At 41.9% G+C, this 144,179-nt stretch overlaps 1 protein-coding gene and 1 long non-coding RNA gene across 2 annotated transcripts; both read right to left on the reverse strand.

The window, feature by feature from the left end:
• Nucleotides 1-1,469: 1,469 nt before the first annotated feature.
• Nucleotides 1,470-98,131, reverse strand: LOC118228117. The gene is made up of 3 exons (XR_004765408.1): nucleotides 97,970-98,131; nucleotides 16,014-16,047; nucleotides 1,470-1,756 (listed from the first exon to the last, which is right to left on the reverse strand). It is a non-coding gene; the product is annotated as an uncharacterized LOC118228117 (long non-coding RNA).
• A 20,709-nt stretch (nucleotides 98,132-118,840) lies between these two features.
• On the reverse strand, nucleotides 118,841-137,853 carry tpcn2 (two pore segment channel 2). Its single transcript, XM_035417375.1, has 25 exons — nucleotides 137,388-137,853; nucleotides 136,277-136,332; nucleotides 135,143-135,219; nucleotides 134,429-134,606; nucleotides 134,073-134,189; nucleotides 133,681-133,787; nucleotides 133,203-133,275; nucleotides 132,634-132,733; nucleotides 132,427-132,492; nucleotides 131,907-131,971; nucleotides 130,389-130,492; nucleotides 129,829-129,910; nucleotides 129,639-129,725; nucleotides 129,081-129,200; nucleotides 127,428-127,487; nucleotides 126,940-127,068; nucleotides 126,595-126,644; nucleotides 126,375-126,453; nucleotides 125,902-125,973; nucleotides 125,658-125,731; nucleotides 124,709-124,802; nucleotides 123,924-124,006; nucleotides 120,711-120,792; nucleotides 120,498-120,589; nucleotides 118,841-119,982 (listed from the first exon to the last, which is right to left on the reverse strand). Exons 1-25 carry the CDS (start codon nucleotides 137,518-137,520, stop codon nucleotides 119,904-119,906), a joined length of 2,259 nt encoding a protein of 752 aa, XP_035273266.1. The 5' UTR covers nucleotides 137,521-137,853; the 3' UTR covers nucleotides 118,841-119,903.
• Nucleotides 137,854-144,179: the final 6,326 nt, after the last annotated feature.

A 144,179-nucleotide genomic window follows, 5' to 3' on the forward strand; every position in this document is an offset into this window, starting at 1 on the left:
TCATTAGGGAAATGTGCCTCTGCTGTACAGATAATTACAGAGTGTATTCAGTGTCCTGGATCAACCTGAATCTGGCTGACGTGTTGTGCTCTAGAAAATTCAGTTGCTCGCGCATGAGGCACACACAAATTTACATACTTTGTATGGAACATGTATCACCTCTCTTTCATACTTTCTTGATAGAATTACTTCCTTATTTTACTTCGTGAAACACCTGTATGTAATTTCCTAATGTATATTGGGAACCATAAGATGCAATTACATTAACAATTTCTCTCCCTCAATTGTCTCATTTCAGCATACAACATCATCATGTGGATCTCTCTTAAAACTATTTTACTATTGTAAACATAAAAATGCCCTAAATTCCTAAAAGGTCTTGTCATTATTAAAGATGAAACAATTAGTACTTTATAATGCTGTAAAAAGAAGAAAGAAAAAACCAGAAGTTGCCATATATGGCAATTCCCTGTTCCAAGGGGAAGCTAACCTAGCTTCAAAAGAACCACTTGCATTTGATAGCCAAATGTTTCCTGTGAGAAAATATCTATGCTTATGTAATGATGCAACTGCAATGCAAAAAAAGGGACACTACATCCAACGATTTGCATTTTGATTGCAGGAAGAATCACAAAATTAATCATATACGTATATAATTATAATAAATTCACAGAGACTGGGCACATTGCCAAATTCTCTTTTTGGTATTCTACCTGCTTTCTTGTTGCTTGGCTTTAAAGCTGGATTTTCCATTTTTCACTCCAAGTAAACTAGCTATGAAAAACTTTGCAAGCGTTCCATCCCACAAATTCTCTTCTCAACCAACCCCCCCCCCCCCCCCCCACACACACACACACACACACTACATCTCCTTCTCCCAGCAGTCTCCCAAAGGGAGCCGTTTGCATGATTTCAGAAGTTCATTAGCGATGAATGCACCCCTATTCCCGGAGAGGGGGCTGAGATGGAAGAAAAGATGAAGGGGAATGGGGGAGAGATGTGCCATGAATGGGGATAACCAAGTGGGTGGCTTTACCAAATTCCAGGGATACCATGGGAAGGCGTGAAAGATATTGACTTATCTGTCTTGGAAATCCTTTGTTTACCACGCTGCTAATTGTCTCTACTAAGGTGACCGTCTTTGACCACTTTGTATTACGATTGCAGTACATATGGCTGTGACTAACTGCTTTGATACATTGATCACGAGACAGTAAATCACAAGACTTTCACATAACTATCCTGACTCGTGGGAACAGCTGCACAAAGAGCTTTGTTCTGTCATAATTCCTGACAGTGTGTGAGGTGTGAAGATTTAGGCTTTATCTTCAGTCAACGAATATAAAAGGAATATATGTAGAAGATAATCAGCTAGCTACAGTGCATCGCTAATTATGTTAAACGCACATATTTAAAAAAAATATTCTCTCCTTGATCACATAAAGGTAGGACAGGAGGACAATGTGAGTACAGGAAAATCAAACAACATCCCAAAATAATGCGTCACTGCAATAGCTGGCATTCAAGAAACAAGCAAATAAGCACAGGACCAGCTCCACTCATTTCATTTTCCATTTAGGTGCTATTACTCTCATAATTACCACGATAACTGTTTCCAGCTCTTGACAAGTGTGGAACGATATGAACAATGGGGCGGATGGATGTACAGGGATTGCCGGCCTCGGATCAGCCAATTGCTAACTCCTCCCATTCCTTTCGTTCCTGAAAGTTCACTTCCACTGGATGCGATGGCTTTCTGGCAGGGAGAGAGGGGAGAAAAAAAAAACTGATGAGCTTCACAGAGAGATGCAAATGTCCTTCTTTGTTAATAGCATATCCCGTGTGAGGCATTACATCATTTTTACATATTACGCCTTTTCTGCAGTTTCAGTTATTCAAATGTTTGAAACAGATGTGGCACACGGCCCTGTCTGGGAACACAGAGTGTCTGGGAGAAGGAAAGATGCCTTGTTTTATGGAAATGCAGAGGTGTAATTTCCATGTACATAGGTTAATTATTAAACATTCACAATGGGCTATGCTGAAAGTGTTTCTTTCCAGTGTAAACCAGAAGCAGGCTTTTAATTGTCTTTGAAAGAGCTAACGGAGGAACCTTTTCCTTGGATTAGGAAGAGCCTTTAATAACTGGGAGAGCCTTTTATGTCAGAGCCATGTTACGTACACTCTACATTTGTTTTCTCAAATATCAGCTTTCATTTTCAAAATTAGCAGCTCAATGTACAGTACATTGCAGGTTCTGATATTATTTGAGGGAACACATATTGAGCTATATAGAATAGGAAGAAATAATAGTTTGACATATTTTGGATATAGTCTAGGAAAATAAAGTAATTCAAAGCACTGGATTCACTTTTCATCTTTCAATTAGTTGTTGATAATAAAAGTTGTTCCTACAATGAGGCATGCATGATTAGAAAATGTACAATTATAATAGAACCTTAGAATTTGCATGCATGGATAATTGTATTTATAGCAGACAATATGGGGCCAATCCAATCAACACTGACAGAAAATACAAATGTCTCCATTCTGACAGTTCCACATGTCAGTGCCTGTATTTGTGAAGAAAAGGGAAAGCTAGCATTTGTATTTAACTGTGAACCAAAATCCAGAACTCTGTATCCTACAGTTTGGCCCTACAACATAAATTATTCCTCTTATCAGTACTCAAGATTCAGGCCTCCTCCCTTAAGCCTCCACATGTGTAGCCAGTTGCAAAAAAGATGGCCTAGCTCCTAGGGCTCATAGGCAATAGCCAAGGGATAAACTTCACAGTTCACCCCCCAGAACCCCCATTTAAGTGAATCTCAAGGAACATGACCCCCTGAGGGAGTAATAGTTTGAGGGGTCTGAATTCCATTTGGCCACCTATTGAAGCAGGAACAGTTCATTTTAACTTACTCCCCATTGACCTGGGTGGGACTTCCCTTTCAAACAGAAACAGAAACTCGTTTAGAATAAGTTGGCAGAACAGAGGGTGGTTGTGGCCATGGAGGTAGTGGGGGTGGGGTGGTGGCTAAAAACCATCTGGATGACCGTTTGGAGACAGAGTTTTACGCATACCAGGGTGTTTCTTTAAACAAACATATCAAACCTTTGGCTTTGTCCTCCAACCATTGACCCTTGTATGTTAGATGTGAAGTAATCACATTATTTGTTAAAACCACCACATCTAGCTAGGTGCAAATGTTTCACAGCATAATGTCTGACTTAAATACACAATACCATTTGTTTTCTACCTAAGCTAGTTCAGAATTCAGCAATACCAATGGCATTATGGTGCAGTGCTTCAAGAAAGCAGCAGGGTTTATCTTCAGCAAATTTAAAATGGAGCCAGCTCTGCACACTCCAGTGTTTGTAGTCTTTCCTCGAGGTACAATTAAAATATTCTCTACAAAATGCATCTTAACAAAATGATGTATCATCGGTATGTAGTGTAGTGCCATTTTTATCCTTGCATTTAGCATAAATATGGCATTACCCTTTCAGGTAAAGGTCCTTTACATAAAAACAAAATACTTTTACCCCTAAATACACTTTTTAATTTATATCTTCATATTGATTAAATGTTAAATATAAAAATATTTTCTGAGAACCAAATATCCAAATTAAAAAGTAGACATTTACCTTTAGTGCATGTATTGTTTATTAGTGTACCCATTTGTTTTACAGTGCAAAAAGTTCTAAAAACCTACAGAGAAGAGGCATTTATTTAAGAAAGGAAACACTTGCTTCACATAACAACCACAACTGTAAAACAAGCAGGAATAACAGACCTATACCGGTCACGGTCCCTGGATGCCAGATAGCTGTTTTTCACCCGTCCTAGCCCTGCCCTTGTTTCTCCTGCTTAGGACCCCTCCATTGTTAATATGTCCTAACCTGTTTCCCTTGTGTCTGGTTGTTTCACTTTTTCCCTTGTTAGCCTTTCAATTATTGTTTAATTGGTTGATTAGGTTACCACACCTGTGTGTCATTAGTCTCTCACTTGATTGTTTTCTGTATTTAAGTTTGCCGTGTTTGTTTAGTCTTTGCTACCTTCCCATATATCCTCAACCTGATTTCTAGCGCCTGTCCTTTGTGATTCCTGGTTAATTATCTCTTGTGTTTCTTAGCTGTTCTCTAGTGGTGTCCTGCATTTATCTTTCTACAGTGTTAGTATTTAGTTCTTCGTGTTCTGTCCTGTTTGTTATTTTTGGTTCTCCTAATTAAAAGTCTTCTGATAGTTTATCCCACCGCATGTGTTTCTCTGCACTTTGGTCCACCTAAATCCATGGACTGACTATACCTTATACCTTCAGAGACCCTGGACATACACATGCACCTCCTTTTAAGCTTTGACTAATGACATGGCAATCAGGTGTGGAACCGGCTACACCAATCAGATCTGCATGTTACCAGTCGAGTGACACATCACACCAAAGTAGACATGATGATATGTTAGCTAAAAGAAAAAGCTTGAACAACACACTTGGTACCCTTATGACATACTCCGCTTATATAAGTCATTGTTTTATTGCCACATTGAAGAAGTACCAATGTTTTGATTGGTAGTCATTCATCAGACCATCTAAGACATACATTTAAAAAGACAATTTTAATGGTGAATTATATTTGTCTAAATTACAAGTAGTGTTGGTGGTGAAGAGGCCTATGTTTCACAATCAAGATTCATATTGTTCAAGACCATGGTTGACAGAGTACCAGATTACAGAGTATAAATAAAACGACAAACATAGATGGGCATATTTAAATGTAATTATATTCGAAGTTCAGTTTAACGTTTGAGGCTTTTGAAAGAAAGCCCACAGTGGAAGACAACAGCTTTCTAATGTATTTTGTATAGGCTAGATCTGGCACTTAATTTGGTATTCAGTATTCAGCCAATACCCTAAAATATAGATGTGAAGCATTTGAATAGTTTACAACATTTCTGAGAGGTCTACAGTGTGCCATGGTCCCCAGAATTTGTTAGAAGACTATATTAGCATTTTCCAGGTCTCACAGGGTTAACACACACAGACATCTCACGGTTTCCATCGCTGTAAGCAGTCGGCAGTGCTCCCTCCTGCAAGCAATTACAAAGGTCCTCTGATCATTCCCTAATTGACGGCTTCTTGGTCTGAAAACAGCTCTCAGGTGGACCAGCAACACTCAAAGTACATCCAGGAGGTGCAGGTAGCAGAGGTGTCAAACAGAGACTGATATGTCTAAGGTTATCTGCAAGCTGCCCCCCCCCCCCCCGGTAATCAATATGCAGTGGCCGGCACTCTCGGGAGCAAGGTTTACATGGGTCAGGGGAGCAGAGAGGGGTGTGGGAATTCACCACGGGGTCCTTTCAAAGGCTCTGAAATACTTTGTCAATGCAACCCCGAAGGCTGGAACGGGTGAAAATCTTTTTCCCCCACGTAGAAAACATAAACCTCATGTCTGTCCGCTTCAGTTTTGTTTAGCATCGGTATTTGTTGATCACTCGGTTGCTGAAGATTTGGATTTAATTGTACATCCTTTGCAAGAAACTGTGGTGTCACATAGAGGGCCAACGCTAGCACTCCACAGGGTCAAACAAAGCTTGCAGAGGGGTTGAAGAGAACGAGAAAGAACCGCCATGCCTTAGTAGCTTGCAATCAGATGTGGTGCAGATCTATATTTTGGAAAGGGGTGTACATATTGTGGCAGAGGCCCCAGGGCATAGGTGTCCCAATCTTCAACTGCTGTGCCCTTTTGGGTGCCCCCAGCTCTCAAATATGAGGCTTTGCGGTGGGGCTGGAATGGCTGAGTTTTAAATCACACACACATGCGGCAATAGAGCCAGAATGCTTTGATTCCGCCGAGCCGAATGCGATTGCGGTTACACTGCTGCATTTATTTTAGCCGGCTCTATACGTCGTTTCCTTTCGACTCCAGTGCAGTATGTCACTTTTGGGAACCGTACCAATAAACACATTTGTTTATTTTCCTCCCCCAAGTCTTTCCCTTATTCCTCTGAAGAACTATACTCATTTCCACACTCAGAGGAAGTCCCTCCAGTCGGCTGGCATGAGTCCAGGTGGGTTTGTCTAGTGAATAGACTCCTTCCCACTGGCAAAGGTGAGTTTGATTCTCTGTAACTTAATCAGCTTGGGAAATGAATGGGAGCTCGTTATGGCACACTCACACGATGATTTAACTCACAAACCCCAGGGTCGACTTCTCCTTGCTTGAGTTTCAGGAGAATGAACTGGACAGTCACGGAATCTGGTATGAACATGTTTGACTTTCACTCTTTCGGTGAGACGTTTAAGTGGCTTTTGACGCTTGCTGTTCCCTTGTGCTTATGGGGAGAGTGCGGGGGCTTCTAAAGAATGCAGACCGCGCCTGGACACTAATACCATTGACTTTGTTTGCTAACGTGCTCCCTTCTTCTCTGGTTCCACAGTTAACCCTTCCGTATCCCCCACTGCGGAGAAGATTTAGCATTTTGTCAAAGAGAGCAGGCTTTCCCTGCTTTTTTCTCTTGGTCTCCAGTCATTCTTTAGCATTAGATTCATTGATCCAGAGACAACCAAGGTGGCCTGAAAACTGAATGAAATGGCTGAGGCAGCCAAATCCCATTACCCAGCCAACTGCTTTAGATGTGCTCATGTGAAGACAATGCAAACGGAAATGAAAATAAGTTAAAACATTTTTACATTCCTTTTTATTTTGGATAGCAGCATGCAGCTGCTATCTTGCACCCAGCAATTGAGAGTAAGATTTATATTGTTAAGGTACACTCTCAAGCATTGGTCTGAGTGCTGTTAAGACAGTAAGGGCTATTTCTCAGGTCTTATGAGCCATTAAATCTTATATAAACCAATAATTCATGACAAAATCATAAGCAGTTGTATGGAAAATTTAATTTGACAACTAGACATAGGTACTGAACTCTTACAGAGTACATAAAGCACTTCTGTTTCATACTGAGCATGCGTCTCTCTGTACTTAGATTAGATGTTATCAGCAACTTTCGAAAATAGGAAATCCTATAGTCTTCTAGTCTTCAGGAAAACACTGCATGAGTGACCTATCTGCGATGAGATCGTACATCATATCAGTCCTATCTATGGTACAAACTAGGATCATCTGTGTTACCATAGGTATGGTGGAACATGTTCAAAACACTGGAGACAAAAATGCAGTTTCTGTTTTTGCGCTTTATTTGTAAAAACTGCAAATACTACAAAAACTGTGTCTGATAAATACTTTTATATAATAAACTTAAATGAATGAATTACTGATGATTGTGAAAGTTTAGTATATTCCAGATTATTTTCATCCAGAGGAACAATCAAAAATTATTTAGAAGACCAGAGAACCTACAACTCATGAAGGGATTTCCTTAATTTTAATTATTTAGCTTGCGATACAAAAGGTTACGACAATTAGCTTCTTTGTCGACATACAATTCTCTCATCAGTTTATTCATTATCAAAAGTGAAGACTGTGAAGGCTGAATTCCTCAAAAAGGCTTTTTTTAAAACACCAGAGCTTTGAGATGGGTCCCATTGTCGGAGTTGTATCTTTTAACTTGGATGTCATCCGATATTGTGAACAATGGCAGACTGGTTTAAATCCAGGTGGTAATCAGGTTGGGCTTATCTTAACTAGGCAAATATTTGAAATGTCAAACCATGTCCGCTGTGTTTTTTTTTTCTTCTTTTTGTCAGACAGGCCTTTAAATCCTATAAGTCCCTTTGAAAAAGATTTTTAAAAACAATATTTTAGAAAATGTTGGCAAGTGCAAGATATATAACATTACATTGCTGGCATTTAGCAGATTGTTATTCAGAGCAACCTACACAACTTCAGGATTGTTAAAAAATACTATTCATTCATACATCTGGATATACACAGAAGCAATTCAGGTTAAGTCATGGGTGAGGGGAGTTCCCAGTCATCACTGTAAAGCACTTTGAGCGTTTGGAAAAGTGCTATATAAATGCGATGATTCATTCATTCATTAAGTATCTTGCTCAAGGGTACAACAGCAGTGTCCTAGTTGGGAATGAAACCTGCAACCTTTCAGTTTGGTACTGCAGTCTAAAGTTACGTAAGTAAATATATTTAAAACTTAATGCAATTCGTCAAATTTTGTAGCAAACCACATAGAAATCAGTTTGAATTCTGGACTGATTAGTTTTCTAATACCATACTAAAAATTAATTTACAAGTCATATTTTTTCTAGCTTATTCTCATTCTTTCCATAAAACATGTGACACCAGATTGCAAGTCTTCTACAGCCCCCCAGAGGACCTCTTGCTTAAATATGCAGTGGTTTGGTGAAAGCATGAAAAGCCACAAAGCTGCAGCTTTAAACGGTGAGGGAAGGACAATGAGGACAGACTGACAATGGCATTAGCTGACGGAAGTAGCACACATTCCACCGCGAAGTGCAGGACCGGGTTAAATAGTTACCTACCTGGTCTTTAGCAGCGTTCCTAAACTTTCATTTCAAAGATGTTTCCCCTCCCCTCTCAGTCCCTCGTTTGTCAAACGTGTCAGGTTATCATTCAGAGCGGAAGCTAACATCAGTGCGCAAATAAAAGATTATCTAATTCAGAAATCCTTTTGTTTGATACTTCACTCTAGTTCAGATAAAAACTCTCTAAAGGTCGCAGTGTGCAATTATTTTTAATTAAAAAAATAAATAAATAAAGTGACTTATGGTGAATAGAGATTGATGATTAATTGTGCAGTTTCCAGTTTCACATTCACAGTGGAAATGCAATAAGTAGGCTTCATTTAAACACAACTGCAACATTAAACTAAATTTTTCCCACACCAAGAGTTTTGTTTATCAAAAGAGACTATAATGGTATAACAGTTTGTTTCTGAACTTCAGACATTCAATGGAATTTGGCAACTGCACTAATAGTGCATATAAAAAGGCTGGTTATTGTGCTCACATGGAAATCCTAGGAATCATACCAAGGCACAGAGCCCAATTCAGATTAACGGCCTTTGCTTAAAACATCGAAAACCACACTCACGTATTTAATGCCAATTTAGTACTCTCCTTGATAGACATAGCGGTCATTTTATCTGTGACTCAACTATTTCATAAAAGGCTTGTGGTTGTGGGAAAATGTTGATGATACTAATTTAAATACTGGGGCTGGCCATATTAGAGTTACAATGTTCACAGTGGATTGCATGAATACCTTGCACCAGCTACTTCTGGTGAGAAGAAGCCTCTATCACATCATAATGGAATTAGCCAAACCAGCTATCAAGTTAAGTTTGAAAAAGATGTAGAAATGTCTCTGCATCCTCTAATGATAGGAGGTGCCTGATTTGAGTAATTTTAATAATGGTAGGCATAACTAAGAAGCCCCTGAGATTTATTAAAGGTTTGCAATTTATGCAATACATGACCCTAGCCATGAAAGCTCCATCTATTTCACCTATACAGACGTGTACTGTCCGCATAGTTTTAAATTTCTTCACCGTGTTTTGGTATAATATATAACATACAGGGAAAAGATGTGGTCCTAGCACTGACCCTTGCAGAGTGCCATATTTTGCATTTTATAAATCAGAACACTCTAAATTCAGTTCTCATTCATGTAAAAATGGGTTCCTGCCAAATGATGTGAATCAGGAAAGCAGTGACACTGCCAGATTGTGCATCCATAAGCACTATGTGTGCCATAACAGCAATAATGGAAACGTAATTAAAAATGCTAAACGCATTTGCTGCATCACAGTGACTATTTGTCTGTTCCTGCATAAAAATACATTAGCCTACCCACTGATAAAATTTGAAGAATGAAATTATAGCTCACAATTAGCTAGTATTAGTGAGCCGTTTTGCACAGTGACAGTTTGTAGGATGAACTGTCATTTGGGAAAATGTTATGTACAAACTGAAAGCAAGAGGGTTCTATGCATGACCTTATCATCACAGGGACAATGAGAGTTAACTTTGTGTTGGTAGGTACCTTCAGTTTCATTATATCACTGAGTTTAGAGCCAGCATTGTTAAACTGACTTGCTCAGCAGCTATACTGAATTTACCAAAAAAAAAAAAAAGAAAAAGGTAACAGCCATGACAGGCGTGAACAAATCATAAATCCATTTGGTAGTCCTCTGCGCTGTTGACTGCTTGGTAGCGCAGGCCTATTCTTGGGAACAATAACCCTTCAACTTAAATTAAAATAAATGGCAAGGCAGTTTTCTAAGCTGCTTGCTATCACAATACCAAATCCAGCAGTCATGTGTTAGACCTGAAACAATATGTAGCTCCAAAACTGCGCTCCAAAGCCAAGTAAATTCTGTTGTGTTTTCATATAACTGAGATAACTACTATTATATATTATTTCTGTTGGGTAAACTTCAGTTGGCTCTATTATCTTGTTAGCTATGAGTTCCCGAAAACACAAACACCCACATTTTTAATGGAGAGTGAAGCTTGAATTTCTACAGTTCCAAGTTGCAGCTTGCAAGGTTTTGGCTAGCTAGATCAATTAACATTTTATTTGCATGATAAAAATGCTTGCTTACTACATTAACAAAATGAGCCTGGTAATTGTCTAAAATTGGATGGTATAACTACTGCAGATTTTGCTGGCTAACCTTGCCTTTTTCCCATAACTAAGGTTCTGTAAGATTGTATGAATGACTCATTATAAAAACTGAATATGGTGAGATTTCAAAGAAGTGGTTTTACTTACATTTCCTTTCCAATAATCATTATTCATGGGCTATCTATGTGATAGATGGTTGTGCCACAGCACTCGGACAATTTTTTTGAACTGGTTAAGCCGAGAAACGAAAGAAATTCCAGCTGTACTCTCAGGTCAAAATAATCTGGTGCTTTGTGGTTTATGCATTTAGATATCCCCATCTGACAATATAATCCAGGGAAAATCAAATACATTTCACCCTACAGATGAATAACACATTTAAGTGTAACAAAATGGACAGTATTCTCAGTACTTGCACTGTGTCAAAATTTGGTGGTACAGAAGAAAATAATGTAATCCTATGTGGCAAACTACCTATTTTTCCACCATTTTAATTTGTGACATTAATCAATTCACTATAGGCCTATAAGCACATGTCTATTATTATTATTTTTTTGTTGTTATAATTATTATTACTATTATTATTGTTGTGTACCATATACAATTGCTAGTGCTCCTGCAGAAGAACACCTGTCTACAAAGTCCAATACAGACCTTTCACCTCTCCAATAACATCATCTGAAACTGATATTGTTTACATAAAGAAGTTAGTCTGATGACAATAAGAGATTGTTACAGCCTTAACAACTCAAGTTTCTGTGCTGTAGTAAGATGGAAATCCCGACTGGAAAGTTTTATAGATATAGTTCAAACCAGGCTAGGTTTACTGAGCTGCTTTACTGCAGTTTTATCTAATACTTTGGATAAGACAGGGTATTTGAGATTTAGTCAGTATTTTTCAAACCTTTGGGATCAAGATTGGGTTTCTGGAGCATTGGCTAAATAACAGCCCCCTTTAGGCACACTGATTCATTAAGAAGATTTATAAAGTGTAAAGGGTAAACTAAAATTATCCAAAGTGCTAAGACAACTTCAGTATCAATACTACTACACCTAAAATATTAATATTAATAATAATGACAAGCGATATCAGGAGTAATTAGAAACCTTCTAATGTAAATAAATTCTCACCCCTAGACAAAACCATTGTCCTCATTTCAGAGTTTTAAAAGATAGAGCATTTGCTCTAATCCCAGTCTGCAAATGTTAAACCCTATACAGAACTTGATAAACATAACGTAAACATAAAAATATAAACATAAAAATTAATTCATAAAAAGAGCCTACATATTGTAATTATAACAATTACCATTCATATTTAATTGTGTTCAATGTGGAGCGGGCTGTGGAAGGTCTACCTAACAGCCACTTTGGCACAATGACATTTGACTCACTTTATATTGGGACACTTTCCAACTTTTCAGTGGCCTGAGTGAATATGCAAAATTCAGTGGTAGCGCTTAGATGGAATGATAAGTAGGCAAATTGGGACTGATTCTGGGGGTTCTCATTTAAAAAGACAGAACCCACCATTTTGAAATGCAAGACTTCACTTTCAGTCTGAAGAGCTGTCTAAATGTCTCCTTCACACCTTCACACCAGGTCAAAGGGGTGTGGCAGGGCCTGGAAAAAGCCTGGTTTATTTTAAAAGGAATTACAGGTTGTTACATTCTTTGTGTGATATGTTTGGTTTGGTCACTATAGGGGTCAGGGAAGCACCTTCCCTTTCTAATCCCCCCCCGCACTTCACACTTAAAGGTACACTTACCAGTAGCCTGCATCATCTGATATCGTTTCAGTTGCAGACAAAACAAGGTGGGTTCTCAAAACAGGCCCTCTCAGACCAAGCCTCCTGACCCAACAGACAATCCCCCTATTGGCTGTGCTAGAAGCCATGTCAGAGAGTACAATCAACCCACTAAAACCAGAACAGGTATTCTGTAATAAGCCCCAGTCTTAGGATATAGCCATTCAGCCAATCCCCCCACACCAGTGCCCCAAAGCCCCTAGACGGTTTCAAAGGTTCATTATAATGTTCTGCAGGAAGTGTGTAATGACATATCAAAGAAATTCCATTCCGAGGGGCCGTGGCTGATGTGTGGAGCAGGCCGGATGAGAGAGCAGGTAGGTAAGCAGACAGCTGGGGGCCCTGTACCAGATTAAATATCACCGCAGGTCAGGTTCTCATGGCCTGGGAGCCAGAGGAGGCATTCCTCCAATTACTCCGGGCCAGAGAGAGTGCTGCCCGGCTGCTTCTGGGAGGGGAGACGGCTCGATGAGACGGGGTGCAGGATGCCTGCCGGAGAGGAGATAGCCCACTCTTTGAAGCTGCAGTGTTTCACACCTGCCATTTGCCATCTTTTGTGGGGGCCCCGTCCACTCCAATGAAGGTCGAGTCTGTCATTTCATGTGCAGTGATGTCTTGTGTTAAATCAACTCCCTAACAGAGTTGGTCAGTTCTGACAGTCCAGTAGTATGGATAAAAAACACTTTCAATCGATTTAACACTGATTTCTTCACTCTATGTCAGCCCCTAAAGAATAGAACATGGTAACATCTTTGTAAATTGAAAACTGGTGTTCTGGAAGTGCACCTGTCTCACCAGTGGTCAGAAATTTGATCTTTATTTGATCTTGAAATTGCAATGTGTGCTGCTGCCTTCTATTTTTATTATGTGTATTATGAAGCTTGCTCAACTCTTTCTGATATATTTTTGAATGCAAAAACATGAACATATATAAAATCACATAGAAATTTACAAATACACATCCACTGATTGTTTCTCATCTGTGCATTTCAGTTGTTTATCTTGTTATGTTTCTAGGAATAGGTCAAATAAATATGTATGCTCACATCACCTGTCAGTTTGCTTCTAATCTGCTCAAGGTGTGTTTTTTCTTTGGTACTCACAATACTTTCTCCATCAATGGGTCTCTCATTGTTGTAGTTCTATGGGGGAAAGAATCTTACTTGAAGCAGTTCCTGGCTGCTTGTGCATTGTTTTTGAATGTTGTGTTTTCATTGGTTGTTGGCTGTCTGCTTAAGATCGCCTTGTGAAACTTGACACTGAATGTGATTTTAGGAAATATTTTCAGACTTTCCAGATAGATCTACAGTGTGTCGAAACAATGCATAATTTCACTGTAAACGTAATAACAATAATTCCAAAATCATTCATGAGTATCATTCATGCGATTATGAATATATAAAAGCACTTTAAATTAAAATTTTAATAATGTTGGACAAATGGTTCTATTACTACGTTCGCAAAGTTCTGGCATTCGAAATGATCCAATTTCATTTAAAAAAAAACATCCATCATCTGTACCCCAAAACCGTACAATGTCCTTTTATTTTTAACTGACGAGGAGAAACAATATTATGCTTTTTGACAAAAAAAAGGGTCAAGAAAAAAAAGGTTCGCTGTCATCCTCTATGGAGAGCTGAATTACCAAAGGCTTGTATCTATCCTGTCAAAAATCCAAACATTTTGTTCGGGGAAGAATAGCTTCTCCAGCGAACCCCCCACTGGCATGTGTCTGTGGATTAAAGCAACACCTCACAGCACTGAATGTACCCAAACTCCACATGGAATGCTTGCAAGGGGTCAATGACAGGGAATATGGGCCTAGTTCACTGGAGCTATAATCATGTTATACACTTGTCTTTGCTGAATAAGTGGGTGCTTCTGTCTTGTGAGGGAGGTCGGTGGATTCCCTCTGGCAAAAAAAGCTCATGAGTTACACGGTCTCTCATCTTTTAATGAACTTTGTATTTCAGTATTTAAGAGCAGAAAAAAAGAACGTTTCAGTTCACAAGGGAACTGAGTGGCATGGCTGAATTCCCATTAGGCAGAGAAGATGGCTGACTCATAGAGACTGTTGGGGAGGATGCCAGCACCAGGGTGAATGGAATGATTAAATTAATTGTGGAAATAAACATCGAATTTACCTGGAGAATTATTGAGGTTATTGCTTGACGTTTTGTCACCATTGTGAGCAGATATTTGAGGATGAAAATTGAGCATAATAACTAACTAACAATTGTGAAATTTAAACTAAACATTACTGTTTATACATTTGACTCTATATTTGCTGAATAGCTAGACTCAAGTTAACATAGTATGACCTACAAGTCAAGTTCTGTATGGGTTCAACTCACATAAACTGTGGCTATTTATGACCTCCCCCAAGCGGAGTTATGCAAAGTATGCCTTTTAAACCTGGATTTTCTTAATGACTAAAACAGGTCGCAGTGGTGCAATTCCTTCTCAATCAATTGTCAGCGGCAGAGATAATTTAAGGCTTATCCACCGCACATCCTGTCAGGTGAAAATTCTTCAGATGCAGTTGACCTTGGAGAAGCACAGATGACTGAACACATTTTAGAACTCAGGTGATCAGAAATAATTACATTTAGATTAATTCTGTTTATGTAATTTATGATTCTTTTTATGTTTGCATGTCTATTGCATTTTTAACAGGTCATATATATTTCTGATAGACTTGAATAAACCCTGAAAGGTACTTCATTATTATTTATCGCTAAGTAAGTAGTTGCATACAGAAATTCCTTTACTAGAGGAAGATAGGAGGGCAGTGTTATATTAAATCACAAATAACGCTTAATGTGTGTTCATCAGCAGGATTGAAAGTTTGGGAAATTTGGACAAATAGAAAAAACCAAACAAAATTCATTTTATCTGCAAAGGGTCATTTATCTGAGACATGAATGCATCTGTCCTCATCAAAGATTTGCTTTGAGATGATGGCCACATGAAAAGATTGTCCTCCTTTTAAAACAAGGGTCTCTGCTTACAGTCCTAAGGCCAAAGTACCAACAGATGACCCCTTATCCACCCCCTTACCATGTACCCCTTCCATAAATTCTAAAAACAAAGGTTTTCAGTTATCAAGAGGAAGTTTCCAATTTCTGTCTCACATGTGGGAAAATATATAAGGCACTGAGAGGACATTTTGCCTTTGGCATTAATGACAGCAATTTAAATGCCGAGGGCCCAGCATGCAGTGCGTCAGTGACACTAAGCAGACATGTGGGCAGTTTAATGGAGGCTCCCTTCAGCTGCCTGGTATCCAAGAGCAGCAAAGGGCTATAAATCACAGGTGGTCCTCCCTGAAAACATTACATTATGATTACTGTCCCTCAAGTTTAAAGAGGGGTCCATTTGTAGTGGTAGTGAGCCACCTGACAAAATGAGAGAGGGTGAAATTATATCATTGCCTTCCTTGTCTTGACAATCTGTGGTTTGAACACTGTTTTTTTAACCCCACTGCTATTAGGGGGCAAAACACTATAATGCACCCCTTCCACCCCCAACCTTTCTGTGAGTAAAAACTTCACTAGAACCTAAAGCACTACGCTGTTATGCTGAGGTCACCTTTAAAAAAAACACAGTAGAGAAGAAAACTCTTGTGGAAACTCACTTTTAACAGTTCTTTGCTCAGGAGTCTCTTCACTCTGGGGAAAGGGGGAGAGAGAAGGAGAAGAAAAAAACACTTGTAAATTCCTTTCACACAAAAGGGTAAAGGGAACACATTTTCTTTTGCAAATCACACAAGCACAATTCTTTTCTTTGATGAGCTGCTAAAAAGGAAAGGGTACCTCTGTCAGACGAGCCTATCTGAACAGCGGACCTAGGGTACTTTCTACCTCTAGATGAATTGAACATAAATAATTACCTAGGCCTTGTATCTGTCTTTCCATTGAACATTTTGTTAAATCAAATAAAGTTATTTTCATTCAGTGAGATTAAACCAGATACATTACTTGAATTTTGTTGGTTGTTATTTACATAGACAAGATTCATCATACTAGGTTGTTAGTAATGAAACACTGAAACAAATGTTGCGGGCAAGTAGAGATTCAACAGGACATTCTTCCAACGTTTGTACATTAGAAATGAACTATTGTTTTCTGTGCAAATAGCTGAAATATGTATTAATCCTCACAATTCACAGTATGTAATGGAGAAGAAATAGAATTTAAAGGTCTATAATGTCTTGCCAGTTCTTTAACAGTGAGGTTGTACCTTTCCATCATTGATCGCTTGTTCATTAATTCTTCAGGCAGCCCAACTCTTCAAAAAATTCTGACAAAAGCGAAGCCTTCTCTGAGCTGTCCAGAAGGAGGGCATGTCCTTTGGAGACATGGCCTGGTAGGTGATTTTCACTGACGTTTCGACTCTGCTGAACAATGATTAAAGGGACGCAGGCCTCTTTTGATGCTGTGGAAGCACAATGCAGCCGCCAGCACGCCTCTACATTGAGAAATCTTCCCACAGTTCCAGCGGCTAGGACTGCCCAAATTTCACAAAATGTATCACCATATCAAAAGTGCGCCCTACTAGACCCCGTTCCCCAGACCACGACCCCTGCTTTCAGGGGCTGTTCCCACACACATGGCTACTACATGCCCAGTGATGAGTAATTTGTGTCTGTACTGCTCCTCATCAATTCTCCTCTCACAGGTAAAATGGGAACTTGAATATCTTAAATCTCAAGACGGAATGTGATTTAGTCATTCCAATTCATAAATGAATGCCAAACTATAGAAACCAATAATATATATATATATATATATATATATATATATATATATATATATATATATACATATATATATATATTTATATATATTTCTTTCAACCACAAAATTATTATTACCACACTATTGTAATATATATCAGGGCCTGTCATAAAAACCACGTCAATTTCATATTTCTTAATAAGTTGTAAAAATGTAACATCTTTCAGCCAGAACTATTTTTGATTTGTTGAAATTAGCTATATGATTTCAAAGTTTGTCATATCTTTTTTTAGAATATGACCATAAAAATATGAAAAAAAGGCTTTTCACATGGGACTGTAAACAGTTTCCATTTTTATAGTAAACGACACAGTATATATAATGAGAATAAGTCGTTTGAAATAAAAAATATTGGCTTTCAATATTGTTTTCAATCCACAGTCTCTGTTGCCTTTCTCTCTCTTTCTCTCTCAGGGTCACACAGAGGGGGAATTCCTTCACTGTCTGTTCTATTGATTACCTCTGCCCCACCACAGCCAGAGCAACGGCCTGCAGATTCAATAGAATGGGCCGATTCTCATTCTTCCTGGAGCTCACTCAATCTCCCCCAAACCTAATTCTGGCTCCTTTCAGGGCGGGCAGTCTGACCGGTGTCATTTTGGCAGAAGCTTTGTGATGCAGGCCCGGCCCCACGGCCTACCTGTGGCCTTTTTACCATGTGTGACATCCGCACTTTGGGCCCTTCACAGCTTAAATTCAGGAGCTCCCAGAGGTCAGAATCTTATGCGTTCCCACATAACGGCGCGTCCTCTCCTTCAAAAGCTTCCCGTCTCAACACCTGCGGTTTCTCTCATGTGGAGCAGAGGAAATGCAATGAATCTTAAGCCTGCTGCCCACAGCTCAACTGGACTCAACTCATTTTAAATGCACAACCAGTCGTGCTTTATTTTTGGTCAGTATATAACATACACAATATACGACAGTGTCTCATTAGCAAGTCAGCTGCCATAAAACAGAATGAATGAAAAATGACTTATTGTATTATTTAAATCAAATTAGAAGTTAGCCTCCGATGTATCCAGGTAGGTTAGTTCATAAATCTTTACAGCAATCTCAAAAATGTTTACTTCGAACAATGGCTGCTGGAGTTGCCAGCAGGGGATTTTGTCTTCAATTGGAGGTGATCAACCATTTGCTTTTTCTATGTCAGCAAATGTTTAACTGGGACTGCTGGAGAACGTACTGGCTGCCCCAGATGGACTCCTGCCCCCCTTGCGACTCCACTTTACTCTGATAGACCCCTCTACGCCATCTAGAATGTAATATGGCAGGAGCCAAGTGAAATTTTGTACAAACAGGTAGTCATATTTGGGTGCTGAAATTTTATGGCGATTGGGATGGGATTTATCTAATACTCAGTGCAAGGTTTTTCAGATTTTTGTGTTTTCCCCTTGAAAGACTTACTGGGAACTCAGTTCTGGACTGCAAAACACAAATCCACCATTTCTGAAGTGGCTGGAGTGGAGGAAATGTGCATAGGTCTGCAGAAAGTGAAGCTGGCTAAAAAGGAGTTGCTTCATCCGCTGTGACGACATTTTGACATTTTCCATCATGGACGTGTAAAGAATGTGCTTTGTGAAAGATGGGTTCCCAAACCATTTCCAGTAAAACCTCTCAATGCTTGTCAAAAACCCAAACCCACATAGGTCAACACCAAAGAAACAGTTATCACAAGCTTTATGGCTGGGAGCATAGAAGAGTTAATCTCCTTTTTCCTCTCCCTGTGTCAGAGTTGCCGCTGTACCAGGGCCAGATTTCTTGGAGTCACGGTTGCATGGTAACAGAAACCAAGGTTAGACCTCAGGAATGAGAGACAGATTGTGCGCAAGTTTTTTTGTTTTGTTTCGTTTCACCTCAATATTTTGTAATCCAATGAATCTCCCAAGCAAAAGGGCTTTTTGTAACTCGAGTTCAATGGAATGATGGGAACTCTTTCAGTATACAACACAAAAAAAAATGCTTCCAGTAAGGCTGGGGAACTATTTCAGTACAGCAATGGCACACCACTGCAGGCTGCCTTGGAGTGCAATGAGAAAATATTATTTCAGCATATACTAAAGTACCAGCACAGTGCAATCGACTGGATGCAAACCATCCTTGCTGGTGATTTACAAACGTCCAGCCTCTTTTCATTGGACTATTGTACATTGCTAAGTAGAGATGTCTAGAGTAGAATAGATAATATAGGCCTACTCAGAGACATAAAACAAAGGCTGCCTGGCTGTGGATCCACTCGCCTGCTTCTTTAGTAAAGACTCCACACCACATGTTTGAAAGCAGGCATCGATGTAAAATAAAGAATGAAACATTTTTAGATCTTTGACTAATGCTAGCTAATAGCTACATAATTAAACTACAACAAATAAAATATAAGAGAAGTCACTATGATGTTGTATTGGTAACAATGAACACTTATTTTTACTTAGAATGCTACGTTACAGCTTCTACAAGCATCCCAGCTTGTCGTCTCAATGAAAGCTGTGATGTGTCTCTGATAATTATAGCTAGCTAGTGTCTCCAGCTAGAATGCAGGATCAACAGCAGCTTGGTTAGGATATTTACGTTACTTAGAACTTGCTAAATTGTTGTTAACGTTAGCCAGCTCTCAAGATAACATTAATAGCAAGAAATCGGAATAATGTTTAGCAAACATTTTAATACACATGATATTATCATGACACAGACAGTTCTGCCCAAATTCTGCACTGGAAACATATGCAAATAAAAATGGCAGATAACAGAATTTAGCAGGTCTATTTTGTGACATAGTTGGCAATAGCCAACCAGCATATCAAGCTAACTGCCCATGACATGGATCACGTAGGATTTGCATCGCACTGCACCTTGCTCTCTTTCTCTCTATACACACACACACACACACACACACACATATAATCTAACATTATATATTTTTTGTTGGCTGACAGTCTGTCCCACAGATTTTAGTCCCAATAGCCAGTCCATTACTGGTGCTTGTAACCCTATAATTACTGATTGCAGCTACATTTCTGCATGGATTCACTTCAAGTTTGACTAGGAGGAATATATAGTTTTTCAATACAAGTATACTGGATCCAGGAAAAAGTGATTGGAAACTTCAGTTAAGATCATCCTAAAAAATGTTGTTTTTGCTGCAGCATTACACAGAAACACTTAAGTAAACACTCAGTAAATATTTTGAAAATACCTGAATTCCAACTAATGTTTCCTCGGAACAGATCACATTACAAGGTGAGGCTGCAGAACGGAAACAGCATGGCTTATTCATGTATAGCATCCTAATTAAAAGCTTAACATACAGTACCAACACACTCTCACTCACAGTGATCAGGAAATGATCAGAGGCTACTGTGTTAAAGAAAATAACTGCTGTGCCCTTCACTGTCTGCTGTGTTATTTTTTTAATTCCCCAGTTTAGCCTCTCGAGTTAGCGTGCCACCTGCCAATGCTACATGAAGCAATGCATCTGTGGTATGCAAACCTCAGGTCTACTCGCCTACAAATCAGTGTCTGCTTTACAAACTACAGGCCACAGAGTGCTATGATTTGGGAGAGTGTCGTATCACTCTCTGATGACAACTGGTTTGTCTGTGGGCACATGGTATATCGTTGAATGGAAATAACGCAGAGGTAATCTGAGGAACCTTGGCCAGCTCGAAAGGAGTGGTTTATATTCAGCAATGGCATAGCTGGTAGCTGGAGCCTGCAATGTCTCAGATATAGGGCTTTGCCTGTGTCTGTGGAGGGTGCGCTTACTGACTGCGCCACCCTGGAGCCCGCAAGAATCTATTTAATTCGAAGGAGACATCCTACTGTGTCCCTCTGTCTGATCAAAAGCGCTTCTCTTCCTCGCAGCTGTTGCTTATAAATCAAGGGCAACTTCTACCCACCGCCCGAGACAGGAGGAGTAATCCAGGGGAAAGGGGTCAGAGAACGCACCTCAAACGATACTGTACAATGACTGATTTCCGAGCGGAGGGGTGAGAATACCAGAACATCAGCACGGAAGGTGTTGGGTTTCGTTTCCCGGGAAACAGCCGCAAACTGTCACGGAAAGGTAGGCGCGGCTGGCTAATCTTGTTGAGTTTGGGAAAGGGGGGGTAACCTTCCGACTGACGATCCCTGCAAAGCGGTTAAGTTGATCGGAGTCATTCACAGCTGTGGACTAATATGCATTCCAGAATGCTGGAATCATAAAGGGTCAAGGCTTGGTCTGCCAGTTAAAACAAAATGCCCATTCCATTGCTCATTGAACCAAGCCAATTAAGCTTGTTTCTCATTCAGGATATATGGAGGGGCAATAAGCATTCTTTGCATTGATAAAAGGACTTTAGCAATCAACCAGGTATGGGGAAATGTCATCACTCCCTTGATTATTATTTCATCAGAATTTATTCTATAAACAAATAGTTCATATGTTAAAAGCATGCTATGCTGCCTGAGAGGCACCGTGGATAAATATCAGAATAAAAGTCCCCAAACAGGGAATGAAAGACACTGCGGTAACATCAGCATCCCCGTCTCTATGTCTTCGGCTCTCCAGGGGTGGCGACGGCGGGGGTGTCTCTGATTAGCATACACGCCCCTCGACCCTCGAGGCCTCAGGCAGTGCACACGCCCTGCCTCCTCTTCCAAGCGGAGTCTACGGAGTGAGGCCTCATCCCTACAACAATGGCCTTAAGAGCCACAGTGCCACTCCAAGGCCCCCGTACATGGAGGGGGGGGGGAGGCTTCGCCTGGGGGATGTGTCTTAAAGAAGGGATGGGGCACACTGGCAGGAGGCCACTGGTGGCTATTCATGCAGAAACAGGCAGTGGAAGAAGATAGAGAGCGAGGGGGAGACAGGAAGAGAGAGAGCGAAAGAGAGAGAGCTGGAGAGAGAGAATGAAAAAAACTGCCTGAACCGAGTCACTTTCAGGGGTGGCAATGCCACTGGAAGAAAGACTATAGGACATGGATGGTTGCTGCTAGGAGACTCGGTTGAGAGGCATGCTGCCGCCGGGGCCCCAGTCCCCCAAGAAAACATCAATGGGCTCATCCAATCCCCATTAGGGCTCTGAAATGATAGAGATATATATGAGAAGGAGCCCACACGAAAAAGAAAAAAAAAACTGAAAATGTAAAGTAAAAGCTATACTCTCCAAATGAGCAAGTACCTATTGTTCAACTGAGAGTGAAGACTGAGACCTCTTTGAGCGTCTGTAATGTTTGTTATACACATATTTTTAGAAGTCATAAAATGTTCATGTGTCATCCAGTGGTTAGGGCGTCAGACAGTAACTCATCATTTGTCATATGAAATAGCATTGATAGATGATCATAACTGGATTATAACAGTTGCTATTTTTCTTTTATAAATGAATTTTATACCCATAAGAGTGACCACTTATATGTTGCCAGTTGCACAAGGTAAAGCATTTTTAACGCCAAACATGGCTTTCATGTTTTTCTGCGACACTATGTGGAGAAATGCAAATAATAAATAAAATGTTTTCAAGACAAACAGGTCTAAGTGTGTTGCTAAAGGATTTATCTGAAAGCAGTGTTTTATACTTCAAGTAAATTTTATAGTTGCTGACTATTTATTACTGTAAATTCCAGAATTGTCTACTTTTATATACTTGGCGGGCTAATTTTGAAATGTGGCAGAACAATTAACATGCAAATGTTGGATACCAAAAAAGGTATATATAATGCAAAACTTTTCACGGCATGTTGAAAGATAAATAACTGAGACCCATTTTAAAAAGTAAAGTACATTGTATTCTGAGGACTACTAACTGCGAAAAAGTAGGACTAGATAATGTTCCAAACAGCATTTTCTCAATTTTCAATATGATATTTTGCCCTTTTCCCCCCCCCCATCTCCCATTCTCCATTTCAATTTGCAGTGTTTTCTTGAAGGGCTGATTTCAGTTCTGTCTGAGATGTTCTGACAGCCAAGCAGGCCTCTAAGTTCAAGCACTTGCAAGCCAGCACTTAAAAGAAAGTTCTCCCATATTCCAACAGTCAAGGTTAAAATCCATGAGACAGATTGACCAGATTGTACCCACATCTATTGAGAAAGAACACCCTACTTAGCCTACCTGCTTGCCTACTCATATTAACTACATACATTATGTGATGCAACCTTCCTTGCTAGAAACTCCCATGCCTGGTTTGTGCCCGTAACAGTTTGGTCAAATAGCAAGTTGCACTGGTCGTCATGTAAGCAGTCCATTAACTTGTGTTATTGTGAAGCACATTCCATATTGAACAAAAAGGTAAAGGGATAGTTGAATAAGCAACAAACTGTAGCAGAACTACAATGACAAGAGCATTCTTATACAACTATAGTGCATACTTTTAAGGACTTTATGAATGGCTACACATTAAGCAAGACATTGTAAGTGTAACAGCAGTCTATTGTGAAACTTGTGAACGTTTATGAAAAACTGAAAATTGTTTATAAGACATTTAAACTAAGAAACACCTGCCCTCCAAACCAGAAAATGCATTTGACAATGGCATCCTGACAGTGTACATTCAAAATTACAATCTGAAAAAGCTGGCTTGACTCAATAGCAGGAGGTGAAAGAAACTGGAAAAAATAATAATGAACCTTGTATAATTTCATACAGGGTTACCACTCTTTTGTCATTCATTCGCTTCCAGTGGCTCTCTCCCAGACAGAACATTTTTAATGTACAAGATCTAATACCTACATACCAGCACGACCACCAACCCCCATCTCTATCCCCTCTCTTTCTCTCTTTCTCCCCCATGCCCCTGTCTGTCTCTCCCATCTCCGCCCATACTCAAATTCTTTTCACACAATCGCATCCCTTCGGAGTGGCGGCCTCTCTGCACAGCTATGCGGCAGAAGCTCGCCACAGTCTCCTCAATGGCTAATCCCCTAACACTGGGAGCACATTGTGCAGCCTTCCCTCGGCGCATGAGGGCCCAGGGAATGCGATGGCCGAGGGAGAGGAAGTGCGGGAGCGAAAGAGAAGGGAGAGAGACAGACAGAATCAGAGAGTTAAACGGACAGAGACAGAGAATGTGACAGATAGACAGAGATAGACAGACAGCCAGTGGCTGACAGACACATAGAGAGAAATAGAGAGAAAGAGAGGGAGTGAGGGAAAGAGAAGGAGAGAGAGAGAGACAGACTAAAAGATTGTGGGTCTGTGGGCGGGGAGGGAAAGGGGGGGGGGGGGGGGTGGCCAAAAAGGAAGGGAAAAGAAATCTGTGGAGAGAAAGAAGTCAAACCCGCGAATGCGGATGGCTGAAAAAAAAAGGGATTAGGTGACAATATCCGACTGCACCGAGGGGTCAGGGGAATTAGGGCTCAGAGCAGCTTGCCCAGTGTGCGGACGGATGAAAGGGGGCCTCCGCTGAATGGCCGCGGTTCAAGTGCAGACGCTTTGGGCAGGCTGCACCCCAATGCTTTAGAGAGCCAGGCATCACTTTCATCTGGGGGCACACATTGTCGGGGAGGCTCATAGAAACGTGCATTGGTAATAGGCCACAGGCAGAATCTCCTTGTTCCATTGAGATTATTGTGGGTAGGGGTTTGCCTCGGGAGGGAGGGAGAAAAGGGGAGGAGGGGGGGGGGGGCAGGGGAAGGGGGTGTCTCTCTCTCCGGCGGATTCTACAGGCTGTCTCTCTAACAAGGCTGTGGCACCGCAGGGTCACAGGCACGTCGCAGCTGCACAGCCCGCGAACAAAAAAGCATTAGTAAATTCCCTCTTTTTTTTCATACAACGTCCATCTAAGGGGATGGGGAGGCCGAGGCTCCGAGCCTGCTGCCCGTTGTCCCAATCCCGTCCTTGTTCGAGACGAGGGACAAAGTTCCCTTTTTGCCCTTCAAAGGATGAACAAAAACAAAAGTATGCTTGCATTTAGTATCGTGCGCAATTCTGTCCAGCGAATATGAAAAACGATGAACAAGTATGAACATTTTCAGCAACAATGTTCACCAAGAAATATATCTCTTATAGCTCTTATATTAAGGAATGGTTTGTGAACTACAGCTTATGTATTTCAGAGGGAAAAGAAAAAAGGAAACGGATGTGTTTGCGCCATATAAATAAACAGTAGGTTTTCTACAAATGTTCCAAACTGAATGGCATTCATTATGAAAAAAATGAATTTGGCTACCGTGTATATCCAGAAACATTTAATAAATATCTTAACTTCCACAAATTCCTTACAATTCATTGCATTATAAAGGATTGTCTTGGTCACATGTGTACACCATCATGCCAGCAGTCATAATAAAATCCCAAAAATGTAAGCTTCCTGCCAGTTGATTAAGCTTTCCACTTCAACCCCACAACAAACGAATCGTCTGTCAGTTGCCACTATATCAACAGATAACAAATAGCAAAACACAGATTAGCTCACAGTTAAAAACCAGGAACATTAAATTACGTGAATGATTCATTGAATGAATGAACGTAGTTCAAAATAATTGCTTTAGTTATGTAAGTGGGGTGTGGTATATATGGTATATTACCTATCATGTGATGTAGAATGGCTGGAGGGTCTGACATGATGGTTGTGAAAGGGTACAGACCGCAGACTACAGAAACCCGCACTCAGGGACAAACAGTGACAGTTTTAACAAACAGGTATTACTATCACTATCATTACCGTTCCCTTTCCATGGAAATGTCATCTGTCATCAGTTCAGTTAATCGTCTGAGGCCAGCTCTCCATGTAAATGAACTCTCTGGAAAGCAACTCCCCTTCTCAGGAAAGAACCTCCTGTAATTGAGAAGCATGACCCCACATGCTCATAAACGGTGGTATACCTGTGCATTTGACCATCCCTTTGCCCCATTAAAATATGGGTGATTTCCAAGCTAGCTGTTGATTTTTGCAGTAAATTCTTTAAATTTTAATCCGAATTTACAGTTGCTTCTATGTGTACTTCTCCATTGTACTCTCCAAGTACTAAAACATCACTATTGTTATGGAACTAGCTAACTAACATTTTTTAGCAGTGGTATTAGCTTCCAGCAGCCTTGCAAGTCCATAAAGCCAAAGAATCATAAAAAGAGGACAGGAAAGTCCTCCGGCATCAACACACAATGACTGCTGGGACTGTCCCCAGTGCTGCGGACTGAAAGCTATAGAGGCGTTTAGGCGGTGCATATCCTTCGTGGAGCGCTGGGAGGTGCACTCTTGACCTGCCTCAATGCGCACCAGCGCGCCGAGGACGACTGCCAGTCCAGGCGGAGGGGGGTCCCATTTGTCGGATGGAGGGTTCTTCCTTCCTGAGTCGTTGCGGAGTTCGCAGACAAAGGAGAGAGGCTAAATTTAACCTCCTTTCCCCAGCGCTTGAAGCCTGTCCTCACGGACACTTCCGCAAAAAGGAAGACATGACTGTTTTTATGATGTGCTCCATCAGGATGAACAGCATCGGGAGGACGGCACGTTTGTCACCTGGACCAGGTTTATAGAGGATGCCGCTTGTCGTGGATGCCGGTGGTGAATGGATTTTGGTGGCGGGTGAGGGTTGAGGGGTGGGGATAGGGCAGTTAGTTCTTCCTCTTTTTCTACCCTACAGGGAAACGAGGTGTCAAAGTTGACACAGGGCTTTTCGGAAGCCACACGCACTTCCTACTCTTAAAGCGAAACAATCAAACAACCTGGACAAAGATGGCACGTCAGGTACTGCACATGGGGTTAAGCCAGTGGTTTATAAGTGTGAACAGTGAATTATGTGTGATAAGAGTTTATAGTCTTCATGGATACACGACCAGAGATGTGTTTCGTTATTTTGGGGCCCCATGCAGAGCTCTACTGAGATAACTGGAAACTGGGTTTCATAGCTACTTGGTACTGCTAGAGATGGGCTTAATATATTTGCTTGTGACTGTCTAAAACAGAATCAGTGGAACAGTTTCATCGTGAATGGAAGGCAGGTGATTATTACATGGTCAATGACAAGTGTATATGTATGTTTCCTCCAGATCAGAAGATCAGTGTCTTTGTAGAAATCAAAGGAGGACATGCAGGTCAATTTATTGACTGGTCAAATAAGAGTCATGTGGGTTATGTCTATCGTTACCTTCAAGCTGCTGTCTGTGTTACCTAATAGAAACATACCAATGACATGATGTGTAAATTTCATGCAATATTTTCTATAAAGAACAATAAATGCATATGCATGTTGTTATATAACTGTACTCCTTCATTGAACCACACACGTGTTTACAGTGGCTCATAACAAATTCCTGGAGTTGCAAAAACATCATGTGGTGTAACTGTCTGAAGGCAAACCCAAACAGCAAAAAGTGTTATTAAAATAAATATAGTAAAGCTATGAAATAAATTATATATAGAACATATTTATTTTCTTGAAACATTTTTGTCCTCATGTTTTCTACAATACGCCAATGTAATTTGGTATAACTGATAAATAAAAACACCATTTTGGACCATATCACATGACAGTACTCGTGTGACAGGACATGACATGATGAAGACCCATCTGGCAAAGCAGAAAAGTTTGTATGTCTCTCTTAAATATTTTATACAGTTACATTTACAAGCTTGGGAATGTTTTAGACCAGTGGTTCTCAAACTCAGTCCAAGAGGACCCCTGTGTATGCTGGTTTTTGTTCCAGCCAATCTCTTGTTCAATTAAGGTTTTTGAACACGTGTTAAAGTTCTTTCATAATTTCCCCTTAAGCTTGTTAACACAATGCAGGTTTGGCTCATTATCATTTGCTTTGTCTTTGAATTCTTCATTATCTACCAAATGGTTAGTTTTAGTGGCCATGTGTCCACACCAGCCTACATTTTACAGCTCTTTATGTAATCATTAGCAACTGTAGCACAATGTGAATATGGGACTTCTATCCTTCATGGCATGTATGGCAGTATTTCTCACATACTGTGTTTTAAGAGGCTAAATAATCTCTCAAAGCATGAAAAGAGCAATTAGGAAAAAAATAACAACCTGTTAAAATTCTGGGATTGCAACTATGGCTAGAACAAAAACTAGCATGCACAGGTTTGAGAACCACTGTTTTAGACAAAATTCTGTGTCATTTGGTGTAACCTTAATTTTATGCAAATGCTTAATATACACATTTGAGTTCATGGTCATGACTTGAAAAAGCTGGCTAAAAATTGGCTGTTAAATTTGTTTAACCAAGGAAAGTCTATAGTTGTAACCAAAACTGTAATTCAGTGTAACTTGAAATTCCAGTTATGCTGGGATGTCAGCCGTTACATCAACCAGTAGCAGTCCATACATATAATCTAACTTTTTGCTCCCAAAACACATCTTATGTATGTATGTATGTATGTATGGCTACTGAATATAAGACTGTATGAGCTGATGTAATAAAAGTATGGTAAATATCTGTTTTGTATCAGTACAGCCCTTGGTTCTTTAACCATTGCTTATCCTAGAATAAAAGTTATTGGGCAGCCCGTTCCATAATATGGACCACTCTGTTGAGGCTTTATGCCCTGTGTGTTGAAATGTATATTTATATGTGTTTAACCAGATTTGTTTATGGGTAATGAACATAAATAAGATTATTTTAAAATCATGTATGAAATCACTGAATTACATTGTGTACATTACCAATCTTATTCAAAAACATTTTGAACAAGATGCAAAAATATTTTAACGAATCAAAGAAATATGACTGAGTAGCTGACACTCAAGTGAACATATGAAATATTTCTTAAGATAAATTTGTCACTTTAACCTAATACCTTATCCATTGTTGGCCTCTCTGTGGCTGATTTGCTGGTTGTTTCTTGATATTCAGGATTTTGCTAACAGTAAGCATTCATACTTATGAATTTCTGGGCTGATGTTTGAGGTTGTAAAACTTCTATAACATCTGATATATACATTTTTTGAATGATCAAATAAAGATTAAATATCTCACTCATGATCTCACAATGTAATGTAATGTAATGATCATATCAACTTTTAAATAGCAAAAGGTCTTTCACTGCCGACAAGATCGCATCCCTAATTATATGATAATATTAGATTGCATTCTAGTACATTCTAGTCTAGCCTACACGTACTTCTTCAAGCCTTCTTTTATAAAGGGTGAAACAGTAATGTCATGATGTTTGGTAAATATATGCAATGCTGACAGTACTGGTTACACAATTTGCACAGTGCAGGGGCTGTGACATAAAAGGGAATCAAATATTATAATATATTAATTTTAAAATTAATTTTATTGTAGCAATGAGTAAGAAAGACTAGCTATGATCGTCACTGTAATGTTGATTTGAACTTTACATTACATTACATTACATTTATTTGGCAGACGCTTTTATCCAAAGCGACGTACAAAAAGTGCATTTCATGGTCATAGACAACTGCTAAACACAGGTTCAGTAAGGTACAATACTTAATTTGTACAGCTATTTCTAGCCAAGAAAACAGTTTAGTTCACACAGTGAACACTATTCAGACCTAACCTCTGCAAAGCCAACTAGGCAGAAGAATAAGCTACAGTATTAGCACAAATACAAATTACCAAAAAGTGCTGGGATGGGGCAACATGTAACAAGTGTCATGAAAAAAGGGGGGGGGGGGGAGAGATTTAGAGTGAAATATACAGCGTGGTGGTGGTTAGTCTAGGTATAGTCTGAAGAGATGAGTCTTCAGGCCACGGCGGAAGATGGGTAGTGAGGGGGAGGTTTGGAGAGGGACGGGGAGTTCGTTCCACCACTGGGGAGCTAGGGTGGAGAAGCTCTGTGATCCCTTTGGGCGGGTGGGAGGGGTTACAAGGCGCCCTGCTGCCGCAGAGCGGAGTGATCGAGCAGGCACATAGAATCGAGTCATGTCCTGCAAGTTGATGGGGGCTGTCCTGTTGGCAGCAGTGTAGGCAAGAGTCAGTGCTTTAAACCGGATCCTGGCAGCGACCGGTAGCCAGTGGAGTGATCGCAGCAGAGGAGTGACGTGGGAGAATTTGGGAAGGTTGTAGATGAGTCGGGCAGCGGCATTCTGAATCAGCTGTAGTGGCTGTATGGCACAAACTGGCAGGCTTGCAAGGAGAGAGTTGCTTGTTCATTCGATGAGAGATGGGGAGCTGTCTTTTCCCTTAATCTTATAGAAACTATAGACACATATTAATTACACTTAGCTAGTCCCAAATCAACCCACATTCATTCAGACAGAAAAATATTTGCTTGCGATCAAAAAGCAATTTATAAATTTAAATGTCACATTTCCAAATTTTTCTATACTCAGCTAAAATAAATGAATAGCAGATATACTTTACCTTTCTAAAGGAATGCATACTTCACAGATCTTTTCAACTTTTTTTGGCATTCATGGATATCAGAAAGCATACAGTCCCTAATGTGTGTGCTAAAGTTCATCACGGGGGTCAGAGATTAGAATTCTTTTTCCTGTTCGTGCAGAACATGATTTTATCTTTTTAAAGTGTCTGCATGCCTATTCAAACAATGGGATCTTTTCATTCATCTGTCTGAAACTGATTCTCACAGAGTGAGGCGCACCCCTGACCATTAGACCATTAATACGATTTCAGCTCATGATTCCACTGCAATTAGCTCAGTTATTTGTCCCGCAAATGGGTTGTTTCCGTTCTCTCTATTCATAAACAGGTTGTTTAGTGTGTAATATAGTGTGCTTGGCATTTAATTCTTGCTTTTAGCCATTCTGGGCACAGAACCATTTCATTTTGTGCTTTGATTAAATGTAGTCATTTCTGCTGAGAGCGATTGGTATCTAATTTCCCATTAAGCCACTTCTTTCCTTTGATGAAAAGCAATGTCAGTAAACACTTCTGATTACAACTAGAAGGGAAGATAATTTGATATCTACCCAAATGACCTCAGGCTCATTAGAATCTACTGCATAAACAGGTAGCAAAATTGCATTACCTATGATGACACATTGCTATTGAATGAGGAAAACATGGGGCAGTTATTGGGAATAATTTTGCAAACATTTTTGAACATCGCAGACATTCTGGAAAGCCTTTAATCGGACTTGCATCGCATCCTCGAAAAATCAACAGTTCGCTCCCAATTCCCCTTTCTACAAATGTGGGCACTGTTAGGACCCGTGATTCACTGTGCTGTCACTGCGTGCCACAGTGCTCTTCAAAGTGCGAGCGCAGCGTGGGCACTCGATTTACGCGCCTCCTCCCTGAAACGCTCAAAACGCAGCGCTCATCTGATTCCTCAGGAATAACAGGATTTGCCCAGCCTGGGGGTCCCTGCCAAGTTCTGAACCTGACTTCCAGCTTTGGGCAGATACTGCCCCGTGACTGCGCGCATTTCCTCCTCCACCAGGAAACCCTTGATTGCGAGGGGTGAGGCAACACCTCACAAATAGTCCAGCGGAATGACTCAATCAGGGGAGCGAGGGGCAGCCGTCGCCATTTCAGCATGACCCCGTTTCAGGCGCTCTGATTTATCTACGAACGCGCATTTCCACTGAGCCGAAAGGGGATTCCCAGAGGAGAAAGAATGCGTAATCAATTGGAGACTCAGAGAAGGATGATCCACATAACGATGTTAGCAACTTTCAACTGACCATCCTGCAGTCTCAAAGTGGTTATGAAAGACAGTGGACGGAATGCATCTGCATTGCAAGGATTATTTTTCGTTTGTTTATTTGACATGCTAATAAACATCAATCTAAAAATAAACAATCCTGTCAAATAAGCAGCAAAATCTTTGGCAGTTAGGTCAAGGTTGAAATCCATAATACGCATGATTTTTCTCCTTGGTGGTTTGGCAAGTTGATCGTGAATGCATGGAACTAGATTAAGGTAAAAAAAAAAAAAATGCAACCTGAAACAAAAGAAATGTAAATGAAAATGAAAAAGTTGAAATTTAAACGCATCATGAAACCGAAAAGAAAAAAAATATATAAACAAAATCATGAACACTCTATGAAAATTAGTATGATTTGAACATAATGTTGAAAAAAAATACATTTACTTTGGAATTTCATTTGATCAAACATTTTATTTTCATTTTTAAATCTTCTTTTGTTTACAATGTTTTTTCAGTTTCAAATCCTTAGTTTTCCGTTTCAAATCTTTTTTCAACAAAATGTTGGCCTTGTTTAGGAATGAGGTGGCAATTAGAACAAATGAGGGCATTGTTTCCCTTGAATGACAGTTTATGAATATCCATCAAGTGCACCATAGCTCTGAATTTCTCCATAGGCCTTTTTCTGCAGAACCCAGTCATATACATAAGAATAAGAATCACAGTTATGCGTCTAGCTAGTGATCGCTAATATAACCATGGTGACTAGCTAGCTATAGCCAAAGCACATTGTATCATGAAAGCTTTGGTATAGCCAACATGTCCTTTAAATAGCAATCCAATGTTACACTACCTCAGTTTGTTAGCTAGCTATTTAGCTAAGCATTTGAGCAACGTCACGGGTAATGTTAGCTCGCTAGTTAGCATTTTTGGTTGAATGTTGCTGCACTGGCTCTGAGAATAGTTTCTTCACTTGCAAGTTTAAGGTAACTGCACTCTTAAAGTGATGATACATTGGGAAACTTTTCTGGCAGGGTTGTCGGGCAACATTGCTAGCTAGCTATTTTCATGCGATATTTTCAAGATGAGACAGTGGGCACTTGGAAATGATGGGCAACATGCATTGTGCTCTGTGAAAATGTAACCTTCTCTTCTTCTGCTTAACTCAGTGGCTACATTTTTAAGCTTTTGTTGATCAATGGCAAACTCATAGCTAGAAACCATTTGTTATGCACCACACGTGCTTTGTGGATAGCTACACGATGAACTGAAGAAGCTAAAATCTGTAAGACTGGAGCAGGAGAGATTATAGAGGCAAATTTGCTTCATATGTTAAAACACAATTCATGGACATTCATTAAATACTATTAATCTTGATTAGGAAAAAGCAGAATAAGCACATCACCAGCAAATAACGTGAGTGGTATGGAGCTGAAGTTTTAGTCGGCTGGCATGCTGGTGTGTTTCGGTTTCAATATTTTCATTTCCAGTTAAGTTTCTTTGTTTCAAGTTATGAAACATTTGACCCTAATCTGGCTCCATATGGATATACTGTGTAGCTGCTGTCATTTAAGATATGTATAATGAAATTATGGTCAAACAGTTAGCTTTAGATAACCTCTGATAATAAATTTGTAATCATTAGATTTAAATGTCTGTTTTTCAGTAGAATGCTAGAATGCTTTATCTTTCCTTCCCATTTTCAAGTGAATGCCTTTCATTGGAGACTGTGTGTCACCATTCTGAAAATAAATGCTTGTAAAACAAAAAATATATATACATCTGTTGAAAATATGCTCCTGCATTTTAAAATATAGCAACATAAGTTTTCTCCCAAACTGTCAGCTGTCACCACACATTCCTCAGTTATTTCTGCAGCTGTTACCACATTAGGTAAAGCTGCAATTTTGTAATTTAGAAGCAATGAAAGGATTCAATCACTCTATTTGAGAGGCATGTGAATTGTGATTAGTGTGTGCTGTTCAGTAGCACAAATATTCACTGTTTACAATGCACCATTAACACTCTCTTGAGAAGCTTTACTTTTTTAATATCCTGCTCTTTCCCTCAGTGCTCAACAGGAATAACTACAAAAACTGTCACATGCACACACAAAATACACACGGCTTGAACGAATAGTCAATTCTGATCCGTTGACAGCATTCTTTTGATAAATATGCATGACGAAGTATATGATGAAGTGCATCAAAATACAAAATCAATCTCTACAAGTGCCACATTATGCCACCTTTAATTAATAATGGATTTTACAACTTTCAACAACTTTCTTTAATATGCAGTGAATTTGAGGCCAAAGCTAGCTGGCCAGCTAACATTAGATAGGTAGCCCAGTCCAATAGCTAGCTAGCAAGCTAGCTACGTAGCCTACTCAGCCTGGTCACAGACTCATTTCAGTTCTAAATGTGGAACATACTGCACCGACTTCTTTCAACTTTACTGTCTGTGACTAGATTTCTTCATGCAATGCCTATTAGCTTAATATTCATGTGTCTCATTTGGGCACATCCAATCAGATTAAGGTGCTCCATGCCAAAGAAGAAAATTCATCCAAATATATTAAGTCATAGAGACTCACTCTGTGTGTGTGTGTGTGTGTGTGTGTGTGTATTTGGTAATTGTTGCGACTCATGTGACTACCTTGCATGCCCAGAGTACTTGTCTGACTGGCTACCTATTTAAATTCACAATGTCTTCCATAGTGATCTTAATGATAAGATAAAACAGCTCACATCCATGGAAATCAGAAGCCTGCTAGTGCCAGCTTGCTAGATACTGTATTCATTATTATTTAATGTTGAATGCCATTTTATTGAAAGATGTGCTGTAAATTGAAGAATACAGTGAAAAAGTTCTTCGGTGGGAGAATGTATGTGTATGTCCAAACATTACAATGTCCCTCTATATGATCCATCTATAGGGTTGGAACAAAGAATATAACATGAGTGAACAGATAGTATATAATGAGGCCCTTTTCCACCAGGCTGTAGGAACTAAAGGAGGGCGGGAACTATTCACAATGGGGACTACATGGTTCCTGGAGCTTCACTGCACCTCAAGAACCATGAAGATTTGGCAAAGTAGTGGAATTTAGGGAGGAGAAAGTGTTTCATCAGGAAAGTTTGGTATCTGTGTGCGCATCTGATGACACCGCTGAACAATGCATCCAAGCAAGTTATCCACTATAAAATATATGGCATGTTTTTGTTTATTTGTGTTTATACTGCACAGCAACCATACCGGCTCTTATTTAATCTTCAACAGCTTAAAACAAACTTATCAGTACCAGCACAGTGCTAACATTATGGCCGTTATGATCAGCTGATATGATGATGAAATATACATGTGCCAGAGCGGTGACACATTTCATAAGTTGCTGATGGTGTAAATGAAAAAGCAGCCTTGAACCTCTTTTATTATTCATTTTTAATTACAAAACTTACTTTGATTACAATATTACACTTTCCCTTTAGCTGCTACTAAATGTAGTGGTATTTGGTGCTTGGTCTGCTTGGTGATTCTAGTGAATACTGCTTTTGAACCAATCAACATCAGGGATGTTCAGTACTGCAAGCTTCACTCCAATAGTTTGGAGACCTCCGAAAAGTATTACCCGTGAACAGGGACTAAAAACAGGGATAAAAATCTGCCCAGGTTTCTGGAGGTAGAAAAATAAAGAGTTCCTGAAATCTGGAAAAAGTTTGTGAGTACCGAAAAAAGTTCCTCCAGTGAAAAAGGACCAGTGGAGAAACATCTTTTAGAGACTGTCTGTAGCACAAAAAACTCCTTCCCAGTTAGTTTGGGATGAAACTCGTTTTGACTCTATGCTACTGTGATCAACCAAAAATATGTCTCACAGTGATACAAGAATCAGTGGTGATGCTAAAACCTAGTACTAAGAGCTGGCTTAATTCTTGATTCTCTGTTCTGGACTAGCACTGATGAAACAGTACCCAGGTTCAACAAAAATTTTTGAGGCCAATGGAGCTACTCACTTACACTATATGAAGTATCTGGACAGTCCTTGGTCTGGGACTGTTTTTAATGGATTGGGCTTGGCCCCTTAGTTAGAGTGAATGGAAGTCTTAATGCAATGACATCCTAGACCAGTGTTTTTCAATCCTGGTCCTGGTGACCCACTGCCCTGCATGTTTTAGAGGTTTCCCTGCTCCAACACACCTGATTCAAATGAATGGGTCGTCATCAAGCTCTGCAGAAGCCTGATAACGACCCATTCATTTGAATCAGGTGTGTTGGAGCGGGGAAGACTCTAAAACATGCAGGGCAGTGGGTCCCCAGAACCAGGGTTGAAAAACACTGTCCTAGACGATTCAGTGCTTCCAACTTTGTGGCAACAGTTTGAGAAAGACTCTTTCCAGTTTCAGCATAACAATGCCCCTGTGCACACAGTGAGGTCCATATAGAAATGGTTCTGTCAGGACCACTGTCATCAAAGTAGATCTTTATTGACAATAAAGGCAATACAGTTATGTTTGGCGGTATGGCTCTGTTCTGGAGCTCCCCCGCCAACCACGCAGCCCGTGTGGATAAGGATAAGGAGGCCAGCAGCCAAACCCCCCTAGAGGGGTACACAAAGAACAGATCCAGCAGCAAAGCAAGTTCTTAACACATAGGGATGGAGCAATGCAATTTCTTAACACATAGGGATGGAGCAATACAAATTCTTAACATAGGAATGGAGAAATGCTCATTCTTGACCCATAAGGATAGAGCTGGGGTGGTGGAGGGGATTTTCAAAACAACGTGCAGCAGCTTGCATGCAGGAGGAGCAGCCGAATGAGTAGAGGGAGGCTGTTCAAGTAGACCGCCCTGTTAAGTGAATGTACTGTGATAGGCGAACATCACTCAACTGAGCCATCAGCTGATTCAGCCAGAGCGCTTGACTCTCGTGGCCTGCCAGAACTACGCGATGCTCCATTTTTGTTGAGATCAATGCGGAAGAACTGGCTTGCACAGAGCCCTGACCTCAGCCATATCCAACACCTTTGGGATCAATTGTGAAGCTAACTGTAAGCCTGGCCTAGGTGTCAATCAAAGCACAACCTCATTAATGCCCTTCTGACTGAACAAAAGCAAATCCTTGCAGCAATGCTCCAACATCTAGTATAAAGCCTTCCCAGAAGAAAGGAGATTGTTATTGGGTGGATAAACTCCTTATTAATGCTCATAATTTTGGATGAAATGTTGGATGTAAGGTCTCCACTTACTTTTGACTATGTAGTCTATGGATTGGATTGGTTATTGCTGTGCATTGGGTTTCACTCCTATTTACCAACTTTAAGAAATATGTATGCTGCACCATGCAGTTTCTGAAAGCCCATGTTTAGATTAGAAAGGAGAAATCATTTTCCTTCCCATATCACTGGTGATGATCTTGTCGATGTATTTTTCCCACTATCTTTTCTCAGGGGAATCACAAAAGCCTGCCTTTGAAGTACAAGGGATAATTTGATTGAAAGTCACAAAACGCAATGACATGAAAATAAGGGCGAATAAAATGCGCCATTTGCATTTTGATACTTTGCTTCTGCTCCGACTCCCTCCGCGTGGCACGGAAGAACCGGAGGTAACCGGAGACAGCTGGAGACAGATCCCGTCTAAATGGGAGAGGATGTGGCCGTGGGAGCCGCTTGATGGTCTCCGTGCGGCTCCCTGTGCTGGGCTCCTCCTTGCCGAACAACCGCTCGGGACCCACTGAGGATATGAGCCGATTCTGCCCTTCCTCCTCCTCCTCCTCTCGCTTCCATTGTCCGTTTGCCAGCCCTTTTACATTCCATAAATTAATTTGGTATGGCTCATCGGTGACTAAAACTCTTTCCCAAACTGGATATCATTTCTAAGAAAACACATGGCTTTATATTCCACCACCCCTGCAAATGTTCACCCTCTCAAAATCTAATATGTGACAGATGTAACATAACGTATTAGGCAATTTGGTCATACATTATTAAACCTTTGTACGTAAGGCCTTCTTCCTGGGACTTCAAGTCAGGGCTATTCACCTTTCTGATCCTATTTTCCTGTGCAACATATTTATCGCCATCTCTATAAAACGTGCTGTACAGATAAAACTGAATTGAATTCTGTGGTCAATAAGGTCATGAAGACCTGCTCTGAAACAGAGGTGAAGGTACAAAAGGAATTTGAGCCCTGTTACTAACATGATTTCTCATGCAGGAAGACTAGAAAAAAATTCTTAACAAGAATGTCTCTGTTCTGACTGCTCTGGTCCCTAGGCTATCTCTCCACTTGATTTTGTTCAGATATACTTGACTTTTGCTGTTTTTACCTTTTTTGAGGCCCTAGATGGCCCATCCTTTTCTGATCAAGGGACCCCCGTTATTAGTTAAATTACATTTTCTTTCCCAAATTTATATATCGCCTGGGCTGGTGCAGTATCGGCACCTCGCCCCCTTGCCACAGGAGTTCCCCAGGGCTCAGTCCTTGGTCCCCTCCTATTCTCCCTGTACACCCAATCTCTTAGTCCTGTAATCTCTGCCCATGGGTTGTCCTATCATTGTTATGCCGATGACACCCAACTCTTTCTCTCCTTCCCCCCTCTGACACACAGGTCTCCGCTCGCATCTCTGCTTGCCTGAGGGACATCCAGAGCTGGATGGATAACCACCATCTTAAGCTGAACCCAGGTAAGACAGAGATGATCTTCATCCCTGCTCCATCCTCTAACCTCCTTGACTTTTCCATTTCCCTAGGGGGTACCGTGGTGTCATCATCACCCATCGCAAAAAACCTTGGAGTGGTGATGGACAACAGACTGTTCCTCTCCCAGAACATCACGGCGGTGAGTCGAACGTGCAGGTTCTTCCTGTACAACATCCGGAGAATCCGCCCCTTCCTCACCACCTATGCAACCCAGCTCCTGGTTCAAGCGATGGTCCTGTCCCGCCTGGACTACTGCAACTTGCTGCTGGCTGGTCTGCCAGCATCCGCCATCAGACCCCTGTAGCTCATCCAGAATGCTGCAGCGCGTCTGGTCTACAACCTCCCCAGACATTCCCATGTCACCCCCCTGCTCACTGACCTCCACTGGCTGCCTGTTATGGCTTGCATCAAATTTAAGACCTTGGTGCTTGCATACCAGGCAGCTAAGGGGTCAGCACCAGGATACATCCAGAGGATCATCAGACCCTACACACCAGCCAGACCTCTCCGTTCTGCCACCTCTGGACGCTTGGCACCTCCCCTCTTCGTGTCTGTACTTCCCGCTCGCGTCTGCTGTCTGTCCTGGCCCCTCGCTGGTGGAATGACCTCCCCGTGGCGGTCAGAACAGCAGAGAATTTGACTACCTTCAAACGCAGACTAAAAACTCATCTCTTCAGGCTGTACCTCTCCACACCCCTCCCTAGCCTATAGTTTAGCTCAATGTACCTAGTTAGGCTAATATGATCATGTTAGTTTTTATTTGGCAGGATTGTTTTTGTCTGATTCTGATTAGGCAAATGTGATTTCAGTGCTAGTTTGTACTTGGCAGGATTGTTTGTTTGCTGAACAGGTTACCTTACAGGGTTGGAGTCTTGATATAGAGTCCTGATCTATGTGGTCACTTCTGGCACTACGATCTTTACTTCACTCTAGTTTGTTTCTTTTGCACCTCTGCACCTTGAACTAATGCACTTGTTGTACGTCGCTCTGGATAAGAGCGTCTGCTAAATGCCTGTAATGTAATGTAATGTAATATATAGCCATTGCAAATCAAGTCTGACCAGGGACCATAAAGTACCCTCAAGGACATTGAGGTTGAAAACCCTAGAGCCTAGGGTATGTCACACCTTAGGAACACCTTTCTTCATCACAACCAGACTCATTGCAGGAACAGTTGTTTTTCATTTTAGCTGCATACATTTTTGGATTGTATTTCCATTTTAACATGTGCCATTCACTTCATGTGTTAAATGTATTCTGTGAAGGATCATATGTAAACCTTCATGAGATTTGGTGATGTCAAAGCAAAGATAAGCACATTCACTTCCAGGCATAATGAAATTCCTTGTGAACAAATCAATTTCTTGATTGTGGCTGAAATGAGACTTCAGAAATGAATGTTAATCAGCTTAATTTTGACTGCATCATGTAAGCAACAAGAAACACAGTACAGTAATCCACATCTCTTGCTTCTTCCTCAACAATAAAAAAAAAAAAAGTTTAAAATCCAAACAACACAATAGCGTAAAATATATAAAATCACGTGGCTTCATAACAGGGACCTGAGACAGACGCCCCCCCCCCCCCCCCCCCGATCACCCCCTACTCACTGCCACGCCCCTCTCGGCCGGTGATCTGACGAGGCAGGTGGTCCTGCATGAGCGCACGTGTGTGCACGGGTCATGGGTCGTGGTCGCTGAGCCCCGGCACGGAGCTGCTGGGCCGGGAGTTCAGCTAAATTCCTTCTCGCTGTGGGGCTCTTATCTCATCAGGCTGCGAGAGAAAACGTCCTCTTCCGCCTCTGCCTTAACAAAACAGACAGGGACAATCCGCTCTCCCTCCTGCTCTCTCATTCTCTGTACCTTTTCAACTGCACACAGTGTTAGGAAACAAATCTTTGACTGTACATTAAATGTAGGGGCCTGGTTAAAGTTACTTTGGTCAGCCTGTGACTGGTTTTTTTGTAAGGAGGCAGGCAAAGCCTGCTAGTATCTTCAGACACTGGAGAATTTTTCTGAAAAGTCTGAGCAAATTTTTGAGTGAACTGCTAGGACAGTTGTCAGTGGCAGATTAGGCCACTAAGATCAGCTGAGCTGAGATCAAAGGACTCCAGTGATATGTGTCAGTCTCCCACACATACATTTTTTTCACTTTGTTCAAAATGTTCTTTACAACCTTGCAGGGCAACTTATTACCTGATAGTCATATTCTGAATTGAGTAATATTTGATTACACTGGAAAAACACATATATGGGTGTGTACAGTTTGTCTGTAAGTGTGTGTGTGTGTGTGTGTGTATGTGTGTGTCTGTGTGCACATGCATTTTTATATATGCAAGTGTCTGTGGGAGTGCCTGTGTAACCAGCATGTGTATCTGCATACTCATGCATGCATGAGTGTGCACACATCTATGTGTGTGTATGTGTGTGGGACACAGAGAGAAAGAAAAAGAGAGCGTATGTGTGTGACTGTGTGTGTGTGTGTCTAAAACTCAAAAAAGGAAATGTCTGCCCTATTATCCATATTGATATGGAGTACATTGATAAACATCCCTCCCTAGCAAACATACTGAGGTGTTGAGGCCTGAGAACACAAAGAGAAGTAAAAAAATGCAGGAGAGCTGATGGGACTTGCGTGGGTGTAGTTTGGTATGAAAACGCTCATATGAACTCACTTACCATGCTCTTAAGATCAGGTAACCTAGATAGAGAAAGGGTGGGTCTCCCATGAATTACATTATAATACAAATGGGAACCTGACAAAGGACAGGCAGGTAGCTGAGCATAGGAGAGGGATAATTACAGGTGTTCACATGTACTGAAATGAAATGTTGCTGCTTCGCCATTGGTTTAACAGGAACACGTCACTGTGTTTAGATGGTTTTTGTTCTTCGGAAGTTAAAAGAAACACAAAACACTGTTTACAAAAACTCACACAGACTGTACGTTTCATGTACTTTTATTACTGTAGGGTTGATTTGCAAATGAAATAACCCACTGACTGTTGGATTGGGAATTCTAATGGTCCTCAACATGCATAATTCAATATGAATGACCTCTCCTGTGCAAATGTCTTTAGCTCACATGGACGGTTGGTCCCTGTGGTAAATGTACCCTTTCCATTTTCTTTAAAGATCCAATGAGCTTCTCTCAAATTGGCAAAAGGGTTGTTCTTTTGTGTTCCACACTTTCTGAATTTAAATGTTGTTTAACTATAACTGATTTAAATGTAAGATATATAACACAATTCCATCGTACATATTATAAACACTTATAATTCTTCATGGATTTGTGTGAAAATGTTCTTTACAAATTGTGACTGTATTTAATCTATTAAAAATCAGAGAAATTGAATCAGTGAAGTAACTGTGTTATGTAAATATACATGGCTAACTGATATGACACACAGTTCCCCTCAAGACAAGACGCTTCCAAGAAGCCATCAGGTACAGATTTCAGATTGAAATCCTTTGGATATCAATCCCTATAACTGATTTACAAGGGTCAAAGATTATCGGCACCATGAAGAACGACAATCTTATCTCCGTTGCCATGAAATATAAAAGCATTTAACGCGTGGGTGAGGGCAAATTGCACGACGGGACACATTTCTTTGACAGCGAAGAAATATTTACACAGAGAATATCGTCAAAGTGAAACCTGTACGGACCGGAAATTAGACCGAGCCTAATATGGTCATTACCTGGATACCCAGTGAGTGAGAAACAGGGCTTTGTTATTGCACTTCTCCACAAACTGCTGAAGGTCTTAGACTTTAAAATACCTTGTGTTACAGTTTCTAGTGACTGATCTTGACTGAGTGACTGTACCACTGTGAACCTGTGAAATAAGCCATTCTTTTTGATCATTTACTTCTCAGTCTAATCTTATCATGCAGTAATATTAACCAGATGCATGTAGCCACTGTTCAGCCCCGGAGGCACTCAGTGAAACCCATCAAGCCTTCCCATGGAACGGGTCAGCTCTCGGACCGCCCAGGGTCACAGCACAGCATCATGGGTAATCAGGCCCAGCTTCCCAGACTGGCAGCGGCTTGCCTATGGATCACTACTTGCACACACGAGAGGAATGACAAGCTGAGTATTCTATTAGTGATTCTCAGCACAATCCAAGTGCTTCAGTCATCAATCATATGTAAAGTTATTCATACATTAGTTCTATTGCAAACATTGTCAAAGGTTTTATAAACACAATAATATGGAATGAATCAAAGAGCCAATTAACTGTTATATGTGGCATGGGTAAAAAAATTCCAGTAGTTCAGAAACTGCGAGTATGTACATGTGCATTGAACAATGCATAGTACATAGCACTCTCAATAAGGCCCGAAGTATAGGTAGCAAATAAGACTGTAATAGTGCCAGAATTTCAATCATGGATGTACCGGGGAAATTTATGGGTGGGCCGAGGGGAGATTGTGATCGCAGACCGGAAGGGGGTAGAAAGAGTTTGGGATCACAGACCGGGGGGGGGGAACCTTCAATTTTTGGGTGTACCAAATTTGGATGTGCCTAGGACACCCAAGATACAGTGTGCCACCACCAATGACCTCAAAAATACTGTGAAGGCATAACTTTATAAATGCAGAATATTTACAGAATTAAAGTAGTTGCATTTTTTGTGTTTGGGGAAGAGGGAGGTCTTGCACCAGAAATCACAAAAGTTATGATACCAGAGCATGAACATCTAATTCAGTGATTTTCACTTCCAGAGTGGACTAGAATGTGTTTGTTGATAATTTTATCAAGAACATTTTCAAATCTCCTGATACGCATTAGTATGCATTCTACATATGAACCCAAATGGACAATTGGTGGTATAATTTTAATTAATATCTTTTAAAATATTAAAATAACTATATATAACTTATTGCTAAAATGGAAGAAAATGTATTAAACAGTACTAAATTAGCATTGACTAAGGACATGTTTCAGCTGTGTAGTCACAGTAATCACCCACAAGAAAGGTGTTTTAAAATTTCCAAACATTTCCATAGTGCCTCCAAGTTGATAAATCTCACTTTGCATGTAAATGTGAGTAAGCAAAGTTTGGAGTAAAATTTGTTAATTCACACAGTTAATCAGGGAATCGCTATGGAAGCCAATGCTAAGTACAGACAGTAGCTGTCCTATTTTGAATACATTTGTTTGAACGGATGTGTTTAGACCAGTTCTCCAGTCTCGGAAATGTGGATTGTGCAGCAAGGACTATTAGATCGTAATTACTTCAAACAAGAGCTCTTGAGTGTGAATTGGCAGAGAACAAAAAAAAAACAGGAATGACATTTTGCCCACTGTATGAGAGCTTTATATGGCCATATAAAGAGTTGTATCAATCACTTAACTAATATCCCACTTCTTTCCCTCTGTTGTAGTCTGACCAGTTTTCAGAAGGAGTGGGAACCTGCCATTGAGTGCCATACGAGTGACCCTTCCCAGGTTAAATGGGGAGGGCGCACTGAAACATGTGTTTCTCTTTAGCCCTCTGTCACACGTCCACCCCCCAAAAATGAAATTCAACATCAGGGTGTAATTTCTCCTCCCAGGGACTGATGTAAATTACCAGGAGGCACTGGGGGATCAGATTGCCCATCCAGTACTCCAATCGGAAGCTTAAACAGCGCTGATGCATTTCAGATTGCAGATAAAAACGATAAAAGGCGAGCGACAAGGCCTGTCAAAAGCGCCATTTCGGTATGAGAAAGAAAATTGGAGTAAGATCAAAATGCCCACCATTCATGCCTGGGTCTAATACATGGAGTATGAGTATAACGCATTTACCACAGCAAGAGAAATGTTAATATTTCTCAATGGGAATTTAATTATTTGCGTACTGAACTATGGTCTATTGATATTTTTTTCAATAATGCAAACAAGTCAAAAAGACGGCTCAACTGACATGTCTTGTTTGAGTCCTCCTTCCGTTTCTGGGCTTGTAGCGTTGATGCCACTGAGATAAAGATCACTCAACAATAAGAACATGTTATGGCCACATTTCCGTGGCGAATGCAAAAAAAAAAAAAAGACAAAACAAAAAACTAACAAACAAAAAATTGTGTATATGTTCCTGTGTGGAGTGTGAACTCTTGTTCTAGGTCCAACTCTTCAATCCTACCCTCCATTATGAAAGAGAAACTATTAAAACTACAGTTTGACATACACAAATACTAGACAGAAGCAAACACTTTACATGAAATCTTCAAAACCTTTTTGCACAAAATGCTAAATCAAAAACACAGAAATCAGGTATGGCTGCATTATAGTGGTCGGGACAATTCGGCCAGCTTGTTTTTTGTTTTTTCAAGGCCTTTAGTCAATTTCACATAGAAGAATGGGGCATTCATGGCTTCATTTAGAACCCTTGTACATCCCCGTCTGGGAGAACACGAAGGAGAAGGGACGGGGCTACGTCAGACCGGAACGATCCCGTCAGAGCAACAAACCCGCGCTTCACAATGCAAACGCATGCCTTTTTGTTTGCCCTCTGCGTCTTTTCTCTGGGGCAAGTTGGCCTGACTGGCCCACACGAGTCCTGGCACGGGCTCCCCCCACTTTGGCAGGCAGCGGTTGTGGGAGATTTGGCTGCAGCTCTCCACCGGGGGCTCCAGGAATGTCTGTCACTTCCTCTTAGGGTGGAGCAGCAGCAGCGGCGGCGTAGGGCGCTGGAGAAGGAGGAGGAGGAGCGGTGGCAAGTGTGGTCTCTCGCAGAGTGAAACACACAAGTGTGCGCTGGGGCTTCACAGAGCATGCTGGGAGGTTTCAACAGGCGGTTACCCATTGGGCGTTTCAAGCCGTGCAAGTTCCTTGAAGTCTCCTTTTAAGAGATGATTGGATAATTTAGACAGTTTTGAATGCTCATCTCCTTCCCTGGCCCTTGTCACCCTGGGGGTCAACATTTCTCCATATACAATGCACATTAAAGGTCTTAATGTCTGTTTTTTTAAACATAATTCTTCATTCTTTAGTTTAGTTCACACACTACCATATTAATTCTGTGTAAGCCCTGCCTGTACCTGGGGTAGGTCAACCATGTGCCTGAACATGAATTTGACTCTTGAACGTAATGGAGAGGGGGCTACCCAATAAATCATCTCTGAGATTTTCCAGCCATCCTTTGCAAATCTCCCGGCAAACATAACAAAGAAAACCAAAATTCCCCACAACACAAACCCCAAATGATCAGGTGCTGCTTTTCCCTCCGTTTGGGGGGGGGGGGGGGTACTGGTCCCGTTTGATGTTGGAGGGAGCCGAGCGGGGCCCCCCGGCTGCAATTTGGTAGCGCTGGCAAACGCGAGCGGTCCAGGGGGGCGCTGTTCCACAGCTTTAAAAAAAAAAAAAAAAAAAAAAGGCCCCTTTTTACAAGTCAGCTTGTGTTATTTGTTTCTGTGCATTGTGTGGACCTGAATGCATTACGTAAGTGCTGCGCTGCTCTGGCATGTGAGCGCTGAATTATTGCGGCAGATGGCAAGGCCCCATTCAGCCCCGCGCCGTGCCAGCATTCCAGGTCAGATGCCCCCCGCTCCGCACAAAGGTCCCAGGAAGTGGGGATGAATGTCCCCCCAGCAAGCCGCGCTGAGCCCGGGGCCACAATCGGAGCTATCAATCACACGCGCTCGGCGATGCCCTGCCATGCTGCAGTCGCCTGCCTTTTTGTTTTTTTTATTTTTTCATTCTGATCTGAAACGAGCCTCACACCCCTTCCCCCCCCCCCCACCCTTCGTTCCAGATTAAAACAGTTCTGTATGTTCTCATGCAATCAATTTACATATTCTAAAAAAAAAAAAACACTGTTCATTTTTTTTCTTTTTTTTTGCGGTGAGGGGTTGGGGGACGAAACGAAAAACTTTAGAACCACCTTTAGTATTAAATATACATTAAAGAGGTGGTGGGGTTCATATGTTACGCGTTAAAATACGTAGCGTGGATGCGTGTTTGAATTTTGCATATGCGCAAAAACTTTCACCCAACTCTCAAATATATCCAAAAAATTGAATATGATGTAATGAGTTGTGCCAGATGATACTCTAAATGCCCAGCAACACATTTACAGTGCAGCTGTTCGGGGATAAATGCCAATGTTTGTAATTTACAGTAACTTCAAATATCCTAAGTTCTATATACAATGTTTGAGCCAAATAGAGGGGCAAGAAAAAAATATTAACATTTTTTGCACTTTGCAGGAAAGCTTGTCTGTGCAAGTGAGGTATTTACTACAGCTGGCACAATCAATGACTTATTGAAACGGCGCTTGAAATATTAAAACTGCTTTCACAGCCGCTCCTTCTGCTTTTGAAAAACTGAAAAATCATATCGCTGACGTGACTGCGAGGGAGGGAAGGGGGTAGCACAATCCTTTCATCATCCTGTTATTATGCTGTTAAATCCGTTTATAGATTATAAACGGATGGTTTTATTGGACCTATGAAAGAACTACAATGGTCTCTTTCGACGAGCCCAAAGAAGAGGAACTGCAACAAACACAGGGCAGGACTAGCTCAGAATGCAATGGCCTTTGTTAGCAAAGACCTTTTTTTGAAACGGTCATAATACTATTTACAGACATGCAAGCTGCACGACAAAAAGCACATTGTAGCAATGCTTACGGGTGTGATTTACATAGCCGAGAGAAGGTAATCAGTGCGCTAGATGGTACTGCAGCGAGCTTCAAAGGAGAATGGATTGAAATACTTTTTAAAAAAAAGCACAGGATTGATGCCTGGCCCCAATCATCTCCTTGCGGCTGGAGGAAAGTCAAGGTCCAGGGGTCGTGTTAAAGGTTATAGTCGAAAGGGGAAATGGATAGCATTAGAAAATTGCAATCATGTTGCGTTTTTAACGCAGGGAGATTTCGTTTAGCGGAGCGATCTCGCAAGGACACGAGGAAGTCGAGATGTGCGGAAGCGGGGAGGTCCGGTGGCGCGCAACCTCCATTGATGGCTTCCAGCCTCACGCGGACTGACCACTGGTTCCACTGACGCATCGCGATCGCATTTCTCCCGCCCCCCGGCCAACCCGAGCGCCGCTGAGGCTCCTATTGTGGCTGCCGTACAGAGCGTCTTATATGAGGGCTAGTAAACAAACAGCGCCTTTGGCCTCGGAGGAAACGCTCCCACACTTCCCCAGGCCGTAATTTACCCCTAGCTGTCTCGGCCGTGCACGCTGCGCGGGCCACAGAGAGGCACTTATTTCGCTCGAGCGAGAGCCGGGCGTGCGCATATTTTCAAACGCTGCGAGCGACGCTTTGACACCGACGGAGGATTTATGTCCGAAAAGCACCTTCGCATTTTTTTAGACGGCGGGGGAGGAACGGCTCGTTAGAAGTGCCTCGGGTCCACCGCTTTTTCAACCGCACAAAAATATATCGATATTTCAACAAACAACAAAGAAAATGACTAAAAATAACAGCGGGGTCGTCAGAAGAAAGAACCAATTGTGTTATGTGCCCCCCCCCGTGTTTATTATTCATTAAGATGCACCAGCACCATTACTGGTGGCTTTAATGCTCACACTCCCCTTTCATAGCGACATGCTGCAAACTGCGAACGCCTCTGTGTTCCACCACTGGCAGATGAGGGCCTTGACACTATCGGGATTGTCTATATGGCTCAAAGTCTCTCGAGTGTCTCAATGCAGTGTTTGAGCAGACTGCAGAGAGGGAGAGGGGAATTAGCCCACCAAGCACCCAGATGACACATGCTGCCATTTGGTATAATGTTGGCCGGTTCACCCACAGAGATCCATCTCACCCCTCCTGCCCCCTGCCCCCCCCGCCGTCACTGGCACTGGCACGGAGGAGCCTTGTGCGGTGGGCGTGCCTTTTTTTACCACATTATAAGAGCCTCCTCTCTTTATCGCCGATGATAACGAGCGGCAACTGTCCTCTGGGCGTGTCCCGTGTGAACAAGCGTGTCTCCACGCCGTGCAAATTTGTGCCCTTTTCCACCCATGCATTGTTCATTAACTGCTTGTTAAAAAAAAAGAAAAAAATGGGAAAGCTTGTTTGTCTTCTTAGTCATCAGATGGCACTACCCTTTGGTGCTGCGCGGCTGTCTTTATGGTAAACATCCTCATCCGACTGCTGCTGTGACTCATTTGAGTGACCCACTTGAAAAATATGAGAGGTCTTAAAACCGAAAGAATCGCAGATCCGATTTATTTCCCCTCTCCTTTTAGCCGTCTGCTTAATTATCCCCTTAATTAAACGATTAGGAGCACTTGCAGACTGCGGTTTTAAAGAGATTTTCCAAGCAGCCACCGGCTCGTGGAACTTGTGCGGACAGCGTACGTGGAGTGCCAGTCAGAAAAAGGAAAGGTGTGGGAGGATACAGATGGTTTACCTGGCTTAGACTCACGTCACTCCCTGTCAGAGGGGTTGGGAGGGTGGCCACAAGGCACGGAGTTAACTGCCGCAGTCGGGCCAGCACGTTGCCTGAGCTGTCGCCCCATTCGTCAGCCCGGCAACAGTGGACACACTGCCCCCCTTTCATCATCACCTCGTCCAGTAGTTAATACCGAGAGGAAATCCCATGACTGGAGCCCATGGGTCGCCACTGACCTGACAAATCTCACTGATACACACACCGCCAACTTCTCCCCATGCAGCTGTCTGCCTGTACAAAGACCGGCCTGTTAGATAAGGAAGTGCCAGCTGGACCCAATGCCCCCCCTGTACAGAATAGCACCCCCCCGTCCCCCCCGTCCCCTCCATCTCCCCCCTCCCCTCATTACCACATGCCAAGCCTCTTGCCAAGTGGGCAGCTGTCAGCATGGGTGGCAAAGTGTGATCGCACACAAGGGGAGAGAGAAAGGGGGGCAAAGAGAAAGAGGGAGAGAAAGCGAGCGAGCGAGAGCAGAGATAGAGAGAGAAAGAAAGAAAGGTTTGCTGCACTCTGCCCCATTTTTCTTCCCCCCTTTCGGGCTCCCAACACAAATCCCGGGCTTAGAAAGGGAGACGAACAACTTAATGGGCACATCACACTCATAATTACAGGCCCACTGATCACGTACAGCCTGCCACACACTGCGACCCAGGCCTTTCCTGTCTGGCCACTGCGAGCCCTAGCCTCTCGGGGCAATTATTCCACATTACATGTAATTGACTGATGTGAGTAGCACCATCAAAGGGCCGCAGAGTTTACATTAGGGGACACGTGCAGAAGGCCATTCAGGGCTCCGGCAGTCTGTAAAACAGTGCATCAAGTTCATACTTCCCGTCTGTGAATTGACTAGCAAATTCATTAGCGGCCCATTAGCATGCTTGCTCCTTGCCATTCTGAAAGGGCACCCAGGACAGCTAGTATTCTTCACTTTGGTCCTTTTGGCCTGAAGGAAGGCATGAAGATGCTTTTCCAGAGCTGGGTCATAGACGTTAGTCAATGAAACATGCTTTTGGGTAACAGCACACCTCAATATTGCTCAGCTTCGCAAAGGCTTTGTCTGCATCGCAAAAACTTGAAAGGAGTCATAACATGCACTCAATAAACATTACTACCTGCAAAGAATGTGCCAGGCTAACGTAGATGACTAGCTGTTGACTCTAGATGACTCTGCTCTAAATCTGCATAGCTCCCTCACATTTCATGTTTTTTTACTTTACTTTTTTCTGTATTTAAGGTATGTTAACTGAGAACTGAGTTACACTGCATTGGCAACCTGCGGAATCAAAGTGGGTAGAGAATGCAAGGGATCCAGTAGCCGATGAGATGTACGGGGGATGATTATGATTATGCTTTCAGATGTTGCAAACCAATTTTGTGTAGGAATTTGACTAGGATACCAGAGTTAACAACCATATCTACTTTACATTACATTTAAGGCATTAAGCAGAGGCTCTTATCTAGAGTGACTTACACAACTTCTACATAGCATTTACATTGATTCCATTTATACAGCCGGAACATAAACTGAAGCAATCAGGTTATGATAATCTATGGAATATTCCAGTTTCCATAGACGAAGAATAAAGTCGAAAACAATTGTTTAAAACAATAACTGCCTCGTCATCTTCTTAGAGAACCAAGTGAGGGGCAAGGACAAACCTGCAATGCCCACTGGCATCTTGTTCTTGTGCCCTGGCCCTGCCATGGCAGCTCCCTGGGTGGCACGAGTCTACGGCAGGGGGTAGATGCCATATGAGAATGGGGTAGAGCTGCTCCCACATATGGAGAGAGATGAATGAAGCTCGAATGGAACTACCGCTGGTCCAGTGTAACCTGCCATTAAACCAGGTTTCCTGGACTCAAAATATACACAGATACATCTCCAGCAGCTGAAAATGTTTTTGGGATTCGGATCAACAAGCGCTGGTGTTGCTGCCTGTCAGTCAAGAAGGGGTTAAACTAGCTCAGATGGTGAACTCTTCACTGCTTAACTCTGTTAGTCTATTTTAAACCTGATCATTCCCATGATTTTGATTAATTTCAATGAGCCAAGCAATTGAAAATCTAATCAAGTTTTTACATTTGGTTAAGTAGAAAACAAAATCAATTCGGGAACACTAATGATCAGAAGTCATACACATGGCAGACGTTAGGCTAAATCTTTGGCCACAAGAGGATCAAATATCAGATCCATGTTGGATTTATCCCAAATCAACCTTGATTTTAGCACAAAGATCATAATTTGCCATACATGGGGCACTGAATGTTTACATTTACATTTATTCATTTGGCAGACGCTTTTATCTGGAGCAAATTACACCATACTGATCTCATCAGACATTTGCAGGGCTTTTCCAAGCAGATCACTTGCATTCTCTGAAATAAAATGAATTAAATAAAAAGCTTGAATAAATAAATCAAGCACGGACACAGAATTACCATCCTAATGACTGGTATGTAAACACCCAAATTCCAACGCAACAAATACATCCCTCTTCCTCATTATCCACCCTTTTTGAAGTGCATTTGCTCGCATCTGACCCCATAGCACCCCTGGTCGGAGAACATGTATCTGGGACGCAGAAACGTTTAATCAGAGCAAGGAGGTCCTCCCACCTCGAACCACCATAACTTTCTAAAATATTTCAATAGCAGCATATTTAATTGGCAGTTGGAACCCCGTGCAGGGAACCACCGCGCTGAATTAGAAAGGACTGGATGCACACACAACTCCCACGTCTAAGACCAACAGGCCCAACCTGCTCTTTAAACGGGAGAGATATGGGGGTGATAAGAGTGTGTTGGGTTTAGGGGTGGAGTGTGCTCCTTGGAAATCTGTGGCGGTGGTTTGAAGCCATGGCAGATTCAATCAGGCTCCCATTACATCAAGTTAATGTGACCCTTTCACCCGGGACCTCCAGTCTTTCCCACTCGCATTCCTCGCCCTGCAGACGAGGCAAAGGCACAATTAGCCACCCGACCGCAGCGCATTATTTATGCAGTGCTTAAAAAAACATCAACTGCTTCTTATGCCATAATTAAACCAAGCTTTAGATTTTCTTGCAGTCTGCAAGCGATTGTTAATGAACGCAAAAAAAAAAACAGCGCAAGGAATAAATGAATGAATCTGCTTCCTTCCGTCAGCTCTCCCACTTTGCAAATATGTGCATGGACTTTCTCAGTACACAAATACGCTTGGAAGGCTTTCTTTGCAAAAGCACCCTGAGCACACTATGTTGGTTGAGTCTCTCCAATTGCATCTCTGTTTTCGAAGGAAAAGTGAAGATGATAGAAAAAACAAAAGACTTGAAACTTTAGATATTTCAAACTACAGATCTTTTCATACACTGGCATTGTGGAATGTTTGGGTTAGGTTTTTAATAAAGCTGCTTGCTTGGAGCATTCCCCATCTGTAGTATTAGCAGGCTTGGTACATTATACATGTATGCTCATGTACCTGCATTATCAAAAGGTTTGTGCAATGACAGGACAGAGAACTTTTCCCCATTAAGGCTAAGCAAAAGAAATACATACTAAATGTAGTTTATGGGAAATGACAGCATATATGACATTAATGTAATCACCTTATCTAGCTGACTCAACACAAACACTACGCCGCAAGCCGGCATGGTTCAAATAACCGGATAATTAAAAGAATATTATTATAAATGTTACATATTTTACATTCAATGAAAAAGTGTTTTATGAAGCACACTGCTGGATTTATTCATGATTGATCTACTAATGCTTCTAACACAAGCACAATACCATTATTTCCTTATTCAGACCAATCAGCAGAAGTAACAGCCTCTTGAAATGAAAAGCTGCTACTGTATATTGCACTGTTCTGAAACACAACAGAAAATAGTTCACTGTTGCTGTGCATGTCCTGATATGTTCAGGCATCAGAAATATCTCTGAAACCAACCCACCTGTCCCGTGGGAACACTTTGATCCCCAGTCATTCATCATTAGCAGTGCTTGCTCAGGGTGTGATTCATTATTGTCTATTTAAATTAGTCAAATAATCAATGGGAGACTGGAAATTGGGAAGAAATGGTTAAAAATGGACTATATAACCCCTTTCCGTGCGATGGAATTTGATTTTCATAGATTTGCATAGGTTTGCATAGAATTTGAATGTTGACCCTTGGCACTGTTTGTATCACATACCTGGAACTGTCCTGGCAAGCATGACAGCATGCAATGCTGGCTGCATATTGCCATACCCAGTATCTTTTCCTGTTTGTATTGAGTCAGAAATAATCTTTTATTCACTACTTATAATCGAGACTAACAAAACAGAAAGGAAATATCATAAGCCTGCTGATAATCATACTTTCTGTCTGCAGCTATTAATGTGGGACGACCTGATGAATTTCATGTTTTAACAAAATGTTTCAAACATTTTAATGCATGTTGATTGCAGACATGCTGCAGAAGATCTCGTACTCTGGGTTGGGTTGAGCAGGCAAAGGCATTGGTGGGAATGTGTGATTCTTTTTGTTTTCTGCCTGTTGTTACAGACAAATCGCTTTTGCCTTTAATAAAGTTAATGCTATTCTATTCTGGACAGTGAGAAATCACTTGAAATCTCTAACCTTTAATCTTAAAATCCACATTACCACCAAAATGATGGAAGCATTGTTTGGTGCATTAGTTTGTCTTTATTTTGAGTGATTTGGGGGATTGTAAATGCATTGCTCATTGTTTTTCATGTGGGTGTGAAGATTTGGCCCAGTAAAATCTGAAAGGAACAACAGGCTACGACCTTTCATGCCTGCCAAATTCAAAGTGTTGCCTTTCTTAAAAGGCACTGGAACGTACAAAATGTCAGTCAAACCTGGTCTACAGCAATGCAAGATGACTAACCTACCCTTGATCTGATCTGGGGCAGTTCTAAAGTTTGCTTGATAAACACGGCACATTAAAAGTGACTTGCACATTTAATGCAGAAAAAAAATTGCTCTTGGATAACGGAAAGTTCCCACAGTAATGGACCTCACAGAAGGTGCGAGCATTAGTGATTCCTCCTTTGAAAACACACGCTGTATATACATTAAAACATTTATCCTTGTAAGATGTCATAGACTGATGAAGAGCAGCTCCCCATAAACCTGAAAGGTAGACTTTGAATAAACAAGAGGCCTTTTACCATCACCAGTGTTTCAAAATGCTCTTAGACATAAAAGACAAGAATGTTTTGAAAACGGTCATCAGGCGTTAAATGTACATCTGCGTTGATCTCTTTTAATAAAAATATTTATATCTGTAAACCAGTAGGGGGCCCAACCTGTCTGGAGGCCCAGTGGTTGCAGATGCAGCTGATAAACAGAACAATGTGTTAAATATCCTCCATTACCTCTGCAAGGAATCACGCAGAAGCTAAATCGCTTCCCTAGTGCAGACTGTAATGATGCAGCCTATAACAGTGTGTATCATGACATCTATATGTATTCAAAATGAAAACATAAGCTGCCACATTACATTTTCAGCCATATTCTCTGAATGCTTGACCTTGACCTCAAACACAGTTCTCATATCTTTATTTGGGGAGAAAATGGTAAAAACTCTTAAATGAAAGCCAGCTTATTGACTGCAGCCCATTCTCTGCAGCATGTGGACAGCATGGCCAAAACGGTAAGGCGAGCATGCAGGAGCTGTCCACTACTCCTCAGGATCAACCTGGGGCCTAATTCAAAGGAAACCTTTGAAGTGGAGGAATTCCTTCACTAATGAATTTGATTTGCCCTAATGAAATCAAACAGCCACTTTGACTCATTTAGCAGCTTGATAGCTGTTTCAAGAATGTCACATTTTCCCAGTGCTTGCATCAGCAGCCCAGATTGGGAGTTTCAATGGCTCATATTTGAATGTCAGTACAACAAGCGGCACTGCCAGAAAAGTTATCCAATGTGCTGCACATGGTTGTAATGTAGCCTTGTTTGGTGGCATTGATAGCGGTATAAAATACGTACCTCAAAATGAACCATCATTTAGGGATGGACAGCTAAGCATCCTAAACAAATAGAATAAATAAGTTCCTTTTCAGTAAGTAATTTAAACCTTATTTGGAACCCCAGAACTCACAACGAACATCTGCAGACTTTACGAATTAGACCTCAGCAACCCTTACACCCACCTGCATACTGTACATGGATATAATTGGATGTAGTTTAAAAGGATGGTGATGTGCAGGCTATTCTTGTGAGAATATTGCAAAGTCTTACAAGTCCAATGTTGTGTTGGAGAGATATGGGGTTTGCACAGATGTGCCCTATAAGAAATGGTGAGCCTCCTTTGATAAGTAACGCTGTAAGAGTGCCCCAGAACACCATGCATGGATGTGCAAACTTACGGGGCTCTCAGGGAGGACTTCCATATTCTATTTGTGAAGACACACTGTCAGAACATAAATTCAAGCTCTTTTGTTTTAAATCACCTCAAATATCTCGTATGAAGCTGTTTGCCTACTTGTCGCTTCTTGGTCTAACTGGAGTTGTACATTGTGACAGACAGGTAGTGTATTCAGTCAGGTAAGGTTCGCCAGTTCTTACTTACTCTGACAGAAATACCCACCACAATTGTGTAATTGTACACGATGACAGAAAACAGAACATACTAATTTGTGGTTCAAAGGGGCCGGTTTGTTTTTTCCCCAATAGCATATCTTAAATCAGAAGGGAATGCAATGGCCTGGAAACCACTAAGAATTCCAGGACAAGATAAGCTATAATTTCTTATAAGCAGCACTTAGTCCATATTTCCTTTGCTAATCTTTAATGAGCAAAAGCTCTCTACCCTCTCATTACAAAAAATTTCATGGAATTCAAGCAGAAATTGATTTAAGGAAAGATGTGCTGCTTATCAAAGCCTAAGAATACTAACAAATAAGAAATTGCATTGCTGCTAGTCACTCCTATAACCTGAATTGTGCACATTAGTGTGTTGCCGTGTTATCTGTCTGCAAAGCAGCAGGATGTGTATATATTGGCATTTTTTCCAGTTCCAAGATAATCTTAGATTATTTCAGTTTGTTGTTCAATGAGCGGGTAACAATGGTTTACAGTACATTGAGTCTTAATGACACTGAATGACCTGCACGTGTAAAGATGAATGGGAAGCTGTTCATTCAGAAGCTGCTCTGACATTAAGTGGTTGCGGTGGCTTTCTCTATCGAGCAGACTTCCTCTTGGTGTCGATTCCCTCGATGCGTCTGTCGTTGGTTCCCATTAACGGCTTCACGTGATTTCCGACTGGGGTGTAACGACAGAAAGGTATTTTTGTCACAGAAGCAAAGTTATTGTCCTTGTGCACCCCTCTCCAAAACCACAGTCTTGAGTGTTTCAACAGACAGAGTTGCAGAAGTAAAACAAAAACCTAGATAACAATTTGGATTGTGCTTTAATCTGTAATGTAAGGGACAGATCTTATATTGATGAAAATCACAGTGAAATAACAGCAATTATGAATGACGTTTTAATGTGCTGACATTTAGCACATTAGCTCATTAGCAGAATTCAAGGAAATGTTTGGTTATTCATAAGGATACCAGTTGCTATTAGTTGCTGATGCTGTTTTTTATACAACTTTGTAAGTCTCAGAATGTCTTGCCAGTGTCATGACAAGACAATCAGTTAGCTAAAACTGCAGCCTTGACCAAAAGGAAGCATCATTACATCACTTCCTGTGAGGTCATATGGTCTGAAAACAAAAACAGGATTTGACTTACATGTGGAAGCAGCCACTCCTTCCACTGGCATCCTGTCATAAGCATTAAATATGATTGATGCAATGGAAAATCGGTATCACAGTCAAAGCAGTAACTGTGAACATGGTTGCAGAGTCAGATCTTTTTTTGTTTTGATCTGTGCCTTTCTCTGAGTTTTGTTTCAATACCTGAAGTGTGCCATTATGCTAGATTATGTCCTACGCTACTAGAATGCTACAAGTCATTCATCGTTCTAAGAAATTAGTTCTCACCATTCACACAACCACAACAACAAGAAACCCTTCTAGGCTGTAAAATACGAGAGGGTTTACTTGATTTATGACCCAAGTATTGCATCCAGGACCTGTGTGCAATACCATGTAGGTCTTCCGGAAGTGATAAAATGACATTTCCTGGTGCTAAAAACAGTCTTCCTTTGGCCCTGACACAGGGAGCTATTTATCCTGAGTTAACTGTCCTCAAAGTTTTATGTTTACTTACATTGCTACGAAGTCCTCAGCTCTAAACTGTGAAATTCAGCTGTGAAACTCACTTTATTGTGTATTAAATGCCAATGCATTGTCTACGGACCTGAATCAGAGACCCATTGGAACATCTCACAGAGATAGTTCTGCAAATGCGGAGCAATCAAAGGTATCAGGCAACAGTGATGAGGCCAAGCGAAGCTGTCTGTGTTCAAGGCCAGACGAAACAAAAACCATCAGGCTTCATAGAATCAGACAGTAAAACAACATGTTAATGGATACTATCCTGTTGCACATGTGGATGGTTAGCTAATTATCCCCCTGTAAAATACCAGATGGATTAGCAAGTGGAAAATAGTCCAACAGGCTGGAACCATACCATACTGTATGCTTCAAAGATTATTACATTTACCACCTGTAGCTGCAGGAGTCCCCTGTGTGTTTGTGAATTCTGAATTTGGGAGAAATGTCTAGGGAAAAATTATTACTTATAACAGATTATTCAATCACATCTATGACAAGACTACTCTTTAAGCATGTTGTTGCTATGCATTATACCTCAGTGTATGTTACATTTTTTTTTTTACATATTATTCCCATGATAATATAATGTGTTTTTAAATTATGAATCATAAAAGAATTGGCAACTTGCATCGGAAGGCTTATGTCAATATTTTACATTTTGCTTTTTTACTGTCACATTTCTTGAATGACTTCGTGTATTAATCACAACGTGTTAAAATAACTCTTGGAACCACTGAGATAGCGTGCTGCACAAAAAACTGAAGTGTTTATTATAGATGGGAAACACATTTAGCAGCCTGTCTCAGGCAAGGCCAACCACAGCAACACTGCTGGAAACCCCCGGAAATGACCAATTGCTGTTGGTGCAGTGAGTCACGGTGCATCTGGACGACCCAAGCAGGCCCCCACAGTCGCTCTCCTGTCTGCTCCTTGAGTTACATAAACCCAAGAAATCTGTTAACATTCCTGCAACAAAGTACGTAAGTTATTAAGTATGTAAGCAGCTGTGTAAATATGTAAATAAATAAGTAAATAAACAAATAAATAAATAAGACTAAGATTTCATTTTGCTGACATGTAGGGCTCTGCAACTTTGATTAATACAACTGAGAGCTCTTGTTTCCACTGGCAGTACTTGATGACATCATATAACAAGCACCAATGAAGAAGTATGACGAGCTACTGTTGCCATGGGTTTCAAATCATGAAAAGGCATGCAGGATAAGAACTGGATCAAGGCTGACAGCTGCATGATTGCATTCCCGGAAGCAATGATAGTATTGATGTTAGATCTGAGCTCATTCCTTTTTCTAGTCATCGTTGAGGCGTACAAACTGAACGGGTGGAATGCACTGGAAACCTCCGGGGGAATTTAATCCATATCGAAGGCTCTGACGAAGCGCCCTGCTTCGGGGTGAGTGTCGTTTGATATTTGATCATATTTGTCCCATAAATCTCCCATTCCTTCCTCCAAAGGGAAGAGGGCGAACAGAACTGCTGCATGCGCACGTACATGTGCCTGCTTCCCAGACCCAGGCCCTGTTCTTTGAGCCTGGTGCTCAAGGACCTGACACCCTGTTTACTGTGATTGTCCCAGGCGCAAACATCCTTGAATGCTGGTGCTGTGACTCACCATACGATGGAAACCTCACAGATAACAGACCCATGCCTCACTGGCCACTGACTAAACTGGCCTTTATTATTTCAGATTCCTTCGGTCATATGTGCGGAATACACAAAGTATTTCAAATGAAGAGGCATACTTTTAGACTCAGATGAAGCAAGCCTGCTGTGAGGTCGTCCAACACATCCAAGTAATTATAAAAAAACAACAGTCAAAAGCCACAGTAATGAAAATTGTTCATTTGTTTCATATGTCATGAGCGCCCTGTAATTACTTTGTTTGATTGCAGTTAACTTTACATAATCCAGAAAAACAGCTAGAGAAGTCCGTACTGGAGACAGAGACTTAAGAATACAGAGAAGTACAATAACACAGTAATGAACATTTCCGTTCTGGATACATGTAGAACTAAACTACATCTGCAGCATTTTCTGCCAGAAACATTTCAGAAATGGTCTTTTGAACAATGGGAGGGAACAATTCCTTAAAAAACGAAAGTGCAGTCTTTCCCCATGACCCAGTGAATCACGCAGACACATTTACTTCTGAAGGTTAACGAGTGGTCAGACTGTTAGAGCACGGAGAGAAAGAGGGGACTTCCAAACGCCAGGAACGCCTGACAGAGGTCTCGCTCAGAAAATATCTTTCTTGTGCTCCACTGGAAAGCAAATCTGTGGCTTTCCACTTCACCTTTGAAGTCCTGGCTTCAGTAATCATTTCATGGTATTGAGAGCAGCAAGCTAAAAAAAACAGGGGGACAAAAAAAGGTTGTGGTCACTTTCCAAAGCTTGGTGGTATTTTCCATCACTGCTTCCATCTTTATTTCTTCTTTTCCATCCTATTTTCCCCATTCACAATTGTAAGACACGGATAGCTCCAGCAGAACAGTAAATTGATCTCAAAAGGCAGCTATAAGGGCATGGAACTTTACCCTTGACCTCAGAGTATAGTTTTGCAGAGATTATGAAGACTCCTGACCATTCTGATTGTGCGCCATTGCAGTTAGTTACTTTCCAATTCTAATTGTGTGGTACTGTGTAGGGAATCACCTACACAGCTCAGATTGCCACCACACGTGTGGTCCCCTGCCTGGAGAGACTGTGCTAGCCAGCATCCCCCTCCTACGGTCATGTCTTTCAGTAAGGACAAAATGAAAGGCAGTGGTGGACCATACAAAGGTAATCACTCTCAGGCCCTCAAAGATCTTCCACATCTGGCCTGAGACATCCCACAATGCCCCCTACGTCTTGCATGTGTGCCATCACTGTGCTCAAAAATAGAGGTCAACAATGAGAATCTTGATGGTTTCTGTTCTCTGACAGCTCCTAAAACAAAACTGGAAATACATGTTTATCTTTTTCTTCTGCTCACTGCCTCGTTGGTACTAATCAGATAGCTTTTTATATTTCATTTTCCAAAGTAGGGAGTGGAGGGAGATGCAGCTAGAGGAAATGGAGGTGGTGAAGTGCAAGAAGAGAGAACACTGGGGAAGGAGTTTAGGTGAGGATGGATGTAGAATTAGAGGTGAACTGCCATATTAATTAGGAGTCAATCAGGTAAAAAATTGATAAGATGACACAGATCATGGGCAATTACCTCTGAACCTATTTCTCTGAAAGCAATTACAAAAATGAAAATAAATACATTGTTGGCATTGTAGGGATCAATGTGTATGTTTAAAGTTACATTAATGTATACATATGCCAGCTATAACTAAGCAAAGCCATTCCTTGACGGTGTTTCCCCAGTGAATGGTAGGGTGGGATGATCAGTTAGATAGATCTAGCCCTGTCTCATTTTCTTTCTGCTAGGTTTATTAAGGTCTGTTTACATTCTCAGGAAGGAGAAATGCTAGTTTTTTCCTTTGTGTGCCTTTGTATGAGTTTCATTGACCTGAAACGCAACCATTGAATTCCAACCGAACGGTCTTGTTGAAATGTTTATCTTAAGGTATACTCATAAGGTTTATCTCTGAATACCTAAGAGAGATATATTTTTTAAATTAACCAAATAAATGTATTACACAAAAAAGATTTGGTGTTGGTTGAGGTCAGGGAGTTATAGGTCCCTGCTAACTTCTATTTAAGAGCCACAATGGGTCACATTGTGGTGTCACCATCCTATAAAGCACCACTTTACCCAGATGGGCGACAGACTCCTCCATGTTGGCAGGGGTGAGCAGGGGAGAATGTGCCTGGTTGGCTGCCAGGCCGATAGGCAGCCACCTGCAAATGGGGGATGCAATGTGGAACTGAATCACTGGAACATGAAGCTCACCACTGCAGGTAGAGACAAAGGGACAATAGTGGGTGAGCTAAGGATTTTCTCAAGTGAAAATGAAGGCATCTATTGTTATGGGAGCATGATATGTTGCATTGTGAGTTGCTCTGGATAAGAGCACCTGCCAAATGCCAGTAAAGTAAACTTTATATATTTAACCTCTTCAAGTCCAGGTGTCCAAGAATCAGCAGCACCCACAGGTCTAACACCTAGTGCTCTACACATTGCCAGCTTGCCAAAGATCATAGCCAACATATTGCATTGTGTTTCTGTATGTCTTCGTGGCATTCTGGAAAGACCTCCCACAGCGATATGGCCGTATGACAAATTCCAACCATTGCTTTTTTTTTTCTTCACATTAAAAATGTTGCAAACTACAGCTGGTCTTCCAGTGAAAACTAACAGTGCTAGCAACTCTGCGACACGTTTGTACATTAGGCTTCTGTAAATGCAAAGCCACAACACTTTTTGCTGTTTTAGAGGTCTGTCACGGGAGGCTACTTGCCACCCTGAACGCCTGCAACAGTTAGAGTGCAAATACAGGAAAGACCGGCATCACTGGCTGCATGAACTCAGGAACAGGCAGTAAGACATGACACCAGGCTCCTGGAGATTAACCCATACTGAATAGCAACAGCACAGGGTGACCCTCCTCCCGTTGACCAATGGAAGTAGAACTCACGTGGAAAATGTGCTCACCTCCCACTCCCACTGACATCAAAAGGGTTACATCCAAACAATGCATACATTAAATACGGTACGCTAAGTGTGCAACCCATTTGTAGGAATAAGGAACCGAGAATGCAATGAGCAGAAATAGACATATGCTAATGTGTATAACTTCCACTTTGTTATGTGGAGGATAACCACAACTTCATGCGATTTACATTCAATATTCACAATTCAAGCCAACCCCATAAAGCTTTTAACCCCATAAAGTTTTTAAATATAATATTATAAACATAGGATCTAGCCCTGCATTATGAATATATATATATATATATATATATATATATATATGTGTGTGTGTGTGTGTGTGTGTGTGTGTGTTCAGAGAAGTAGAGGGGGAGTCGCCTCCAAGTTTTTAGCATAAGACAAATGGGAGACAGCTAGTGAAATGGGCAAACTTAACAAAAATAGATGAAAGAGCAGCAAGAAAATGAGAGGCCAGATTTAAGATGGCACTGGTGCGCCTAAATGAATCCGTCTGGTGAACCAATCCCACCGACACAGGAAATCATTAATGTGCAGCATTTAACCTGAGTGATATTAGACTAGGATATCAAAAGGCAGAGAAACCACAGGGGGAACCTTATCTGAATCTGTTCTCATCTGCATGACAGTTTAATTCCCCCTTGTTTCCAGGAGCAAACAGGTCCTACTGAGATTAAACCCATTTTGCCTGAAATTAACTCAACCAATGGAGCAAAAACAAAATGGCATGAATTCATTGGGGAGTGGCCTCTTGAAAAAATTGCGGCTTTTTTGACAAATCAAATCCCTCCGGTTGCATGCGGATAGAATGGAATTCTTCTTCCTTTCCCAGTTGGGTGGCAATGCTGAAAAATCTAAATCCTTGTACAGTAATTGGAGGAGCAAATACATAGGGGTGATGGAGGTGAAGACAAAATAAAAAGCTTGTCTGCATGAGGGTCGTTAAGAGATGACGACAAAGGCATATCCTCCATGACTTGAACAAGATGAACTCTCCAAGGGAGCAGACATTTCAAAACAAACAGATTAGTACAACAGATTATGGTTCTACTGTGTTCATGGCACATGAAAAGTGAGTTCTGATGGTTTTAAGGCATACTCAGCCACTGTCGTTATATGGATAGAATATAATAGAATCTATAATATAATCATTCAGGAGAGGTAATTGTTCTTTTCCTGTCAGAAAGGATGATAAAATATCAGATAACAGGTTGCATTGTGCCTGACTGTTCAGGTAAAAGGTGATCGTTTAAACCTGTCTAGCAGTTCCTGACTGCGAATGAAAAGTGATAGCACTTCCAAGCAACATTCCGAGGGAACTATGCAAACATCGTGCCCATGCTGATTCTTAACTGACCCCGCAGCACCCTGGAATCGCTGCTGCGGCTCACATAAAACTGCCCGTTCTAATTCTCTTAGGTCAGTTCCCTTTGGTTGCACAAAGACTTGTCAGCTGGCGTTGGGGTACAGGGGATGTGCCCGAGATTAGCACATGGGGCTAAAGCGAAGGCAGAAAACGGAGGCAGGTGTAACACGCGTGTCTCTATGGTGACTGCGGCCCTACCCGCCGCGTGGGCCCGGAGCCCTTTGTTGCGGACCGCCATGGCATGAGAACCCTGGGTAACAGCCATCTCGGAAGGCAGGTGGCGAAGGGTGAGTGGGTGTCGACGGGAGAAAGACAGGGGCTAACACTGAGAACTACATCCGCCGGCCACGAAATGCGGCAAGCGTAAACATAAAGCACATTGATGACATCAAGGGAAGGCTAAGCATGGTAAAGAGCAGAGCCATACTGGGAGCATACCAAGGGCTTCTAGCCAGATATTAGGCTCCAATGAATGAACAAATATCACAAATTCCATTGGATTTGCAGCATAACCCACATAGGTGAGAAAGTCTGCTTATACGAGTAACTTCGACCGGAGGATCAAGGAAAGTAAATGCCTCAATCGGTGTTATCACTATGAGTGGACAATTAATGATTCACTATTTGATTATCATTCTTACTCAATTCAGGTTTGCAGGAACTATGCCTATCAAATATTTTAAAATTCCTTTCTTCAAAATTTGTAACCATGTCTTTTATTTTACTTCCTATTTTAAAGTAGTTTTTGAACGTAACATGTTTTTGAGTAGCAGAAGATTTCGGGAGTATCTTTTCCTTTCAGTCGAGGAAGGTTTCGTCATATTAATCTGTCCATTGACATATTGTCCTCCGCACCTCGCTCTTGTTGCAGCGTTCCGACCCTCTGCAAATCCCCGAGGAGTCCTGAATTCCTGCAGAGGTAACATGAGTTCAGGGAAGGCTGGTTCTCATAGGAAGAGACTCTGTCCGAGTGACAGATATCCCTGTCACGTGAAATCCGATCTCGCGGCATGTTCCGTTTCTTCATCAGAACCCCTCACTTCCCTCTCTGCGGCTGCCCCGCGCGGGTCTCTCAGGGCTGCTTCTCCAGAGGAAACGCCAGGGTTATTTACAGTTGCTGCTGATCGCATTAATGTTTGAGAATTTTTCTCCTCTGCTCACACAATGACCCGCTGCATCTCTCTTCCCTTTGTGAATGGCAGTCAAGCTGGACCGCATGCTCCCCCTAGAGGCACACTGCCGCCACTGTGGCTGATGTGAGCAAAACTAGACACGTTTCCTGAAGCTTGGTCTTTCCTTTCCCTCTGGTCAATTGTTTATTTACAACACTTTCATTCTCAGATGTCATCATCATTAGTTTTGTTGAGGAGCTCTTTTCTTTTTTGATTGTTCCAACTTCTGCTTCTCCTTCTAAAGGTACAGGAAGATTCCAGCTAATTTTGGAAGATCTCTGGTGATTAAACCTCATTGGAGAACACAGAAAAGAAATCCCTGGATATTAAAGAGAATGCAGTTTTGTAAAAAAGTCACTTGGTACAGTTTACATGCGTGGCAGTTTTACCTGGGGTGTTTGAAAGTGTAGACAGCTGATTGTGCACATTGTGGGCAGCACTGTTCTTTACAAGAGAATGTGAAATGTTTGATATAGACAAGAAAAGTAAACAGATTTAGACCTCAAAGGCTCAAAAACCTAATAAATACAAAAGACAAATCTGAATTCATTTCAATTCATTTTTTTGCTAATATTCATAACAGTTTAGAAAAGTTATTTGCATTTTAAAACTACTTCATACTCACTTGTGCTCCTAAAAAAATGTTTGTAAGCATAAAAATTTCCACACAATTGTAAAGCTGCAAAGTTGTTATTATTACTGTGAGCCAAGTGAACAGGGAACTGTGACAGGGCAGTTATAAAAGAAACTGTTTCTATGGCAGTCCTAAATAGGCCTGAATAGGAAGCAATACATTTGCATATAAGTGAGAATATGCAGTGCATCCTGCAAATACAATAGAGGTGATCATTTCATAATAACCACATGCATGGACATATATGAATATTAATGAATTCACTCCACAGTGCAGAGATTCCATTAGTATTTGGGCAACTACAATCAATTATCCTACACTCTCAATTATGTAATTTTTTTTTTCATTTGTTCCCTGTGTAGTTCAATAGAGCTAGTAAACACAAATAAGCTCTGTGGGTATTGAAGTCCTGTGGTGCTCATTATCAGTCTTTGCAACAAATATACTGAAATCTTGCATTACATTCCCTTCATCTGCAAACATACTCAGAGTGTGTTGCATAATATAACTGTTAGTGCATGTCCTGCCCAGCCAGTATTTCTTCCTTAGCCCATATGCAATTACGAAAAAGAGAAATAGAAAGCTTATGCAGCATTATCTGTGTCCAAGAAGTGTTTTCATGGGTCTATTGCATTTATATTGGTAGAAGGGGACAGAATGAGCACTGCTTTCAAAAGAAAAGCAAAATAACCCAGAATTCTACATTAAAATCAAAAGTATATATTACTTTGCAATCAGGGTGATAAAACTGCTTCTGCTACATCTCATTCTGAAGGACTTCATGTGAGAAATCTGTCTGTTTGTTAAACTCAATAGGATGGGAATTGTCCTCTGAAACAATAAAATGTATGTTAAAATTATAAAAGTGAAGTGAAATATAGAAGTATATCAAGCTTTAACTGTGTTATTCTTGCTGAATGAAACAACGTCAGCATTTTTGACATAACATCTATTTAGTTTTTGTTGCTACTGTTGTTCCCAGGACCTTCTTTATTGTCTTAAAGAAGAGATAATGATTATATTGCATTCCCTGGATACAAGTCCCTCTTTGTCTTTATCTAAAAGAAATTCCCTAGTTTTATGTAGACTCCAACCCCATATTGATTCACCATTTGCTTGTATTAGCAGTAATTTCATTACGGCTCAAATTCCTGGGGCCACTTTCTATTAGAACTCTTCATATACTGATCCCAGTGGCACACACCAAAGCTGCCAGGTAATGACTCAAGGGCAGGGTCCTTTCTCTAAATGACTTTCAGCAAATTCATAAATATATGAGTGCCTTTGCCCAGGTTTTTATAAATGATGGAAAATGTTACCAAAGGCTCAGAGGGTTCCAGCAGATCCCCTTGGTGGGGCGGGTCTCCACGTTTCAGCAGACAGGAGTGGGTTTGATTTACTGTTTACCGCTGCCTGCAATAATGTAACAAAGTCTTTCCTGTTGGAGACTGAACTCCTGAAAGGGGGCGGGGGAGGCGAGTGCCACACGGTGCTGGCTTGCACCCTGATTTTGTTACATGGCACATGGAGATTGGCCAGTAGTTTGGGCTGCTTTCCACTGTGATGGGGGCGGGGAGGTGGAGTGTGCGCAGGGTGTGTGGGGTGCATGCTGGGTGAAGTGGGGTGGGTGGAGGCTATCAAAAGCCATCATCTTGGCTGGGGGAGGGAGCAGGGTGTGGGTGGGCCTCAGTCATGAGCCACCAGTTGCTATTACCCGCATTGTTCAGGAAGATGAAAATGGAAGGTGGGGGGGCACTCAGGTTAGACAGGTTACCTCAACAGGACAGATAGGCGAGGTACCTTTTAGCTGATTCTGTTCTCTAGCACAATTTTTACTTATGTATGGACCAGCAGAAAACCTTCTAGCATTTGAAACTATACTCACAGGTCATAGGAGATCTTGCCTGTGTTTGTCCAGCTGAGAGCCTGACTTATCTGTGTACACACTTTCAGTGCTGAAAACATTTTTCTCGTCAGGTGGACAGAACCAGCTTCCTGTTGCTTCCAACAGGGCTACTTGTTCTGAAGATACGAATCCTCTTTGTGAAACACAATATCTTTATTATGGAAGTGAAAGAAACCACTGTCTTGTCAGGCTACGGAAATGCAAAAAGGATTGCGTTTTCATCTACTGCTGCTTAAAGTTGACTTAGGAGGTGGACTGTCACTTAAGGTGGATAATTAAATGAGGCTATGTGAACACACCCAAAAGTAAAACATTCCTTCTCACAAAAAGCCCATTGTTCAGGAAATAAATAAAATCTTGTTTTTAGAAAGTTTAGTTGCAAAATCCCTAACAAGCATGGACTTGAAATAAGTGCACGTATATGTGTACAGTAGACATAACAGCAATAGAAATGAAAAATAAATTCTGATACATGTACCTGCTAAATTTTCTCAGGCACTTGAAAGATGAACACCATTACATGCATGGATATTGTATAATCATGCATTCTCATCTTAATTCTGTCTCATAAACTATTATTTTGGCAAAACTGAGCGTAGAAAAAGTGTTTTAACAGGTGAATACCCAAGATGAAGAAGGTTAGTCAACGGCCTGATGAAGAAACCAATGACCACCTGATTGGTTTGTCAGCTTTATTTGAACGCTGCCTTTAATACCATTAGACACATGATTTTAATACAGTAACAAGACAGTCTTGATATCACTGGGCTTGCACAGGCACATGATGGCTTATCTTGCTACTGGGCAACATTTTATTTCAACAAGATCCCATGTAAAATATAAGGTACCTCAAGGGTCTATGCTTAGCCGTTTGCTCTTCACAGTATACATCAGAGGCTGAGAACTAAGTTTGGCCTTGTGCCAAAAAATTTTCAGGTCACAAGTTTCTGGGCCAGAACATAGCTGATAAATTAATAAGCCTATCATTAGCCTGTGCTACAAATTGCACATAAAATGTGTGAGCATAGCTGAGAAGCATGCCTACTGAAGAAAATGAAATAAATTCAAACCAATAAATTCAGCAATATCTGTTGAATTATCTGTTGCATCTCTATTCCTTGATTGGTAAGAACTCTGTGGAATAAGCTACATATGTTGTCAGTGTATCACGATTTGGCTACTAGGCTACTGTAAGATAGCTACAGTTGGGGAAGCTACTCTGAAAATTTGGTAGCGCTAGGAAAAGTTTAATCACCATTCTAAATTTATGCGTATCAACAGTCTGACTAGATAGACATGGACAATGATGGTTTTGAGCTGTGTGAGCATTTGACTTAAAAGCAAACTGAATTTTAACATTTGGTAATGTGAGTGATGGTGAACCTACAATAAAGCCAGCTTGCTATCTAATCCAGTTGAGAGAGGGACTAGAAAGACAAGTTTGTTGCTAAGTGGTACAATATTTATATTTTTATCTAATATGTGGGATATTTGCTGGAATATTTAAGTAACATTTCCACTGCAACAGAAATACACATTTCAGTGAAATGCATGTCTTGATTGTAATTATGCTTTTTGTTGGTAAGCTGTTGTATAAGTGGGATAATGACCTGAGGTCTGGGCATTACACAGTTTGAATGTGGGACATTTACTATCTTCATGTTGGGCATTCAAACTGTGGAATGCCCTGCCCTGAGGGCATTATCCCCAACCAATTGCAGAGAAAACAAAAACCATACATGTCCCTTTTCTGGTTATTGTTTTTTTGGGGGCAATACAGATCACGTATAGAGGTATTAGCACAACACACCAAGCACAAAATGCTTGTGCTTGTCAGACAAAAAGCAAAGTTGCACATGATGACTAACTTGAATGTTAATCTGGCCAACATATGATCCATGAGTCAATATTGATAATGGTCATGCGTCTGAATGTCATGGCTTGCCTGGCTGAGTTTCCACCTCTGTTTGAACAGTGGAGCCTAAGCTGCCCATCGCCGAGGTCAGGTGACTTTTGCATAAATATTTGTGAATGAACAAGTCTTTGATAGGGACAAGGCACCTCCTAGGTGAGCTGGTTCTCCATTCATGTCCACACATTCCGGTGCTCTCTAAGGAACAACGATACGCTATTCCCGACTATTGATGATAAGAATATACTGATAGCGACTAACATTTATATAACATATTTCATGGACCTGAGTGCTGAGTAAGTATAGTGCAGGCACTGTGCTAAAGCACATTGATTGTTCATTGTCTGTCTGTTTGTTTATAGTACAGTTTATTGGAAAGTTGCACAGTCTGTTTGTGCAGTGCTCCAGAATTATGACCACGCATCACCAGAGTTAAAGACTCTCAGTTGCCTGATACTCTCTAAGGACTATGGCTATCAGTGATTGAATGAATGAATGAATGAATGAATATCAGTATATGAATGAACAAATGAATGGATGAAAGAATTAGCAAATTAGTGAATGGAACCTTCACTTCTAATCCTATTGAAATTCAAACAGTAGTTACTATATTTAATATTAGTCTCCTTAATATTCACAACAAGACAGGAAAAAGTATAGTTCTACAACTGCTACTGCACGTGTACACATCACTGCACTTGCAAGACTATGTGAGGGTGAATCCAGGCCCATAGCCAGGTCCTGCTCAGTGCTGTACCTTTTTCATTCATCACTAAAGCCTCTCTACCAAGAACAGAGACTGAGGTCATAAAAAAACCTGAAGCACTGTCTCAGCAGACCAGCTCATTCCAGCACTCCTCACTGACCTCCCCACATTTAACCTTTGACCCGGAAGGCCAATATTAACTCTCCACCAATAGTCCAGGCCTCCACACTTCCCCTCTGTGTTTCGTGAGAACATTCCTAGGGGGTTGCCATGTAAGACAGGGTGTTTTAGCGTTGACCTCCAATACGTCCTGGGCCCCCTTGATCCTCACCACCCCCCGAGCTAGATTGGGGGTGGGGTGTTTGGCTCTGTCTCAAGTCTCAGCCCACCCAGCCTGTCAGTTTTGTCACTTCCCCCTTGTCTCTCTGGCTTCTCCGCTTAACAGAAAACACCTGCAGGAATGCTCTGCCGCCGTAGACACACAGGCACTTCCTGGCTGCAGGTCTCAGCTTCTCCAGAGGCAGTGATGCATTAAATGGCATCTCAATCACCAAGCACCAGCATTCAGTATTTAAATGATGAAGCCTGGCTATTCCTTATAATTCGGATCAACTGCACTTGAATTTGATAGCTTGTGTCTAAGTTCATGAAGTAAAAAAACTTTGACGATCTTTTCAAACAAATATCAAATTCCAAGTGGATACATGCATTCAACTAACAGGCAGTTTGAACAATTAATTATTTTCACCCCCCCCCCCCCCCAACCAAAAAAACAAAACAACAATAACAAAAAATAATAATAATAAATAAAAAACAAGCCAAGGCATACATAATTTACTGCATTTGGTGGCACATCTCTGCCAAATCGATATTACAGCAGAGAGCAGGCAGGAGAGAGGACGTAACTTAGACCTTTGCTCTTGGTCAGCTGGAAAGAGCTTTCAGTTTACTTGCCTCATCGTATTTTGATGGGAGACAGGAGTTCATTGAGTAAAGGTTATTGCCTCTCTCCTCATTGTTCTGTTTGAGAGACACTGACTTTTGCAGAGTCACCTGTGTGTTGGAAGGGCCTCAAAGTACGAAAAGCAGGGTCACAGTATCTGTGAGTGGGAGGATGAAAGGCAGCGGCTATCAGGCTCGGGCTAAAGGGCAGCTGTGTGAAGCTAACAACACACAGCGCGGAAAGCATGCAACAAACTCACTCAGTGTGGTATTCACCTTTTGGTGATTGATACGGTCCATTAGCAAAAGTGCGTACATCCATCTCAGTGGAAGTGCCTGGCCTCTGATGTAGGATTGGTAAGCGTCTATAACATATTAGCTTGCCCGTCCAGCTCAGAGACTCTGTGATCTGCAGCATATGTAAACGATGACGTTATAATATATAATTTAATATTACATTGTATATTATATGATATAAACTGCATACACATCATATGTTGCATGCTATAATCATGTATTTGTAGTATCTCTGCAGCCTTACAGTATGGATACAACAATTTCAACTTCAAACTGCAAATGCCAGTGACTGACCGGATGGTAAAGCCTCACCTGTTTCTTTTTTACAGCGCCGTCTTGTCAATCAATTACACTTTCAGCTTCAACACATATCAGTTAATCATTTCACAAACACGACCTCTAAACGCATAAAAAAACTTCAAAGGTATTTATAGAGAGATAAGTTAATCTTAACAGCTGACAGATATCGAAAAAAGAGTCTGGAAATTGCCCTTACATAAAAGGCAAGTCTTCAGGCATGGCAACAAGTGGGGTAGCTGAGGTGTCAGCCTGCTAGAGGATTAGAGGTATAATATTGAAACAAAAAGTAAGATATCCTATCTCTGGGTGAGTGTACCGGATGTTACACAAGCCATTTTCCATTCACATTGTTCCATTCATGCTAGGGTGATGATAAAAACAATGACACAGGCCACAGTCCATTGTAGGTGAATAAACTGTACAAACCCCATTTTGGCAGCCAACATTACTTTAATAAATGCATTTTAATATCACCATATCTACATATTCATAGAAAGTAGATGTTAATCTGTCCCAACCTGTTTCTGCGATAATGGTAATGTAAGTGAAAAGTCACAGTCAGGGGAAAAAAAACAAAGAACTAAGCAAATAAATAGAAGTATAAATAAACACAAATCTTTTGAGAACTAATTTTTCAGGTTGAGATAAATAACCAAGATTTTTCTTCAGATTATATTACCAGGCATGGTACAAACAAGGACATTTAAAATACAGTTACAAGGATCTAACTGTCATTTAGTAAGAATTTGCTCATTCACACAAAAAAGAACAAAAAAACTAAACTAAAACAGACCAACACAACACAGTTCTGTCAACCACACTGAATGCATTTTTCCACTGTACTGATAGAAAGACCCTGTGATGTGTTAATGTCATGCTGTAAAAAGATACAGGGCTCACCACCTACCCTGGAACCTGTGTAAATAAAATACATAAAATAAAAAATATGTACAGGCCTGGCAGAACATCACCAGGGGAGATACCCAGCGTCTGGTGATGTCTGTGGGTTGCATTCTACAGGCAATCAAAGGATTTGCAAACAAGTACTAAATATGACAACTTTATTTCAGATTATGTTCATCTGTCCCATTACTTTTGTTCACATAAAATGGGGGGACTATGTATAAGGGCCATATTTCCTGCACAGATCACTCGATAAGGATGTAGACACCATGAAATTAAAGCTGACAGTCTGCACATTAACCTCATATTCATTGTTTCATTTCAAATGTGCGGGAGTACAGAGTGAACACAACTAAAATTATGTCATTGTCCCAATTCTTTGCTTTTAACTGTATATATATATATATATATATATATACACATAACGAAAACATATTCTAATTAAAAACATGATTCATTTCTGCGACCAATAACACATTAGCACCTTCCTTTGTGACTCATGCAGGAATTCAAACAATGGAACACAAAGCACAAGCTGAATAGGGGATTTGTTTTTTTCGGCTCAAAATACCAATGGTGAGTGTTTAAATAACTCCTGTTTGTTTTGAGCCTGAGAAAGAGTCCGTTCTCAAGATATGACCCGATTCAGGCAAACATAGCAAGGGCACTATGGAAAAAAGGGCACTTTCAACTCTACGTGCCATTCCGACAGTTCTGCTGCATGGTCAGCCCTGGCATGTTGTGCGGTTGAGCTTCGTCTGAGTGAGTGCAGACTGAAGTGCCATCGGCTCCAAGCAGCTGCAGTCAACCTTGGCGTCCACTACAGAACAGACATATTTACAGATTTCAAATCGCCAGTTCAGCTCTGACTCAATTGTTCACAGAGGAATTGTGAGTCAGCAGGTTCAGACCGTGGGCAGAGGGGCAGCAAACCCAGAGGCCGTTCACTGGGATTGCATGCAAGAAAAGAGGCATATAATTGTGACATCAACGTGTCTTTCCGATGTCTTGTTTTTACAATTTGCTACTTCACTAAGAGGCTACATTAACTTCATAGGAGTAATTCAGGTGTAGCGTTTGTGCACCAGTAGAGTTTTTATATCTAGCATAAGACCCTCTGAAGACATACCGCTCTTTTTGCAACAGTCTCCAAAGCCGTTGACATCACATAGCAGAATCTCACAGCTGTACTGCATTCTACCCCTGTCCAAGGTTTTGACCGAAAAAAGGACTATAGCTCATATCAAGCATCACCTGACACGGTTATCAGACACATGACCACGTTTCCCACGGAACGAAAAAAAGGAAGGAGCCGGTATACGCCGCGAGATGAAAGGGTCGGTGCCAACTTCAGCGAGGACTAAATGCCAACTTAATATACAACATCAACAAACCAAGATTCCACACGAAGGAGAGCAGCAGACACGGGAGACTGATAAAAGAGCAGCCGGCTCCCAGGGCTCAAAGAGAAAGCGCTGCCCTTATTTGCTCAGCCAGGAATTCACTCTCCAGGTGAAAAAGAGAAAGAGGCAGTGTGCGGGCCTGAGAGGCTGGGAACCGGCCAGCATCGGGGACTCGGGCCGGGAAGACATTCCTGTGGTGAATGATTAAAAGGCAGCCGGCGACTGCGGTTACACGACCCTCGCAGAGCTCGGGCTCTCACCGGCTCGGCCGCCAAGGCAGGAGGAGGCAGAGCTGAGGTGTTCACCCAGCGTCTCTCGCACTTTCATTTCTGAAAATATGTCCTGCGCGAGTTTCTTTGGCACCATTGTGAATGCTCTCCGCTGACAGAAATTTTCCCACATTTTTTTTTTTTTTGCCTAAGTTTGATATGGGTCATTTCCCCTTTTTTTAGGATTGAAAATTAACGTTTTAATAGCTGGGTAAGCACCTGACTGAATGCCGGGTCGAAGTCGAAGTCTGTCAGGGTGGGAAAAAAGAGAATGTCATGTGGTACTCAGCCAAGCATTCTAGGAGAGAATTCCGATCACCACGTTTGGTCGGAATCTGTGTCGGAATGACATTCTCAGTAGAAATGTAAACCGGATTTATAAATTGCAAGCACTTGCACCTGTAACTGAATTCATGTGGATCATAAAATGAAGATAGAAAAGCATGACACATCCAGACATTAACATATATATAACAGGAAACACACACACACACTCATGCACACACACACACAAGGAGTGAGGACAAGTACAAACGTACAAGTGTTCACCTATTATTTTCCGAGCTCCTTTAGCCACTGAACAACAAATGACTAAACAAATTTGCCTCTTAGCCTCAAATCTCACCCGAGTGTATGAGAGGTCACCTCTCTGTCAGTACAAACACAGATAGGGTTCTGAAGACGTGTCTGCACGATAACAGGATCGGGGGTTAATGTCTTGCAATCAACCGCCGCCTCTTCCTTCTGTTTGTCAGGGCTGGTTATCAATTGCTCAGCCTATCTTGTGACTTGGTCTCCAGCTGGCTTAGACCTCTGATGTAGGTGGAGGACCTGGAGCATAAGCTGTAACTAGAAGATAATGACCTTATCAACACTCCCAATTCACCACATAACATGAGAGTATGGGCCTGGCAGACACAGAGGAAGGAAAAAGTCTAGAGTCTATAGATGTATTGACTTGACAGAAAATAACTGGCAGGTTTAAGGGAAAATCAAAAAAACGAAATTACAATTGATAAGCAATGAAATGTAATAACGACCACTTGCATACATTCCGCATTATACCTTATATTGGAAATCCAAAAGAACATTAATTCCCTTGAAAACTGGTTGTGAGAACTGGAATAGTCCTTATCGCTGAACGAAATATGGAAAATAGAATTTAATTTAACAGATTTTATTCTGTAAACACAAGCAAAATATGAATGAGATCCTTCTCCAAACAACAGGATCCATTCAACTCCTCGTAGGTATGTTTCATCTGGCTGCATATTTTTTTTTAATTGTTTAAAAAAAAATAAAAATAAATAAAAAATAAAAAATAAATAAATAAATAAATAAATCTGGCATCTCCAGTCCCAGCTTAATGTCCAGTGTCCTATGTATAAGCATGCTCATCATACGGATCATGGGTCTCTCCTATTTTCCTGAGTGACGCAAAGCCAGTTATGGGGCATCTGGCCACAGTCGGCACTGGCATGGGTCAGATTCTATCCGAGACCGTGGTGCATTACAATGTGTAATAATCCAGACTCAGAGTATGAATCCTTATGCCTTGGACACCATAACCTGCATATATTTTGTCGAAAGTGGAGCAGACCAATTCAGAGAAGGAAGGGCAACTCACACGCATCTACTCTTCTGTCCCACGACTGCAGTTAAAGGCCTGTTTCCTTCATACCTTCATACAGGCTGTAAGAGATTAAACAACACTGACACAGCGCTAAACCTCTGAGCCATTTCAGATGAATTCAGATGGTTCTTGACACAAAACAAACAAGAGGAACAGCTTCAGTAAAATAAAAAATGCAATTTTGTTTAATGCCAGAAGCATAAAGAGATCTATTATTCGGAATATGAATTACAGATTGCCTGCACAATCATTTTTACACTCACTGACAAATCTGATCCTTTAAGTGATAATTGAAAAATGATAACATATTTCTCAATTGATGTGGTTGAATAAAGGATGTGGTTGAATAAGGGATACATAAAACTGTTTTTTAATTAAACAAATTTACAATGTAATTCACTCTTGCTATATTAAGGCTTTTCATGCCTTAAAGCTTGACGGATTCAATAGTGATTAGCAACAATTGCAAAGGAACAATGTGATTGCTGGACAGCTAGGTAATCAAAAGGTTAACAAAAAGGCCAATTAGGAAAGCGATTATTTAAAACTCTTTAAATAAAGGAATGTTCGCCTTCTCAAAAAAAACAAAAAACAAAAAAAAAAAACCATAAACCTTTGCTGGCAACCCAAATACAGCATTATATAATTCTTCAGAGCCAGATATTTTTTTAAAAAGACTTCAGGGTATTTTGAAGAACACTCCCTTGATGTGACTGGGATGGGCAGGAGCTGTGAGGTGTGCCTGTTCAATGCAGAGCAGGCTGTGATAGATAAAATGTTGAGAGAAATATGGAGGAGGAAACAAGAGCCAATTTTTGGCTTAATCAGGTGCCACTCACACCCTTTCCCTTTTATCATTTCTTCTGCTTGACACTAATTGCTCAGGCACAGTAGTCAAGCGCTACAAACACACCCATGTCTGAAAAGGCTTACACATGTGAGCATATAAGGTTGGCAGTTATAAAGATAACAGCAAAACAAAAAACAGAAGTCGCAGACCCGAAGATTACAATACAGCATTTTTTTCACAAAGTTAAGGACAAAGCACATTCTGGTAAGGCAGAACACACACCACAGCAGAACAGCTTTTTAGCCTTATGCTGTGCACTGCAACTTAATGTACATGTCCTCAAATTCAAACCTGAATTCAACAGCCAATGTTTATTAATGAATGTTCCCCTGCCTTTAACATTAATTAAAAATCTAAACTGGCCATTCTATGAACCACAATGTTGGCATTTGAATAAGGTACCACATGCCTTGCATTGGTAGGCAGTGTTAATTGTTAATTATTGTTGGGAAAAATGAGAATAACTGAATAAGGTCAGTATAAATAAATACAAAAATAAAGGCCAGCCCAAAAAAAACCTTGATCTAAGGCTAACAAAAATGTAGTGCTATTATTAGCCTGTTACTAACTGTTACTGTAGAAGCATAAACCGTGAAAGAAAACCAGGAAGAATGCTAAAAATAAAACTCCTTGACAAAGGGAAGAATATGTCATATCGCATACACAAAATAAGTGACAGTGTCCTTGGTTTACAATAACAAAATATTTTTAAAAGCATGCCTCAGCATGGGCCACAATGTGATGATGCAGCCAGACAGGAAGGGCCTGGATCTTTCACTTTTTTTGCAGCCTGTCTGTGAGGGATGGGCTTCCTCTGTGGTGGGCTGCTTAATGTGTTTCCTGCAAATTCCAACTTTAGAACTGCTCTCTGATCGCATCACCTCTGGAATTTTACACTTCCCTCTGATTATAGTAATGTAACGAGGGGGAGGCAGCCTTCTGCACGTTCGCACGGCTATGGTCGTCTATCGTACCATAAAGCTTGTAGGTTTCAAAATCTAAATAACGACCAGAAAGCTTGTTCTCTTTGAGATCACGTGTGGGAAAGCCAATGAGATTGATCAATCTTCATTAAAATGAAAATAAAAAATGCTTAGTAGAATAAGGCACCCTATTTTGTTTTTGAATTCTGACTTTGTTTCTCAATCAAAAGGCAGCTTGAAACATCAATTTTTCTTCAGATCATTCGAACATGGAGTAATTAACAATTTCAATGAATTATCTTAATTTAAGCTGGGTTCTGACTCATAAATATTGCCGAATAAAAAATACTCAGCAGAGACTTCATATTACATGCCTTCTGATGACAGATATGCAAGCTTAACATGTACTGGATTGTCCATTTCCCCAAGGGGAAAAATGCAATGAAACGCATCAGTATCTGCAAAATGGTCTCAGCTGTCCAAAGTTGTCCATCAAAATGAGACGAACGACTGCTGTAGAAGGCATGCTGACAGAGAGCTATGGGCCCCAGAGGAGCTTGGGGCCCCAGGTAACGGAGGCCCTCAACTTGACCTGGACTGTCCCAGGAAAAACAAGTGAAATTTGTCTGACCCCGCATCTTGTGCCATGAAAGCAGAACATTGTCTTGGCCATATATAATATCATCGCCAGATGGAGCAGGGCATCCTCCCTCGTTTAGGCTGAAATGCATGAGGAAAGCCATTGAGAGGGGTCAGGGATAATCGCAGGAGATATGACCCAACGCACATAAAGTCCAAACACTCAAAAGACCAAATACAAAGAGGAAGTGCTCCCAACTGAAGGTATTGATTTGATTGGTATGTCTGCTTATCTATCTCTCACATCAGAGACAGCCTGTCAAACCTGATAAATGGCGCACGATTAAAAGAAAATATGTTTGCATTATTAAACAACCTTTTTTCCACTGGCAGGTCCTGGCCCTAAGCCATGCGTAGGAGGTATCTTAATATTTTCACAGTGCGTTCAGTGTACTCACCACACAACTGACGCTTCACCTGTTTGCAATATCACAGCTGGTTGATATCTCTATGAAAGGAAGTTATTAATTCAAATCCAGCTGTACCGGTTATTTAGACACCATGTAGAGTACACATTGCGGGCAATCTTAAGCCTTTTTGCATACAGGAGGAAGTTTACTTATGTTTTAACACACATTGCAGTTTGGAAAAGGGGGGCATTCTCAGGTGCATTTACCATTATGGTTTGCTTTGTGTGGATGTTAACTTTGCATAGGGAGCGGATGTACGGTACTTGCATAACAGAAGTGCTAACAAAGTGTCATCACCGAAAAAACCCCTTGAAAACGGTTTCTTTTTAAGTTCCTCTCTGTCCTGTGAACCTGACATAACCACTTTTCAAAGGCATGCCCATCGCTACTGTACAAAATGTGAGCATGAACTTAAATATTTCAAGAACATGGTTACATCAATCGCAGCCGCTTGTGAAGCTTAAATAATACTTCAGCAGGTGGCTTTGTGCAATTTAGTATCAGCCAACATGTAGCGAATTGCCCAAATTCAAAGAGTTGTTGTTCCAATGACCTTTGATATGCACTTATTGTACGTCACTTTGGATAAAAGTGTCTGCCAAATAAATGTAATGCAATGAAATGTAATAAGTTGTTAAACGGGCCTGACAAATCAAGATACTAACCACAGAACACATTTTACCTACTATTACTACTGTAACTTAATAGTTTGATGGCAGTAAGTCTATAAATTCAATATGTAAAACACCACATAATGAAGAAGCAAGCTAACGGTGCCCCCCCCCCCCCCCCCCCCCACCCTGTTCCAGCTGCTTTCAGTGGCTAGTCTGAGAGGACAATCAAGTGACAGTGCTTCCCGCGCGCGCGGCAGAAGTGAAACCTGCCGCTTCGGTTTTGGAAGAACGTATCACAGTTTATTACTTCTAATCCCACTGACTATAATTAATGGGGCTGTGTGTGCCCGTTAGGAGGTATCCCTTCATTATAGCCCGTGCATACATTATGGTCCCGAAAAACGATGCGTTTAATCACGGCGAGCATCCCGCCTGGCATGCATTCGCTCCCGCTGACCTATGGAAAGGGCCCGCTCGGCTCTCTGTGCAGATGCAGGCATCGATTGGGCCACATGCACCTCAGATGTCTCAAACAATACAGAACAGACAGATATTAATGAACAATGGCGATCTGTTGGTGGCTGGGCCCGCTCGCTCAATAAAGGGCTGTCAAAATGATTACGGCCCGGCTTGCAGCGGGACAATGCTCTGTGTCCACGTACGCATCTGTGACGAGGGTGGGAGCGTGGGGCGCCCCAAGTCCGGGCTTTGGTTTGGGGTGAGACCGAGAAGTGGGGCCAACGGAACTTTTTTTTTTTTTCTTCTTCTCTGGTCTCTAACCAGGCTTCTTGATAAAGGCCAGACAAAAGTCCAACAACCGAGTCTATGTCGAGACTTGAAAAAGAAAAGGAATAGAAAAAGGCTGTTGAGAAAAACAATACGTGGGGTGAGGTTTACAGCTTATGCAGGATAAAGGAGCTGAGGAATTTCATTGTTTGATACTCAATGGGTCGTCTCTTTGGGGGAGGGAATGAGCATTTGTACAACGTAGCTATATTCAAACAAGTATTTTACTATCTTTTATCGTTCATACTGTAGATGCTGACTTCTTTTTTCGCTTCTTGTGATGTAGTATGTCTCCACAATATCAAATTCTGCTTTTCTCTTTTCAAAGCACTGACAATAAAAAGCCTCAATGGGAGCGCATACAAAGTAAATATTCAGAAACGCTAAATAATTAAAGCCCCAACCCGTTCTCTCCATGCCCTAATAAAAATGAGCCTTGAGGCTACTATGCTTAATCATACATCCTTTCAGATGTTTGTTCTACTTTATGAATTTTATGGAAAGGTGTAAATATTGACTCGGGCTAGGACTACATCACAGCTTGATGTGGGCTCCAGTCATTTTCCTTGAGGGTAGAGAGTTCAATCTTCACCTGTTATAAACTGATCCTAAGAGAAGCTTCCTCAACCAGACTCCCAAAACTTTGGACTATAGGAAATTGGTGGTTGAAGCCACTCAAATTAATCCTTTCTTAAGTGAACATTGCAGCCACAATTCCAAAATGACTGATTCTGAGACAGATTTCTGACAAAACACTGATAATCCCAAAACGAATCCCAAAAAAAAAATTTATTAATCTGAAAGCAGCTATTCGTAAAAATGAAAGTAACAAATTCCTTTTAAAACGTGTGCCTTTTTTGTAAAGTTTAATTAAGGAGACACACACTTGTATAACTTCAAGACAGGTATTTTTGGCACTCAATGAAAGTGCTGTGAAGAAGAAACTGTTTCATGGCTGAATCCCAGCGAGCCTGGCACATCAAGCGCAGTAATAAAACAAATGCTCTCCAATAAAATCTCAACTGACATCCCTATTTAGCACCATGATTGCTCAGTACTACAAGGGTGCTGGTGTCCAGGCCAGGGGTCCAACACCATAGGCAGATGGACATCAGACTAATTGAATAACTACAAATAATGCAGGTTTGAAAGTCTCCACGTGTGGACATGCGAGTTGCGCGTGCCCCTTATTAACTCCGCGGAACCTTAGCATCGCGGCATCTGTTCCTGCAGGGACAGTGATTTTATGGATGCTTCCATGACAATATCTTGAGAAATTGGGTTTGATCCACTGCCCCCCACCCCCCCTCCCCCTCCAAATGCCTGCCTGTCCTCTGCGACCACGGGGGCGTTGGCCGGGGCCGACGTCCGCGGCACCTTGCCCCATCTCCCATCTGTTTCGCCCCACTGTGACATGCTCCACTTCCCACCTACTCTGCCAAAACCTCATCAGCATTTGTCCACACCGGCTTTGATTCCCATTGTTGGCCTTAACTGTACAGCAGGCAGACAATTGTTATGGCATAAAGAGGTCCTTGTAACCTTTATTTGAAGGTGGGGCTGGGATGGGGGCAGTGGGGGGTGCGTTTGTTTGTGTGCACCATGCTACTTCACCAGCTTGACTGGAGCATATGTACCCTGCTCTTGACATTTAGAAGGATGTCTTTGTTTTACTATTGTCTTGGCCTTCCACTAAAGCTGTTCTTACATAATAACCTCTTTAGTGAAGAGCCCAAAGGCTATGACTGGTGCTAACCACACTGTGAGAGCAAATGACAGCTATCTTGTGATTATTTTGCTTGTTGTTGACAGTAATGACCATCAGTGGTCAGACAACAGCAGGGTAGGTTCTCATTTTGGCTTCCATATGCCTAATAAAGTACAACAAATTGTCTTAAAAACCAGATGATTCCCAAAAGGAATCTCAGCATATATGTCTGTACAGTGGAAGGAGGAATTTCCAACAGATGCAAACCAAAATAGATCATTATTATTTGCAAAAGATATTAATTTAAATATAAAATGAATGCACCAAAAACTTAAGACAACCTGACTTCTCCAGACAGCCACTATTCAGTTAAAATGGTTAAAATGCTGCAACAGTGTGAAACATTGAGAAACTCACCACAAGACAAGATCAAACTGAAAAATGCGTTTGCATAAAAAGGGCATAAGACTCAGGAATGTACATGTAGGAGGCACGGCTAGACAGTGTAAAATCCACTGCAGGCAAATGTAGTGGTTATTATAACTTAAGCGAAGCTGAGCCTCTCAAATATGAAGACTGGGTGGGGAGGGTCGTGTTTTTGTGTGTGCTGCTACAGTGCCCCTTTAGTGTCGAGACAATTTGGCTTAACCGCACCCTACTCTACCCTTGCTGGGTCTAGTTTACTAGATTGGTCTATTTTTCTATTGCAATACCAGGCTTTAAGAAACCACATCACACTGCTAAGCTTAACAAAAGAAAATGTACAAAAACATTTTTATTCTTGCTTTGGGTACTTTTTAAGCGTCCATCCATCCATCCATTATCTATACCTGCTTATCCTGGGCAGGGTCGCGGGGGTGGCTGGAGCCTATCCCAGCGTGCATTGGGCGAGAGGCAGCATTACACCCTGGACAGGCCGCCAATCTGTCGCAGGGCACACACAACATTAACTCACACACTCATACCTATTGGCAATTTAGAGTCTCCAATTAGCCCGTCTTTGAACAGTGGGAGGAAACTGGAGTAGCCAGAGGAAATCCACGGAAACACGGGGAGAATATGCAAACTCCACACAGAAAGGCCCAAGATAAGATTCAAACCCACAAACTTCTTCGCGACAGTGCTACCCAATGATAAGTTTAGGTATAAATATTACACACCTACAGTGCTGAAGTAGATTTAAACTTACAGATTCAGAGCCAGCTACACATCACATTAACCAAACCAGTACATGATAGGTCACAGGGACAAAATTTTATGGTTGCTACTTTGCTCTATAAAGTCTCAGAGGGAAGCTAAGCTGTATTAGTAAACCTAGTCTGGGTGTTACAGTAGACAAAATATGAAATAATGCCCTTTGGTTGGCCCCGTAGTCTGTGCTATCAAAACAGCCTAATCGGTGACAAAGAACCTGCAAGGATGGCCTTAATGGACAAGCTGCCCTGTCATTCTTCTCTATATTGTTTGACTGTGTTGAAGCTTCACAAATGCATTTTTGGACTATAAAATTGCAAATGGACACTGAATTTGTGACCATTCTGACTTGGAGCAACTCCAAGAAACACCCTGAAATGCTAAAGCATACAATCTGAAAGTGAATGTTGATGTACAGGAAGAACATCGCATTTTTTTAAATTTGCCTGTGGCTCAAAGTCAGAGGGTTTGGGCCTACATATGCAGACAAGGATGTTGACCAAAGTGAGCATCACAGAATAGTAATAAATAGTTGGGGGTGGATGGGGAGATGGGTGGGTGAAGTACAGTAAAGTAATAAATAAATAAGAGGAAATGCTACTCTCACAAATCAATATTTAAAAGCATATTTATGAAAGTCATTTGGCAAATTAAATAATGTTCACACACAAACATGCACACTTTCTGTCCAAAAATCCGTCAAACTACAAAAGAGCCATTATCTTTCGTAGGTTTATAAGCTTACAGCACTTCACTCCAATGGGCCTTTTTTCTCAACAGTCAAGGAAAGGTTCACAAGAGTGAACAGCCAGCCTTCTGCTGATACCTTGAAAGGACATGGACCTGACGAGGCCAAAGCAAGGAAACACCCTGAAATGCTAAAGCATACAATCTGAAAGTGAATGTTGATGTACAGGAAGAACATCGCATTTTTTCCTCCAAAAGTCACAAATATGTTCACAAATAATGCAAAAGCAAGAATGTTTGTCTTTATATTTAAATCCATATCTAGGCTGGCCAACTCAAGGGCCGAGATAGTGGCCATCTTTCACGCAGAATCAATAGCTCCCATCTCTGATGTAGAGACCTGTTTTGCAAACTTCAGTGGTGGCTGCACCACCCTATCGTACGCGGGTCGAGGGCCAGACGAGTTCATTGAGCTTCGGAGATGTATTTCCATATGAAACGAATCCCGCTTGTTTATTGTTTTAGCTGCTCTGCTCTGGGCTGCATCGGACGCACGTGGACACAGAAAAACAGCGACGGGGGGCCATCCCTAACAATCCCTCGCGTCTCCTCCGAGACGTGCAGGGGCCGGCTGATGACGAAACGTAACAAAGGCAGTTGATGTATAACCACCCCCCCATCCCCCCCACCCCCTTCCCCTGTTCTTTTCCTTCGGCCCAAACTTCATTTTCTGTACAGCTGTGGTAGATGAGGCGGGTAAGAAGCGGCTGATGAATGCCTCATATAGGAAGGAAATTGAGGTCGTAACACAGCGGAATAATGGACTCTATTGAGGGCCCCTTTAACAGGCTGCTGCCTCAGACTGAGCACGCACCAGAACCGGGAGGTAGAGCCAGAGACCCCCACTGCTGTCTGTCATATCTACTGGAAAGCAAACTTGTCAAGAGTGCAGGTCAAGGAAGGGTACGGGGAGTGGGGGGGGGGGCAGGGGGGGGGGAATAGGAGGAGGGAGGGAGAGAGGGGTTGTTCCTCATCAGAAGCCACAGATACAGCTTCTCTTAATTTAACTTTTTTTTTTTTTTTTTGGTTGTCTCCTCATGTCTGTCCAATTGTATAGAAGGTCCTTGCTCAGGCTGGGGGCACAATGGGAGTGCAATATGGTAAACCAGTTAGATACCCTAGAGGGAGAGACCGCCCTCGCAGACAGTGAGTCGGGCTGCTTGTGGGAAAAAGAGGCTTGTTAACTGAGATTCCCAAATGAGAGCAAAAAGGTACATATTAAAAGCACAATTTGAACAATACCAGGCCCAATAAGAGTCTTGTGGTCAAATTGGGGACCAACTGATGCCCACTTACTGTACATGCACCATTTACAGATACAGTTAGGAGCGTATTGTATGAGTACAATCACTAAAAATCACCAGATGGTTGCAATTCATTAGAACATAATTAATTTCTGCACAGCACAAACATGAAAAAGTTGAGATAACAAAGAGAGAAAAAAATGGCATGTCTGAGGTTCACAGTGCCTTTCCAAATTTGAAGGGCAATAAACAGAGGCCAAGGTATGGGTTCACATAGCACGCAATAAAAGTGACTGCTTATGAATTATTTGAAAATCACTCTCAAATAATTGAATTTAACTAACAAATTGCAGCGCGGTTCCCCCAGGTTACGAACACAAATTGCGGGAGAGTGGAGAAATTTCTACCTGGTGACAGGGGATACAGTTAGTGCACGCTTCGCAACCAAGTGAACAATGTGTAGATCAATTTGACAGGTTTGTGCTTCAAGGTAAGTCTTTGATGTTGAAACAGACTTATGGCTTCCAAATAGTCGCAAGTGCAGATCATCTTGGCAAATGTGCTTAGGTGTATAAAATCAAAGCCACATTCTTTTCTGAAGTCTCAATAGATTAGTTAGTTGCTCTGTTTTAAATAATCAAATTACTGTACACGGCTACAGAATTTTTCGACTAAGGTATGACAAGGCAAACAGTGTAAATAAATGAAAAGTATTCAATTGACTATACTGTGCTATGATTTCAGGAGAATGATAGGTATTTCAGTATTGCAAGAATTTGTTTTAACAGGAAATCTGTAAAGCTGGTGCAGTTAAATTTGCCTGTGGCTCAAAGTCAGAGGGTTTGGGCCTACATATGCAGACAAGGATGTTGACCAAAGTGAGCATCACAGAATAGTAATAAATAGTTGGGGGTGGATGGGGAGATGGGTGGGTGAAGTACAGTAAAGTAATAAATAAATAAGAGGAAATGCTACTCTCACAAATCAATATTTAAAAGCATATTTATGAAAGTCATTTGGCAAATTAAATAATGTTCACACACAAACATGCACACTTTCTGTCCAAAAATCCGTCAAACTACAAAAGAGCCATTATCTTTCGTAGGTTTATAAGCTTACAGCACTTCACTCCAATGGGCCTTTTTTCTCAACAGTCAAGGAAAGGTTCACAAGAGTGAACAGCCAGCCTTCTGCTGATACCTTGAAAGGACATGGACCTGACGAGGCCAAAGCGCCTTTTTATGGTGCAAATCAGGAGCTCTGCAATAGTTGTTCCCCTACTGAACTGTATAAATGGTTATATTGTTCCACCCTGTGTAAAAAGCAATAAGTGGACAAAGCAGAGCGTAACACTCTTGTGCTTTTAACACTCTGTAAAACAAAAAGACAATTATGACAACAGTGGCTAAAAGTCATTGTGTATGTTTCCTCCCCACACATCAGGCATCACTCCCAGCCTTTTCCCACAGCTCTTCTGAAACAGCATCAGGCTGAAATCCAGCAGACCCAGTGGACTCTGGAAACGGGCGCTAACTGGCGCTAACAGCACTCCACTGGCCCGTCACTGGGACCCTGAGCGACCAAGGGCAGTTTCCAATGGCAAGGTGCAGCAAGCGGGGTTCAAAAAGGGGTTAAGTCCAACTCCACGATGCCCCTGTCCAGCCAGACGCCCACGTTGACCCCTTCTGTCTGCCATCGCACGTCTGCACCGTTACTGCCCCCCATCCTCCCCCAAAAAAAAAAAAAAAGAAAAAAACTCAGTGATGGGACTCGTCAGGGCAGTCATTGTCTGCGACCATTTGCTGAGAGACAAAAGAAACACCTGCCAGATACACTGTCCCCCCGCACTACCGAACCCCCCCCCCACTCCCCCAACACACTCCACGATAAATTTAGCCACAGCTCCTGCTTTGCCATGCCACGCGCCGGCCACAAGGCACCCGTTGTTAATTCCCCACCCCCCCTCCCCCCCCCTCGCCCCCACCCACCCCCAAATCGCACAGAGAGAGACTCATTCCCCCGGGGTTCACCGCACACCCTGGGTCATACTGGCAGGACGTCGAGGCACACGGTTTTACATCTGCTCCGCTTTGTGCACGGCAAAAGAGTCCCCCGAGCCCCTGTCTCATCGCCCTCCTCCACCCACGCGCATACGTCCATTCACCGCCCTCCCCGTCCCGTTCTGGTAACAAGCATGGAGGACAGTAACAAACTGTGCCCGTTCTCCGCGGGGTCACTCTCTGGCAGTACGCGGCTACGTAGCCACAATCTGCCAACGAGGGCTCGCAAGAGTGTTCATTATTTCGCCCGGGACAGAGGGGTCACACTTCTTTTTCATTTTGAGGGGAGCGTACAGGTGTCATTTTCTGTAGCCCGTGCCAAGTCTGACAGCATGCGGAAAGAGACAGATGGAGCAGTGTTTGACATAAGCGCATAACTGACAGCTGTGCTGTGTTTGCCTCTGAAAGCACTTCTGTTAGATACACTACTGAAATGTATTCCTTTTCACTTTTTTTTCAATCTAAATTTAATCAGAACGCGCTGACAGATTATTTCCCTTCGAGCCCGGTAAATTTGCTCTAGCGAGGCTAGTCGCCGCCCGGCTAAAATAATTCAGTTTCTCGCACAACGAGCTTTTCATACAGCACTATTATTAACAACAATGACTACTTCTGTAAACGGCAGTTAATCCGGTGGATTTCCTCCGTACACGTGTGCACATAAATCAGCCGCCGTTCGGTATCTGCAGAGAATTGTAAAAGGATCACAATTATTCTAGAGGATCAGAAACTCGTACGTTTACGACCTGCTTTTAACAGGCCGAAGCCATACCCCGCATTTCTAAAATACCGCGATCGGCCCCTTTTCGGAGTGCTCGGGCGTTCCGCCTTAATCAGATTGGAGGCGCGCTGCGCGACGAGGGCGATTCCCGCCATCGGGGAAATCTCGCTCTGCGCGCCGAGCAGCTGCCTGGGCCCCGAGCAACGAGCGAAAGAGAGGATCCGGGGGTGTCACGCTCACAGTAACTGCGCGTTTGAATTCCTGATAACACACCGAGGCCTGGCTCTTCAGACGCTCCTCTTCTGCCCCTTTTCCACCAAAGCATTTCGAGGGCCGGTTCGGAGACGGTGCCTAATCGCGAACCAGTTCTTCCGTTTTCGACAGCAAAAGAACCTCGGTTTAATTTGTAAAACGGCGAATTATTTTTACGAATTATGCAGCGTTGGGGAAAATGTGGCATTTTGACGTTGTATTGAATTCCGAAAATTCCAAATAGCGAAAAACTGGAGGGACTAAATAAGGCTGTAATAATATAACTAAATGTATATGTATGAAGTTGGTTTTTTACATTTAGACAGTTTATTATCTGTATATTTACAGGACATACATTTTAATAGGTAATGATGTTGCTGGGAAAGCGGAGACATATACAGACGTATACAGTGACGTAATGACGTGGCTCTCTAACCCGTGGAAAAGCAAACCGGTTCTTAGAAGGTTCGCAAGTTGAACCAACTGCGAACCTGCACTAGCACCAGCCCAGAACCAGAACTAGGTTCGCGTTCTTTACTCCGAGCCTGGTCTTTCAGTTCCCTTAGACTGGTGTTTAAAGCCCAAACTGGGTCCGGTGGGAAACTTCACAAACTCTAAATCGGAGCCAAACCCTCATAACGCAAGAAAAGGGCAGGCGCTGAGACTGTGCTCGAGCCGCAGGGAAGAACTCGGCTTGTTCTTGTATTCACATGCGCCGTCACGACGTCGGCATGGACTACGCTCCGGTCTAAGCCTGTAGCTATTTGGTTGCCAGGGAAATCATTGAGCAATTTAACACGATGACCAACGCTGTAAGAATCCACAAAATGCCTGCTCCCCATTGTGGAGCAACTTGTTTCGTACACATACTGTACATTTAATGCAGAGCCCTAGTCTTTGTCATTTAGTTTACAACAGAATAACTTTTTAAAAAACGCCATGTTGTTGAGCATGTACTTGTCATATAGATATATATTCAATAAAAAAGTATTTCATTCAGCAACAATCAGCTAACATGAGGGATTTTATGGTGCATTCTTGAGCAGAGAGCAAAAAGTAAAATTGCACTAAATAGCCAAGTGAAAGTATAGCAGTATAATTATAACCCTGAATCACCACAGAGCAAACAGGTACCAGGTAGCACGTTATGAAACACAGAACACTGACTGGCTGAACGGGCTGAGGGATACACTGTGAAAGCCCAGAGCACTGGTGGTCAAAGTGCTCTTTCTGTCACACGTGCCTCAAGCCCCTGGTCAGTGTGACGGTTGAGTGCAGGACAGCGGACGTGCGGTGACCCAGCTGATAACGGGCAGCCACACAGAGGCAGCTTGGCGGCTCGGGGGGTGGGGGGTGGGAGTGGGGGAGCGGGGTCACTGTGCTCCATGTATACCAAAAACAGACAAGACACCCACTCCCACCCACAAAACAGACGGCTGCCAGTTTGAGTTCGCTGTTGGGAGCAGAGCCATCTCTTCGGAGCGCGTATTTGTTTTGGAAGGCACGCTAAACACAATCATACACAGCAGCTTTGATGAGGCCTCCAACGTGCTTGGCAATTGTGAGCTAAAAAAAGGTTGATGTACTCCAAAGAAAGCTAACATAAAGCCTCCTGCTATCAAAACAGAAATCCCCCCCCCCCAAAAATAAATAAAAATAAAATAAAAATATATATATGATATGTGTGTGTATGTGCGTGTGTGCACGCATGTGTGCTGTATGTGTATTTTAGGGAGATTTGTAAGCTGATGTCTGATTAGCTTTGTCTAAGTGTTGTGTGTTGTGGAGGCATGCTGTAACACAATGAGGTATGTGTGCTAATATGCACCATTTCAGTGGTATGTGTGACCCAGAGTTTCACTCTGTCACATGAGTGAAAGTTACAAACATCAGCAAATAAATTCAGTTCCTGTGAGATAAAACATTAGTGCTCTTTTCTGGTCCTTTCTTTAAAGTTTGACTTTAGGAGCCTCTGTTTTTCTTGAAATCGTACAATTGCTGGAAATGACATTGCTAAGGTCACTGTGATAGTAATAAAGGGCAAGCCAAAAACTTAAACTGAAATAAAATTTAAATAATTAACAGGGAGAAAGGAAGCATGAGAGACAAGCCTGAGGCAGCTGCAGAGGGGAGTATTCATTTGTGAACTAGCGCCATCCAATGGCAGCAAGGATATTCCTTCCACCAACCCTTGAGCATTCCCAAAAACTATTTTGTACTCAGGGAAATAGTTATTGCAAATAATAAACGTTTAACATAAAATCAAGTGTTCACAAAATCAAACATTATAAAAGGTAGTTTGTGCATAAATTATTTGGTAATGGATGAGCCATGTTTTTTTTTTACTTCTTCAAAGGAAAGTATTATAAAGCAAGACTTCATGATCAATTAAGCTTGTTCTTCATGTATTGCATATTTCTTGTTCATGTCATGCATATTTCAGGTAGTGCATACTTCTCCATATAATAGCGTCTTAAAGTGGTTTCGGTTCTAAGGTTACACAATTAGTATACGCTATTCCAATATGAAAAAGTAATGAGTGCTATAGTAGGGGACCCATACACGCTTTTAAGAGAAAGCCTCTGCTTATGTAAACCTCCATGCTTTCTTTTCTAGCACTTGAATGCAGGACAATACTGTAACGCTACAAAACCAATGACAACCACCCTGTGAAAGGAGAAAAAAACATAGGGCAAGCACTGCATGGTTAAAACACAGCTAACAGAAAGAAGCCTAAACAATTGAGTTACCCTAATCCAAGTGGACAGGCAATCAGTATACGAAAGCCGACGCACAATGCACCGCCATTACTTATTCACAAAATGCAAGCATCTAAATGTATATGCAAAAAATACAGGCTTTAAACCCCTAAATAGGCTGGGATAGACTCAGAGGTCTATTTGCACAAGTATGTGATCTGCACCCACCCTCCTACAGCCGATCATAGCGCTGTCCTGTGTACTTGTTGAATGGGTGAGAATTAGGCAAAATAGACAGTCCAGACAGATACACTGGTTCAGAGCCTTTGATACTTTGAAAGGTCAGTGCTAAGAAGGGAAAGTAGTGCCTATATTTACTATAGCCTTGCAATGTGACAATTGGCTTTTGTTCTGCACTGAAAAGGAGAAGTGCTTCTCTTTCAGTAGTGGAGGAATCACAGAGGAAGGGAAGAAAAATGTTATTACTGGTTAAATAACCTCTTATAGCTGCCTCGGACAAAAGAGCTGTAACCTCCACCTGTATGTCGTTTTCCCTTTAATTATGGGTTTGATGCTTCTGTGAGGGAAAGTCCGAAAGACATTCAGGTAATTGCACCTCACAATTGGCATGCAGATTTGATACTTGCCATGCCTGTATTACATAACTAAATGGAAGTGGCAGTTAAATTCAAAACGACGGCCTCAAGCACTTCATTTGCGGGGCCCCCTGAATACCATATTTCACAAGGAGTGGGTGGAGGTGGTGCGATCCCTGCTCATGGTTCCTCAATGTGAAATTCAATTACATTCCGTTTTCTCTTTCATTCCAAAAGACGTTATATTGACAGGAATAACTGGACTCTTAGTCATCTTTCAATAATGGCCGCCGGTGTCAGAAGGAAGTCCACTTAATACATTTTCATGGCAAATTGAATTTCTCCTGTGGAGAACAACAGGCCCAGTGTACAGGGGACATGCTGTCTGACCCCTGCCGGTGCGAGAACATGCTGTGGATGGCTGCAGAACCGCAATGGTGGCGGCTTTTGCGTGTGAGCCTCCATTTTGCAACTGCAGTGAGGCTGTTGCTGGGCGGAAATATGACAGAAGAGAGTGGGAGAGGCAGACAAACAATGGGTCCAAAATATGCTTGCTTTAAAGAACTCTGTAAAAACAGACAGTTATCTAATCACTGATGGCAAGATGCCTGAAATATGACTCCTTCAAAAATGATATTGATAAAGATACTAATTCATTAATGGCTTTTAGTGTGTCTTTGTAGTGTTAATGTTTTACAGAAGATCAGCACATTGCCTTAACTAATGCCATACCTGAACTTCCCTGTGTCTGCATTGTGCCTTAAAAATATGCATTTTGATATCACTGTCCTTTTCTATTCCTGTAGCAAACAGAATAAGATCTTCAGATAGTGCGGTAAGGGGAAGGTTGTTAGCATGAATATAGCAGTTGCTCCTTGGCAGGGGTGGAGTAACTCCAAGAAACAAATAAAACAATAAAAATAAACACTCCACTTTGTCATTGTGCACTGATCTGGGGTGACCTCAAAGGCGGCAGAGGTGCTATTAAAAGAACAAGTGGAGGAAGGAAGAAGGCATGGTTGGGGGGTTGGTGAGGCAGTCCTAATGGCTTCCTCCGAGCCTCTCTCTGGATCTCAGTGGCTAGCCTCCCTCGGTTTACGCTCCTCCTTGTCCTGATGCTAATCCAAAACAGCAGGCCGCAGGGTCCAGTTTCGTTTCCACACCGACACCTCTCGCCCAGGGTTCTTTAATGCAAGCGCTCACAGAGCTGTCTGGGGGGTGTCTCTTCAAGTCTTTGGTGTTCAACAACTCTGTAAATCTAATGTTGATCATCAAATGCATGACCCAAAAATTGTATGTTAATAGTTCAGAGGAATCTCATTTCTCTCTGAGTTTTCAGTCCTTGAATTTGCTCCTCCTCCTCCTTCTCCAGCCATGCGACACATCCACAGTCAGAGAATCATTTGGTGTTCTTAACACAGTTCAGCTGCATGGTTTTACAGCACATGAATGCTGGGAATCCTCGAAACAGGGTACCCCACCTCCAGTTACTCTAGTCCTATCAAACTGTAAAGGCGAGTCTGTTTGCAGTTTAATTTTTAACACTGTATATGACTGTAAGGCCAGCATTTGATAATGTGACCATGAAATGTATTACTATTTCTATTAAGCATTTTCCATTGTGGTCTACTCGTTTTCACACAGTAGCTCATACATATTAAAATTCAGATCTGCTATGCCTCTTGGCACATTCTTTGAGTGCTTTTTAACATTGTAGGAATTTCATTACTGTTTTGTGTGGCTGGGTAGCTGTTCATTACTGCCCACTAACAAGTGATAAACTTTTCAGAGCTACCTAAAGATTTACACAAGCTTGTTAGTTTGCAGGTCAGAGTTTGTCTCTTTACTGAAGGCTGTACAAAAGTGCATGAAACTCTTTTGTAACTCTAGTAAATGGACTGAAACTCGCAGGTGCAGCCACGTGGAAGTGATTTGGAGAGCCAAACCCCTGAGCAAAAGCACTAACCTTTAAGCAAACTGACAACTGGAGCAGGAAGTGGTTCAGGTAAAATAAACACTTCTTCCCTACTTCAGCATGGGTCTCCTGCATAAAAGGGAACTTCTTTATATCCCCAGGAAAGGAATCCTCATTCATAAAAATATACGGCTAGAACAGAGAGGTTCCCTCTCGTGCCTTTCCCACATGATCTCGGTTATGAACAAGCAAACACTGAAACCCGATCTCTTCCCGAGTCCCAGCGCCGCTATAAAAGCTAACATCGTTTCCTACCAGTGAAAAAATAAAGACCAGTCGCAGTGAAAGGGAGAGGGGCACGGCGTACCCGCAGACACTGCCCTAATTGCATTCATGGTTCTCGTCACCGAACGACCGGGCATTTCTGCGACAGTCGCTCCCGCACACCCGCCGCTTTTGTTTCAACCACTTTTGTGCGCTGACCTCGCGCGGCCCGACTTCCATAATAAAACAGGGCCGCGCCGGCCTCGCAGGCCGCTGCTTTGACAATCTGCTGAAAGCTGCAGGTCCTGTGTGTCAGGAAAACAAAAGGCCCACATGTCGGCAGAGCAATCGAGGTCTGGAAATCAGCATTCATGGTTAACTTGGAAAAAAAAGGAAACTAGCGTGCGTGTGCGTGTCTGCGTATGCCTGTAAGTGTGCGTGTGTGTGAGGGTGACATACACTACCCTGAATTTCCCAGGAACCTGAAGTCACAGAAACACAAACACCCACACCCCCACACCCCCCTCCTTTCTGTGTTCCGGTTCCTAAGCAGGAATGCCAAACACTTCCCTGTTCTGTGTCACTGATACCTATTGCCCGATGGGGTCAGTGCTACAGTCACAGCATTAGGCCTTGGACTACCTGGGATTAGTGGTTTCTTCCTTTCTCTTTTATACTTCATTAACATTTAACAGCCTGACACTGGAATGACTTGGCCGGGGTTGCACATTGTTTCGGTTTGACTCACTGATCTGTGGGTGGAGGTGGAGTCCAGCACAGGGAAAATACACTGGAACACAGGTGCTGAGCTTTACAAATCATAGCAGCTTATAACAGCTGGGACTGTAATTGAGGGTAAACTTTAAAGAAAGAATATCGTTACAGGGGAGACATGATGCCAGACAATGTCTGTCAGATAAAGGAGAGTAAGTGCGAATTTGAAAAAGAATAGCCTCCACTAATTTTGGACCTAAATCCCCAGCATTTAGAATGTATTTGCTGTCATCTGATAATATATTAATTACATTTATAATAATGCCTTTTTGCTACAGTAAATCTGTAAATCATCATGTTTTCTGTAGCATACAAATCCCAAACAAAATCAGAGAGCCAGTGAACAATATGGATTCTCCCTTTAACCACATTCTGCTGGATTTTTCTGTCATGCCAATATACAAGCTCTGTGTGGGGCTCACGTAGCTATACATGACAGAAACAGGGCACAAGCACACACAACTATTTATTTCAGACCATGAAAATAAAGTATTCCCCCACATACAGAAAGCATGTGAGATAGAAATGGACATTTGAGACAGAGCTAGACCAATCCTATGATCACAACCACGGGCACCACGAGCACCCCAACATCACTGCAGAAGCATCGCAAGAAAGATGCGCATAAGTTAGCCTCTCATGTCCTGCCGTGTCTCCAGCAGCCTAACGCAGCCCAGAGACGGTGTGAAGGGATGACCCGAGCCACGGCGGAGCCTACAGTGCATTCCCCCACACAGCGATACATCATTCGTCCCATTAAAGGCTAAAAGCCGTGCCCACCCCAGCCCACCCAACCCCACCCCACCCCACCCCACCCCCAGCGTCTCACAGACACCTCCCAGAGCCCCCTCCGGAGAATCACCCCCCTGATACCAGCTCTTTGATTTGACACAGGGTCATTCGCGGCCGCAGAAGTGGCTCTTTGAAGCCTTGATAGGCCGAGTATTCGGGCACTCGCCGGCTGATTGGGACGAGGTGACACGGGCAGAAGACGCTGAGGTGGTGGCTCTGCTGCGCTGGCTCTTTAGCCATGTGGCTCTCTCTATATCACCACATTTCAGAGGTGTGACATTATTCAGAGGCCTAGAGGGAGACGGCATGCCTGAGGCATGCTGGCTGCATCTAAGCAAGGGTAAACTGAAAGAGACCCCTTGCGGGGGGGGGTCACTTCATGAAAATAATAATTAATAATTTCAAATATGAAAGTTATAATCATAATAATACGATGGACAAGGGACCTGTCCAGGGTGTATTCCTGGCTCTCGCCCATTGCACACTGGGATAGGCTCCAGCGCCCCCCACCACCCTGACCAGGATAAGCGGGTACAGATAATAATAATAATAATAATAATAATAAACCATAATAGCAGTGTCAGGATACAGTATGAGTGAAATACAGTATACAGGATACAGTATGAGCACTTTTTGAAAAAAACAAAAAAACAATTGAAATTAATTGGCTTTTAAGAAAACCTGAATGCTGTAACAGCCTGACCAACAGAACAACCTCATCATCACTCGCCCTTTCAACATAGATCAGTGGAGAATTTAACATTCCAAAGCTTTCCCTGACTAAGAGTAAGAGTGGAGGGAGGGGCCCAGACTACAGGTCATTTCTTGTAACTGATTGTACTGGTGGTCCCATTAGGGGCTGTAAGTTTTATTGGTGTTTTTAAAGGCCTTGGTATCCTGCTTGACCTGGAGCTTAACCCTTGGCTGGAGACAGTCATACCATCACGGTGGCTTCCTTTAAGCACGGCTGGATACAGACTCATTACAGTGAGGAATCTACCCATCGCTACCCTCCCCCTCAGGCGTCTCAGAGCATCTGTTCCGCAAATCTTGGGCTGGCATTAAACATGGGGAACTTTTTTTTACGGGCAAACGAGGTGACAAAACATGGTTTCAAGCTGAGGTTCAAGGAGTCGGAGGCAATGAGGAGCATGCGGGAGAGATCGGTCAGCTGCTCTAGAGATGATGGCCATGTCCATTGAAGCACTTAGGCGAGTCTTACATAAAAATTTTTAAACATTATAAATTCACATGTTCTTATGCAGCGATAGATGAAAGATTTGGTTTTCATAGATGAAATACAGATCACAAATTAAGATGGGACATACCAAATTAAAATTTTTTTAGTGGAGTTCCTCTGGAAAGCAATTGATTCTATTAATCAGTTGCGCACAATTTAACAACCATAGCTTTTATCGCTGCAGATATCTTAAAAATGGGCCATATATTAAGCAGTATTCAGTCAATAATGGGCAGTTTATCAATTTATGGATAAGTGTGTAGCACGATCAGATAACTAAACATTTGAAGCTCAGGGAATATCCTGAAATTAGAACCAACACATCATGACAAGTTCAAGGAAATGATACACTATAGAACAGGGATAGGTGATTCAAGTCCTGAAGTGCCAGAGTTGTTCCTGGTTTTTGCTCCATCCAAACCTATAACTGCATAAGTGGAATAATTAGAAGGCTTAATGAACGCATGTGACCATGTGCTAGAGGTATACTGCTGCTTCATCATTCAGCCTCTGGATATTCTTCTCTGACTCCAAATAATCAATCAAACGCTTGAGATAAACCCCTGCTGTAGAATCAATAATGAGCTCCCAGGAATGAGGTTGTTATCACCAAAAAAAAACTAAAAAAAACAGCTGTCCTGGGTGACATGAGCAATGCAGAGGATAAACACCCATTATGGCATGAATTTCCGGCTTTGAATGGGTTGCTGATACACATGTAGCCGTAACACTGGAATTGAGTGACATTGGTGCCCCTAATGTCATGTAATGGCAAGTTTCCATTTACATTTTCAATCGAGTCTAAAAGAACCATCGTGAAACTTTTGCCCTGCTTCCCGTAATCCAAAGACTGGGTAAGGAAGGCAACCTCTTGTCACAGGTTATTAGAAAGTCACCTCATTTTTAGTTTTCAATTTTAGGCCATGTCGATCCACAATAATTCATATCTTCAACTTTCATTGAGCAGCAATGTGTCAATGAGGCCAGTTAACCTTTTGACTCTGACCTGGTCAAAAGCTAGGGTCATGAACAGGTTTTGCCAATGAAGAAAAAGTGGTCAGGAAGAGATATATTGTCTGAGGTTTTTAGATTTCTCAATATTCTGGGAAATACAGATAGCAGCAACTTCAGCAGTTATATCACACATGGAAAAAAAAAACAAATTCAGTTCATTTTATGCATTCAATTTTGTTCTTTCCAGAAACGTACATGAATCATAACCACGCAATAAATTCCATTACTATGTATGTCTCAATAGCTACGCAAACAGAACATTTATTGAAGATGCCTTTCGCATGCATATCTAACAAGTATGTGAGACTAGGTGGCTAAAATTCCCGTAGAAAGACAAAGCCTCCTGCTTACGTGTCTATAGTGCATTAATCACCCATTCAAATTCATGCCAGAAATCACACACCAATCAAGCCGTTTTATCCAGGCCAGTTAATTTTACAAGGTTGGAAGCTGTTCCTTTATTTGGCGTGGGGGGTGGGAAAGAGTCTGCACCCCTAGAGTTTTGTAGGATGCCTGGAATACAGCTTAAGCCACACAGCAAGCAGTCTCTCCCTGGGACATCACCCTTATCTACGACCAGTTGTAAGGGCCATTAGTGTTGAAGGGCCTCATAATCGTCACCTGTCTTTCAAAGACACACAACATTCATTAAGGCCCCCCCTTTCTCTGTTCGAGGTTTCAAGCTTTTAATGTGGCATCTGCCCCCATCACATTCCTTGACCTCTTCACCTAGCCTGCTAGCTCGAGACAGTATCAGTATCCAGGTCTATGCGTAGCCAAGCACGTCTCAAATGTAAACGTGCAGGAAGTGTGACATAGCTGCCCAATGCTTTACACGTAAAAACTGGTTTTCAGAGAGAAAAGAGGAAGTATAAATAAGGAAGGAAAAAACTCCTTGTCAGGAACAGATTACATAAAGAGTTAAATCCAAGGTACATCCGTTAACACTGAGCACTTTGGAGCAACTTGGAGCACAGCTGTATTTAACCAATGCCAAATCAGTGGCTGATTATTCACATATGAAATTTGGTCATTAATACGTTACTTAAACATCACATTATGAATTATATTTGTATACGTGTATGAAATACAGAAATGAAAAGTGATGCGTATTTTTTGCACATTCCATTAGTGGAATCGAAGCATGTAAAATGCCTCCAACTTTAAACCTAAACATGGCCTTCAATGTAGTATCCTGGTTATAAGACAATTCAACAAGAGACAATGTGCCATTTGTTATCACACGGGGTTGCCATATGTGGCTCTGCTTATTGCACTGATCTGTTTGCATTCATTTCTCTTTCATGCTCCTTAATGGATAGGAATACCATCATCTGTGCTCTCACTATTCTCATAGTAACCTCTTTGTGAAAGCTATTTTGACAGCCATGATGAATGAGGCCGGTCTCCAATGGCATGAGGACGTTGGCCAGGCCTAAAGACCACCACCCCCGGTCCCTCACCTTAGTCTGTGGAGATGCAGAACTCTGTAAACAGGATGAGTGACACTCGGCTGACAGCTGCACTCCATCACGTCCACACGCCTCTGGAATTCCAAACACCAGGGAGGAGGGAGGAGACCTCGGTCGGAGACTTCAGTCAGACCCTACACGGCATCCGGCACAGTTGGCCCACTGTGGGAAAAGGTTAAGGTTTAGGCTGCCACATCCATTGCAAGGACAGCAACTTGATGGGTACTGGTATAGTCTATAACAGGGGCTTTCATACTCAAACCTGGACCCACTATGCATGCTACCATAATTGTGACCTCTGAAGAGTAATGAGCTGTTAATGATTCTTAATTAAACACTTAATGACCACTGACAGATGATTTACACTTAAGATCACAATATTTCAGAAACAGTAGCATATGCTATGAAGAATAAATATCCCCCATTCACATCTCAGGAATTTAAACCTGTTATGGTGTCTTCGTACACCTGGGCTTAAATAATTATGATTATAATGGACACATACAAGTTAATGAATAGTTGAAAATAATAGCCCGATTAACTGTAAAACAGTGGCATAACGAATAGGTTTGCTTGTTACATCACAGCTCCTACACTAGACCATGGCTGGTACACTTGACTTGTGTGATCACAAAACAACATCCTTAATGGGATATATAATTTATTTAAAAAGGTAAAGCCGGATATACTGTATGAATGTGTCAGACCCAGTGCAACATAAGTGGAATCATGTGTACATGTTTGAACAATCCTAAAACATTTCTTCCTTGAGGAACTGACTTATCAGGATGGGTTAACATTTTCTGAGGGGTCACAGGCACAAATCAAGGCCTAGTCTGTGCACACATCGATCACCTGTCATGTCACGTCTAAACAGAGCACAAAGTGCCAGTGGCTGTTGGCTAAGAGGAAGTTCCTGCACTCTGAGAGACAGAAGGTGGGAAAAACAATGACCTCCGGTGGGGGGGAGGGGGTAATTAATGGGCCTTCCCTTGCTGCCCCAGCTTGTGTTTATAAACAAATGGATATCTTGGCCTCCAGTTCTTACAACCCAGATGAAACGTGTCCATTTATTTTTTCAATCCTCTGTGCCAACACCTCTCCCCTCCTTCCCTATTTGTGATGCTGGGGTATTTTGCCCCCTGGGGGTACTTAGGCAGTAGGCCTTGACTTTGGGGGGCAATAAAACAAATGGCAACCACAAACAAGACAACCCAAGGATTCCAGGAGGGCATGGGATTGCTGGGTCGGAACAGAAGGTCGTCACATCTGCTAGATTGAAAATCTCGGGTCCAAGCTGTACATTCAGACCAGACCCATTCACTAACCAAAGGACAGGGCCTTCATGTTTTGGATACCTGTGGACTAAAACAAACCTTTTTTTTAGCGGGAAAACTACTAAATAAACACGGAAGCATAAACCTGCCAAAATGTTAATGTTAATGTAAACTGAATCTTTTGCTATTTAATTTCCTTATCGTGTGCAAGTGTCGTGCCAAAATGTAATTCAAAACGTATTATTTCAGATCACAATATGCATCATGATGTCTGACAAAATGTAAATGAAAACGCTATAAATCGTTTAACATTTCTTTTTCTTCAACGTCTTACAGTACAATACAGTCATGATGCAAATAAAAACCTTTCGCATTTACATACACATTTACAATAAAACAATTCACCTACAATTAGGGAAAAAACTATATTAAAAAAATCTGGCAATTTACCAATACTTCCTCTGGAAACCCCTGCCCACACACAACGATTTGCATTAACATTTTAAATTACATTTTGGCAGAGATGGAGCAGTACTCACAGGGTAGCTTAAATGAAACTGCTAATCCAGCATTTTCATTCTTGCTTTTGGCAACATAGTACCATGTAGGTAAAGAAAACACATTGTCAAACTGAATAAAGCACTTCAGTTTGAATATTGCCATTTGTGGTCAGAATAAGGAAATGTACACACATCATCATGCCGGTTCATCATGCCGGTTCACCAGTTAGCAGAAAACTTAGACTTTAAATAAATGTGGTTGGAGCCCACTAGGTCTGATCGATACACTTGGACTTGGAGGAACACATCCGTAGGGTATAACTTGTCTTTCAACTGCCCTGTTTAAGGGACATACAAAAAAAGAGATAATAGCCCTTAGCTGCCCTGGACAACAGTGAAATCTGCCGACCAATTTCAGGTAGCCCTGATTGCTCACTGTAATTCTATCACCTTGAGACCCACATTCATAAGCTTACCTATTGTATGGGCACATCAACAAACAAATACAGCCTGCCTCACGAGCAGAGCATTGGTGATTGTGCCAAAATTAAGAAGAGCATATTTTAAAGGACTCCTTTTTTACAAAGAAAGTATTTCACTCTCCCTTGTCTGTGCCCCTTACGCAGCCTGGGCAGCTGGTAGTTTTGGGACTGTAAGGGGCTGGGCTATGGGGCAGGATGTGATCCGCAGTCCACAGCTGACAGACCTGGGCCGTGTACAGTGCCGTGGGGAGGGGGGTTCTTTATTCAGGCCCAGCTCACGCACTCCAGCCTGTTAACAATGACAGCTTTGTGAAAAGCACTTCAGAAGGAAGAAAGTCCATAAACCCTGGCCCAATCTGTGGAGTGTGTGCGCTCGCTCTCTCTCTCTCTCACTCCCTTCTCTTTCTTCCACAGCAGTGACGTAATCCAAAAGCAGCCACAGGAGCAGCTGTTCCCAAAATTGCCCTCCTTCTCTCTCACTCTTTTTTTCTCTCTCTCTCATTATAGGCCTTCAACTCAATACAAAGGGCAGGCACTGTACGAGATGCAATGGATGAGTTTTCATTGGAAGAAGCAGATATTTTTTTTCATTGTAAAATGTCTGTATTTTGACCAGTGCAGGGAACAGATAAGAACAGACACTGAGGCCCAGCTCCTGGAAACTGCTCTACAAAGGTCTCTTCTCAAGCATGTGGCTTAGACCAGTTAAACATGTGAGGGTCAGTTAGATTTTCTAAATATCTATATATTTGCTATATATAATAATAATAATAATAATAATAATAATAATAATAATAATAATAATAATAATAAAAAACACAGCTTTGAAATACACAGAACATTGTCAGTCATTTCAAATGACTAAAAACTGAACTGTTTGTTAATAGTTGTTATTACCAGCAATAACCTATTCATTATATACCACTCCTGTGAACAAATTCATGGATCAATGTTCAATAGCTAGCTATTTAGCTAGTCTGCTCTTTTGGCCTACCGGAAAAGGGCTTGTGTCTGTTCACCTGAATAGAAATAAAACTAGACCACTTGCCTGAAACAGGAAAGGATGTCAATTTGTAGGTGGGGATGGGCGTTACTATGTTTAAAAAAAAAAAAGTTGTGTAAGTCACTTTGGATGAGAGTGTCTGCTAAATGCCAGTAATGTAATGGATGGTGTTTGTTGTCACTGAAGCATTAATATATACAGTAGCACTGAATGTTCAGGGACAACGCAATAGCAATCATAAAGATGTACTGACAAAACAAACAAAAAAATACATATGCATATACATGTAGGATTACACATACATCACAGCAGTATATATTTATGCTTTAAGTTTGATCCACTTTCCCTGTGAAATCTCCGTACTCTGGCCCTTGAGGGACCCCTGGACACCGACACAAAGACTGTTTCATTTGAAATGGGTAAACGTAGGATAGCCTTGTTATGGGTCCCTGATTCCAAGCAAATAAATAATGTAATGGGACACTCTCTCTTTATGTTATTTATCTCATACACTCATTGTATCTCTCAGCAAATCTAGGAATGACCACGAGTCCCAGCATTCCTCCGCGCTCATTTGACCTCAGTCTGCACGGGGTGAGCCACACGTTCTCACACAGGCAGCCTGTTCTCCCGTGTTGGAAAGAGTAAGCCTGGGATCTGGGCCGTTGACAGAGAAGAAATAGAGCTCTCCTGGCCAAGGGGCAGGAAGTGGATTTTGCCAAGACGTGGGGGTGGAAGTTGATAATAAATAAATAGCATAGCGGCGGTCCCCCCCGTTCATTCGGGGTCTCTGGCAACCTGGGGTCGGCTTTCCTGGACCAGAGCTACGAGATCAGGCGCCGGAGCATTGAGAGCGCTAAAGGTCTGGCCTGGGGTCAGCGATGGAACACTCACTTTATTCCTCACCCCCCAAGTAAAGGTAATCTACCATGGGAATTACAGAATGTGAAGTTAAGGGCAACCAGAAGTAAGTTAAATCCTGGTTTTCTTTGAAGCTGGAGTAAATCAAGCCCTTTTTGTTTCTCTAGTTAATGACCTGCAGGTTGTGATTCGAGAATGAGGCCTCACAACACAAAAAAAAATGGGTGGACCCACCACGCTATTGGCATCATATGTTTTGCCATTGTTTCAGTTTTATACATAAATAGAAAGCTTGCACCATCCTTTATGCGCTGTCAATATTCTGTGGCTCTCAGTTTAAAAATAACATCATTCAAAATACTAGGTTACTAAAATTTGTCTAATGTAAAATTTGTCAAAGTAAAATGAAAGTTCTCAATTTGTAAAAAATATCATTTTTGAATATACAATTTTTTTTCGACCATGCGGATGGCATGCTATTGTTCTGCAATCAGCTACTGTGTTCTGCTATGAAGAGAAAAATCACTCGATTGGGCCCAATACATCTATGATTGACAGCACATTGTACCTTCACTAATTGTATGGTTCATAAAGCCTCACTCTACCATCACAGATGTTATAGACAGGCAGATCCAGGGAGTGACTGACTTTGTTCTTTGTGACTGTGGACTGCCTGTATAGAATACATCCAGATATCAGTACAAAATTATTCAAAGGTACATTCACGCTAATGTCAGGAATATTTTCACACCAGGAGCTTCCTAATACATCAAACAACTCTCCAGGTTGAGTTGTAGAAGTCCAGACCCTTGGGGTGTATAAGACATGGCTTGACACAATCAAAATGTGGAAACTAGATGGCCTGAACAGCCTGTTCTTGTTATCAAACATTCAATAATTCAATATATTTTGTTTCTATGTCCTTGGGATACAGCAATGAAACAATCCCATATGAGTCTACTTTCATCTCATTTTAGAACCGCATATTTTTGTTCAGTCAAGGGAATGGAGATTTTCCTGTTCAGTTAAATCCTCCAGAAAAAAATCTCCAAAAGAAATGTTCAAAAGTCTCCCATTTAACACAGACCAGGTATGGAGGGGAGAAGCGTCGGGGACGCTTCTTAATCAGATTTCTTGGATTCCTCAGCATCACCCACTCCTCCCTGTGGTCACCCTTCTTTGGACTGACTGTCTTGACCTGCAGATACACATGTTTGCCGTTTGCTCTAGCATCTCATTCTGCCCCAGTTTAGGCCAGGTCATTTGTGAAGAGCTTGTGGTAGCTTACAAAATCATATGTGAAGGCTCTCGAGCAGGCCCACCGTGTGTCTTACTCGTGCCCGGGACAAGATGATCTCAAACCCCCCCCCCCCACACGTGTGCAAAAGATGAAATACAGCAACAAACTGAGACATGCTATCATTCCCAACTTTAATACTTTGAAGTTGTCCATGGATATAGATTTCATGAGATTTCACGTCAGATTTACATGGGAAAAAATACATATTGGGCCACCCCTTGACCCAGGGCCTGGGACAACTGACCCGGTGTTCCCCCCGTGCCGGCGGCCCTGCTCTCGAGTAGTGTATCCACCTCAGACAATAGTGTGGACTTGTGTGCACTTTATGGCCCAAGCTTAATCTAGACTGTGCCAGTACGACTGTAGCCATGAGTCCTGTTTAATGGGATTAATGGAGCACAGATTTGATTATTTTTCAGTGGACATTGTATTCGCTGCCTCATCACCTGAAAGGGACAGTCTGGTCAATTTCCTCCAGTCTGCCAGCCCAACTGAATCAACTGCGCAGTATTACTGGACAGTAGTCATCATAGCTGTGAAAAGAAGTGGTTTTGAGAGAAGCACATTCTTGTGCACAGCCCTCCCAAACTGTCAGGACGTTGCAGCGATGGAATGGGCCTACGGTTGCTACGAGGCATTTTTTGGGATGCAAAATAGGGTCAAAAAATGGTGAGTAAGCCTCGAGGAACGAGAAGCAGGGATATCATTCCTGCCACGGCTTGCTCGGTCAATGCTGGCTCATTTTTTCCCACAACCCCCTGCACCGTTGCGCAGGCTATTCTCTCAGGCTATATCAGCGACAGATTGACAACGCACTGCCCTGATACCGCAGCGGACGGCCGTGTCTGGCAGTGGTGGTGACAGCTACAGCGGAGCTTTATCTACAAGGGCAGTCGCTGTGGATGGATAGGCTCGGAATTCAGGAATCGCAGCACACAAATAAAAGGTGAGACTGGAGCTGCCAGGAAAGCAACAGGCACATGGCCTTTGACTAAACGCCACCATTTGCCTACACATTCTTGATGTCCATTTAAATTGGTGGTGGGACAGCCTCTCTGATGATCACAGCAGTCAGGGAAGGAGTTCAATTTAAAAAGAAAAAACAGATCCTGTTCTGTTCACCACATATAACATTAGTGTTACTTTAAGCCCTTTACATGTTACAAAGCAAAACATAATCATAAACCCTACAGCATTACTTGCAAAGGACTTGCGAGATTTGTTTCCCTGTTGGGCTATGGGTGAAATCATCATTTAACCCTTGAGGGTCTTGAAATGGGCAAAAGAACAATGTAAAGCATAATAGCCATTTTCATGAAACAATGTTTATCTTATGAATTATGCTACATGTTACTGATGAAATCATGTACCGATAAGAGAAAAATAAGAGGAAATGACTGAAAATGAAGCTATAAAGCCTTTAGGCACACACATACTTGTTTTAGCAGTGTGCAGTATGTGAGCTGTGGGAGCCTCCATTGCAAAAGCAGAAAAACAGCCAGCCATCTGGATTGACGTTCATACCTGGAGAGAACGATTAGATCTTGTACCTTGCAGACTTCAGAACCTGAGAAGATTGGAATGATTAAGCCACTCTGTCTGTTTCCCATAACACCACACCTTACATCCAATTTACCTCCCTAGACTTCAGTCAGTGGCAGTGATTATCAGTATTTCATCACACTTAGTTTGGGAGTATCTGTTGTATAATATCTCACTTCTCAATGCAAAAGTATTAGGACAGTGCAATGTATGCAACGTTCTTAACTGGCTTAAAAGTCAATGACCTGTTCTGAATTCAATTGAACATTCAATTGAGTTTCACTTGCTGAAGACAAGACTGAAGGCAAAGCATGCCAGAAACAAACAGGAACTGAATATTGCTGCAGTACAGGCCTGGCAGATCATCACCAGTGTCTGGTATGGGCAGTGATCAAACACAAAGAATTTGCAACCAGGTACCAAATATGACAACTTTATTTCAGATTATGTTAATTTGTCCTATTACTTTTGCTTCCCTAAAATAGGGGTTCTATGTATGAAAAGGGTGTAAGGCAGCAATTCCTACATGGATGTCTTCAATATGGACGCAAATACCGTGAAATTAAAGCTGACAGTCTGCATTTTTTGATATATTCTTTGTTTTATTTCAAATCCAATGTGCTGGAGCCAAAACATCAAAAAAATTGGGTCACTGCATCAAAAGTTCAGAATTTAACTTTATATATAAATATGTATATTAGCACGTTTAGAAGGGCAAGGTAATAAAACGTAGCCTACAAATGCCTTTCAATACTAAATGTTTCAAGTATAATTGCTATTAAAGTCTCATATTTGCAATAAAAATAGGAAACAAACTGGTCTCTTTCTACATGTTCCCATGTGTCTTCAGCTCACCTTCATTTCCAAAACCATCGCCATAGCAACACCGACCTGTCATTCTAGCGGTGGCAGAGCGATGGCAGAGGAGATTCTGGAGCGTCCCGATTAGCCACGCTACCCAGGAGCCCTCCGGCCAGTCCTCGGGATCCTCCTTTCCCACCGGGATCATCAATACGCTGCTACAGTCTGTCATAAGCGTTCAAATCGAGGACAGCGCACAAATCAGTTCCCACAATTCTGCAGGGCGGCTGGCCACACACACGGGACCACATATACATCATCGGCTGGGTCAGGCTTATCCTCACGGACAATGCAACGTGACAACAAGTGACATCCAACACAAAGGGAGGGCGTGATGTCATTATTCGCCCTTCATTATCAAGTCGCGGGCATTATTTCTGATACACTCTGCCTCATCATAAAGCCTTCCATCACAGTACAGTCCTTTATGGGCAGTTGCTACGTCTTTGTCTCCAAAAACAATTCAAACTCGCACAGAGGAACTGAGACACATGCTTTGATCACAATGCGCATCCTTGGGTCCCTCAAACAATAGGTAACACAGGCCCAGAGCTGGTGCAAGTTTGTCACCAGTTAATATGGCACTGAGCTCATAAAATTAGGATATCTATATTTACAAAGGAAGACATTATCTGCATGCATCCATCAACATGTTGCACCTCTCAGATATAATATTGTTCTTAATATCCTATATTTTCGGATGTATAACAGCATTGTTTTCTTATGATAGCCCTTATTTATATGAGCTGATACAATGATAATGCAGGATGAAATCTAATTCTGAAGGACAAATATTGATATGATCATAATTATCATGGTTTTGGATGCTTTTAGAATACATAATAACATTGTTTGTGAATATACAGTATGTGAAATGAAGTATGTGAAATCGGATAATTAAATTACGATAATAAAGTGATTAAGTGCTTCATATATTATCTTTAAGAAGCAGACTGAATGAAAACACATTGTTGAGAAAATCTGAAGTAGACTGACAACATTACATACCTTCAGTTTTCGGGAACAATTCATTAAAATGTAATCCAGAACCATATAATCCATGAATCGCTATCATTGTGACCATTACTGGCAGTTAATAAGTGGATGTTGTTCATCACCCTTTATGGCTGTGTAAGACAACGAGCCAGTTTTCGCTGGCTCCATTTGGGAAAGACCCCGAGTTCCCCATGCAGTAGCTGGGTTTCTCCCTTCCATGTGAGAACAGGAAGTTCAGACGTCGCTGATCATCTGCCATCCATTCTATTAAGCAAATAGCCCATTTTCTTTTCAGGCTTACAGTAAATTTCCCCCGGCCGTACGTCCCTTTATTTACTATGTCATAGTGGTTCGTTTTCTAAACGGCCCAATGAAATGATTTTCATAAAGACCTCTTAAATTCCTCATTGTGCAACGGCACTTGTTTTAGTTCTCCAAAAGGGGTTTTAACGTGATCAGTTTTTCTCCTTAGTACGGAATACCCAGATGCAGAATTGGCCCTTTCACCATCTCTACAGCATGTTACATTGTTTCTTGAGGGCTACACTACCATGGATGTCCTGCAAAATGATTGACATCAGCTGACCACTTCATCCCCGCACCTCAGTCTACCGAAGGGCTGCATCTGATGCAGTTGGTTCAGGACTATCACAGGTAGGTGAGCAGCCGAAGAGCTACTGAGCGATCAGACGAGAGGAGCTCTATCGCTTGAAACCCACCCATCCTGGGGGATTCTGTGGCTGATCATGTCTCTACCCACAGGGCTCCCAGCCACACTGGCACTACCATGTTTCCAGATTCAGTCTGAACCACAGGGCACATCACTGCACCACAAGCAAGTGCCTCAGTGTGGTTCCTGTGCACTTTACCTGGGGAGATAAACATGCATTTAAAGTTAAACAGACTAAATTAAAACAATAGCGCTTTTGTCATATTTATTTTATATTCAATTCAATCAAGAGATACACTTTTGAAAACATACTGGGCATATATACTGAAAAATGTTTTGATAGGTAGTGAGAAAACCACATTAATAAGTCAAATACATCAATTAATTTACTCTGACTGACAGTAAACATGAACAGTAAAAAAATTTATTCAAATTACTTGTCATTAGATATGTATTTTCACTTTGTTTGGAGGCTGAAAATGGGGTTCCGGATGAATTCAGGACGAGGGATGAGACCAAGGAATGGGGAAGAGGGAGGGGGGCGACGGCGGTGGTGGGGTGGTGGGGGCTTGGGGGGTGTCGATGGAAAGGGGCAAGGAATATCTGGCGCCAGCGGCTGGCGATCCCCACATGCCTGGGGAAGATTTAGTGCCAGGGACGGAGGGGGGGGTTTTGGTGGGAAGGGGGGGAGCGCGAGGGCCCATTGAAGCGGTGAATGCGGAGGTGTTCAGGGCAGATTTCATGCCTGGCTGATCAGAGGCTGCCAGGGCGGGCCTCGCGACAGCTGCAAGGCCCGCTGGCCACCCCGGCACAAAGGCAGCGCGGCGCAGCACAAGAGAGCGCTTGACAGGTTGTTGACGATGGCAACCGTGCGAGGTGCGGGTTTTGAGGCACAAAAATACTGGTAGCGTTAATCGAGTGAGGGGAAAAAAATCACTTTCCCAAACCACACTCTCCCCCCCCTCCCCCCGTGTCATTCCTTTGTAACACTGTGCAAGGTTTTTTTTTTTTACCCTTCATGATTTTTTGGCTATTTTATTTCCTAAGCATAATTTGATTCATCCACTCAAAAACATGCCACCATGCTTCCACAAAACCGCATCCAGATCCCTCCTCAGACAGGATGCTATGCTCCGACTCCCGGGGACGTTCGGAGGACTTGGGGCCGGAGCCAAGGCCGTGCCTTCCGGCTCTCCTTGTACGTTTCAGCCTGGGCTAACTTTCAAAGGGACGGGGCTCAAAGAGCTGCCATGCGCATTTTATGCTGCCCTCCCCGACGCCCTCCCCCGAGCCGTGACCTTGGCCAGCACCTGCGTGTCGGATTCAGGCCGTGCCAGAGGAATGCGAGGTTTTCGCAGGGGCTCGGGAGGCCGCCGAACACGGGACGGTCCCACGCGCCTCACATTAACGCAGGGGGGCCGCAGTACCTCCGGGCTCCAGGAGGGGGAGCACATGGAGATGGCTCTGTCCATCCCCTCAGGGCAGACGGAGGAAGCCCCTACACACAGCAGGCACCAAAGGGGTCTCTGATTTCCACTGCTTCACAGGTCTGTTTAAATGAGTTCTCTGTCAGGATAAGGGCTATGTGATATGCAGTCAATAAGCTACTAACTAAAAGCTAGCTATACCATGGGACAGCATGAATACATGAATATTCAAATGCTGAAATGTTCAAAAAGAAGACTTATTTACACTTACTGGGTGCTTCGAATGTGTCAATAATCAACAAATTAAAACATAGACTTTGTTTTACTCTCAATAACATACCACATCAGGGTAAACTTGATATCTCATGGTTGATAGGCATGATACGCCAATTGGGCCTAAATGGTGTTATTGTACATTCCATGGCTCTAAATGCAGTGTTCATTGGCTGTTGTAAACAAACCCATTGCAAATCACAAAAATATGGTATGGTTTGAGAATCATTTGAGCTTTTGAGTAGTTATTATTTTGACAGAAATGCAACTGGTAGCACTTTCAGACTTCACAGTAATGATTATTAACTGATTATTCTAAAAATAAATCTGAGCAAATTTGCAAGATCTGGATTTGAAATAACGTTATTTCAAAAAACATCTAGCACCACACATTATATTTACCCTGCACAGTTCATATTTATAAAGGCACCAAAGGGATAAAATCAGGCAAACTAATTACAAATGGAGACCCAGGTAAAATTCCCATACTGTGTAGCAATTGTAATGGTAAATGGACTGCATTTATATAGCGCTTTTATCCAAAGTGCTTTACAATTGATGCCTCTCACTCGCCAGAGCAGTTAGGGGTTAGGGGTTAGGTGTCTTGGTCAAGGACACTTTGACACGCCCAGGGCGGGGTTTGAACCGGCAACCCTCCGACTGCCAGACAATCGGTCTTACCTCCTGAGCTATGTCGCCCCTTGTACTTCCTTATGTCCATTATCAGGGAAAATGCATAGCTGAAATATAACTCATATGAACTGATACAACATGTAACCCAGATGTGAATGAATGATCCCAGGATTACAGCTCATACCTTCTGTACAATCCTAATGAAATACTTATTGAGCTCAAAAGAAATTGAAGACAATTAATTAATTGATAAATTGGTCAAATTGGCGGGATTTAGGATGGGATGGAGAGGGCGCACGGCTAACGGTACATGTGAAGGTCTGTCCCATGGCGCCCCCCCTCCCCAGTGTGTGTGGTGCACCTCCAAGGGGACGCGCTCCACCCAGCTGACTGAGGGAAGAAGGAGAGTTCCCCGACTCCCCGAGCCCAAACCATCACCACCGGCTCCACCCGCGTGCCAGCTACGCCCCCCGGGCTCCGCTCCAGCGTGTGAACCGGGGCCCGAGCGCGCGGATCACCCGTCCGGTTCCACCGTGTCTGCCGGCGGACTCCGTTACCGTAGCCGGCTGCGGCTTTCAGGGCTCAGGCTCCGGGCCTTTGTGTGCCTGATATCGGACCTGGCTTCCGCTAACGCTGCCCTTTGATGGAGTGTAAAATGTAGAAGCGTGTACAGCGCTGCGGTCTCAGCCAAGGGCGAGAAACGGCATTGTCGAAGAACATGCCCTTCACGCAATCGCTAAAACCCTCAGTGGGAAAGAGATTAGGAATACACACAAGGGAAATGGATATGCTAGGAATGTTCATGAGAACGCCGCAGATTCTGTGAGAAGGGAAAACGTAGAATAAATTCAACCTGATTTCTTCTGACAAAAGCACACAGTCGTGCTTATCAGAAAAACAGCAGTCCGCAGCAAAAAAAAAAAAGCGGTGTCAGGTATGTTATATCAATCAAGCTCTGGCTGTTATTGTAGGTAACAGGCAATTATATTGGGGGGGGAGTACATTTTTGATTTACTCAGACAAAAGGCAATTATTGCATTTACGCCCACACTTCCCATCAACACAAATCTCACATATCGACCAAGCCAAGCAGCACCACTTCCATGTTGAGAGCAAGACCAGTCATGTGACAGGAGAAAATATGTTGGATCACCATCAAATCCGAAAGGTTTTTTTTTTTTTTTTTAACTACAGGTAACTGTGTTCAATGGTCCAAGACTGGATGCATTGTCCCGGTGCTGTGGGAAAGTCTGAATACTTCCTTCAAGAGCGATTACTAGGAAACTTAAGATGCAGTATCAGTGACACGTCTCACTTTTGTTGCTTTAGCAGAAATATGTACAAATCCGTGCCCCGCCATCAAAGATGACTTGGTTGAAGCGTTGCTCTCTGCCAGGGTGATATCAGCGAAAGACGAACACCGGCCTCTTATTTTAAAAAAAGGAGTGGCAGGGAAGAGGAGGAGAAACTTGCAGGGGCACGGCATCACCTCCTACAGGCTTTGTTGTGAGGCCCAGGCCCTGACATAAAATCCAATACTTTGACACTGCCCACATAAACAAATTCCTGTCACAGTCAGATTTGGCTGGAGATAAAGTCGAGATGCATTAACAAGACAAGCATTGTCTCCTTTTTTAAAACAAGTTTTGCCATTTTTATTCTTAAATTTGGACCGTAAAACTGTGCCCCTCGAGTCACCACTGGAGTCGAGCCAACTTAAATCTAGCTTACCCCCTATCGAATGGCTTTGTCCCACGACTGCGGGCTCACGGGCCTAGTCGCATAATGACAATGCCTAGATTTGAACTTGCAACCATAGAGAAGATAAAGAATTGTTTTAAAGTGGAGACACTTGATGGTTGTGTGAAGCTATATACCATGAATGGGGAGGAAAGAGCACATTAGATACCCATCCCATAATTGTGGCAATACTAAATGATAATGAGGGTTATATTTGACATATTTCATGTACAACTTTCTAACAAAAACACAAAATGGAAGGCAAAGCAGTTCCTCAATGTAATTACATAAATTGATACAAACAAAATCTATTTAAAAAAATGGGAACAGAAATAGAAAGGGTATCTGAACTCAAAATAGCATAACACAGATTTATAAAAAAATTATATGTAAGATCAGTCAACTCTTCAGCGACATGGTATAAAGAGGTAGAAGGAAACAATTAAGATGCAGAAAAATTAAGCATAAAAATGTCTAAAACTGTGATCTTTTTCTATACTTTGAAAAATACATTTTTTTATCATAATAATTATCTGGATAAATAAAGAAAAAATAAAAGAAAAACCACTCAACATCTACTCCACTCTAAGAATACCTCCCACCATCCACTCTGTGCCCCCCACATTCATCCTCCCCACATATTGAACATAACTTGCACACACTTCCATGAATTGCAAAAAGGATATACTACTGCCATCTGGTGGACCCTCCAGTCCCAGCCTGCATGGTAAACTTGACCAATGCGAGGACAAGGACTAATCCTTCCCTTTCAGGTAATTACAGAGAGACTGGGACAGCTGCTGGGAGGTCTTCAAATACCAATATTGACCTGAACCTTTTGAAAAACTCACTTCACCTCCTACACCAACACTCATTCTCAAAGCTACCCCCCTCCCCTCCGCCCCCTCACACACACTCTACATTCTATCCAGTTCTGGTTCCCTCTCTTTCTTCTTCTCACCTGTATGCAAATTGCTCATTCTTAGACTTATTAATCTGGGAGGGGTGCGGTTACTGGAACTGGGACGTTATTAGGGCTTCCTATCCACAGACCATTTATTGTACTTTGGCCACAAGTTAATTTTTACTGGAGACCGGGGTGGTTTTTGAGGACATTTGTTAAAGATCCCTTTCATTCGCACACCCGGCTCCAAGTTCTTTGAACTGCCGCTTTTCCCCGAAATCATTCAGCATTGACCAGGGCTTCCATTGGCTCGAGTTCCCTTGTTTGTGAAAGTGGACGTATTCTTGGGACCACCGAGACAGAGCTGAATACCAAAGATTCAAATGTATGTTTCACCATTAAACACAATACATTTTTATAAAGAAAAGGACCAGTGATCTTTTAGAAAACAATATGTAAAAGGCTTAGCCTTGAATTACCCATTTTTATAAATATTTTTGATAAGAGTTGGTAAACCTTTAAATTCTTTTGTTCTACAGTGACTAAAAGCTAATATGAAACTTTCGCTTCATGAAAACTCTGGTGAGCTGTTCATTTTAGTAAATTCTCATTGTTTTCATATTAGTGAAATAGCTAACATTTTATATTAAAGAGAATCTGTTTATGGAAACAGATGAACGCTAACCTGCATTTCAGATGCTATTCTGTTGTACATAAAGTTTCCTATTTGTAAAAACTGCTAATTAGTAACCAAAGCTAGTATGGCATAAGAAATTCTATTACCTGTTTATGTATACTTAATGTCACTTATAATTCATTTATATCTGAGGGTTATATGACAAAAATAGTGTAATATACAGTATGAATGTTTACCATATATTTTACTCTGGTTAATTGTAATGACCTTATGATTCAAAAGCACAATAGCTGTGTCCTGAGCACGACTTCCGCCAGCAATACAAAGTTCATTATCACAAACTTCTAAACCAAGTTAACATTGTGAAATGAGCTCTTTAAAATACCTATGCCTTAGCATCAACGATACTAATATCAGTAAATGCTAACCCTAATTCCTGTTACCCTAACCCTGCTGTCCTGTTTGTTACCCCTTAGCTTAACCATTGTGCCCTGACACCCCCTTACCCAAACCCCACTGCCTTGTCACCCCCTTACCCTAACCCTACTGCCCTGTTAGCACCTTACCCTAACCCTAATTCCCTGTCACCCTTGTACCCTAACCCTACTGGCCAGTTACCCCCTTACCCTAACCCTACTGCCCTGTCACTCACTTACCCTAACCCTACTGCCCTGTTACTCACTTACCATAACCCTACTGCCATGTCACTCACTTACCCTAACCCTACTGCCCTGTTACCCTTGTACCCTAACCCTACTGCCCTGTCACTCACTTACCCTAACCTTACTGCCCTGTTACCCCCTTACCCTAACCCTACTGCCCTGTCACTCACTTACCCTAACCCTACTGCACTGTCACTCACTTACCCTAACCCTACTGCCCTGTTACCCCCTTACCCTAACCCTACTGCCCTGTCACTCACTTAACCTAACCCTACTGCCCTGTCACTCCCTTACCTTAACCATACTGCTCTGTTACCCACTTACCCTAACCCTACTGCCCTGTCACTCACTTGACCAAAACTGTCCTGTTACCCGCCTTAACCCCTCTGCCCTGTTATGGCCAGTCTCTCCTCAGTGCACTGGCCTCTCACGCCCTGCTTCCTGATGCACGGGGTAGCTGCTGCTGCTGCTGCTCACAAAGAGAAGCAGGAGAGTGCAGGTGGGTGGGGTGTACCCAGTGTCCTTATCCTGACACCTCCGAACAAAACCAACAAACGGAGAGGGCCGTGACTCTGATAAAGCCCCACCTGGCCGACAGGTGCTGGGGGAAGTACGGCCGGGTCCGCGGCTTACGGATTAACGGCACGGCTCGCAATCCTCACACCCCCCCCCCCCCCTTTTTTTTTTACAGCAGGCGAAAAAGGGCCGGGCCCGGCGGACAGGTGCTGGTTCGTGTGACGGGGCTGGGGCCTCCAGCCCGGCGATTGAATTACCCCGCTCGAAAGAGCGGAGGCTGGAGGGGCAGGGAGCGTAATTACAGCCAGGCCGGCGGGGCCGAGGGCCCGAGAAGAAGCGGGGTGGGGGCAGCAGAGGGGCCTCCCATTCTCCGGCATCCTTATGTCGGTCCGTCGCACCTTCCCCCCCCCCACCTTTTCCTTTCTTCTCCGCCTCTGCCGGAGAGCCCGGGTCCTGACTCCCACCTTCGGAACCCGACGTGATCGTTTTCCCCCCGCACTGCAAGGTGTCATTTACGCCCGGGCCCTCTAATTATCTGCAACTCAAATCCTGATATTCCGAGGCTGAAACTTAAGATCCGGCTGCGATTCGGCGGTTTCAAAGGGGCAGCGGAGAAAAGAAACAGCCCGGCATTTGCATGGTGGACACAGGGCCAAGGCAATATGGACAGATCTCATCAAGAGAACCGTACATTTGAATGGGGAGGGACCGCAAAAAGTGCATTGAGATAATCCATGCATTTTGTCTTGATTCACATATACCAAGAGCCGTGCAGGGATAACACCAAGTGCGCCAACTGTACAAAACTATAGCATCCCCAAATTATACACACTAGTGATGCATATAATGTGTGACATTATGTACGTTAAACTCCTAATGCGTCACGGAAGCAAAGTCATAACAATTTGGGTTGAACTTGATAGGTAAGTTCAATGGAATATTATCACAACGGGCATGTCTGATGCCAAATTATTGCACCATCAGCCTGTAATCATGAACTTTAGGTTTAGCTCAGGATACTGCTGTATTTAAACTTGAGGAAGACAGGCTCAGAAAGACAGCACAACGAGAGCTGGGGAGGCAGGGCAGTGTAATGGTTAGGGAACTCAAAGGTTGCAGGTTTTCTTCCCAGCCAGGGTGCTGCCGTTGTACCCTTGAGCAAGATACATAACTTGAATTGCTTCAGTAAAATATCCAGCTATATAAATGGATGGTATGTAAAAATGTACTACGGGTAAAAGCACCTCCTAAGTACTGAAATGTATATGTAAATTTAGAGTCCAGAACGCTCACGCCTCCTTGAAAAAAACCGTGCGACTCGTCACACATTGCTCAGATATTGACGGCATATTGATACATATCTATTAATCGAGACAGTTTAATCTGACTACTGTAAAAGGGCAATAACAGAACAGAACTATATGCAAAATCAAACATGTACAGAATGTCAAGAAAGCAGGCCCAACGAAACCCCCCAGATTTAAGAGGCCCATAGGCGAAAGGTCACGCGTGTGACGCCTCACTTCAGACATTATCTGGCTCTCACACTATGCAGAAAGAGGAAGGGGAGGAGCGTAAAAGATTGAGAAATGCCAGCCTTTCAGCTGTCCCTCTGTGTACACACCGCAGAGTTATGGCAGCAGCTGCTTTGCAAGTGCGGCATACCTTACCCCGGCAATAACTGATAAGCCAGAGCCAGAGGGGAAGATTCCAAGCCCAACCCGTTGCCAGGGGAAACAAGACAGCTGCGCTTCAGCTGGGTCAACGGCAGAGCGGAGCACATGACTCCACAGATCTCCACGGCGGTTGAGGGACGCTCAGGTATGCCAGTTCACCTGTCTACTGAGATTTGTCAAACCCACCCCCTCCGGCCCGGCCGACGATCAAGTCACATACGCATTGGAGAAAAATGCCCAGCCAACGTTAAATTTCAGCCTTTACGTCTCGCGTTGTTAGGTCTGTAGACCGTTTATCGCTCAGGAAAGACCGGGAAGTCTCCTTCAGTTTTACAGTCAATGCTCATAACACAATGGTTCAATGCTACCTAACGTGCCAGGAGGATGGTTTCGCACAGGTGCTCTAAATAATTTAAAGAAAAACGCAAAATCAGGGGGTACGGCTCCCCCAGAAGTTGAAGAAACAACTGGCCTCCTCACAATGGAGCAAAAAAGGAGAACTTCCTAGGCGCGACAAGAATTCCGTGGGTGGCTAATACCTCAGATGCTCTCTGCAATGGCCTGTGAATTCCTCACTCTATTTCATCCTCTTTCACAGAACATGCGAGGGGGAGTTTCAGGTCTCATCAAGGACGGTCTGACAGATCGAGCACAAGGATGATTATGCACTGGGCTGGCCTGCGTTTAAGCTGCCGCATTGCTATCATGCCACAGATGTGTTGACATCATCGCCATCACTGTCATTTTTGGCATTCCGGCTAGCAGCGGTGGCACGGTGGAGTCCTAAAGGTGTGAAGTGACATCACTCAGCCATGCGGGTAATATGGGAAGAGTCAATCAACAGAGCCCACTTTCGCCATATTTTGTCCTTTCACATCCTTTGTTCCCATCAGTGTCACTCAAAGCCAAAATGACCAACACAGAAAACAGTGGTAGGCTATGCTAACCAGTACGCAACTAATTCAATTGAACCAGCCATGGTTACAAACACGTCTCAAACAAGTCTCTCTGGCAGAGAAGATAAGTTAATAATCCAGCCAAGAGATGAGCAATATTGACGGTTATATCAGGTAGTGCTGGACTATAAATTTAAAAGTCTGCACAAACATCTGACTCATCCCACGCTAACTGAAACTAATGAACAAAGATACAACTTGTATAACAAATGTGCCAGTAAATTTGGTTTGCTTGCTATGGGTTAATGTTGTGACTCACTTTGGCCATCCAGTAGATGTCCCTGAGCCATTGTTATCTGGGCCCAACTGAGGCAAATTCTTCTAGATATTTTTGTGAATAAAAAGTGAGAAATCTGTCATAAGTCCCTTTTATGAAAGCTGTTGATCTGTTCCAAAACTGAAAACAGACTGAGCATTTTTAGCCAGTCAATGGGATCTTGGTATTTAATTTGAACCTCAGCAGATTAGTGGTTTGACAGAAACACAGACCTCACCAAGGCCTAAAGTGGCTCGCGTGTGCTGTGGTGGGCGGAGCCTAACTTGGCCTGCACTGGGAGTGGCGTTCCCCAGATTGAAGGGCAAACAAACAGCGGAAGACAGCCGTCACTTTCAAGCATGACCCTCAGTGCCTAGTTTGTGCTGAGCCTGTTTTGTGTGAATGAGCTCCTTGCAGCTGCTGTGTTTGTTTGCCCAGTCTGCTGAATCAACACCCCAGTGAGAACTCTGACCACCAACCTCCCTCCCCACACCCCCCCTCTATGGCCAAACATCCAGACGTATGTGAAATTGAGACCAACTTTCTGCGCTAACACAGAAAGAGAATCACAATTGTTCACTTCACCCAGACACATCCTACAGTGAAAAAGAAGCCACTTACAGTATGTATAGTACTAACAACAGCTTGTGTCTTATATCTTCTCAGAAGTACGTGCATCTGCATGCGTCTGTCTATGTGCGGGAGAATTACTGCCTAGTGGATGGGGAAAAGGATGCCATCCAATACTTTTTGCCCTTAAAAAGTGTGGGGGATGAATTGTGCTCTCTCAGAAGGTGACGGGCACATTGAGCACAGTTAACAATGCCCATGAATGCTGTTCAACCTGTTCTGGTAGGAAAATTAAATGGTGATCCATCCATAGATATAACATTCCAGTGATGGAATTATTGGATTTTGCAACCAGTTTCCAATTGTCACGATTAAAGCCGCATGCATGATGTAATCTTGGTAGAGGAATACAGTTTTGAGAAGTATCCTTGACAGGATTCATCACAGTGGTTTTAACAGAATTAATAAAACTCATTCTAGAACAGTACCGTATCGACTAACTAAAAATATGTAGTCACTGTTATTATTTATTTCATTATTTTTGACATAATGTATCAAAATGTTATCTGGATTCCACTACCCACCTTCTGTGCTTTCTGGAACTTATATATAGTGTGCAACTGCAGTATATAACATGTAGCGTCATAGCTTTAACTGATGGCTTCTTTTGACGAAAGCTTCTGGTTCAAGTTGGTTTCCACTGAAACTGACAGGTGATGGTATCGGCTGACTGAAGCCATTGGCATTGCTATTGTACTTCAGCCCTTCGGAGATAGTAATTTTATGACTGACAACGCATGAGACTGAGCCATTATGAAAAGTCTGCTTTGTCACCTGACACATACATGGCATCGCTGTTCATCACAATGAGCTGTCAGTCTTTCCATCAGAGATAAATGTGTTTCACCCACTGTTCTCATTCCAGCCATTTTCTCAGCTGTGGGAGGCAGGTATGTGATTAAACCTTAGTACTATGTCTTCCACCCCCACCCCCCCCCCCACCCCCCGTCCTCACCCCTTCCACCACCACCCATGTACACACACACACACACAGAACATTCAAGCTCTGTCAAACAAAAAATGAACATATGGAACAGAAAAAAACAATTCAACTTAGGTAAACAGTTAATATAAAATCATTTTTGAACAGATACCTAGGGAACCACCACGATGCTTTCTACAAAAAAAAGCAAAAGGCATATACTTTAGGAACATATACATCCAGGAAAAGCAGTATTCACAACAGACAAACAACACAACAGATAACAGATAATGCAGTCAACATGAGTACCTTTTACCACACTGAAAACTCTGGAACTCACTCGACCATCAGAAGTAAGAAAGAATGAATTCAAATGTAGTCAAATGAAATTAATACCTTAGAACTTGTGCATCTTGCTTCTTTTGAAACTTCACTCTTAAAAGACTTCCCTTCTTTAAACAGTGTGTCATCATCACAAAAAGAAAGGCTTAACATTGTTGTAAAATCCACGTCCAATAAAACAATATTGCAAATAAAACCATAGCAAGCAAAATAAAACATTCTGTATTAAGCCAGTCTGACATTTAAATATTAGGGAACTATGTGGATTGATGGCTATATTATCACATGACAAACTATAGCTGGGATTCAATCAAAATGTGTCCTTGACTGTAACCATTCATTTTTTTTTCATCACAGCAAGCAAGTTCAGTAATCATTAAAACTAAGTCATCCAGCTGAGATTGAAGAAAAAGTGTCATGCGTTTTACTTGTAAGTCAAAGTAAAAGACAAATGTTGACAGAAGCCGAAACTGAGTAGCCCGTTTATGCATATCAAAGCACATTTCTTAAATACAGTTTGCACCTGAGGCTTTGGTTCATGGCACAGGTAAATATAATGTTATCAAATAGGCATACACATGTCATTTGTCAACATTTGATTAAAAAATAAAACAGAATAAAGTGCACTATAGTACAGCAAATAAATTTTAAACTAGTTCACATAACCACTCGGCTTAGGAGGCCACATGTGGCGACTCAGGACTGGTGTTCATGACACATGACTGGTGATTGCAGTCATGAGCCGTTTGATACTGTACCTCTCACCATTACACAAAATGCACTTTCCATTTTGCGTGGGAGAGCAGTGTGGAGCAGAGATGGAGCGCGTTTTGGTGGTGAGGTGAGGTGCAGATTGTTGTCACTGGTTAATATTTAGGTGGGGGTGTTGGTGTAGCTGGGACATTAGTTCCTCCTCTGTGGGCTCTTGTATGTGTTCTCTGACAAATGGCACAGACAGAGCATAAGAAACATTTAGTGTGTTTGTATGGACCTTTGCTTGTGTTAACCATCCCAGAAATCAAACAATCCCATGGAAACCATTGCAGGCCAACACCACGCTTGAGTATTCGTGTGATTTCAGCAACACAAGTGCATGCAGTTTGCAGTAGTGTGAGAATCTATTAAGAAGAAACGTCATGAAGAAGAGGAACAAGAACCACCATAAGGAACACAGGACAGAAACAAAAGCCACGGCAACGTATCTAAACAGGAAAGCTAATCGGACTTGAGTCAGTAACATCGCTACTGCTGGCGCTGCAAAACCTGAAGCAAAACTCGAAGTCAAGTGCAAATGCAAATGTAAGCCAAAGGCCAGAGAAACTGCACAGTATCTCTGAAGTGATTATTGATTGGGTAAATAAGCAAAGCAAGAGGCGTGGCCAAATCCAAATTCAAATCCAAATGCAGATGCAAAGCCAAGTCAACCAATTCAAATACAGGTACATTCTTCTACCTGAACATTAGCTGGACTGTCGTCTGCAACCTCGTGTTCTCCATCTCCGAGGCAGAACTGGTATGGCTCCGGTCCCACTTATAGATGAAGCTCTGTTTTAGGAGAGAGGAAGACACTGTATTTCACATTTTTCCAGAGGTGCCCATTGGGCTTCATCAAGAAGACAGACTCTTTTTTTCTCTCTAGACCAGGGTTTTCAGGCTCTGAACATACCTCCAAGATTAAAGCCACAAACAGGTTCACCCACATGACTGATGAGGTAAGCCACCAGGACACGAAGTAGAGCATTGACCACCTAGAGAGCAGGAAATTAACACATGAATGACATTTACATTAAGAATGGAAATGTATTCTAAATATTGATTTCACTGCTATGGAATCATACTTCTTAGTTTTACAGAAGTTGTTTCTTTAGCATCGCTAAACACACACATGCACACACATGTACACACACAAACACATGTACGCACTGTGAAACTTTTAAATTGAGTAATTACAACTCAATTTAAAAGCGTATTTAACTTAGAAGTTAAAGACAAGGATCATTCAGCAGATTAAGTTTCCCTCCATAACTGAAGCACCAAATACTTTGATAACAAGTGCGACCTCTAGAGGACCAAACAAATACATTAATCTGTTGTTGGCCGTGTACCTTAAAACAGGACATCCCAGTCTTGGGCAAAAACAAAGTCAACAGGTTCTGGTGAACCTCAGCACTTTCCATTATCACCTGAATACTGTCTTTAAACGGCTGTACTGTAACAAGCCAATCCAGTTCTGAGACTCTGCATACTGACTGACAGCAGTTTTATATGTTAAGAAACACTATACATGAGTACTACAGTGCTCCCTAGTGTCACCCCACAAGAATAATACTTGAACAATGGTAATTGAATGAAAGTACATAAAACAACACTACAATATAAGAACTATTGTAAAGCATTTAAATGTTTTGCTGCATTTAATCGTTGGATGGTGTCTAAACTAGCAAGATCAAGCTGAAATAACAATAAAAACTAACTGTTAAAACAATGAAAAAACCATGACCATGAAAATGGCAGCCCACCTAGATGTAAACTACACGCATGAGTGCAGACATATCCTTCTAGGGCGTTCTGTTTTGCACTGAACATGCTACAAATGTCTTTGTTCTATCTCTCAAATGGTTGCTGCTGTGGTATGACTGATGCTCTTTCTACAGTCTATTCATACATTGCCTTTTGAGATGCCTATGTATTTTTACAACATACATTCAATGGTTTTCATAAAACAAACAATAAACCTGAATTAACTGTGTGGGCGGATTACAGTTCCTTACTCTAATTACCCGGCTGTGCACAAGTCCCTATTAAGACTTGTCAGCACAATAACTAGAGCAACAAATGGCTATAAAACAAGCATGAAACCGTGCAGACCCACAGCGCACCTGCACAAAGTGTCATGAGTAAAACTTGGCTAACTATATAGCTAGCTAGCCATGGCATGACCTCACCTCTGTAGCATTATTTGTTGTCCTCCGTGTGTCCATACATCTGTATCAGTGGTACGTGCTAAAGTACGTTAACTAAAGTAGGCGAAACGCTAACATGTTAGGGTTAGCTAGAGTAACGTTAGGCGATAAAGCTGTGCTTAAAAATCTTGTGCCATTCGAAGTGGTGATTTCGAGAGATGCACTTGCGCAAGCGTCCTACTGAACGAATCACCACCTGCACAGGCGTCCCACCAAACGTCCCTCTCAGGTCATCCATGAGTGAGTAAGTGACCACAATTTGCCATGCATAGCCTACGGCGGCAGTTCCTGCGCGCCGTGGGAAAAAACAACAGGTTCCTTTTGGAATCCTCAACCATTATACATCCCTCACTTAAAACGAGATAGACTCTATTTCCAAAAGTATGTGGACACCCCTTCTAATTAGTGGTTTCAGCTATTTCAGCCACACCCATTTCTAAAAGTGGGTGTTCTACACATCAGGGCGACATAGCTCAGGAGGTAAGACCGATTGTCTGGCAGTCGGAGGGTTGCCGGTTCAAACCCCGCCCTGGTCGTGTCGAAGTGTCCTTGAGCAAGACACCTAACCCCTAACTGCTCTGGCGAATGAGAGGCATAAATTGTAAAGCGCTTTGGATAAAAGCGCTATATAAATGCAGTCCATTTACCATTTAAAAGAAGCATAAATTCAAGCATACAACCATGCAATCTCCATTGACAAACACTGGCAGTAGAACGGGTTGTAGAGACGAGCTCAGTGACTTTCAACGTGGCCTTTCCAACAAGTCAGTTTGTCAAATTTCTGCCTAGCTAGAGCTGCCCCAGTTTACTGTAAGTGTTGTTATTATGAAGTGAAAACATATAGGAGGAACAACATCAGCTGCGAACCGGTAGGCCACACAAGCTCACAGAATGGGACCGTCGAGTGCTGAAGTGTGTAGCGCGTAAAAATCATCTGTCCTCGGTTGCAACACTCAACTACCTCTGAAAACGATGTCAGCATAAGAACTGTTCATCAAGAGCCTCATGAAATGAGTTTCCTTGGCCGGGCAGCCGTACACGACAAGCATACGATCACCGTGCACAATGACAAGCATGGGCTGGAGTGGTGTAAAGCACGTCGCCACAGGACTCTGGAGCTCTGGAAATGTGTTCTCTGGAGTGATGAATCATGCTTCACGATCTGGCAGTCTGACAGACAAATCTGGGTTTGGTGGAATGCAGTGCCAACATTACTGGCCAGAATAGTGACAACTGTAAAATTTGGTGGAGGAGGAATAATGTTTTGGGGCTGCTTTTCATGGTTTGGGCTACGCCCTTTAGTTCCAATGAAGGGAAATCTTAAAGCTACAGCATACAAACACATTCTAGAGAACTGCACTTCCAAATCTGTGGCAACAGTTTGGGGAAGGCTCTCTCCTGTTTCAGCATGATAATACCTGCGTGCATAAAGCAAGGTCCATAAAGTAATGGTTTGCTGTGTTTGGTGGGGAAGAACTTGACTGGCCCACACAGAGCCCCGACCTCTACCCCACGAAACACCTTTGGGATGAATTGTAATGCAGACTGCAAGCCAGGCCTTATGTCCAACAGCAGCGCCCAACCTCACTAATGCTCTTGAGGCTGATTGGAAGTTAATCCCTGCAGCCATGTTCCACAATCTACTGGAAAACCTTCCAGCAGAGGCTGTTACAGCACCCAGGGGGTGAGGGCGGGGGGGGGGGGGGGGAGGGTCCACCTCCATATTAATGCCCATTGTTTTGGAATGAGATGTGCAACAAGTACATATAGGAGTGACATTCAGGTGTCCACACACGCTACATTTCCAAAAGTATCTCCATGATAATGAAACGGCAAAACACTGTAAAACGTATGTCCATACTTCATAAAATCATTTGACACACAAATCTGAAATCTTGTGTCCTCCTTCAGCTTACCTGGTAGTGTATCTGGAGTAGGCGTCTATGAATACCTGCCAGTTGTTCACTACCATGATGTTGTAGAGAAGCACCAGTGTGGACTAGGTGTACACAGGGAGGAGATGGCACACAAAAGTGTTAATGTTAAACAGGCAGAAGTAAACCTTCATATACAGTATCAGTCTTGGACATGGACGATAAACATTTCCTGAGATTTATTTTCTAGTTCTTTCATCTGTATTCACACTAGAAGCTCCCTGTTATGTAACTGCTTCAGAATGGCACTCTTTGTGACCTTTAAATACATTGTACATTACTGGTTTATTACCTCACATGTTTTACTAACTTGAACTGACTTTACATTGCTAATAGTTCATATGCAACCTATTTATATAACGCAATGTTATACCAGGTACTTTATCATTAAGGTTAAGGGTCACAATTAAGGTTATTATGAAGTGTTCACCTTAAATTACAAAACCTCAATTTTGCATTTGGGGCCAAAGTACAATCCAAGTACAATCCTGAGTACCACTGAAGTTCGGCTATTTAAATGCATCTGTAATTGGGTACAGTGCAGAGCACACTCTTAGTGTACAAAAGACTAGGCCTTTTCCTTCTTTCTTCCAGGTTTGTTTATGCATTAACAAACTGATTAAATAAGCCAAGGTATAACCTAAGAGAATTATTAATTATTAATTATTAGAAATACATGTGAGAGGAAACAGCTCCCAGACAGCAGATTCTTCTGATGAGCTTCTTTGGAGCTTCACCGGTCAGGAGTGTGATTTGTTGGTACTCACAGCAAAGTCATCAAAGTTGTTAGGCCAGTAGCCTAGTTGCTCGTATGTTCCACACTCCATGCTGAAGTTGGCAGTGCTGGAATTGGTGATCAGGCTACAGGTAGACAAACAGGAGCCTGAATTAACAAACATTGTTATTTTAAATATTTTTAAAGCTTACTGATGAGTTTTCCCATCATCTTTCAGTGCTGATAAAAAGATAAACCAAAATCAAGGGTAGTCCTAGTCGCTACTGTATCTATGTATGAAGCACATTGGGACTAATTGTGTGGAGAAGAATATATTTGGAGGACGATATACAAATTGCCATGAATAAGGTTCCCTGTTAAGAAGGGCACTTATTTGTGGCCCCTGCATAAAGTGATATAGATTCCACATTGAACGAGCTTACAAATACACCGCACTCATAAATCTCAAGTGCACTCAGCTCACTGAAGGGCAATCAGTAACTCTGTTTTAAAATGGGACCACAAAACCAAAAAGCAGAGGCCAGCAAGACAGTGTTTTATCCATGCTCTTGTGTGGGTCAATGAGAGACTGCTAGGTCACATTACAACCCGGTTCAGCCCATGCTAAACATTTAGAAGTGCAAATGTACCATTGCGATTTTATCTGTATTTTAATTAAGACTGACCTTCCTTTTAATTCTGTAGCTACACGTTTATTCCAACACAAGCACTGTAGGATCTCAGATATAACTCACCACCTATCATGAAAAACAGATGACAGAACCTCCTACCCCTGATGCATCTGCCACAGAATCTTTTCATCTAAAAGTTTCAAATTAAAAGTTTCTAACGTGCTCATAATACGCACTCTTAAGTGCAGATAGAGGAGAATTCTGATGGCATGCATGAAAAACTCAATTACGTTTTGCATTTGAAAACAAGCTGGAATTTTATGTTCCACACATTTATTATGTGCAATGGTAGATTAGAGAGAGATGTACCTCGCATTCCCTGGAGCTGGGATTGCTCCCTCGAATAGCCAGATTCCAAGGACAGCAAAGATGTAGTACACCACCTTCACACACAAGGGAAGAGGAATGTTGGAAGGATATTGGATGAGGAGTAATGTAGACTTAATCCCAAAGCTCTAAAGTAATCAACATATCTTTTTTTAAAAATACAAGGCTTGGTGGCTTTTGTGAGTAAATCTTTTTACATGACTTGGATGGCTGTGGAATTGCTCACCACTAAAATTCCAGCAAAAGCTCTGAGGTTTTTCACCAGATCCACCAGAGTGCTGGCAACGAGGGACATCAGCTATAGAAAAAAAGCGTACATTTTTAAGTACAACAATACACAGACTTGAAATGAGAAGTGAGATATCTATTTGAAGTGTCTTCCAAAACAAAAATCTTAAACACTTAACACTTTTAAATGGGTGATCTTATGTCACGGCAATGAAAGAGAGACCTCAAAGTAAGTTTTCGCCACTGGATGGCGCCAAACACAAAGACATCTCAGAAACTAAACCTAAGTTAACCCATTTTAAATTACACAATTTTCCATGGAACATGGAACAGAACTGGCAGAATACTTTCATAATGTAGCAAGGTGCCCATCAGAGGACTAGGGGGTCTGATGTGGGAGATGAATTATCCGGGAGAAAGAAGAGTTATAATCAGAAGAGTGTGAATATGTGCGAATGTGTCTGAGAGCACCTTGATGGTGGGGATGACCCTGAGGAAGCGAAAGATGATGAGCATGTTGACCAGGCGAACCATTTCCCACAGCGAAAGCCTACGGCACAGGGCACACATCAAGCAGGTGCAACAGCTGCATACAGTGCTTCCATACAATCACATTCCTAATAACGTCCGGCAAGGTAGCGATCACATAATAGATTAAATAAACGGAAGCAAAATAACCAAAATAACTTACCAGTGAGGATATGGATATTTGTATGTGGAAAATATGGAGATCTGGAGAACCTTTAGGTTCAAAGAAAGAGAATATTGAAAAACCTAATGAAATATAACTATTACATTAAACCACAAATATAAAATGGTCAACTAGGTATTTCTAAGTATGACACTTCCACTTAAGTAAAATTATGCCATTATTTAAAAATGGCATGAAAGTGGCTCAAGCAATGCATTTCATCATTATCAGTCACCCAAGTAAAACAGTTAATATAAGTGCCCCTCCTCACACACTGTATGTGTGTGTGTGTGTGTGTGTGTGCGGATCATCTTAAACTTGATCTCATCATTCCACATCACGTACCAGAAGGATGATTGTCATCAAGCCATCAAATATATTATTTCTGTATGAAACGTAGCCCCTCCATCCGAATGCAAATATCTTCAGTAGCATCTCAAGCAGATACAGTACAATGAAGAAACAGTTGACGACCTGCATACAAATCAAAATTCAAACCTTTAATATCATTAAGAAAAAAAAACAAAATCTGAACATGAAGAAAGATTAATCGAGCAAACATAATCGGAGTTGGTTCAATTGCAGAATTAATGCTTCTTTTAACTTTAGGCAGACTGGGAGGCTAAGCAAAGCACAAGACCGTTTTTACAATATACATTGTTATGAGCCTGAAAGTACATGTCCTTCCAAATGGTGTTGTCATTATTTGCTTAATATTCAAACTGGTGTAGTTCCTGGAAAGCATTCCGGTTGGCCGAGGTACTTTTATCATTAAAAAGATATTGTGCCCAGTAGGGAAATTGGGACGTAGCATTCCAGAAGTCTGTATTTACCTCAAACACATAGTCATCCCTTTCTGAGACAGGCTTATCTGACTCCACCAAGAGTAAGACCTGAAAGACAGCACAACAAAGACTGTACACATAAATACCCTGAACTGCAGCTTGCTAACAACCTGGTGAAGGTCAGGAGTATGCACCTGGAGATTTTATATATGGAGAAAATATATTCCACATTGAATAAGTAGTTAAATAAACTACTGAAAATGGCTTAGTAGCATCTGTACACCTTTACCCTCACTGAGAATTCCAGAATCTATGAATATGCAAATTGACAACGCTTGCTGCTGTGGTTCAGGGATATATAGGTGGCACGGCAACCAGATTCAAAATATATTTCTTTATGAAACCCATCGACTTCTACATGAGGTTTTGGAAGCAGATAGTCATCTGTAAAATGTGCGCTACAAACACAGATTCCCTCTATGCTGTCAGATACATCCACATGAGTTTTATTAACAAATTCCACCCATTTTTGTTTTAGAATGGGCTCCGTTGTTGACGAGTGGAACAAAGTCCCTACCACGGGATTGCATCCTGAAACAATGTGGTCTGCCATGTTCAACACACCAACTGTCACAACAATGCCGCTAACTAGTCAGGTTTCTGTAAGCTACGTTTATGTTTACCACATCGCTTTCCTGTAATTTGCACATCTTTGCATAGTGGACCATGATAGGTTTAATGTATTTGCCATGTGGCAAATTTTGCTCTTACATGCGCATTTCCAACTCTGATTTCAGGGAAGTACAAAGGAGCTCTCCGACTACAGTGTGATACAGAATGTGATAATGGTGCTCTGGTAAAAAAAAAAAAAAAAAAAAAATTCTGCACAAATATCAATCAGTATAGTAAAAGTCATGCTTCCAAGAGGAGTTAGCCATTTTTAAAAAACCTGACTGTGCCAAAAAAATTGAATTCAACTGCAAGCAGTACAATTTATTTTATCTGACTAACAGTACTTACTATTACATTGTTAAAGGCTCAGAATTAAGTACCTTTTCCTGCAGTTACTGTGCCTCCAATTAACCTATTTGAATGCACTTACGGAACACAATTTGTTTCATCAGTCTGGAAGAGTGATTTTTACAAATGGCTGTGGTGTGTTGCGCTCTGACAGCAGCAGTAGGTTATTGTGCCTGTACCGCAGGGTTGAAACGGTAAGGTATTTACAGCAGTACCGAAAGGTGTTGTGACAGCAGGGCATTGCGACAGTACAGTAAGGTGCTGTGACAGCAGGGTGTAAAAGAGTAGGACTTGGTATCACAGTTATTTAGCAAAGCTGTCAGTATCTGTAAGGAGCAGTGAAACTGAATCTCGCCTTCCAAAAGGTTTATGGCGTGGTTATGTTGTTGGGGAAGGGTAATTTCCAGCAGTATTTTTTCTGCCAGTGGGAGGAGGGCTACTCCTTTGGGGGAGTTTGACTAAAAACATGACAGCTGTGCAGTAGACTTTCAACTTCTGCACATCTGCCTTGTTTGTCACCAATATGACCTGCTGACCACTAGGTGTCACTGTACACCTGAATTTAACTGAGGCTTTCATGACAGCTGAAGGGCTCTGGTTATAAAATGCTTCATGTCCATGACCATGTGGTCACATGAATGCCTGCCAAAACTAAAATCTGTCTCGCACGGGTTACCTTACACAAATGCACAGCATGTTGGCCAGGGCAATGAGGTTCCCCACCACGGTCACATAGTAATGGCTAAAGATGAACTGGAGTTTCTGCAGGAAAGGAGAGCTGTACTCTGGCAGTGGAGGATGCTGGAGAAGAACATTAAAAATATAAATTATCTGTATTGCATATATTCCATTTCACTGTGGTTTAACAACTTTCATTATGTATGACATGGGAAAGAGATATGGAATATCTATACAATATTTACAGTAATATTTAAATGGTTATTATACCATGCTTTCTTGTATACCAACCTCCAAAGGAATCTCAATCCTCAGGATACAGGCTTAATCACTGTTTGCTCTAATGTTCACTTGTATTCAGAAAATCCTCCATTTAGTTCAGCTTAAATCAGCGATAAAGAGAAAGATAGAAAGTGAAACAGTGACGAACTGCGAGACAGGAAGTAATAAACAGTCAGACAGCCGTGGTGATGAACTGTGAGACAGAGAGCGATGAGAAGGAGACGGCGAGGCTCAGCGAGAAACACGCTAACGAAATGCAAGGCAGACGCGTGGCCGCACCTCTTCAATCCTGTCCTTGTCCAGCTCATCAAACAATATCTGAAAGGCCTCCCTGGTGATGGAGCCTCCAGAGAGCTGCTGGGCTTTCTGGAGCCGAGAGAGAGAGTGCAATGAGAGGTGAGGTGACACGAGGACACAGCTAGGATTTCCAGGGAATTCGTTGAAGTTGAGACTTCAGGGCCCTGCTCACCGTGACAACAGCCCGTCTGTAGTAGGACTTCATTTGCACCAAGCGCATCACCTGCAGGACCGTCTCCACCTTCACACCCGTCCTGCCCATACAAGAGAGCAAGGACACCACAATCACTGCTGGGGTTCATAGAGAAACACACTGTCCTTCCCCCACCCACTATCAAATGGTAATGGTAAATGGACTGCATTTATATAGCGCTTTTATCCAAAGCGCTTTACAATTGATGCCTCTCATTCGCCAGAGCAGTTAGGGGTTAGGAGTTAGGTGTCTTGCTCAAGGACACTTCGACATGCCCAGGGTGGGGTTTGAACCGGCAACCCTCCGAGTGCCAGACAATCGGTCTTACCTCTTGAGCTATGTCGCCCCTATCACTCCAATGGCCACTGTAATCAGGTTAGCACTTTGTTACGACATTTTGTTTTACCAACCCTCTTCTGTGGGTTGAAGATTTCAATAAGATTTCAATAAATTTGAGAGCTGCAGTGCTTTCACTCTGCATACAGTTTGAATGATGATGAAAAGCTGTCTCAGTGAAGGAGTCTGTAGGACAGTCTTACTCGTTCTCTGCAGAGCAGGACGCTCCCTGAGCTGAGGAACACAGCACCTCAAAGGCCGCCCGGATCCCCAGCCTCCTCCTCAAGATGGACGTCTGGACGGACATCTGGAGGACAAGGGAGAGGAGGTGGGTATTGGTAAAGTGCATACATACTGCCTCAGAATCCGTGGGCTTTTCGTCAAAACTCCTTGGCTACCTGTTTTTCTGTTTTTGTTGGTTATCTTATTATTTTCACAGACAGCAACACCCACGCACAAAGCTGGATATGAACAGTAAATCCTACGTCCAACACCAGGGCAACACCTGGAATTTGAAAACAAAAACTTGCAGCTTTTGTGTTTCCGAGTCCTGGGGCCATATTTATAAAACTTTGTGGAAGTTCTACACCAAAAGTTCATGGTGAGCAAAAGAAGAGAACTGCGTACAGTCAAAAATATCCTAATTTATAAAGCCATCCGTACACTCACCAGCATGCAGGTTTCTCACAATCAACTTGAAATATCGTAGACGTTCACAAACCTAGTATTCCGGCTGGTCAACACCCACAATTAACCATAAATGGTCGCTGGAATCCTCATGTGATTGCTCATTCCTCATCCTCATTGAATTTATATGGAACTTTTCCTCTCACTCAAAGCCCTTCACTGTTATGGAGGGGAGATTTTCCTCAAGCACCGCCAATGCTACTGTGTCACCGACCTGGCGTAACCCCAAATAAATGAACATTTGTAGAGTGGTGGCAGGTCACAGCAGCCGAAAACGCTATCAGCCATTTTCGGAAATTAAAAAGAAGTAGTCGGGGGGTGTCTCGTGTGGCACAGCCCGTAGAGCGCTTTCCATATGCTCATTGCGAGCCGCGACGTCGTCGGTTCGAGTCCGACCGCCGACCTTTGTCTCTCCCTCTCCCTCTCCCTCTTTCTCCTCCTAGTTTTTCCTGTCTCTCTACAATGATCTGTCAAATAAAGCTGAAAAAGCCCCCCCAAAAAAACATTAAAAAAAAGAAGTAGTCGGATATTAAAGGGGAAGGAAAAGAGGGCGGTTCTGCACACCAGCAAAGCTTAAGTGCCACTGCAAGTGGTCAGGGGACACAGGAGCTAACCCCCCCCCCCCCCCATGAACGTTTGGCCTATATTGGGGATACAGCCTCATCACTGGAGATGGAGGGAGACACTGATGGGGGAACCACATAAATGGGCCATTCCTTACTTGTATGTAAACACATACTCGTCATTTATGCTTATCATTTCATGCATGGATTCTGGAAAACACACTCAGCAGATTACCTTGAATTTATTTCTTTATTTATGAATTTGTTTGGTTTCAGACCAATTCACATCATATGAACCCATAACGAAATGCATTATTTTAGTTTTTCGTAAATTAAATTTCAAATGTCAAATATATTCAGATGTCACTAATTAGAAAGTTTCTTCATGCATATTATCATTCAATGAAAATTGCAACGACTGTGTGATGGACATGGGAGAACACACTCATAAAGTAAGTATCACCAACTCACCAGTAAGTATCCCCTGAATTGGTTGTATATGATTGCAGTCAGCAGGTTCATTAAAAAATAGGTTCCTAGGAGAAAAACAATAACTTCAAAAATCATTGAAACTACTACAGTGCAAAGATAGAAAAGAGCAGAAATGATAATTTCACACATTTTACCCAATAATAATAGTAATAATAACAATGTGCACCACCTGTCTTAGATTTCACAAAAGGTTCAGGCTAATTTTGAACAACTACATTAAGAGGGTCATCACAATTCCTTTATTAGTTCTAAATAAGGGCCATAACCATTTTCATGACCATACACAGACATTATGCCCAGCTTATAACAGCTGACCATAGGTGTAACCAACTGATGTATGAAGTAAACATGTATTAAGCATTATATCCAACTGCTACAAGTCCCCTATATAACATAAAATTGTAATGCACTTATTATGCTATTGTGAACAATAGTACGTCAGACCCACTTAACATATAATGAAGCAATGAATGAGAAAGGTGCAGGTCATAGTGCTTACCAAAGCCACTGAAGAGAATGAAGAAGATGGAATACCCTCTGTTTAAAGAGTAGGCTGGTATCATCACTGTTCACAGACCAAGAAGAAAACACGTATGTGATGCAATGGTTAAAAGCTTCTAATTAAAACCATAAGAGAGAGCTTCACAGTGTGATAGAGTTTCAAGATGAAAACCACACTTATGAAACCCAAATGAAGTGTACTTGCCATCAGGATTATTTGCAGTGGTTAGAAGCACAAGTAAAGATGTCAGAGACTGAGGGAAGTTTCTGAAATAGATCCTCCATTCTTCATTCTTTTCTGGATCCTAAAAAAGGTGAAAAAAGAGAACCTGATGCCATTGAGTTTGTAATTTGATTCCACTACTTTTAGACACAAACTTAGATTAGCAATTTATTGAGACCTAAAATGGAAAATCCTTAGTCCACCTGTAAATACCCGACCAAAATTTGTCTACATTATTACAGAAGCTGTGCCATAGTGCTGCAAAATCACGGTACCACATTCACCACAAGAGGGCACCTCAATAATAACGCACACATTTTTATTTATGTGCAAAAATTTGCATGAACTACTGCTCATAGCTCATTTATAATAGGAGCCAATGGCTGTTTGCCCATGTGAAAAATCATATACTTTAGAATACTTAAAGTGCATGAAATTTAATTACATTTCAAATATGCTGAAGCATAAAATAGAAAACTTAAACTACACTGCAGCAAGCATACTATTTTTTCACATGGGTTACTACAGTCATAACAGAGGAATGACATCACCTCTCCCTTGGAGAAAAGTAGCATGCCAAACATGGTGAAGAGACACAAGTGCAGGGCCAGGAGAAGGATAACACTAGGAAAGAGAGAGATTCAATAAGACACAGCACAATGAAAGAACCTTGTCAGGCACAGAGAATATCAGATTAACAACAAAGAGGCTAACTTCGTGGAATGCACAGCACTCCTTTATAAGAAAAAAGTGCCTTTCAAAGGTGACTTCCCTCCAAGAAAAATAGTAAATCTCAAATTAGAGCCTGTTTTAGGACTACTGAGGAAGTACAATTACAAAGCCCCATAAAAATATTTCCTAAGAAATGAAAGGACATTCTACCAAAGAAGGATTCCATTTCCATAGCAATGTCTATCACAATTCAAAATAGCATGTCTAACACAGATTCCATAAAGCCATTTTAAGTTTTAGAACCATTCATAGATACACACGCTGATAGTAAAAAAAAAATACTTTGAGAGGGACTACCTTGCAATTTCTGGCAATGTCCTTTTGATGCATTTCAAGGTTTTCTTCATCAATGATGAATTTTGAAGGAGAAAGAAGGGACGAAGAAGTCGTCTGATTCTCAAATGCTGAAAATGGCAAACATTGTTGCGATACAATTTTAAGAGCACAGTGGCTAAAACAATCCTATTACAAACACAGCTTATCTCTGCAGTCATAAACAGTAATAAATACACTGCAAAGTACAGTAAATCGTGGGGAATTGCTCTCATAAAACACACCATATGTACAATATTTCCGATTCATTCATTTACTGTAAAGAATGTAACGTTGCCTGAATCCGTTTAAATTGTACCATCACGTCATTCTATTTCTGTTCTCATGCAGTTAAAAAATGAGAATATCCCACTCACCTCTTCGCAAAACATGCTCAGTGACAAGGTCCAATCAATGACACTTCCTGCAAGGACCACCATGTAGCCAATCAGCCATTTGTTCTTTCGGAACTCATCCCAGCCAATCAAATAAATCTGCACCAGAGGATTGGTTATTTAGATCACTGAATCACCACTGCATGTAACGCTAAAACCTTTTTAAAAAAGAAAGAAAACTGACAGAATTTTTTCCTTTGGACTGTAGTTTCAGTCATTCAGCAAACATCACGTAGCTAAAGCACAGTAATTTTTGCTGGCATTTTACAGCACATTCAACACTTAACTAGCATCAGAATGCAATGCAAAGTTATGGGGTGTTGGGTTGTGATGGGCACCTTCAGAGTGAGGTCAAGGGCGAAGACCATGAAGCACACCATCTCAATGCTCTCGGTCAGGCCACATGGAGGCTCCCAGTGGGGCAGTTTGTAGCGGGGGTCAGACGTGGCAGTCAGTGAAGAGGGTTTCTCGATGAAGGCTAAGGCCAGGATGAGGGCGATAACTGCACCCAGGCCCCTGGAAATGAAGAACAACCACCTTCCTCAAATTTATGGCCAAAAGACAGCCACCGCGATACAAGGGCAGTTATTTATTTATGTACCTGAAATATTTATCCTTGCCAAACGGAGGGAACAAATTTGGGTCAATGTCACATCTACAAGGAACAGATTTTTCAGGGAATGGTTTCATTTATGCAATGTCTCGCCAGGTCACGCAGAGTGTTCAAGACTATTACATTACAGTCATTTAGCAGACGCTCTTATCCAGAGTGACTTACACAACTTTTTACAGTTGTGTAAAAAGAGCAGGCTGAACTTAGAGCTAGATAGTGCAGGCAAAATTGCAAACCATGTCTTTTCCATTATTACAATGTAAGACTCGTGTTTCTGTTTGGATGCAATGGCCACCGATTCAAATGTCATACATGGATTCTGTGGAAGCTTTACACTTCATCTTGTATAAAAAGAATAGTAGGCAGCCGTTATTTATTACAAAATAGTGAAAAGGTTGGTTGAAAGACAGATGCAAGATTGTCGACTTTTGCAGCTTACCATTGGTAGATCCTGGAGTAGTACCATCTGTAAAGCCAGAGGGATCTTGAATCCACTCGATGATTGATGGAACGATACTATGGGGGGAGCATTAAAAAGTCTTGATATATTCAATGTATCCACTATGCATATGGTTACATACACTCAGTGGCCACTTCAATGGGTACACCTGCTCATTAACGCCAATAACCTCCTCTTCCAAACAGTGAATCATGTGGCTGCAACTTAATACATAAAGCATGCAGACATGGTGAAGCGGTTTCGTTTTTGTTCGACCAAACATTGGGCAAGATGGGCATGGGCAAGATGCATCCTCTTAGCCACATTGATCGTGGTATAATCGTTGGTGACACACGTGTTAGTTGCAGAATGTCAGAGACAGCTGCCCTCCTGCGGTTTTTACACACTACAGTCTTTAGAGTTTACAGACAATGGTGCAACAAAACAACACACCTGGAATTATGAATCTCAATTTCTGCTGCAACATCCAATATGGTAGGGTCAGAATTTTATACAAACAACATGAATCCATAGATCCATCCTGCAATGTGTCCACAGTGCAGGCTGCAGGTGGTGTAATGGTGTGGTGAATGTTTTCTTGGCACACATTAAGCCCCTTAATTTCAAGTGAGCATAATTAAAATTCCACTCATTACCTAAGCATTGTTGGTGACAATGTGCTCCCCTTTATGACTAGTCTACTTTTTTTCAAACAGATATTTCCCACAGGATAATGTGCCATGTCACAAATACACATCATCTCAAGCTGGTACCACGAACATGACAGTGTTCATGAATGAGGTGGAACAGGACAGGAGGTTTACGGCATGAATGTGTGGGCAGAGAAATGATGTGACGCTACTGACCAGCACCTCGTTGAATCTCTGCCACAAAGAATGCAAGCTATTCTGGAAGCAAATGGGGATCCTACCCCATTCTACACAGGTGTACCTAATGCTGGCCACTGATGATATTTTATAATTCTTATTGTACACACATACTACCATGACTGCTATCATTATTATTGACAGTAGTAGTAGTAGTAGTAGTAGTAGTGGTGGTGGTGGAGGTGGTGTATGGTGGTACTAGATCAAAATATCAAAACAAGAAATAAAAAAATGACAAAAAGGATACCTGTATGGCATCCTCAATGAAAACAACAGCTTGCTGGATGGAAAGTGCCTCATCTCCTAAATAAGGAAAGAGGACATTGGCTGATGGATTAGTGAGCTTCAAAACCATGCTATAGAAAACAGCAACTTTAAATCATGCTAGATTTTTAAACCACACTGATGAACAAAGCTGAACAATAAGTGAACAAAAGCAGTATTTAAACCTTGTCACAATTAATAACTGCCAATTCTGAAGTGAAGTGAGGTTTAAATACTGCTTTTGTTCACTTATTGTTTCATGAGGCTGGAAAATGAACCAGCTAATAAATTGAGTAATGGTGACTCTGAACCTAGGACATCATGGCAATTGTGATAAGCTTTTATTTGTCCAATAACACACACCCAGTGCTTGATAAAGCTGCAATTAAAACATGAACGCAATCCGACATTTTCTATACAACACATTCTTCGACTAATTTTAGCAAGCACTTCCTGATCTTTAAGTACAGCACAGAAGGGGTTGACGTGTACCAATATTTGCAAACAGCCTCTCCTGGGCCTCTTTCCCACCTGCCTTGAGACGTGCACTGCTGTTTTACAGCGTAACATCTTAAACGTGTTGATAAAGAAAGAAAAGATACATGTTATCGAAATAAATTATGCATAAACACCGACTCCAATCTTGGGGGGTGAGCGGCGGCGGTGTTGAGGTGACATACGGTCTGTGTGGACATTACAGCTGTGACTGCAAAATCACTTCTGCAAGACAATGTTGGGATATTGAGTAAACTACACCGACTTTTCGGAAATAGGATAAGGTGTGGTACAGAAGGCCCACTGATGACATGCAAGCTTCGCAAGTTATCTTGCTATAAAGACACTGAAAAACGCAGGAATCCTGCAGAGAATTAGATTTGTTTCGTACACAGTCGAGGAAGAAAGTTAAAATCTCGAATGTCGTCGACACAAGAATAACCTTTACAAATGTCTTCACTGCGTAGACAGGAGATTAGTTTCAGGTGCACTCTCCACCCAGAGGCGCATCCACAAGCTCACCTGAGTTAATATTTCTGCCACATTGGATCGACTTGTCGGGAGGTGACTGTTAATTGCTTTTGCTGCTATCAACTTACCCCAGTCGACATAGCAGGAATGTCCAGTCGCTGAGTATGACAGCCGCCTTGCTTTTGGAGGATTACCAGAACGAAAGCCGTAGTCTACGGATCTTTGGTCCGTGCTTCCAGTGAGCAATGGTTCAGTTTCCATTCAGAAAAATAAATAGTGTCGTATCAGAAATGAAACGCCTTTCGATAAGTTTGTAGGGTACTTTTCGAAGATGACCACAATACAAAAGGTAAGCGAATTTGCAGTAGAATGTTTCCTTTTCGAAGGAACGAAGACGCCAAACATTCCATAAAATAGGCTAGTGCTAGGTCTAGAATGTATACGCCATGAGTTCCATATACACCCGCACCTGAAACCTGCGTGTACAGTTGAAAACTTTGAGCATTATACTTGTTTTCAAGTAAAGCGCGATACTCTCATGGAGCCCTCCGCCTTATCCCTTCAAAACACCTGGAATCAATGTCGGCAAACCTGTTCCTCGCACCGGGACCAAAACATGAATGTAATCGGAAGACTGGGCGTGTAGTTAAAAACTAAACTGTAGCCTTAGCGTACTGTATTTCAGCCTTGTTGTTACTTTGCTTCGGGATGATTACAGTGATCAGTTGGCTAAGTAGTCATTTAGTATACTAAAGTCTCATAAAGAAGTCAAGTGGCAATTAAGGTAAAGAAATGAATTTGCAAAGAAAATTAAATAAAAATGAATATTTAAACATGGGTCTCTTATCCGCGCATGCAGATTTATGTAGACTGCGCGCTCTCTCTCTCTCTCTCTCTCTCTCTCTCGACAGTTATTCACAAAATGTATATTCACCTTAATGATCATACTAACTGGAGTAAACATTAGACAAGTTTGTCCTGAATAAATGTGTACAGTCAACGTGATAACTGCTTATTATTTATTTATTTATTTATTTATTTATTTATTTATTTATTTATTTATTTATTTATTTATTTATTTTTGCTTTCATTTGGAAATAGTTATGTACAGTATGTTGCCAATGATTCACTGTTACTGTTGCTTATGGTTTACCCCCTGGAAGGAGGCCCTTCTGGATGCTAAGTGCAGTTTATTTGACTTTCCTATGAGATCAGTGCTGGAATCTACTGTCAGCCTCCCCTGCCATTTCCCATGATTCAGCTGTGGTATGTTGGTTTCTGGATGTTTGTCATCCAGTACACAATACAGATGGTGGGTGAAATGAGTCATAGATGAATACTATGATCCTTTACAGCCACAGTGTCTGCTGCAAAACTATTGATAGCTATACTCTTTTCTCCAACAGATCTTTTCTTAAACTCAGCAATTTTGTGTGTACATAAAGTCTATTTTAGGGGGTATTTACTTAGTCATGTACATACATAAATGCATACATACACACACACACACAAATTAAGACGTATTGGGACAGTGACACCATTTTTGTTGTTTTGGCTCTGTACTCCAGCACATTAGATTTGAAATGAAACAACAAATAAAAGGTTAAAGTGCTGACTGTTTGCTTTGAAATAAGGGTATTTACATCCATGACAGAGAATACCACATCAGCATAGCCTCAGAGGGCATCAAGAACAAGTTCTTTCATGTCACTCCCCTGCTGAGATCATTCCATTGGCGACTGTTGCTGCCAAGTTCAAAATCCTGACCCTCGCCTAAACTGCAGCCAACGGGACGGCCCCCGCCTACCTACAGGACATGATTCAATTCTACACGCCAGCTCGACCACACCGCTCTGCTGCAGCAGGGCGACTTGCACTCCCTGTCATCCTGGTGACTGGTTCTCGCTCGTCCCTACCACGGAGCTTCGCTATCCTAGCTCCCCAGTGGTGGAACAAACTCCCTGTTCACTGAGTGGTGGAACTCCCTGAACCACTCAGTCATTGCCAACCTTCTGCCGTAGTCTGAAGACGCGTCTCTTCAGACTGTACCTGAAGTAACTATCACTACTCTGCTTGCCACTCCCAAAATAGATTACTCTTATTGTCAGGGTTCTGTTGTCTTCTGTTGTCTTCCCCCTTGTTGTTCTCCGTTGGGCCGCCAGATGGCGGCACCTCGGTTTGTGTTCAGTTAATTGTTTTATTGTTTTCTATTATCCAATTATTAGTTGCGTTCTGTCTCGTGTTCCCCTCCCTCTCTGTGGCTTGATTGTTCATCGTGCCCTCCTGTGTCTCGTCTGCGTCTTTCTATTTAAGTCTCCCTTTCCCCGACTCAGGCGCTGGAATCTTTTGCTCTGCTTTGGTTCGTTTGCCTTGCTACCTGTACCTGTACCTGTACCTGTACCTGTACCTGTACCTGTACCTGTACCTGTACCTGTACCTGTACCTGTACCTGTACCTGTACCTGTACCTGTACCTGTACACCTGTTGTTTGCCTGCCTGTGCCCTGATTCCTGTTTACCTGTTGTTTGCCTGCCTGTGCCCTACCTGCCCAGTTTTTCCTCATTTTTGGGTTTCTGTATTTTTGTCTTGTTTTTTTGAGGATTTCGTTGGTTGTAAATTTCGCCCTGTGAGACTCTTTGTTCCCTGTCTTAGTTTATTAAAGTCCTTTGTTTTCCCCATTTTTGGATTTTCAGTTTTTACTCTGCGTTTGGGTCCATTCCCGCACCCACTCCTGACACTTATCACTTGTATCCTTCTATTTTGTCTGTTGCACTTCCATGTTACACATGTACCGCCATCCCTTATATTGTACTTGTATTGTTGTTTTGATTGTGTAGCTCGCTGGCTTGCCTCATAGTTTGACTTAACATTCCTCTCTGACTATGCTTACTGTGTGAACTGGAGTTAATGTATTAATGGCTATCAATTACAGTTACATAGTGAGTATTGTACGTTATCAGACAGGTGTTTTGTAGTTGTTCCAATGACCTTCGGTATGCACTTATTGTACATTTCTTTGGATAAAAGCATATAATGTAAGAACAGAACGACCAGATTAGAGTTTTAACAGTACATTTAAAAAATGTGCAGTTCTGGAACAGAGTCTTACGGACATATGAGATGAGTATTAACCTGTACCAAAGTGGTGGAAAGAGAAAAGTTTGAAGAAAGAAAGGAACTGCTCACGATCCAAAGCTCCCGCTCATCTGTGAAACATGGTGGAGGTACTATTGTGGCTTGGGCATGTATGGCTGCCACTGGAACTGGCTCATTTGTCTTTTTTGATGATTATTGCTGACAGCAGCAGTACTATGAATTATGAAATCCACAGAAATATATTTCACATCCAACCAAATGCCTCAAAACTATTTGGATGGTGCTTCACTTTGCAGCAGGACAATGCCCCCAAAGATACTGTTCAAGTAGCTGAGGAGTGTTCAGGACCTAAAAGGGGATTTTCTTGACTGGCTAAGTCAATCCGCTGTCCTTAATTCAACTGAACATGTATTTTGCTTGCTGAAGACAAGACAGAAGAAACAAACAGGAACTGAAGAATGCTGCAGGACAGGCCTGACAGAGTATCATCAGGGAAGAAGCCAGCATCTGGTGATGTTTATGATTTGCATTCTTCCAGCAGTGATTGAATGCAAAGGATTTGCAACCAAGTACTAAATATGCAGACTTTATTTCAGATAATGTTAGTATTTGTCCAATTATACTTTATACCAAAGTGTCAGCATATGCAGGAAGTAAGCACAGGTGGTTAGGGTTAGCTCACATTCATTTGCATACTGTAATTTCCTAGGGTGGAAATAATGGTCATTATTGGTACAGTAGGAATTCTCAATTTTATGTGTTACTGGGAAACCATTTTAATGCACTGCCTCAAGTGGTCAATCATGTTATTATCATCTTGGCATTCCCCTAAACGGCAGATGTAACCCATTGTTATGACTATATTCAAGTGAGAACATTTGCAGTGGAGTGTTCCCGAGTGGCCCAGAGCGGTTTAAGTTGCTCTTGGTAAGACTGTCTAGCAAATGCCAGTAATGTAATGTGTTTTAGTGGTAAAACTTGTTGCACAGGAAGCGTTTTCCAGCTAGTGTGCTTTCATGTTATAAATAAGACTCCTTGTGTGTAGATATGCCAGAGGTCTTGTTTGTTTTGGGTTTGTTTTTTTTTTTTTTTTTTTTTTGGGGGGGGGGGGGGGGGGGGGGGGGGGTGAACCCATATTGCCCAAGGGCGCACTTTTCATAATTTTACAGTGACAGTGTACAACAATCTCAGTTATACTGTGGAACAGCAGAGGCGTATTCAACATGTCAAAATTATTACCCTATGTTTATCTGACTTGTTTGTTAGCAAGACCATCTTGCAAGCCAATGCATGTGTAATTAATATTCACAGGTTCAAAAATGTTATTTAACTAACTTATTGATTTCCAGATAGAATGCCCTCTTTCAGCGGGAATATCTGATTTTTTGGAACTGATCTCACACTGCATGAAGAACTCTGTTCTATGGACAAAATGTTTCCTTTTAATAACTAACCAGGCAGCATTAAATATACTTGAGAATTATTTGAAAATGAAGCAACTCTCACTGAACTAAAACAGATTGTTTACTGTGCTGACAGGAAGTCAGGATATATGATAAAGAGACATATATGATAAAGAGCTGCAAAACATCTGATGGGATCGGCATTATGTAAAACTTAGGTTCTCCATAATACAGTGTAATCATGTTTTGTGTTGTTGGTAAGCTGATGTCATGGGGAAAAAGTTGGTGTCTTTGGTGGTGGGGTGCTGACTAAAGACCTGGATACCTATGGATCATCGCCCAGCCAGATACAAAGGTTAACCCAGTGTGATATGCTTACAGGGACAGTGCAAGCAGGATCATTCATCTGTATCTTTGTTTGATGACTTGGTGTTTTGCTCTCATGTTTTTGTATATAAGGGGTTCGGGGAGACTAGTCAGCACGGTCTCCTGCGTTTATGTGTATAGTCATTTCACCAAACACATTTTGCACATTTGTATATTTTCATTATTACTGAACAGTAATGCTGCTCTCATTTCAACCTGGCATTTCTTGTAGACACTGCACACCTAGACATTTTAAAGTCATAAAATACACATAGAATGCAGGATATTTGCAACTCCGTAGCCACTCGCCTATGCCCTAGTGTCCTAGCAGGATACTAATTGTATTTATGCAGGCTACACAGGCCAGAGACATGTCCGCGTCTACCAAGATAGATTGCAATCCACATAGAGCCACACTACAGCACAGTGGAAGGGTTAAAACACTATTTTGGAGTCAGATCATTGAGGTAACATTAAATTACTCCCGTTCCAGTAGCGCCGGATAAGACTACATGCATTCCTTCACCACTCAGATACTTCGGCTGTTTGGTTTGCGGAAACGTTTCTTACAGTTGGTGACCTCGACACGCCGTTTGGTGTATCTGAGGGGTTTCTTACATGTTGATTTATTTGAATTCCTGTATTCCACAATTCCTCTACTGGTGTCATTCTAAATACTGCCTCTTGGTGGTCATATACATAACTACAATTCTCATATTTGTCTTCATCAGGAGTGGAAACCCGGCAACTGAAATGAAACCATTTGTTCAAAGACAAAGCATATGACAAGCCAAACCTACCTTGTGTTAAATGAAGTTAAATGAACTTTTGTTTAGAATTTTTCAACAACATGTTTTCAACAAGATTAATTAATCAAGAGATTGGTTGTAACAAAAACCACCATACACAGAGGGCCCTCTGAGAACAACTGAGGTCCAACAGAAAACATCAACTCCATTTGCTTTTCATCCTATTGGTGAACTCCAGTTGTCGCCACTGAGGAAGGTTCCAAGGTTTAATTTAGCTTTCGAACAAGCCCTGTCAGCTGGTAGCTTCGTTTTGCTGTACTTCTGCTTCTTCAACTTGACCATTGCAGTAACTAGCTACAAACGCTCAGCTGAAACCTGATCTCACCCCACAGGCTTTGTAGCCACATACACCCCTCCCACACAGAAAAGCTTGTCACGCCCAGCAGCTTCCCAAACACATTTTAGAAGAAGAAATATAGTCAGAGGAGCACAGATTTGGCAAATGTGTACAAAGACAGAGATTGCCAGAACATCATAGATATCAATGAGCGTAATTATTTTATAATATTTTCAAGGTAAAAATCCTGCATAGTATTCCTTTAATATTTGACAGAGGATTTATCAGCCCCGGGTTTTTCATAACTTTTTCAACCGATAATCACCTCAGAATTGCCAAGTGGTTGACAACAGTAATTCAAAAATGATGTGCCATATGCAGTGCTTATCTGGTTCCAACACACCTGTCCTTTGGTAGATTTGTCATCAATTTATGAGTCTACTCCAGAGCTAACTGAAGGATGGACGATATTTGAGTTAATAAAAGACAAGTGTGATATAAAATGGGTTTCCTCAAACCTCTAAGCATAAATCTCACTGCCAATGTGAGTGTTTATCTTTAATTGAAAATACTTCAGCAGATGGTATGGTACAGTTTACTTTGGAATACAGCATGACATATAAAATATTTTCAAGACAACAAGCACACATCTTTCTCTGGCCACAAACTATTCAAATTAAGATTATTTCAGGTTTTAACTTTCTTAGACCTGCACCCCAGCCTCCCAATTGCATTTTTTGACAATTACATTTAAAGGCAGGCCTACTGGTTGTTTGGAGATGTGTATATACTGTAGTTACACCTGGATAATACTACAGTGCTATGAAACATATTTGCCCCCTTTCTGGTTTCCTCTATTATTGCATAATTGGTACACTGAATTATTTCAGCTCTTTAGACAAAATGTAATATCAAAGGGATTCTGCACAAAACACATTTTAAAAATGATTTAATTTTTGTAATGAAAAA

Source organism: Anguilla anguilla, chromosome 5 (assembly GCF_013347855.1).
Source record: "Anguilla anguilla isolate fAngAng1 chromosome 5, fAngAng1.pri, whole genome shotgun sequence".
NCBI classification, from domain to species: Eukaryota; Metazoa; Chordata; class Actinopteri; order Anguilliformes; family Anguillidae; genus Anguilla; species Anguilla anguilla.

Coding starts and splice junctions, on each gene's coding strand:
- tpcn2 (XM_035417375.1), bottom strand. CDS start 137,520: ATGGAAACTGAACCATTGCTCACTGGAAGCACGGACCAAAGATCCGTA. Junction 136,333..137,387: donor TTCCTGCTATGTCGACTGGG/GTAAGTTGATAG, acceptor TTCCTTATTTAG/GAGATGAGGCACTTTCCATC. Junction 129,201..129,638: donor ACAAGGACAGGATTGAAGAG/GTGCGGCCACGC, acceptor GTTCTTCTCCAG/CATCCTCCACTGCCAGAGTA.